General features: G+C 45.0%; 14 protein-coding genes and 2 non-coding genes across 35 annotated transcripts; 9 read left to right on the top strand and 7 right to left on the bottom strand.

Moving 5' to 3' along the window:
- Positions 1–19,222: 19,222 nt before the first annotated feature.
- Positions 19,223–23,725, top strand: LOC120687279 (GDSL esterase/lipase At5g03810-like). Its single transcript, XM_039969263.1, has 5 exons — positions 19,223–19,637; positions 19,774–19,910; positions 20,001–20,234; positions 22,922–23,177; positions 23,261–23,725. Exons 1-5 carry the CDS (start codon positions 19,364–19,366, stop codon positions 23,452–23,454), a joined length of 1,095 nt encoding a protein of 364 aa, XP_039825197.1. The 5' UTR covers positions 19,223–19,363; the 3' UTR covers positions 23,455–23,725.
- A 179-nt stretch (positions 23,726–23,904) lies between these two features.
- On the bottom strand, positions 23,905–37,838 carry LOC120687280 (E3 ubiquitin-protein ligase UPL7-like). The gene is made up of 15 exons (XM_039969264.1): positions 37,693–37,838; positions 37,486–37,608; positions 36,706–36,946; positions 35,140–35,723; positions 33,553–34,521; positions 33,130–33,464; positions 32,083–32,361; positions 31,678–31,930; positions 31,214–31,220; positions 31,003–31,169; positions 30,801–30,893; positions 30,235–30,342; positions 24,939–25,055; positions 24,403–24,492; positions 23,905–24,211 (listed from the first exon to the last, which is right to left on the bottom strand). Exons 1-15 carry the CDS (start codon positions 37,720–37,722, stop codon positions 24,128–24,130), a joined length of 3,480 nt encoding a protein of 1,159 aa, XP_039825198.1. The 5' UTR covers positions 37,723–37,838; the 3' UTR covers positions 23,905–24,127.
- A 929-nt stretch (positions 37,839–38,767) lies between these two features.
- On the bottom strand, positions 38,768–43,263 carry LOC120691899 (GATA transcription factor 18-like). Of its 3 annotated transcripts, none has more exons than XM_039975101.1 (8): positions 42,846–43,263; positions 41,876–41,962; positions 41,645–41,781; positions 40,704–40,823; positions 40,498–40,603; positions 39,358–39,417; positions 39,197–39,270; positions 38,768–39,119 (listed from the first exon to the last, which is right to left on the bottom strand). In XM_039975101.1, exons 1-8 carry the CDS (start codon positions 43,131–43,133, stop codon positions 39,065–39,067), a joined length of 927 nt encoding a protein of 308 aa, XP_039831035.1. In that variant the 5' UTR covers positions 43,134–43,263; the 3' UTR covers positions 38,768–39,064. The 3 variants fall into 3 exon arrangements, with proteins under 3 accessions (XP_039831035.1, XP_039831036.1, XP_039831033.1); XM_039975102.1 differs by having other exon boundaries at positions 38,768–39,114; positions 42,846–43,253; XM_039975099.1 differs by lacking the exons at positions 38,768–39,119; positions 39,197–39,270; positions 39,358–39,417 and adding an exon at positions 39,435–39,943 and having other exon boundaries at positions 42,846–43,253.
- A 672-nt stretch (positions 43,264–43,935) lies between these two features.
- LOC120688053 lies at positions 43,936–49,900 on the bottom strand. Its single transcript, XM_039970184.1, has 11 exons — positions 49,589–49,900; positions 49,291–49,385; positions 49,060–49,201; positions 47,812–47,877; positions 47,574–47,713; positions 46,973–47,099; positions 45,764–45,912; positions 45,182–45,317; positions 44,870–44,954; positions 44,520–44,782; positions 43,936–44,356 (listed from the first exon to the last, which is right to left on the bottom strand). Exons 1-11 carry the CDS (start codon positions 49,763–49,765, stop codon positions 44,219–44,221), a joined length of 1,518 nt encoding a protein of 505 aa, XP_039826118.1. The 5' UTR covers positions 49,766–49,900; the 3' UTR covers positions 43,936–44,218.
- Positions 49,901–50,067: 167 nt separating this feature from the next.
- On the top strand, positions 50,068–52,261 carry LOC120688055 (recQ-mediated genome instability protein 2-like). 3 transcript variants are annotated; one of them, XM_039970186.1, is made up of 4 exons: positions 50,068–50,277; positions 50,347–50,480; positions 51,043–51,110; positions 51,802–52,261. In XM_039970186.1, exons 1-4 carry the CDS (start codon positions 50,138–50,140, stop codon positions 51,919–51,921), a joined length of 462 nt encoding a protein of 153 aa, XP_039826120.1. In that variant the 5' UTR covers positions 50,068–50,137; the 3' UTR covers positions 51,922–52,261. The 3 variants fall into 3 exon arrangements, with proteins under 3 accessions (XP_039826120.1, XP_039826121.1, XP_039826122.1); XM_039970187.1 differs by having other exon boundaries at positions 50,069–50,277; positions 50,353–50,480; XM_039970188.1 differs by having other exon boundaries at positions 50,071–50,269; positions 50,357–50,480.
- A 389-nt stretch (positions 52,262–52,650) lies between these two features.
- Positions 52,651–58,349, top strand: LOC120688054 (magnesium transporter MRS2-A, chloroplastic-like). Its single transcript, XM_039970185.1, has 13 exons — positions 52,651–53,151; positions 53,482–53,554; positions 53,716–53,786; positions 54,308–54,393; positions 54,497–54,587; positions 55,289–55,357; positions 56,177–56,257; positions 56,340–56,505; positions 56,925–56,970; positions 57,061–57,141; positions 57,791–57,873; positions 57,983–58,026; positions 58,134–58,349. Exons 1-13 carry the CDS (start codon positions 52,756–52,758, stop codon positions 58,227–58,229), a joined length of 1,383 nt encoding a protein of 460 aa, XP_039826119.1. The 5' UTR covers positions 52,651–52,755; the 3' UTR covers positions 58,230–58,349.
- Positions 58,350–66,475: 8,126 nt separating this feature from the next.
- Positions 66,476–67,794, top strand: LOC120688717. Its single transcript, XM_039971103.1, has 2 exons — positions 66,476–66,627; positions 67,203–67,794. The coding sequence occupies exons 1-2, from the start codon at positions 66,476–66,478 to the stop codon at positions 67,792–67,794; spliced, it is 744 nt and encodes a 247-aa protein (XP_039827037.1).
- Positions 67,795–81,393: 13,599 nt separating this feature from the next.
- On the top strand, positions 81,394–85,610 carry LOC120690801 (glucosamine inositolphosphorylceramide transferase 1-like). 3 transcript variants are annotated; one of them, XM_039973617.1, is made up of 4 exons: positions 81,394–81,683; positions 81,753–81,875; positions 82,224–82,339; positions 82,445–84,545. In XM_039973617.1, exons 1-4 carry the CDS (start codon positions 81,416–81,418, stop codon positions 84,125–84,127), a joined length of 2,190 nt encoding a protein of 729 aa, XP_039829551.1. In that variant the 5' UTR covers positions 81,394–81,415; the 3' UTR covers positions 84,128–84,545. The 3 variants fall into 3 exon arrangements, with proteins under 3 accessions (XP_039829551.1, XP_039829550.1, XP_039829553.1); XM_039973616.1 differs by having other exon boundaries at positions 81,395–81,667; positions 82,172–82,339; positions 82,445–85,610; XM_039973619.1 differs by lacking the exon at positions 81,394–81,683 and having other exon boundaries at positions 82,123–82,339; positions 82,445–85,610.
- On the bottom strand, positions 84,428–86,841 carry LOC120690803. Its single transcript, XM_039973625.1, has 5 exons — positions 86,451–86,841; positions 85,944–86,077; positions 85,138–85,285; positions 84,931–85,037; positions 84,428–84,835 (listed from the first exon to the last, which is right to left on the bottom strand). Exons 1-5 carry the CDS (start codon positions 86,758–86,760, stop codon positions 84,794–84,796), a joined length of 741 nt encoding a protein of 246 aa, XP_039829559.1. The 5' UTR covers positions 86,761–86,841; the 3' UTR covers positions 84,428–84,793.
- A 3,465-nt stretch (positions 86,842–90,306) lies between these two features.
- LOC120690804 (ferredoxin C 2, chloroplastic-like) lies at positions 90,307–94,677 on the top strand. 2 transcript variants are annotated; one of them, XM_039973628.1, is made up of 8 exons: positions 90,307–90,585; positions 90,711–90,915; positions 91,028–91,091; positions 93,423–93,511; positions 93,931–93,999; positions 94,099–94,143; positions 94,238–94,296; positions 94,393–94,677. In XM_039973628.1, exons 1-7 carry the CDS (start codon positions 90,563–90,565, stop codon positions 94,280–94,282), a joined length of 540 nt encoding a protein of 179 aa, XP_039829562.1. In that variant the 5' UTR covers positions 90,307–90,562; the 3' UTR covers positions 94,283–94,296; positions 94,393–94,677. The 2 variants fall into 2 exon arrangements, with proteins under 2 accessions (XP_039829562.1, XP_039829561.1); XM_039973627.1 differs by having other exon boundaries at positions 90,308–90,585; positions 94,238–94,677.
- A 136-nt stretch (positions 94,678–94,813) lies between these two features.
- LOC120690802 (uncharacterized tRNA/rRNA methyltransferase YsgA-like) lies at positions 94,814–101,573 on the top strand. Of its 8 annotated transcripts, XR_005681945.1 has the most exons (8): positions 94,814–94,879; positions 94,992–95,473; positions 95,572–95,851; positions 96,069–96,119; positions 96,568–96,889; positions 98,551–98,717; positions 99,364–99,483; positions 101,280–101,563. XR_005681945.1 is itself a non-coding variant. In XM_039973622.1 (6 exons), exons 2-6 carry the CDS (start codon positions 95,187–95,189, stop codon positions 98,586–98,588), a joined length of 966 nt encoding a protein of 321 aa, XP_039829556.1. In that variant the 5' UTR covers positions 94,814–94,879; positions 94,992–95,186; the 3' UTR covers positions 98,589–100,055. The 8 variants fall into 8 exon arrangements, 5 of the variants coding, with proteins under 5 accessions (XP_039829556.1, XP_039829555.1, XP_039829557.1 ...); XR_005681944.1 differs by having other exon boundaries at positions 98,551–99,483; positions 101,280–101,573; XR_005681943.1 differs by lacking the exon at positions 101,280–101,563 and having other exon boundaries at positions 99,364–100,055.
- A 3,378-nt stretch (positions 101,574–104,951) lies between these two features.
- Positions 104,952–107,550, top strand: LOC120691003 (gamma-glutamyl peptidase 5-like). Its single transcript, XM_039973951.1, has 3 exons — positions 104,952–105,472; positions 106,773–107,096; positions 107,223–107,550. Exons 1-3 carry the CDS (start codon positions 105,056–105,058, stop codon positions 107,349–107,351), a joined length of 870 nt encoding a protein of 289 aa, XP_039829885.1. The 5' UTR covers positions 104,952–105,055; the 3' UTR covers positions 107,352–107,550.
- Positions 107,551–111,222: 3,672 nt separating this feature from the next.
- Positions 111,223–134,867, top strand: LOC120688244 (calcineurin-binding protein 1-like). 6 transcript variants are annotated; one of them, XM_039970479.1, is made up of 26 exons: positions 111,223–111,430; positions 113,357–113,507; positions 114,311–114,425; positions 114,584–114,710; positions 115,453–115,514; positions 123,095–123,310; positions 123,405–123,479; positions 125,266–125,385; positions 125,456–125,496; positions 126,117–126,328; positions 126,428–128,370; positions 129,148–129,372; positions 129,463–129,610; positions 129,708–129,809; positions 129,982–130,181; positions 130,292–130,527; positions 130,623–130,833; positions 130,920–131,075; positions 131,183–131,340; positions 131,424–131,616; positions 132,216–132,607; positions 132,840–133,020; positions 133,096–133,325; positions 133,400–134,045; positions 134,135–134,216; positions 134,315–134,867. In XM_039970479.1, the coding sequence occupies exons 6-26, from the start codon at positions 123,308–123,310 to the stop codon at positions 134,539–134,541; spliced, it is 5,781 nt and encodes a 1,926-aa protein (XP_039826413.1). In that variant the 5' UTR covers positions 111,223–111,430; positions 113,357–113,507; positions 114,311–114,425; positions 114,584–114,710; positions 115,453–115,514; positions 123,095–123,307; the 3' UTR covers positions 134,542–134,867. The 6 variants fall into 6 exon arrangements, with proteins under 6 accessions (XP_039826413.1, XP_039826411.1, XP_039826412.1 ...); XM_039970477.1 differs by lacking the exon at positions 111,223–111,430 and adding an exon at positions 112,101–112,303; XM_039970478.1 differs by lacking the exon at positions 111,223–111,430 and having other exon boundaries at positions 113,111–113,507.
- LOC120688245 (uncharacterized protein C6C3.02c-like) lies at positions 116,794–119,775 on the bottom strand. The gene is made up of 5 exons (XM_039970483.1): positions 119,552–119,775; positions 118,050–118,109; positions 117,620–117,700; positions 117,363–117,532; positions 116,794–117,140 (listed from the first exon to the last, which is right to left on the bottom strand). Exons 1-5 carry the CDS (start codon positions 119,568–119,570, stop codon positions 117,051–117,053), a joined length of 420 nt encoding a protein of 139 aa, XP_039826417.1. The 5' UTR covers positions 119,571–119,775; the 3' UTR covers positions 116,794–117,050.
- LOC120693699 lies at positions 118,336–118,470 on the bottom strand. Its single transcript, XR_005683154.1, has one exon. It is a non-coding gene; the product is annotated as a small nucleolar RNA snoR138 (small nucleolar RNA).
- LOC120693685 lies at positions 118,887–119,005 on the bottom strand. Its single transcript, XR_005683141.1, has one exon. It is a non-coding gene; the product is annotated as a small nucleolar RNA U19 (small nucleolar RNA).
- Positions 134,868–137,376: the final 2,509 nt, after the last annotated feature.

Below are 137,376 nucleotides of genomic sequence, written 5' to 3'. Positions count from 1 at the left end.
GGGCGAGTTATGGTGTGGTCACATAACTAGTGTTTCAGTGGGATGGGCTGGTGTGAGTTGTTTTGGAATTGTGTCCGGCAGATGTGCCGTGTGCTACGACGGACGGGGAGTCCGGTAGCAGTTTAAAAATTGGAAACTCCGTGTTACTTCTGAAATTGATTTTCATAAAGGTTTTCCTTAAAACAAACCCCTGCATAAAATATCGTTTTTCTGCAAATTAAACCATAACCTTATCCTTGATTTACCGAGGCATATTATTCTGATTTAACCCCTCCGTGGGTGTGGTTGGACTTGCTGAGTACGTTCGTACTCACCCCATTCTCACTTTTTACAGAAGAAGACCCGGACTTCGTTCCAGACGACGCCGAGTAGGGTTATCGTTCTACACCCAACCTTGCCTGTGGTACCGGCCCTGTCGAGATGCCTCCGCTGTCGCAGTACTCTGAGCCCGTAGTAGACCCCATGTGGTTTGCAGTCTGGTGTTATGTTGTAGCTTGGTTAATAATTATCATCATCTGTATCGAGTGTCCTCCAAGGTTTGTACGGTTTTGAACCATCTGATGTAATAAATGTGGCATCAGCCTCCTGGGACTGGTGCTTTGTATCACATTTAAGTCTTCTCTTATGAGGGGACGCTTCAGGTGGTATCAGAGCCGTAGGTTGGCCGTAGGACGTGACCCTAGGAGCGAAACCCGTTTTTAGACCCTTTACCTTAGGACTTTTCTATCCTTAATCCTTTCCTCACACAAACACTTACCTTTTATTCTTGCCCTGTTCCAGATGGCTGACAATGGATGGATTGGCGGAATCTGTTTCGCAGAGCCCGGCCTTCCCAAGTTGTTGATACTCAGCCTGGAACGCATCGGAGTTGTGGATCCACCAGAGTTTCTCTATCGGGAGTACGACTCCAAGGGTACTCTTCGGTGTGACCTGATGATCTTCATAGCAAGAAGCACCCGCTATCCTGATGTGGACCCTTGGTTCATCTCCACCACTGGATTCCGTTTCCCGGATACCTATCGGAAAGCCGCCCGTAAAGCCCTGCGACGGCTCAGAGTGATCTACAAGCATCACCTTCAGCGGACTCCTATGGGATTTTTCCCGCCGACTGAAGGAAGAGGACGCACATGGATTGCCAGGATGAGAGGACTTGGAAGAGAAGAAGAAGACCTAGAAGACACGGTCTCTCATCTATCCATCTATCTCACCGGCCTGGATGGGCTCTATCGCGAGCAAGCAGCACAACTGAAACAGCAGGTCCACAGAGCAGAAAAAGCAACCCAGGAGATGGAGGAACAACGTTCGAGGACTTTCCACGCCGAGTATTCCCTGGCTGCCCTCCAAGTCCAAATGGATGAAAAAGAGGCAGAACTGGAAGAGCAGCGGACAAGGGCCGCACGTGCCGAGAACTCGCTAGCCGCTCTCCAAGCTCAGATGCGGAGGTACGAAGCTCGCTGGGGAATAGGTGGATGGATAGAGGAAGACGAAGAAGAGGAAGAACCCATGGAAATCCACTGGGACGTTGGCACTCAGACTGAAGAAGAAGAACCCGAAGAAACCCACTGGGATAAAGGAACTCAGAACGATGATGATGTGATGGATCAGCACCTTCCACTGAAGAAGCGCTCCTTTAGAGTTAAGGAAGAATCCCCATGATAGGAGTAGTCTCTAAGCTAGAACCTTTGCTCTAATAACCATGTACCCATGAAGTTGTACCCCATCGTGATGCCATAAATAAAAACCATCTACCCCTGTTGTGTACCGCAAATATTCGCGCAAGATATTCACTCTATCTTTATTTTCAGATGGCTGAGGAAGGATGGACCCAGGGCGACTGCCAAGCTGCACCTGGCTTCCCCAGCCTGTTGATCAACGCCCTGGAAAGCCTTGGCGTTACGGAACGCCCAAGGTACTACAGCAGAGAGTACGAGCATCATGGCACTCTCCGCTGCAGGGTGATCATTGTCATCGCCAGAAGTGAGCGCCACCCCAACATCCAGTCGTGGCAAGTGACCGCTACGGGATTCAGGCACCAAGATACCTATCCCTTGGCTGTCAGAAAGGCACTTCGGTACCTATGCCGGATTTTCGAAGAACACCTAGCACCCACGCCAATGAGGTTCTTTCCGCCGGCCATCAAAACCCCTGTTTGGGAAGCCCGCATGAGAAGCCTGGAACGGCGCCGCCATGAAGTAGACCCTTTGTACCAAGTGGCTAACTATCTGGCCGCTTTGGACCAACTCTTCGATGAGCAGGCCCACCTGCTGAGGGAGCAGACCAATCGTGCCGAGCAAGCTGAACTCGCGGTGAGGCTCCAACAGGTCCGAGCAGCCCAAGCCGAGGCAAGAGCCGCAGCCGCGATCAGCAGTGAAGCAGTAGCACAGGAGAGCCTCAGACAGACCCGAGATCGGCGCATGCAAGAATGGACCAGGAGTGGGACCCCAGTTCCGGCCATCGGAGAAGACCATGTTCTACTTGGGACACCCGTCATAGGATGGGGAACGCTCTTTGGAAGCCCTCGAGCTCCACCCGAGAACCCCGAAGGGTCTACTGCTGTCAGAGAAAGAGAAGTTGCCGCTCAGCCCCAAGAGAACGGGAACCCGGAGGACGACGAGCCGTTTGTTTCCTCGGAAGCTCGTACCACCCCAGAAGAAGACTCGCCCCGCGAGTAGAGTGTCCAACCCTACCCAGTTGTTGTACCCTTCTAGCCCTTTCGGTTTAAGTTGTACCCTTAGTTTGAACCTGTACCCGGACGTGTAGTACGCGTTCTAGTCATGTTCCCGTGTTGTACCCTACCTCGCTTTAGTAAAAGTTGCTTGTTTGCCTTGTTGTGTGCTTGTTGTGTGTGTGCCTTTCGGCAGAAGGTTAATTCTGCCTTTTTCAAAAATACGAATTAAATAACTTAAACATCACCTAATCCCAATCTCACAAAAACCCTACCAAATCTGCAGATGGTTTCCCGAAGCGTCACGAGGGCCTCCCGCGTCAGGGACCCTGCAGCTGCTGACGCAGGAGTGCGTCCTAACGGGCAAAACCATCCTCAGGAAGAACAAGAAGTGAGTCAGGGCAGAGGAGAAAATCAGGACGCACAACTACCACCACCACCACCCTTCGTGGACCTGGCACAAGTGATCCATAACCAGACTCTCATACTGGAGACACTGGCCAATGCTCTAATGAACAGGCAGCCACGAGAGCAGACCTTCAACGACAAGCTTACAGCTTTTCTGAGGGCTAAGCCACCTACTTTTGCCGGATCCAGCAACCCCTTGGATGCAGATGATTGGCTCCGCGTGATCCAGAGGAAGCTCGAGCCGTTCGGGTGCCAGGATCGAGATAAAGTCCTCCTGGCAGCACATCAACTCACCGGGACTGCCTTAGCCTGGTGGGAAAATTACTGCGCTGCTGCCAGAGATGCCTCCACCATCACCTGGAATGAATTCGTGAGAGAGTTCCGCCGCTATCACATCCCCTCAGCTACCATGAAGCGCAAGGCAGATGAATTCCGCGCACTTCAGCAGGGGAATATGACGGTAGAGGAGTATACACACCAGTTTATGGAATTGGCTCGCTATGCACCAGAAGAGGTGAACGACGACGAGAAGAAGCAGGATATGTTCAAGAAGGGACTAAATCCAGAACTCAGGACCCTGCTCACCCCCCAGATCTATCCTGACTTCAACACCTTGATGAACAAGGCAATCCTCACTGAGAAGGCTAGGAGTGATGAAAGAAAGGATAACAAGCGCAAGTTCCTGGAGAGTAAGGCCCGCCAGCAGGATCGTTCCCAGAAGGCCAGAAGTTTCAGCTACAATGCACCAAGGACCCAAGCCCCAATGCAGTACAGAACCCAGTCCCAAGCTACAGGACCACGGGCCCCTAACACACAGCTCAGAAGCCAGAACACCATGAGGGCCCCACAGAGTAATGCGAGCCAAGTTACCAACAACAACAGCAATGTGAGGGCCTGTTTCAACTGCCGTGAGACGGGTCACTTCATTGCCGACTGCCCCTATGCGAAGAACAAGCCGGCTACTTCAGCCTTCTCCAATACAGTGAACGGACCCAAACCAGTTCTGACCGGTGCCAACCGAGTGCCCCTCCGCGGCAACAGCAACAACAACAACAACCAGTAGAGGCAATCCCAGCAGCCTTTTGGACGAGCCCGTGTCAACCACATCGACGCACAGGAAGCTCAAGGAGCCCAGGGCGTAGTACTCGGTGAGTACCTAGTCAGCTCAACTCTTGCAACAGTACTGTTTGATTCTGGAGCATCACACTCATTCATATCTTCGAGTTTTGTGGAGAAACATAAAATACCTACGGTACTACTAAAGACACCCCTATTAACCCGGACGCCCGGAGGAGACATCAGGTGTCAACTGGGTTGTCTACGGGTAAGGATCAATTTAATTGGGGTAGAGTTTTTAGCAGACCTGGTAGTACTTAAGTCAGAAGGGATAGATGTGATCCTTGGAATGGACTGGCTAAGCAAACATCATGGCCTCATAGGTTGTACGGACAAGGTAGTACATCTGACAAACCCAGAGGGAGTCCGAGTGACCTGTCATACCCGGGAAAGAGGAGCAAACCCGATGGTGTTTAGCATAGAAGCCAAGTCCTTGGAAGAAGTCCCAGTAGTGAGTGAGTACCCCGATGTCTTTCCTGAAGAACTTCCCGGTATGCCACCAGATAGGGACATAGAATTTGTCATCGATCTTGTTCCTGGAACCGCCCCCATAGCCAAGAGACCCTATAGGATGGCAGCCTCTGAGTTGGCAGAGTTAAAGAAACAACTAGAAGAGTTACAACGGATTGGCTTCATCAGGCCAAGTTCGTCACCTTGGGGAGCCCCGGTTCTATTTGTCAAGAAAAAGGATGGAAGTATGAGGTTGTGCGTGGATTATCGAGCACTGAACGAAGTCACTATCAAGAACAAGTACCCTCTTCCCAGAATCGATGACCTTTTTGACCAGCTAAAAGGAGCCAGGTACTTTTCCAAGATTGACCTAAGGTCCGGATATTTTCAGCTCAAGATTAGGGAGAGCGACATTCTGAAGACAGCCTTTGTCACCCGATACGGACAGTTTGAGTTCACAGTAATGTCATTTGGACTGACAAACGCACCGGCCTATTTCATGAACCTCATGAACAAAGTGTTTATGGACGAGCTAGATAAGTTTGTCGTAGTTTTCATTGACGACATACTTATTTACTCAAAGAGTATTCAAGAGCACGAGCAACACCTGAGAGTAGTTCTGGAGAAGTTAAGAATGCACAGGCTATACGCCAAATTCAGCAAGTGTGAGTTTTGGCTGGAGAAAGTAGCCTTCCTTGGTCATATCTTGACCGCGGAATGAGTGGCAGTAGACCCCGAGAAGGTCGAAGCAGTATCCAACTGGCAGCAACCAACCAATGTCAGTGAGATCAGGAGTTTCCTCGGATTAGCTGGGTACTATCGGAGATTTATTGAGGGATTTTCTAAGATAGCCCGGCCCATGACAGAGCTGCTCAAGAAAGAGAAGAAGTTCACTTGGACGGAGTCGTGTGAAAGAAGTTTCCAGGAGTTGAAGCGAAGATTGACGACAGCCCCAGTGCTAACCCTGCCGGATATTCATCGGGATTTTGTCATCTATTGTGATGCGTCCCGACAAGGATTGGGTTGTGTGCTGATGCAGGATGGGAAAGTCGTTGCATATGCTTCCCGTCAGCTCAGGACTCATGAGCAAAATTACCCGACTCATGATTTGGAGCTTGCGGCCGTAGTGCACGCACTTAAGATCTGGAGGCATTATTTGATTGGAAATAAGTGTGAAATCTTCACCGACCATAAAAGTCTGAAGTATATCTTCACCCAGCCGGACTTGAACTTGAGGCAAAGAAGATGGCTAGAATTAGTCAAAGATTATAATTTGGAAATTCATTATCACCCAGGGAAAGCAAATGTAGTAGCTGACGCTCTAAGTCGGAAGTCTTACGGGCCTAAGAATGACCATTTACAAGAAGAAATGGCACGATTAAATGTGCACATTGTCCCTCGAGGCTCCGGCCAAGTGCTGAACGTCCAATCCACTCTGGAGGAAAGAATCAGGAAAGCCCAAAGATCGGACAAAGGACTGATGGAAATCCGGAGGCAAACCAGAGAAAATAAGGCCCCAGACTTTCGAGTTGATAATAAAGGAACGCTATGGTATAAAGATAGAATTTGTGTGCCCCAAAAAGGAGATTTCAGGCAAATAATCATGGATGAAGCCCACAACTCAGCCTACTCTATTCACCCAGGATCCACCAAAATGTATATGGATTTAAAACAGAAATATTGGTGGAATGGGATGAAGGCAGATATTGCACGATTCGTCGCCCATTGCGATACTTGCCAGAGAATTAAAGCTGAACACCAGAAGCTGGCAGGATTGTTGTAGCCCCTACCCATTCCGGTTTGGAAATGGGATGAAATTGGGATGGATTTTGTGGTAGGACTGCCCAGAACCCAGAAAGGACACGATTCCATATGGGTAATAGTGGACCGACTCACTAAAGTGGCTCACTTCATACCCGTACGGACCAACTATGGCGGAGAGAAGCTAGCCAAGCTTTATGTGGAGAATATAGTGAAGCTGCATGGTGTGCCCAGCCGAATTGTTTCCGACAGAGGGACCCAGTTCACCTCTAGATTTTGGAAAAGTTTGCATAAAGCTATGGGCACCAAGCTAGACTTTAGCTCCGCTTATCACCCGCAGACAGATGGTCAGACAGAAAGGGTGAATCAGATTATGGAAGATATGCTGAGGGCGTGTGTCCTCACTTATGGCAAAGATTCAGAACAAAGCTTACCCTATGCCGAGTTCTCATACAACAACGGGTATCAAGCAAGTTTGGGCATGTCGCCGTTCGAAGCTCTCTACGGAAGAAAATGCAGGACCCCTCTGATGTGGTCAGAAGTGGGAGAACGTGCTCTAGTCGGACCCGCACTCATAAAGGAAGCAGAAGAAAGAGTTGCCGAGATTAGAGAAAAGCTGAAAGCAGCCCAGTCCCGACAGAAATGCTACGCCGACAACAAAAGACGGGAGATAAGTTTCAGTCCAGGGGATTTTGTGTATCTCAAGGTATCACCCATTCGAGGGACCCGAAGATTTCAGGTACAAGGAAAATTAGCCCCTCGGTACATTGGACCATACCGAGTTCTGAAGAAAGTTGGAGCAGTAGCATACCGTTTGGAACTGGCAGAAGAAATGTCAGATATACATCCAGTGTTCCACGTCTCACAGCTAAGAAGATGTTTGAGAGTACCCGAGGCAGAACACGTGCCAGTAGAAACGATAGATCTATAGCCGGACCTACGATATCAAGAAGTACCGGTCAAGATTCTCGACACGGTCACCAGAAGGACCAGAAACTCTGAAGTACGGATATGCAGAGTCCAGTGGAGCAGACACGGAGTAGAAGAAGCGACGTGGGAACGAGAAGACGCTCTGAAGGAGGAGTTTCCCCACCTGTTTAGGAACCAGCCGAATCTCGAGGACGAGATTCATTTTAAGTGGGGTAGGTTTGTGACATCCTGAAAATTCACTAAACAAATCATGCGCTAAGTTGTTTTTCGTTGAGCTCGACTCTCTCTTAAACCCTGAACCCTAGATTTTCTCCTGAACGACCGACACCCGAATTCATTTCGTGTCCCATCTCTTCCCATCCAACGCGACGCGTCGCGACCGACCGCCGCGAATCCCGCTCCCTCTTTTTCCTCCTTTCCCCCCTGGCCGCGTGCCCCGTTCCCCGTGGCCCGCACCCGCGTGGCGACGCCACGCGTGGCCGACCGCGGCTGCAGTCGCCGCTGGCGCGCACCGCCCCCCTCCTTTTCCTTTCTCTTTTTCCCCCTTTTCCCCATTTTCTTTATTCCTTTTTCCTATTTTTTTTTCTTTTCCTTCTTTTCTTTCTTCTTCTCTCTCCTTCTTCTCCGACGCGCGACAGAACTGCTCCCAGCCCGGCCCGCCTGCCCCGCGCGCACCTCACCTCCCTCCCGCACGCGCACACCCGCTCCCGGCAGATCACCGCGCTGCACCGAGCCGCCCTGGGCCACGCCCCTTCCCCACTTCGGCCTGCCCTGCTCCACACAGGCACCTCACTCCCGACCGCCCTACCGCGCGCGCGCCCCGGCCCCTGCTCGCCTGCCTCGCCGTTGTGCGGGCACGCACGCACCGCGCCCCGGCACGCCGAAGCCGTGTACGCGCCCCGGGCCGCGACGCCCGCCCACGCACGCCGCTGCACGCCCCGCCGAGCCAGTCCACGCACGTGGACCGCGTGCTCGGAGCGCCGCCGCGCCGCCCGCCGCTGCCAGGCTGCCCGCACGCGCACGCCGCGGCCTCCCCGCCCGCGCCTCCCCGCTGCGCCCCGCTCCGCTCAGCGCCGCTTGCGCGCGCACGCACACGGAGCGCCGGGCCGTGGCAAACGCGCTGGGCCGCAGCGACGTGAGCTCCGCTGAGCCCACGTGCACGCCGGGCCACGCCGCGCGACGCCCGCCGCTACCCTGTCCGGCCGCACAGTGCGCCACTGCTCGCCGCCTCGTCGCCTGTGCTACCGCCGCACGCCGCTCCACGACGAACGGACGCGGCCGGAGCACCATTACTCCGACCCGTGCCGCTCGCCGGCTGCCTCACCCACCCTCACCTACCCCGCTCCGCCTCGCCGACCTAGCACGCCTATAAAAGAGGGCGCCGGCACCGCTCCTCCACACACCAAGTCGTCACAGCCGCCGCCCGCCTCCTCCCAAGCCGCAGCCGCGCCGCCACCGCGAACCGCTCCGCCCAGTGCCGCCCGCTCCCGCCGAGCCGCCTCTGCGCAGCACCCCAGCTAGAGGTGAGGATGGGGATCGATCCGTCGAAACCCTCTCTCCCTTTTCCCCCCGGTCCCGGCCGCCCCCGAGGCCCGGAGCGGCCGGATTGACCGCCGCCGACGCCCCTAAGCCGCCTCCTCTGTTCGGCGTCGGGAGGAAGGGGATGAGTGGCCGTTTTGCGTCTAGGCCCTCCCTCTCCTCCCATTCTATTAAGGAACCCTTTCCCCTTATAACCCTTTTTCAAAAAGAACCCTGCCCTTTGTTCTAATTTCAAGTAAACCCTTTCACATAAAAACATAATTCCAAGTATACCCTTGACCCTTCCAGTTTAGTCCGAAGGTTTCTAGAAATTTCAAATAGGCCCCTGCCTTCTCAAGAAATAATTACCACTAGGTCCCCGATTCCTAATCTAGCCCCTGAACCCTCACAAAACCTATTATTTCATGCGCCTAAACAACTCCGATTGACCCCAAACTTTACCATGTCACTTCTATTATAGTTTCGGGCCGCGCTATTAAGAAACCACTAAAAAATGCCACTTCTATCTCCATATTTTATGTGTTTCCGATTCGGGCTCAACGATAGAATTTTTGTATTGATTGGATGCTTGTTTGTGTGTGCTGTAGACCGCGGAGTGAACGAAGGAGAGCCCGTCAATGAGCAGTTATGTGAGCAGGAGAACGAGGACCCGTTCCGCGACCCCGAGCCCGAAGGACAGGACTTCCCCGAAGGCTACGAAGACGGCAAGTTCAATCCCATCCTTTGATGCATGTTTCTGTCCTAGTTTTTATAAACACAACCCAATGGCCTGTTTTATAAAGTCGCATATGTTTTACTTGCATGAAAACATGGTTGGATAGCCACCCCTTGATTTGTGATGACCATTCCTTGACCACCTAGATTAATGTCTGATTTTGCTTGGACGTTAATCGATATTAGAACGCTTAGGACTTTACTCATAATATGATTTATTTGATAAAGAAAATGTGTGCGTGTGGGAAGGGATAAAATGTGGATTTCGAAAGATGAGTATGGACGAGATGGACGGCATTTCTGTGTGATTTGTCGATTGGTGTGCTTGTGCCTGTGTGGCAGAGCAAGGAGGGAGATATCCATCTTGTCGTGTCTAAGGACCGAGTTGGTGTGTCATCTCACCTAACTCCATTATCGTGCAAACCACTCGACCGTTGAATGGGCAACGGCGTAGCATAAATCCCACTAGTTGGTGTGGTAGCCATCAGGAGAGCTGAGAGCAACGGGTAACTAAGGAAAAGGGATAAGCCCCGAGTGGCTTATGCCCGGTTACACCTAAGTGAATGGTCAATGACCCCTTGGTGCATCCCGTGATGGCTAGTCAGGCTTAGCTATGGTGGGTAATGGCTATGTTGGGATCTACACCGACACGACGGTGTTCGAGTTGTGGTATCCTACTTGTGGGTAAAGTTGCACACCTCTGCAGAGTTAAGAATCTATTCGAATAGTCCGTGCCCACGGTATTGGGCGAGTTATGGTGTGGTCACATAACTAGTGTTTCAGTGGGATGGGCTGGTGTGAGTTGTTTTGGAATTGTGTCCGGCAGATGTGCCGTGTGCTACGACGGACGGGGAGTCCGGTAGCAGTTTAAAAATTGGAAACTCCGTGTTACTTCTGAAATTGATTTTCATAAAGGTTTTCCTTAAAACAAACCCCTGCATAAAATATCGTTTTTCTGCAAATTAAACCATAACCTTATCCTTGATTTACCGAGGCATATTATTCTGATTTAACCCCTCCGTGGGTGTGGTTGGACTTGCTGAGTACGTTCGTACTCACCCCATTCTCACTTTTTACAGAAGAAGACCCGGACTTCGTTCCAGACGACGCCGAGTAGGGTTATCGTTCTACACCCAACCTTGCCTGTGGTACCGGCCCTGTCGAGATGCCTCCGCTGTCGCAGTACTCTGAGCCCGTAGTAGACCCCATGTGGTTTGCAGTCTGGTGTTATGTTGTAGCTTGGTTAATAATTATCATCATCTGTATCGAGTGTCCTCCAAGGTTTGTACGGTTTTGAACCATCTGATGTAATAAATGTGGCATCAGCCTCCTGGGACTGGTGCTTTGTATCACATTTAAGTCTTCTCTTATGAGGGGACGCTTCACCCGGCGACGCGGCGGGGCTGGGCGCCTGGCTGAGGGTGCTGGCCGTCGGGGGCCGGTGGTGCGACGACCTGAAGGAGGGCGCATACACCTGAGGGAGGCGGCGCTTTGGGAGGCGGCGCGAGTGGAGTGGGAGGGAGCCAGGGAGACGGCGCCTGCGATCTGAATGGGTTAGGGTTATTTTCTTAGTGCTGGACTGCTAGATGCCTCACAGGCCATAATGGGCCTCTATTGGGCCGAGCTTTGATCCGGCTCACGAGCCGTAGCAGCTCGGCTCGGATCGGCTCACTGATTTTTCGAGCCCAGAAATGAGGCTCGGCTCGGCTCGGCTCGTTTCAGGCTCGCGAGCCGCTCCGAGCCGAGCCGAGCCGAGCTGCAACGAGTTCAAGCCGGCTCACGAGCTTCGAGCTATTTTTCCAGCCCTACGCTATAGTGTGGTGCGCCAAATGACGAACAATGATTTCAATAATGCACCTATCGTATACCAAATCGATGCGTGAAAATATAGGTACTGTCATAATTCTATTGCCTTATGCTGCAATATCAATAAGGTGCTGTCATAATTCTATTCTAATTTATAATTAATTTAAAAACAAGTCTGTAATAGTACTGAAATTGTAATACTAAATGAGTGTTCGAAAGCATCAAATCTAATTCAGCTAATCCGCTAATAAATTAAATTGTTATACAATATCAACGGATTCATACGGAAGTTACCGGTAGATCACAAGTGCGGAATTCGGTAGAGTTTCGCCGTTTTTTTTCTCCTCACCCTCTCTTTTTTTCTAAATTTTTGGGCTCAATTGAGAAGGGAATGGAGGCCAGGGCTTATATAGGGTGGGAGACCCCCGTCGCATGTGGGGGGGGGGGCTGTCGCCCCTGGGCCCTGTCGCCCGTTGGAGGGGCGACCGGCCCCTATTGCCCGTCAGGGGGGGGGGGGGGGGGCGACAGGCCCCCTCCCCCCGGCCAGGGACCTCTTTGCAAATTCCAAAAAAAATTACATTAGGGTCCTGTCGCCCGTTGCTTGGGCGACACGACCCCTGTCGCCCCTGGGCCGGGCGACCGGGGGTATTTTCGAAAATTTTCAAGACGGACATATATTTTTGAAATTTTTATTTTTTTAAATATAAAAAAGAAAAAAGTGCCCAGTGTTGTTGTGTCCCCTCAGCCCGCCAATTCACATGACACGCACACCAGCGACGTTCGAATCCGGGGCCAATACGGGCCCACCAACGTGTTAACAGGAGAAGACCGCGGGCATCGCTTACTTTTTACATTTTAACCCTTTAACCCTTTTAGCGAAAGATTTTCACATTTTAACTTTCTAAAAACAATATGCACTTTTGAATCTAGTGAGTCGGCGCCACAACTTATGGAGCTGAGGTAAAACATCTCGGTACCATAAGTCATGGCACCGAGGCCCTCAGGCTCCGGTGCCAAGCTGGCACTTACACGGCAGCCAGCTCGGCGCCACGGCCCATGGCGCTATGCTCGACGCTAAAATGTACGACGCGGAGCTTCGGGTCATATATTCCTCCCAGCGCATGTCTTCCTGCTCCATTCTCTCTCAGCACTCACGCTCCCGTCCGAGCGCCGTTCACTGCGCCGCACTTCCTCATCGACACGCTCGCTCCGTTCGACCCCTACGCCATCGCCTCTTCTTGTACGCACTCGTCCTCCGTGTGCTCGACTTCCACGGCTCGGCTCGGCCCGCCCCGCCTCGCTTGGCCAGGCCGCGGTGCGCCCGCCTTGAGGGCGCCCTACCCCGGCGCACCTGCGGGCCGGTGGCCTCCCGACCCCACGGCGGCGCCGCCCAGGCCCCAGCTCCTGAATGTCACGTGTTTAAAGAATAATTATATTTAAAAATATCACATGTTTGAGAAATAATTATGTTTGAAAATATTATTATGCAGTAGCTATTATATTATAGAGTACAAAATAATAAGTAGTAATAGCAATACAGAGTAATTGTAAACTGAGGCACAAATATTATTTATAATAATGAAACTTAAAAATACTTCACAATTTATATAATCTTATTCCCATTCAACAAAATTCTTGCACACTCAACAAATTTCTAACAAGAATATATATAAGAAATAAAAGATTAAGAAATAAGCCATATATGCTGTAATATATATGAACATAAACATAATATATATAAACATAAAGATTAAGAAATAAACCATATATGCTGTAATAGAAATAATGATGCTTCAAGAAATGTGCAAACTTTCATTGGCTGCAACACTGGCCATAATATCAGAATAATTGATACTCCTAGTTGATCGCTTGTTGGCATTTTTTCTTAGCCTAGTTGATTGCTTGTTGGCATTTTTTCTTAGTCATATTAAGGTACCTTTTGCTCCACCTTTCTCTTTCTTTCATCCTCCGCCGCTCAACCACAGACAACTCCGGAAGAACTATCACATGGTTCGAAAAATATAAGAACTTTAGTGAATTGATACTGTGCATATGATCTAGCTATAACATGAATAATTAATTATACCATATGCTCTGTATAGAGTGCTTGTACCTTCCATTAGAATTGTTTGGAACGTATATTGCGATGCAACCATGAATCATCAAAATCATATGTAGTTCGATCGTTTAACTCAGAAGTTAGATACTCAACAACATCGTTGGACGTATTTGTTTCATTAATCACATGGGCAACACCTACATAAGGTAATGCATTTGAGTTTAGCAGTCTCACACACTGATGGGTACATTTTTTTAAATATATCTGTTGTGGTTATCCCGTCTAACTCAGAAGTCGGTTGCTCAACAACAGCATTGGACGTATTTGTTTCATTAATCAAAGGAGCAACACCTACATATGGTCAATACATTTTGCATTAGCAGACCACATACTGATGTGTCGGGTTGTATAAATTATACCAAGATTCTGTGTATCATTCCGAGCAGCTTCGCTTTCGGCCTTTTTCCAGTGATAACTTTCTCGCCTCTTAGCATTCAACTCGGCTTTTTCATCAGCTGGCATGCTTGCATATTTCTCCCTAGCCCTTTGCCGCTTAACTTCCCTTTGCTCTGTGCAATCAACTGAAATTCCAAATGTTATGGTTTATGAATTATGTGCAAAACTAAAATAAAATTGTTATAACAAGATCACACGAACATACCATTTTGCACAGCTTGGTTATCATGTTGATCATGTGAATTTCACTTACAATGATTCAAGGTATTTGTGATATCTCCAAATGGTTGACGGCCATCCATTTGCTTCAACCGATCAAAATATGTCAAAACAAAAAATAAATACCAATTATGAATCAAACCTCGAACCTCTATGCTCCCTTCTCGGCGAACAAGGCTGCTGGATGGCAATGACTAGAGCTGCCTATGAAGCCAACCAGTGGAGTCTCGCACCTCAATGGCACCCTTCTTGGCGAATAGGGGCACCGGTGGCGACGATCAACTAAACGTGCAGGAGGGCGCTGGTGCTTGCAGCTCAACCCCATGCGCCGAGCAGGCGGGCAGTCAGGAACGCGGCAGAGCGCGGCAACGTGGAGCAGATGGAGCACTCTGAGCAGGCGAGGCCACGACTACGACGAAGCAGCTGAACGAGCAGGTGTGCAATCAAGAATACAGCAACATGCAGCAAAGGGCGGAGAGAGAGCATCGAGGAGGCGAGGCCGCGATCGGGGCAGGCAGCATGCAGTGACGTGCGAGCACGGCGAGCAGATGGGTAGGCAGCGTGCGGTGACGTGCGACAAGAGCGGCGGAGGAACAGAAGGGCATGTAGCACGCCGAACAGCCGGTACCTAGCGCGTGGTGTTGTGCGATGAAATCGGCAGCCAGAACGGGACGAACGGGACAATCAGCAGAGGAACATGACCGTGATCTCCTTTGCTTCCACAGGATCAACGATCCTCTCTTTTTTTACTCCCAAAAAATCAGTGATTCTCTATCTTTTACTTCCAAAAAAACAGCATCCCCAAAAATGAGCGATCATCTCTTTTTTACTTCCAAAAAATCAGCGATCCTCTCTCCTTTTACTTCAAAAAAATAGAATGCTTTCTCTTTTTACTTAAAAAAAATAGCATCCCAAAAAATCAGCGTTCCTCTCTATTTTTACTTCCCAAAAAAATAACATCCTCTCTCTTTTTACTTCCAAAAAATAGTGGTGGGTATGGTAATCAGCGATCCTCTCTCTTCTACTTCCAAAAAAGCAACATCCCCCAAAAACAGCTATCCTCTCTCTTTTTACTTCCAAAAAAACAACATCCTCTCTCTTTTTACTTCAAAAAAAAAAACAGGTGGGTATGGTAAAACTTTTGGTTAAAAAAATAAGACTTTTGGGTGGAAATATTTTCTATCTATCAAAAAATGAGACTCCACCCCCTTTCGTCAAAATTTTTGGCATGACAAGTGAGACCTCCGTGAGTGGTACAGTGAGTCTAACTTTGGTGAGAAAAAATTTCAAATGTTTCAATTTTTATAGTATAGATTAGTTTAGGTATTGTAGTTATTTAATTTAAGTATTTTAGTTAGGTAATTTAATTTTTTCATTCGTTTATCTAGTAGCAATTAAGTTTTTTATTTTAGATAGATTAGTTTAGGTATTGTAGTTATTTAATTTAAGTACTTTAGTTATCTAATTTAATTTTTAAATTCGTTTAGCTAGTACAATTAGCAACTGTAGTTCGAAAAATTAGTTAAATAGTTAGACAAAGTTATATAGTTAGGTAATTTAGGTCCTTGTTCACAATTGACCAACAATCAGTCAAATTATACATGCCACAAAATGGACGCAAATGGGATCGTATTCAAAAGCAATTGGCCACAGTAGTCATTTTTTTTATTTTGTCTATTATTCATTATCTGCCTTGACTCATAATAACCTCTGATAATACGAGTATGATACAGTGATCTGCCAAGAGTGTAACTGGGTGAGTCTGTAGGTGTTTAGCTTGTTATAATGGGCAAAAGAAAGTATTTTCTACTGGAATGATAAAGAAGTGTGTCAAATGTCAATTTGGATGATTGCCAATTTTGCTTACATGTTGGTGTATAGGGCAGATCTGCTCTGACACAAATGATTCAGTTCTCCTCAGTAGCCTAATGATCTATGGTGCTGAGCTGTTAGCTCGGCGATGTGAGTCAGGGGGCCGATTCTAGGGTCTAAAAACGTAATTTGTTTCTCTAAATATCTAAATGTGAAAATCTTTCGCTCAAAGGGTTAAAATGCAAAAAAAAATACGGGAGGGCATAGCGCTCCGATCACCTCCACAATCCGAACCAGTGACGGCCGGCAAGCCGTGCGCGAGCGCGCGATCAATCGCCAGGGCCCAAGGGTTGGCGAGACGGTCAGTATTGAAATATCCAATGTATACATGGAACATTATGTAAGATGATGGAAATTGTAAGAAACTAACTTTGCAGTGCATAAGGAAAAAATCATGCCAGAGTAAGAAAATTCTAGAAAAGTGAAGAGAAGTATAAGTAATAGTTATCATGCTTAATGGTGAAGTGTAGAATTCTCTAAAAGAAACATGTTTGTATGATAGAATAAAGATGGGGAAAACTCTAAAAATATAGAAGAATATAGAAGATGGACATATAGTAACACCATATGAACTATGAAATCCTATAAATAGGAGTGTCCTCCTCCTCCATTGCCATATCATGGCATATCATGTCTTAAGTAGGAAATGACAATATTATCATATAGTATAGTGGTGTTATGGTAGGATAGCTATATAAAAAATATAAGTGTCATTTCGTATTACATCAAATTAAATTGTGAATAAAGGTTAAAGTTTCCTTATAAGTGTTAGGGGCTGTTTGGTTGAGCATGTCAGTTCGCCACGAGTGTGGCGTGGCGGCGTTTGGATGGTGTGCAGTATTAGGCAGCTTGCTCTTGTCGTTTTGCTTCTGCACGTGTAATGATTGCACCTGCAGTTGTTGTTTGGTGCTTGTCTTTTGCTGCAGCTGTCAAGATGGCAATGGGTACCCGAAATCCGAATATCCGACGGGTTTTACCTGATAAGGAGACATGTATGGAATGAGTTTTCTACCCGTGGGTATATTATTGGACAAAATTTTGTACCCGTCAGATATGGCGGGTATGAGTGCGGATGTATACTATCCATACCCGCCTACCCGCGGGTAAGAAATACCCGCACAAAAAAATAAGCCATCTTAAATGTCTAACTCATTTTAGTCCATATGGCCCATGAATTTGGCCCAAATTTAATTAATCCCTCCTAGTATATATATTGTTGAACTCTCCTTCAAATCCTACTCCACACTCACTCCAATTTTAGTTTGAAATGAATTATTTTTCATATGAATATGTGATATTTATATGTAATTCTCGGGTATGCTTTTCGGGTACGGGTTACCCGTCGGGTATAAATTACCCGCCAGGTACAGGTATGGAAGCATTTTCCTACCTGTGTACGGGTACGGGTAACCCGACGGGTAAAACTTAGTTCTAGCGGGTACGGATATGGGTGGCCAATACCCGACGGGTATATAGCCGTTGCCATCTGCAGCTCTTGTCTGTGGCCGTGGCGAGTGTGGCGGACGAATCGCTCGCCACAAGCTGTGGCCGCCACAGACGCGCGGTGGCGAGTTTACGCGATGAACCAAACTGCCTCTTAGCCTCTTAGTCTCCTAGTTTCTAGTTTAGATTGGGACTCCGACGATGAGGCATCAAAGATTGCGACGCCAGGGACTTGTGGGGGTGTAGGATTTTTGGATTCCATCCTTTCAAACAGATTGTGTTCTTGGAAAATCCGAGAGTGCTATTAACAAATCATTTTGATAGCTCCAAGAGGTCCAAGATCTGGGCGAGTTGTGCTTGAACTATGGTGGCCGCTTGATAGACACGACTTTCATATATACACCTTGTTGGGATGGAGACTTGTCTGAAAATAAGTAGTTTAGAGAATGTAGTGCAACAGCAGTAAACAATGTAAATTGGTATATTTGTATGTTTCGATTAGAACTAGTTTGAGTGAGTTACTTCCTAATTAATCCTTTTTCGTATTGATCGAACTGAACTGAGTAACCGTTACAATCTTTAGTTTATTTTCCTGCGGCTGGGTGTTTCGTTTCAATTTTCAAATTCATCGATTGAACTTTTGATACGCGTGGTCCTCCTTTTCTTTCTTTTTTCAAAGAGATGCTCGGTGAACATGTCTATATTGATGTAACTCGGAGGCAGGAGGAATGTAGTATAAGCTTTTTAGTGATTAATTGATGATTGACTACAATGATGATATAGTAACTATCTTCTAATTAAGCGATCAAATATCTCATTAGATTCTTTAGTGTTGCTAGCGTAGGGGTCATGGAGTTGATTTTATAAATTAATTTTATTTAATATATCTAATTAACAGTTAAAATGTGTTCTAGGATCTCATAGGAACAAACCAAACGGGCCATGAACCATTTCCACACTGAAGTTTTAAAAAACAACCAATCTGGATTCAATCGTGAGCTTTACAAATAAGACTTAGTTTAGATGTGAAAAGTTTTGAGTGTAAAGTACTGTAATATTTTTGTTTATATTGGTAATTATTGTTCTGCCATGGGTAAACTAGACTCAAAAGATTCGTCTCGCAAATTATAGTCAAGCTGTGTAATTAATTATTTTATTTAGCTAAATTTAATATTTTATATATGTGTTCAAAAATTTATTGTGATAGAAAATCTTATAAATTTTTGAAATTTTGAGTGCATCTAAACAACGTCTAACCAATGGCTCTGTTTAATTCCACCCCATAAACCCGTAAACGCAAAAAAAAAAGTCACATCGAATGTTTCGACACATGCATGGAGTACTAAATGAAACCTATTTATAAAACTTTTTGCATGGATGGGCTGTAAATCGCGAGACGAATCTAATGAGCCTACTTAATCTGTAATTTGCAACAGTGATGCTACAGTAATCATCCGCTAATAATGGATTAATCATGAATTAATTAGCATCATTAGATTCGTCTCGTGATTTACAACTTATATGTGCAAAAAATTTTATAAACAGATTTTATTTAGTACTTCAAATTAGCAAAAATTTTTCAATTTTTTTTTTTGCGTTTCAACAAAAGTCGTTTGTTCGAGCTGCTCACTTGCTCAGCCACTCATTAACGTCACTCCACCAGGCTCATTGAATGCATGCTCCCACCTCTTTCCAGCACCACCCAACAGCGGTCAATACTACAGTAGCTACCACTACCAGTACCTCGATCACTTCACCCCCGTTAAAACCCGGCGGTGGTGAGTGCCTGCCTCTGACACGCCCACACACTCCACAGTCCACACCACCGCAGCCCACTGCCAGCTCCTCAGCTCGCGCAACCGTAGAGGGGAACCGACCGGCCGGCGTTCGTGCACGCGTCGAGAGAGAGAGCGAGAGCGAGGACGATGAAGTTGAGCTCCGCCGTGCCCGCGGTGTCGGCGGCGGCGGTGGTGATGCTGATGCTGCTGCTGCTGCTGCTCTCGGCGGCGGCGACCGCGAGGGGCCAGGCGCTGGTGCCCGGCGTGATGATCTTCGGCGACTCGGTGGTGGACGCCGGCAACAACAACCGGCTGGCCACGCTGGTGCGCGCCGACTTCCCGCCCTACGGCCGCGACTTCCCGGCGACGCACGCGCCCACGGGGCGCTTCTGCAACGGCAAGCTCGCCACGGACTACACCGGTAAGCGACCCGCCGCACCGCGGCTAGCCGGAGTCGATCGATCTCCACGCACGCATCAATCTCCGCTCTTCTCTCTGCCCGTCCTCTCGAATCGTTTGACGCATGCATGGGCAATCGACGACGACGATGGATGCAGTGGAGAACCTGGGGCTGAGGTCGTACCCGCCGGCGTACCTGAGCGAGGAGGCGCAGAGCAACAACAAGAGCCTCCTCCACGGCGCCAACTTCGCCTCCGGCGCCGCCGGCTACCTCGACGCCACCGCCGCGCTCTACGTACGTCGTCGTCGTCACGTGGTTCACCGGCCGTCTCGCTGATGATGTTACTGACGACTCAGCACCGATGGATGCATGCGATGCGTGCAGGGCGCGATCTCTCTGAGCCGGCAGGCGGAGTACTTCCGGGAGTACCAGTCGCGGGTGGCGGCGTCGGCCGGCGAGCAGCGCGCCAAGACGCTGACGTCGGGGTCCATCTACGTGGTGAGCGCCGGCACCAGCGACTACGTGCAGAACTACTACGTGAACCCGGTGCTGGGCGCCGCCTACACGCCCGACCAGTTCGCCGACGCGCTCATGCAGCCCTTCACCTCCTTCGTCGAGGTAACTATATATCCCAAATTTTGCTTCAAAAAAAGAACTATATATCCCAAGGCTGCAATTTTTTCTTTTTTTTTTGTCGAATTCACAAAAAGAATTGAAAACATGCATGCCAGCTGGGACATGAATACCAACTGAAATTAGGAAGTGGCATGTCGTCTTTAGAAAATATCTGCGATCTTAACGACATTTTGCCCAAAGTTGATTAGTTGGGATACTAGTTCATTGATGGCATGCTGCAAGTACGGTAGTACCCCTAGCAAGCGTGCGTGCAGCAAGATCTTCCACCTTTGCCTTGGAGATGAGATAGCGAGCGAGCGGGCATGCAATGCAGGACAATGCAATGCAGATGTGCAATTCAATGGCGTCGCAGGGGATAGGATATGAAATCACAGGTTGCAGTCTTGCAGAGCGGGGGTAGGGGCGTAGGGCCGGCCGTGTAGGAGTGAATGCAGGGCAATACGATGGCCTCAGTAAGATATTACTAGTAGTGTCTCCGCTTTGTTTAGATGCACCTAGATCTGGGCAAATGTCCGGTTCGGGTCGGGTCAAGGTCGGGTCACGGGTCGCATAGGACGGCCCGCACCTGACCCGTACCTATCACCGGGTCGGGTCGGGTTGGCCCGTGCACCCTGCGCGGGCGTGTCAGGTCGGGTTTTTTTCGGGTTGGGTCGGGTTTTTTGGCCTTTGGGTCGGGTTTTTCGGGTTGGGTCGGGTTTTGGGTCAAAAATCACGGCCCGTGTCCGGCCCGTTGATTGTTGCGGATCAAAAATACGGCCCGCGCCCACCCGCCACGTAGCTCGGGTCGGGTTTTTTTCGGGCGGGTTGGGTCGGGTTGTTCGGGTCGGGTGACCCATGCCGCCCAGGTCTAGATGCACCGCGCAAAGGTTTTGAAAGTTTATCATTTTTAAAATATTAAATATAGATTAATTATAAAATTAATTATAGAATTTGTTTACAAACTACAAGATGAATTTATTAAGACTAATTAATTTATCATTAGCACATGTTTACTATAATAGTTATTGCAGTAATTTAGTGTTTGATTTAATCAGATTCATTAGATTCGTGATTCGTCTCGTAATTTACAAGCCAAGCAAACAATGCAATTAATTTTTTATTTCATTTAAATTTAGTACTTTCACATATTCAATATGATAATTTTAAAATTTTAAATTTTACATCTAACCCATACCCCAGACCTCGGTATAAAAAAAAGAGAGAAATGGCCTCAGTAACTCCCCTAGGAGGCTAGGGTCCCTCCGCTCATCTGCTGGGTCGCCCCTGCCTCTGCCTGCCGTTTACTGCGTCCCTGTGCCTGTACGTACGGGAGTTGTTGCTGCGACATCAATGCCTCTGGAGACCACCACTGCGCTAGTGTGTTACTGCCGTCACATGTCGCCGGCCTGCGGCCTCTAGGTAGCTCGGCGCTATACTTGGAGATTGGTGCGGTTCGGTTCGAGATCTCGGCCGTGCTAGCGGTGCATGTGACCAAGTGTACGTTACGACTTGCAAAGCTGTGGAGAAGTAGAGACGACGACGGTGGCTGGCTCAGCTCGCCGCTGTGGAAAGTCGCGTGGTGTACCTGTGCATGCATGCAACATCAGCTGGCGCCGGCCCGGCCGGCTCAGCTGTGTTTCTCCCAACCACTTGCACGGTCGCACTCCCACCGGTACTGGCTGTGCCCAATGAACGCGCCTCCGTTTCCATGTCGCATACCGTGCGCGTGGTCTGTGGAGAACAGACGACAGAGCGGCGAAACAAAAAGGGAAAAGATCGGTCGTTCACCGATCCGCGTATGGCTCTGCGGGAACAAACGGTAGAGAGTGGAGACAGACACGTAAGCCGCCGGTACCTTTGGTTACTGCGTCTGCATTGGTGTGGCCACTGGCCAGCTAGCCTTTGTCGCTCGCTCGCTGTACTCGCTCGGTGGTCACTAGCTAGTCGAAATACTCAACACGGGGTAGTAGTAGTACATGTACACAGTACAATAGTGCTGTTGCATGGTGCATCGTCTCGTCAGCCCACCACATGCGTCGTCCATGGACATACGCTGCTGCTGTACATGTGCTACATGGGAAAAAAAAAGAGATACCGACATGGCCCGTGGCCGTGGCAGTAAATCTTAAATGACGTACCAAACCAAAAGTAAGTGCGATCCGGCCGGACCTCGAGTGATGTCCATCCCATCAATGGGGCTGTTTGATTGCGCTCCAAAAAAAAATTTAGATGCATGGACCACTAAATGGAGTCTATTTGTAAAACTTTTTTATGGATGGATATAACTTTGCGCGACAAATCTAATGATGGTAATTAATCCATAATTAGCTACAGTAATCATGTTCTAATCATGTAGTCAAAGGTTTCATTAGATTCGTCTCGCGAAGTAGCGCAGAGGTTGTGATGAAGTTAGTTTTGTAAACTGACTTTATTTAATACATCTAATTAACGGTCAAAGTTGTGCTAAATTTTAGCCTAGCACCAACCAAACAGGACCCAGCATCATCGATCTGCAGCATATCTCAAAGTAACCCTTAAATGATCTGCTGGTCTGCTTCTTGCTGAATGCAGCTCCTCGGTCTGTACTAGCTACCGCACTGCAAATTAAAGCCAGTAGTATTCCTTCCTTCAATTTCTCTGACGATCGAGCAATAATGGATCGGATGTCGTCTGTGCCAACATGCATGCAGCGCCTGTACAGCCTGGGCGCCCGCCGGATCGGCGTGACGTCGCTGCCGCCGATGGGGTGCCTCCCGGCGTCCGTCACCCTGTTCGGCGGCGGCAACCCGGGCTGCGTGGAGCGCCTCAACAACGACTCCCTCACCTTCAACCGCAAGCTCGGCGCCGCCGCGGACGCCGTCAAACGCCGCCGCCCGGACCTCAAGCTCGTCGTCTTCGACATCTACCAGCCGCTGCTCGACCTCGTCAACAACCCCACCAGCGCCGGTACGTATGTCGATCTCCTCGCTTTTTCATGACCACACCAAGAAGCAAGCCTCACACTGGTCGACCACCGATCACCTCCCCAGGGTTCTTCGAGTCGCGGCGGGCGTGCTGCGGGACGGGCACGATCGAGACGTCGGTGCTGTGCCACCAGGGTGCCCCGGGGACGTGCTCCAACGCCACGGGCTACGTCTTCTGGGACGGCTTCCACCCCACGGACGCAGCCAACCGGGTGCTCGCCGACGCGCTGCTGTTCCAGGGCCTGCAGCTCATAGCCTGATCGAGATGCGCGGCAGCCTCCGGGGAGAAAATACACGCCAATTCCCGCTGCCCTTCCATCATCCTACCTACCAGCAAATGTACCTTGATTTAGTTTTTCTGTTGTTCTGTGCTGCTTGCTTGCTGTTTGTTTGTTTGCTGTCTGTCTTATCTGTCCATCCATGATCTCTCGTAGTCGTTTTGTGCTGCTTAGAAACAGTTGGACTTGTGTAAGAGTGTCGCTCTGTATAATTTTTGTGTTCTTTCGCAGTTTTCCCAATCTGTTCGACGAACTTGGACTTTGGAGTGATCGACGTTACAGTGACTAGCATATTCCGAAGTATAGCTGTTGGGTCTACTCAAACGAAGAACTACACAAGCAGGCCACATAACACGCACTATGGCGCCTGATGGTCTCCAATTTGGCCAAAATATATTTTTAGCTCAAAATTGTATAAGATAGGAGTCCGACCCTTTTTAAACCCAGCCCTTAGATTATCTAAGTTAAATTTTGAGGCCCTTTACCATAAGTACTGCAACACTTTTACTCGCCAACAAACTTTTTGCTGTACCGACAAATAGAAATAAGCGCTACCTTAAAATGGGCTATCATTCCGAATAAATATGATGCATTGGCGGTACTTGATGCCTCTATTCACAGCAATCCTCTAAGAGAGTTCATAGCATATATACCTCTAAGAGAGTTCAAACCCAGTATTTGAGCTGATGGCGTACAGCAGCTTGCTCCTTAGGGTGCTTGACCGCTTGTATGTTGGAAGCTGAAGGTAACAAAAAAGCATTAGAAACGAAGTAATAACAGCACACATGCCAGGATGAATGCCCAAATGGCCAGTGATCCAAGAGATTTGACTTGTCAAAGGATGGACTCAAACAGATAACAACAGCAGCAGCAGGAGAGTGAGGAGATAATACATTGATACTAATAGGATGTAGATGCATGCAGCTATACCTTGAGAGTATTGTAGCATGTGGAAGCAGATGGAAGGCGGTCCACGTCTTGGCCTCCAATTGAAGCCCAAAGTGTTACATCACATGGAACCTAGGGAATGAGAAGATTTATGAATCAGGAGGAGAAACAGAACATAATAAAACATAGGTTGCAAATCCATTTCATGAGTTCTCTTAGTTACAGTACTAAAAGCGATACCATCAAATACTTCCATCAGTGAGCTAATTAGCATGCTTTCGCAAACAAATTTAGAGGTCATTACGAATCCCAAGTTGATATTACTATTGAAAAATCAACAAAAGAACACTAGAACACAAACATGTGCATCGCTTTACCATTGTAAATAATAATTCAACAGAAGGGTCTGCATTGAACTATGCAACACCTCAGTTGATTCATTAGGACAGAAAGGGTAAAGATATCAAGGGCTTTAAAGTTGCCCAGCATGCAGCAACGCAGTGAGCCACATCTTCCTAAGTCAATCTGTCACATATCGCTAAAACAAGAAAAGTTTCTCGCAGTGTGCTTAATCAAACCTTATGTATTGTGAAAGAAGGCTGCAGATACTTGAATCCAAGTAATGGAGCTCGTGAACAGCTCGTCACAAACTTTAGGAGCAAACAACGCTCTGTTGGCTTCAATCCTTTGATGACCTGCAGAATGCATAAAGAGGTGAGTGTTGGAGTATATTGAGCCCATGTGTATAGAGGCCCACCTAGAGGCCCATGTATAGATTCTATATATACCCACCCATCTAGGGTTGGAGGAATAGAGGAATTATTCCCGTCATTACCAGCTCCTCCTCACCCTCCGCCGCTACGCCCTCGACTCGCCGATCGAGGCGCGGGACGTGGCGTGGCTGCGCCTCGACCGCGTCGCCATGTCCTGGATCTTCGGGACCATCTCCCTAGATCTGCAGGACCTCGTCAGGACCCACGGCGGCACCGCGCGGCAGGTTTGGGTGGCGCTCGAGGGGCAGTTCCTCGGCAACGCCGAGTACCGCGCCCTCCAGCTCGACGCCACCTTCCGCACCTTCGTGCAGGGGGACCTCTCCGTCGGTGAGTACTGCCGGCGAATGAAGAGTATGGCCGATGCTCTTCACGACCTCGAGGATCCGGTGTCCGATCGGGTCTTGGTGCTCAATGTCCTACGGGGACTGAGCAGCACCTACGACCACCTGAAGGGCTGGATCGCCCGCCAGAGGCCCTTCCCCACCTTCCTGCAGGTCCGGGACGACCTCGCCCTCGAGGAGATCACCAGGAGTCTCGCGCCCGGATCGTCCTCGCCCACCCCAGCCGCGCTCGTTGCTACTCCACCGGCCTCCTCCGCTGCTCCTGCCACCTCCCTTCTTGGTGCTGCTCCCGCCGGGCAGACCGGAGGAGGGGGGGGTCGTGGACGTCGCCGGCGATGGGGTGGTGGTGGTGGCACTGGTGGCCCTGCTTCTGGGAACACCGGTACCGGTGGGGGCCGTCGGGGCGCGCCGACACCGGCTCCGGCTCCCGCTCCTGCCCCTGCCGCTGGAGGTACGCCCTGGCCATCCTTCAGCAACCCATGGTCAGGGCGCATCTCGATGTGGCCGTTCCAGGGTCCGGGAGGGGGGCCTCGTCCTCAGCTCCAGCCGGCGGCCATGTTCACTGGCGCTGCTCCACTCTTCGCGCAGTCCTGGACCCCGCCCGCTCAGCCCAGCCAGCAGCCGACCTGGCCTGGGGGGTGGGACCAGGCCGCTCTGGCGCAGTCCTTCAGCACCATGGGACTGACGCTGCCGACCAGCACCGAGTGGATCGCCGACTCGGGTGCCTCGTTCCACACCACTCCCAATGCTGGTATTCTCTTCTGTCCGACCCCCACACCCCTCTTGTCCTTCTATCATGGTTGGTGATGGGTCTTGTCTTCCTGTCACCGCCATGGGTTCTGCTCCTCGTTTTCCTAATGTTCTTGTTGCTCCTCAAATAGTTCACAACCTTCTTTCTATTCGCCAGTTTACTGCTGACAACTCCTGTTCTATCGAATTTGACTCATCTGGTCTTACTGTGAAGGATTCGGCTTCCCGGCGTCCGCTCCTCCGATGTGACAACCTGGGCCCCTTTACACTCTTCGGCTTCCTGCTTTCGCTGCCTCGCCTTCGGCTTCTTCGTCTTTTGCTTTTGCCGTGACGCCTTCTTCCACCACCTGGCACCGCCGGCTTGGTCACCCCGGCCGCGACGTTTTGGCTCAGCTCCGCCGTAGTACCGATGTTAGATGTACTAGGGCTCCTGCTGAGCACATCTGTCATGCGTGCCAGTTAGGTCGTCATGTTAGACTTCCGTTTTCTTTTTCTTCTTCACATGCTGCACATGCTTTTGATCTCATTCACTGTGACCTGTGGACATCTCTTGTACTCAGCATGTCTGGCTATAGATATTATCTAGTCATTGTTGATGATTTTTCTCATTACTCTTGGACTTTCCCTTTGCGCGCCAAGTCTGAGACCTTCCCCACCCTCCACTTCTTTGCCTGGGTGTCCACTCAGTTCGGCCTCACCGTTAAGGCCGTCCAGTGTGACAACGAGCGGGAGTTCGATAACTCCACCTCCCGGTCTTTCTTCCTATCTCGGGGTGTTCAGCTGCGCATGTCTTGTCCGTATACCTCTCCTCAGAACGGCAAGGCTGAGCGGATGATTCGCACGACGAACGACGTCGTGCGTACCCTTCTGATCCAGGCTTCTCTCCCCCCCCCCCCCCGCGCTTCTGGGCTGAGGGCCTCCACACCGCCACCTACCTGCTCAACCGCCTTCCGTCCACTGCTTCTCCTGCTCCCACTCCACACCACGCTCTTTTCGGTACCCCTCCTCGCTACGACCACCTTCGGGTCTTCGGGTGTGCGTGTTACCTTAACACCTCCGCCACCGCTTCTCACAAGCTGGCGCCCCGCTCGACTCGTTGTGTGTTCCTCGGGTACTCCCCTGACCACAAAGGGTACCGATGCTTTGACCTCACCTCTCGCCGCGTTCTGATCTCCCGACACGTCGTCTTCGACGAGTCGGATTTCCCCTACTCCACCTCCTCCACACCTTCTTCTGATACCGAGCTGGCGTCTCTGTTTCCGACTGACCCGGTGGTTCAGCCACCATTACCTGTCTATGCTTTTCCTGCAGGTTTTCCCGGCGCACCGGCACCGCTTCCGGTGATCCCTGTTGCTCCGAGCGCGGCACCGGTGCCCGCGATCATGCCACGCGCGGCACCCGGACCTCCGGTCGTGCCGCGCACGGACCCGGTGTCTCCCGCTGTGCCACGCGCGGCCCTGGTGCCTTCCCCTGCACCTGAGCGGTACGCTGAGCCGGTGCAGGTGTACCGGCGTCGTTCCGCGTCGACACCGGCGCCGCTTCCTGCGACGCCGACACCGGAGTCGTCGGCGCCGCCGCCTTCTCCGGCTCCCTCTCGAGCCGAGCCGGAGGTGTACCACCCGTCGGTCATCCATCGGGATCCTCGGCATGTCCATCCCATGGTGACTCGGCGGATGGCGTCCCAGACCGCGACTCTCTCCGCCACCGAGGGAGAGCCGCGGGTCTCTCCGGTACCCTCCTCTGTCCGCGACGCCTTGGCGGATCCTCACTGGCGTCGCGCGATGGAAGAGGAGTACGCGGCTCTTCTTGCCAACCAGACGTGGGACCTCGTGCCGCGTCCGTCTGGTTGCAATGTCGTGACTGTCAAGTGGATCTGGACGCATAAGCGTCGGGCTGACGGCACACTGGAGCGCTACAAGGCTCGCTGGGTTCTCCGGGGGTTCACTCAGCGGCCTGGTGTGGACTATGATGAGACCTTCAGCCCGGTTGTGAAGCCCGCTACGGTGCGCACGGTCCTCTCGCTTGCGCTCTCGCGCACTTGGCCTGTGCACCAGCTGGACGTGAAGAATACGTTTCTTCACGGCACCTTGTCAGAGACTGTTTACTGCTCTCAGCCTGCGGGATTTGTGGACTCGAGTCGTCCGGATATGGTCTGCCGGCTCAACAAGTCTCTATGGACTGAAGCAGGCTCCACGGGCTTGGTACTCTCGGTTCGCCACGTTCTTGCTGATACTGGGGTTCACCGAGGTCAAGTCTGACACGTCTCTCTTCATCTACCGCCGTGGGGATGAGACTGCATATCTGCTGCTATATGTCGATGACATTGTGCTCACAGCTTTCAGTCAGCAGTTGCTTCAGAGTGTCATCTCCTCTCTGCAGCAGGAGTTCGCTATGAAGGATCTCGGTCAGCTCCACCACTTCTTGGGCGTCACTGTTGAGCCTCGCCCGTCTGGTCTTCTCCTTCACCAGCAGCAGTACGCCCTCGATATTCTGGAGCGGGCTGAGATGACTGATTGTAAGCCCTGCTCCACTCCAGTCGATACTCAGGCGAAGCTGTCTGCTGATCTGGGTGATCCGGTGGCTGATCCTACTACCTACCGGAGTCTGGCCGGCGCTTTGCAGTACCTCACCTTCACCAGGCCGGACCTCACCTACGCTGTTCAGTAGGTCTGTCTCCATATGCATGATCCCCGGGAATCACACCTTGCTGCACTGAAGCGTCTCCTCCGATACGTCCGTGGCACTGTGGACCTCGGCCTGGTACTTCACCGCTCGTCCTCTGCTGAGCTGGTGGTCTACACCGACGCTGACTGGGCTGGCTGCCTGGACACTCGTCTCTCCACCTCCGGCTACGCCGTCTTCCTGGGCGGCAACCTGGTCTCCTGATCGTCCAAGCGGCAGCCGGTTGTCTCCCGGTCCAGTGCCGAGGCGGAGTACCGGGCTGTCGCTAACGGCGTGGCGGAGCCGTCCTGGCTACGACAGCTCTTGGCGGAGCTCCACAGCCCGCTCGCCAAGAGTACACTCGTCTACTGCGACAACGTCAGCGCCGTGTATCTCTCCACCAACCCCGTCCAGCATCAGCGGACGAAGCATGTGGAGATCGACCTACACTTCGTGCGCGACAGAGTCGCCATCGGCGATGTTCGGGTACTCCATGTCCCGACTACCTCCCAGTTTGCTGACATCTTCACCAAGGGACTGCCCTCCTCGACCTTCTCGGAGTTTCGATCCAGCCTCAACGTAGCCGGTGGCTAGTTGTGGCTACGGGGGTATTTGCCCTTTGTACTCTATTTGTACTCTCATCTTGTCCAGTCTTGAATACCGCTGCGTCGGTTGTTCAGACTGCGGGAGGGTGTTAGCTTTCTTGTTGTCCAGTCTTGAGCACCGCTGCGCCGGTAGTTCAGACTGCGGGGGGGGGGGGGGGGGGGGGGGTGGTGTTGGAGTATATTGAGCCCATGTGTATAGAGGCCCACCTAGAGGCGGCCCATGTATAGATTCTATATATACCCACCCATCTAGGGTTGGAGGAATAGAGGAATTATTCCCGTCATTAGTGAGAACCATATTAATAATAATTTATTTGCTGCTGGTAAACGAAAACAGTTATTTAACAAAATTTGGATGAAATACCAGTGCAGCAAACAGACCAAACCATGTAGCCTAGAAAAGGGGTGGGGAAATGCTACACATGCAGGTAGGCCAGGAATGCACGCTATGACATAGTGTACATGTCGAGTTTCAGCTGTCGGCATGTGCGTGTCACGATTATATTACAGGATACCAAATTATATTTTCCAGTTATCATCAAACAAGAATATACATAAACAAACTCCACTACTCTAGCCATTTTCCAAATTGGGTATATAATTTGCAGAAGCATGGTAAACAAGATAATAGTCCCAGGATCGTTACAAAGTTATATGCAAAACATGGTCTGAAAATATAAAAATGCACAGGAAATAGAATAAGTCATTAATGCAAAACGATCAAAATTAGACAAACACACATACCTCCCAGAAGAGTTTAACAGTTCGACTTGACTCAGTATAACCACCAGTATACTTGGTGTTGTTCCGCAGATCGTCAACATCAAAATCCTGTAGTCCGCCTGAAAGTAACTGCATGTGGCAATGATGAATTAGCAGGATTTAGAAATTGTGGGCCATCATAGTGTCAGTTTTGACATTCACGCAAACCATCCAATACATTGTACACTACATTTTTTGAGGTAGTCAATTATTGGTTGATATATTAAGGGTGCTTGGGTATTTGGTCAGTTTGAATTGGTTCACTTTATAAAAAGAAGCACAATGAGTTATTCCTGAGCACATTTCAAAATTTTCTCCTCATTTCTACCTTTTACATAAAATCTCATTTTTCCTTTTTTAAAACATTTTAAGATAGCATTTTTTCCTTAATTTTTAGTATTCATTCAAAGTTTTATAGTTTATTTACTACTGTTAGTTGAAGGGTCATTTTCCACAGTATAGCAGGGAACTCCAGTTGCGTAGCATCCAGAAATATAGAGGAGAATCCTCTCCCTGAAAAAAAAGGAAAGAAAGGAGAAGAGAATTACCTGATTAAATTCATTTGCATTAAACAGGCTTAGCCAAGATGGTGAAATGAGATCGCTGAGTCCTCTATAAAATGCATTTGCAAATTGAAGTATCTGCAAGGACAATGGCGCTATAAAAGGCTTTCTTGCTGATACAGAGCAAACCTCAGAGATCATAAGAAAAACCTCAGAGATCGTAAGAAAAACAGACCAAGTCACGAACCTGACGGTTAAGCTTGAAATCTGCCATTGCATGGACATAGTGCAGCTTATTTTCATTCGTGACAGATATACTTTTACCACCAGGTCTCAGCTCATGGACAATTCTTTTACCACCCAACTCTTCAGTTACAGTAAAATCCAAACATAGTAGTGCACTAATATCATTTGGTAGAACAGTAGTTCACATTGTTGTTATAAAAAGGTAATAACATCAAAATGCTATCATCTTATTATATCAAATGTCATTTCATCAAAAAAAAAAAACTGGTATCATATGCAGTCTTTACGTAGGTAGCTGATTAAAAAAAAACTAATATCATTTATAACCTATAAAGGGAGAAACAGCATCAATCCCAAAAGTGCAACCAATTTTAACAGGACTTCATAAATGAAAAAATCTTGTAAAAAATACGAGGAGCAACAAAAAATGCAGAGCATTGACCACTAACCTGTGAACACTACAAACTACAATAGCATTGAAAGATTGAGGCAAGCAAAGCAGCACTAGTGGATAATGATTGATATTCATAAAATAATATCACGGGAGATATACTAAACAAAGGGGTTGAATGATAGCCATCCACACATGATATGATCTTCAATGGAAAAGGCAGTAGTTTAACTTGCTTGTATCTTGGGAAAATAGACCAAAGAAAGAAAAAAAAATCTATTGTGCCTTTAGTTGCATAAGATTTCTGTAAAGCTCAGGATCAAGTGTTGATAGTTCATCCAAAAAATTATACCGTCCAAGAAGTTTCTGCACAAATACTGGTGAGAAAGAATAGTCCAACAGAATCCCCTCATAGAGTGCTTTGCCGACAACTCGACCAAGAAACTCAATCATATCAATGCCGTTATCCAAAAGCCTAGCGGAATTGCTAGGAATTAAGCTGGTATCAGATGCTGATGTTTGTGAAAACAGTCCATACCTATTGAGTGTTGTGAGAAATAGAAGAAAAAGCTTAGCAACAATGCCTTGATGAATGACAGTACTCTTCACTTCACTTTTGAGAAAAAGAAGTTATATATTTATATTAAGATATATAAAGTTTAGGGGGCTAATGTTTAACAGTATGCTTACTCTGGACTAAAAGCAGTCTTAGAAAGATCCGTTAGAAACTCCTTTGAGAGACCACCATAGTCCAAACCAGCTTCAGGAAGGCCGCATTCACTTACAAATGACACATGAATGCAAGATTTCAACTTTGATCTTAGGCAGTTCAACTGCCTATATCCATCTTCAATTATATGGCCTCGACGAATAACAATCTCAATAGATCCTGGACCGGGCCCAGATATTTCGCCAGTAACTCTTCTCGATGCTTTGTCTGACTCAATAAATTCTCTAAACATCTGCACTCTGGGTAAAAGATATAAAATGGTGTTAAGAAAAGTTAGATATGTCTAAAAACTTGCACTGCTTGTAAGAAGAATCTATATGTGGCCTAAAATGAATACAAACTAGTGAGATATGTCTGTCATGCCATAGCAACATAACAAATAATGCTACACAGCACAGTATGACCACTACATGAGCTCCAGCAGCAGAAAAAGGTCTGGGTAACGTTTCACTCAATAAATCTTAGATGAAAACTGTTAGAATTTTGTATGCAAATTAAAACAATTTTCTTAAAATGAAAGGTTGACTTCACCATTTTTAACGGGCACAAGTGTATCAAACTTTCCTCAACCAACAGACAGAATTACCAGGTAAACTTTGTGAAATATCATGTATCCACAATCAGTAAGCATAATAGGTTTTGATACAAGAAGAAAAAAAACACTACTAAAGTGAATCATGGTGTATAAGTATCTCTTTAGGGGATTTGTATGTGTGAGACTAGCAATAACAATCAAAGATCCTGGTACTAGCAATAACCAAATTCAGCTGTCAATAGTCAAAAGGAACTCAGGACAAGCAGGTAAGGAGCTATGAGCAATTAACTCATAGATCATAAGTGCAAGTTTAGGATTTCTAGAAGAGTTCAAAACATCATTTCAGTTAAATTTTTTTTCTCAAACACGCAGGAGAGCTGCGTATCTTTGTATTAAGAGGGAAAATTTCAGTTAAGTTTATGATATCTACGAAAGCTGTCGACATTTTTTGAACCAAAATCCAGTAAGGTACCTCTCTTCAAATGGATATACATGTGGTAATGTGGTAAGTACAGAGCTCCGAGTAGGAATTCCTGAAGAATTATTTCCTTGAAAATTACCAAATGCTGCCTCGTGGGCCCTGGCAGCAGCAGCAATTGGAATTCGACCATTTCTAGCAGGTGCCAACCACAAAGAAATTGGACAAAATTTATGCCTACTGTCCCTTTCATAGAGTAGATTAAGACATCTGACAGCTACATCCAGAAGAGGCTTGCTGTAGCTTCCACCATTCTGAACAAAAGAATTGTATACAAATGTATTAAGTGCTGATGCTATCTTCCGCTGCTGCTCTAAAGTAAAAGGAACCTGTAAAATCAAAGAAAGCAAGGAGTGCTGTCAAAAGATGAGGATATTAGAAAGAGATGTAGAGATGCGCATGAGCACAGAATATTACCTGCTTTTCATAAAACTCAATATCATCTAGCACGAGTAATAAATGTCCATATATAGCACAGAAAATATACATCATGCAAATTAAGTCCTTTCCAATACCTTCAGATCCATGTCTCATAGCTTCAATATCCCATAAAGTTAATGCATCATCATCAGACTGTTTAGAAATTAAAATACTATCAGACATTGTGCCCTCCTCTGAATCATTGGATTTTCCGGTAATATTCTGGAGCACATTTGCCCACTTGGTTGCTGCATCCTTGGCATTCCTTCTTTGCCTCGTGGAGGATACTTGCTCACCTGAACTACTTGTAGCCAACTGTTTATCATGTCCTGTTTCTTGTAAATTCTGGATTGCTTGGCCAAAAATGGACATTTCTAGTGCCCCCCATAAATCAACAAGAAATCCAGGAGAGAATGCAAGCATGTTGAGAATAGGTAACGAACCGATAGAAGGATTGAATGATGAGAAAATTCTGAGCATGTGATAGTAGAAGCATACAACATCTGACAACTTTAGGCTCTGAGTTAGAACATAATTAGTCCCCCTGCTGCATGAAACATCCTCCTTTGCCAACATCAGAAGCTTTCTCAGGTGCCATTGCTGGTAAATTGGCTTCAGAAGGTCCATAAATAATGTTCTCATGCTGTTGCTGCCATTGGTATCCCCTTCCTCTGCAGCAGAGGTCTCAGCATGGAAAGCGGTACTACCAACACTCTGAGACACTCCCTTGCTTTTCTCAAAATTTTCCAGTAAGTTTTGGCAAATACAGTTAACAACATCAACATATAGGCGAAAATCTAGCCCTTGAATGAAGCACCCTGAATTGGATAAATCATCATGATTGGTAGCTAAATTTACAATATTTCCAAGAGCCCAACCAGAGCAAGGAATAACAGTAGTGTCAACAGCTAAAACCTCTGACTTCTCCAATTTTATTATTTCTTCAAATATTTTATCCTTGGAGATCTGCCACCACCTGCCATGGCTTGATCAGTTCCACATTTACAATATGTCATCCTTTAAAGTAAACAATGAATAAACCGTGGTGGTTCATGTAAATTAAAACACTGAATGCTGCAGCAGGTAGCGAAGCAATCGATACCAACACTAAAACATCTAGAAGGATAAGTGCCAAGGACTCATTAAAATCTACAGGTACCATGAACCATTTTTTTTTTGTCTAGATATTGAGAAAATGCTGAAATTTCTTATAAACACTGCAGGAACTTGGAGATAAGTAGAAAATGAGACTAGAATAAGATTGATATTCTTTTGCAATTGCACCTAGTTCAATTAGGACTATGTCAGTCGCACTACAAATTAAAATATTCGTAGCAAGAATCAGTGTCATAGCATATCTTGCAACATTGCACCAACATACAGTCATACAGAGCAGTATACCGATCATAATCAGTACATTAAGTGACTCTTACAGTAAAACAAAGATCACTTACGATTTTAGCACAGCATAAATACACTGCTTTGGAAGTTATAGGACTCAACCAGTTGCTCTCATAAAAATCAATCCAGTAAAACAGAAAATGCCAGAGCAGAATTTGTCCATATCAACATCAAGACCCTTACCAGTATAATCTTGAGACACGGTTGCAGCACAGAAATGTGCTTAAGAGCAGGTAACAGGAGAGGTGGCATGCGTTTGCACAGATATGGTATTGTAAGTACAAGTTTGAAGTATTCCTTTGAAGCACCATTCAGATCAATACCCCTCTGTGCTTTCTTAGAGTGGAATGGGCGCAAGGCTAGAGTAACTGCACTAGCAGTAATCAGAAAATGATCATCTGTTGCAGTTCCAGAACTGTTCTTCCCTGTAGTAACATGAGGGCCAAGACATTTTATATATTGCCTAACACAATTATATGTGCCACTCTGGCATGTACCTATAAACTCAATCAAAGTCTCTACAGATGCATCTGCAGCTCTACTGCTCTCACTTTTTAAGATTTTCCATGTTTTGCAATCAGTTAAAGACACAGCCAATCTCATAGCGATAGCAGTCATGTCAACCATGCTTCCATCCTTGCAACAGGAATGGTCACACCTGGCAAGAATGAAAGAGCACAGTGAAATCAGCTTTTTTGCCTGATAAAGCCAAATAGATCTCTCTTCTGGCATACCCACAGCAAAGGAACAGAAATTTTTGCTTGCATCTACAGAGAAAAAGATACAAGTCAGTCGAAAAGGAATACAAGCTGATCAGAAGATATAAGCATAACTAATCTGCTCCAGCAATATAGTGTTCTGCTGTATGACTAAATCTGATGAGAACTTTTGGCGCATTAGCCTAATCTATTATCTAATTATAGAAGAACATTATTGTGGTGGCCATCAAATTCCCCAGTATCACGTAATACTATTTGAACACTCATAGTGCGGATATTTTCAAGCTTATCATGCAAATGTTGTGACTTTCAAAAATCAGGCAAATGTTGTTGAGCTGCCATCAACAAGGACTGGTTATACCTGCTTCTTCTTCGTGCACCAAAACTTGGAATAAATTTTAATTTAGAACACTGAATTCAACCGATTCGAATAATATAATCAAATAAAGTCAGCACCAAATGAATTGATTGTCAGATAGTAAATTTCATCAAAGGTATTGCTCAATACCATAAAAAAAGATTGCCAAAGGTGGCAAATAACACTCAATGTGCTGCTGGCATGTGGTCCCAGGCCCCACATGCCAATATGCCATCCTCACAGTGAATGAAATTTTCCAATCTATACATCTTAGTGATTGCACTAAGCTATTTTTTTAACTTAAGAACTCATGAACAATCATTTTGGCACCCATAACAGTTCCATTCTTAGATCATTCATTAGATAATAGAGCCAAACAAATAGTGCTAGAAACAGAACAATCACAAGTTCCGTAGTCATATGCTTGCCATATTACATGGTCAAAACCACTAAAAATACCTAAACACAGCAGACAGAAAAAAGTGTGTTTCCACCCTGTATGCTTTTGTATATTTCTGTCAAGCTCCCTAATTTATTTCTAGTATTCAGCCATCTTGCACAGGATTTCAGCAGTATAAAGATTATAGTCCTCAGAAATACTGAACCACAAGCATTCAAGTCAACTAACAGAAAGGTCAAAGCAAAAAAGTAGTGGTACTAAAAAGGACATACCCGTTGAGTTTATGCTATTCAAGATAATCTTGAAGCATGTTAAGATAGATTCCACGGTCTTGCTCTGTTGTCCCTCGTACCAGCTAGATGGTTGAGTAATGAAGAAAAGAAATGGCCTAAGCATCTTTCTAGATATCCATTGATTTGTCAAGTCAATGTTAGGCTGGTTCATTAATAGTTTCCAGTCTTCATGAAGCTGCTCTGAAACTACTCTTATCACATAGTACCTTCTCCATATTCGCTGGCATAAGGAAAGAAAAGAACTGTGAGCATCCATTTGATACAGCTATTGCACATATTTATGCACCTAGTGCCATAGTCCATGAATGTTCTGACTGGGCTTTGCTTAATTTTAGATGTATTCTACATTTATTAACTACAGCTTTTGAATAAAGCTTATTATTAGTGTCCATACTCTCTGAGTATTTAGTAGAAAAATGGTATTTTCTGGATGCTCTCTCATGCATTCCCATAATGTATAATAGTAATACAAATTGAAGGATCCAGCTAACACATCGGAGTATCAATCGGTCCATCAGCCTCTATGGTTGCCAACAGAATATACTCATTAGAACTCCCCCTCTCTTCAGAAAGACATCCAGATCAATCGTGCGCATTATTCAGACGAGCCACGGGCCCTTAGATCCATTAAACTACCAGAAAAATATGTCCTAAATTCCGCCTCATGATTTGCAAGCGGATTTCACGGCGGTTGGGTCGTTTGGTAGGTACACATGATGGTTAGAGCAGGGGGCGGTTGGGGGCGGCGGCGGCAGGTACCTGGATGGAGAGGGCAGCCGCTGCGGCGCGGCGGAGGTGGTTCCGGAGCTGTCGCTCCTCGGAGACCTTCTGCAGCAGCGCGTCGCGGGTGATCTCCCTCGCGCTCGACCCCCGGAGGGACACCTGCAGAAGAGAGAAGAAACAGTGAGCCAGCGCGCAAGGGACGGAGCAGCGGAGGGAGAGAGCGATGAGGCGGGGGAGGGAGACCTGGCGGTTGCCGGCCGGGGGCACCGACATCGCCGGCGGGGAGCGGAGGAAGGGAGGCGCACGCGTGCGCAGGAAGGAACAAGGACGCGTCCACAACCCCGAGCGCGAGCGGGTCGTCGTCGTCACGGGCCGTTAAAAGGACTGGATTATGGAAGAGCTCCGTTAAAAAGGACTGTGTCGGGCCCTTTTTCTAAAAAAAAAAAGTGGCAAAACAGCAACGTATATGCTACATCAAACCGAGAGAACTCGTAGCAGTTGAAAAGGCTAAAAAAGGTAGCCTCTCCACTGCAGTCTCGAGCATCTGTAAGTGTTTATTTGCAATCGTGTTTACCATCTGAAATTTATAGGAACTAGACCCTTTAAGACCCAGGATCGTGCGAAGGCGTAAGAGAGTTATGGCATGTCTGTAAGTGGTAATCTCTTTTTTCAAAAAAGAACTGAATCGCATAGGTCAAAATAAAAACTCTCATCTCTGCAAAGAGGTCCTCTTGAGTATTTCCTCCAGAATTTCCGTTGTCTCCTAAACATTTTCACATATTTTTATGTGGTACACCTGTGTCACAAAAAAGTATTGTAAAGCAAAGTCATGAAAAGTTGATGAAAATGCAGGCGTTTGACATTTCCTGGCAGATTTTTTTTAACAATTCAAATGGACCAAACTTGTTGCGTGTAAAGCGTTTGGCAAATGCTCTCAAGCTGCCAGTTTGTTGGATTGAGCCGGTATCTTTTCACATTTCGCACACGCCAACACATGATGATAGCCAGCCAGCAGCCATGATTACGCACGACACGAGCTTCCTCTATTTTCGGCCAGGTACAGCCGCATCACTACACAAGGTTTCTTCAATTAGAATGTCGCGATGACGGAGGCTTCCATCCTATTGTAACTGGACAAACCGTTTCCATGATTTTTCTTTTTTCTTTTTTTTTTCCTTTTCTCACACGATCAATATGAAAAGCAGTAATTTCAAATCTCAGCTGTCTGAAATTGGTTCAGATACCCCGTCCATTAGCTGCAGAACACTAACCACAGACGGATACAATTAGAAGACGGATGGTTAACATGACAGTCCAATCAACGGGAAATGAGAATCCTCTATTATGGCTTATGTGAATGTCACATGCTCAGGAAAGCAGCAAATGTAATACAACAGATGCCATCTGGCTTACAGTTTACACAACATACATGATTTGAATAAAAAATACACAGCATACATCAATCGGACGCCTTATGTTAATTACATGCCTAACACTGTCAAGCAAGGAATGAATGTACACATGACGAGAATCAGTATTCCGCATTAGCCGAGCTTTCTACCGAGGTGTCTTGTCTAGCTATAGGCAAAGAATTCCAGATCTTTGTCTTCAACAATCATGTGTTATATACTGTCACGGCGCCTTTGGCGCTCCTCTCTGCTGCAACTGTGCTGGAGAAGACAATACGCAAGTTCGTGAGCTGCCTGCCTGAATAACACTGGAAAAGAGCAAAAGGTTTTGAACTAACGCTTCGCCGTTGCTTGCAGAAACAGAAGTGTTGTCATTCTTCGGTGTCACCAGCGCTTTGTTGTCATTTCCAACCTGAGAGAGGGAAGAATTGCTCTGAGGTTATGGAAACGTTCAAAGCTCAGAAATGTGTGCTCAGTAGGAGTATTTAGAAACTGAAACCTGCCCAATTCCAACCACAGGAGATTCGACTTTCGCCTTGGGACAACTTCTCAGTGTACCCTGCAGTTACCAAAGGTGAATTGGTAGCTGTAAGTCCAATAAGATGTCCACTTCCATAAAAAACAAATACATATGTAAGAATCAGCAGTCAACTCCTGATAAAAGTTTAGGAGGGGGTCAGAGTTGAGATACGTTCGAACTTCATAGCACAGAGAACTGGTTACACTTTCTCACAATCTCTGAGCAATGAAAATAATAACAGTCAAAGGAGCAGTTTGCTAAAAGCACAACACAAAAGATGGGTTGCCTTAACTTTTCAAGCGCTAAATGATACTTCCTTCTGTTCACCTCCAAAGAACAATGTGACTATTATTCTGACACATCACCATTGAAGTGCAATAGCAGATCTCCATGGCGAAGTATTAAAAAGGGCGTACCCAGTGCCGTAGGCTTCCCGCACTGTGCGGGGTCTGGGCGAAGTATTATTTTTCTTAAAAAGAAGGTGGCAATGCAACTGAAGTTCATGTTTGATGACTTCCAGAAGCAACATGAACATGACTAGATTAGCCCTCTCTTTGTAATTCGGCTGCAACATGGAATGAATTTATACCCATCAAGCTGTAACCAGAAACCACACATACACTACTGCTGCAAGCACACTAACAGCAAAACAGAATTGCTGCCTTAGCATGCCCTGTCATACCATCGCAACAAGCACAGTGTTAACCATGTTGTGGAGAACTATTTTTCCAAGTTCAATCATGCAAAAGTAATTCCACCTGAGTATAGTATTAATGTGTTCTCCCTCCATTCATAAACAGTCAACCAATTTGTTTGACCTATAATATTGTCATATCTTTTTAGACTCGGCCACATGAAAGCGATATGTATAGATTCATATTCATCTTGGAAAATGCTTTTATAATATCATAAATTTTTTTGGTTTTACGTATATAATTTTACTAGAAATTAGTGATCAAGCATCCCTTTAGGGACAGTGTTCATATCCACAACACTTTGTGACTGGAAAAGTTACAAGAAAATGCATTGAAGGGATTGTCTACTATACAAAATGAATATGATCACGTCAGCCATCAGGAAGAGAGGAAGAATTCAACATGTTTAAGCATGTAATTATACCTTGTTTGCCCACATCAATCCACAAGCATTGCACAAAGTCCTTGGACCAGCAGGACCACGACGCATTGCTGGGGTCATCTTTTCACTAGTACCGCAGTTCTGACACCTGCAGAGATGATACAAAAAAAACAAGGTCAATTTTCCATTAAATAGTGAACAGACAGAAGAGCATATCAAGTGTTAAATAAATACAATACAAGACAAACTTTGATTCACGTGATACGAAATCTAGGCCTGAGCTTTGGGAACCAGGATCACAGCCAGGAGCTGGAGATTCTCCCTCAAGACTGGCCCTTCCAGCAAATTGCCCTTTCCGGCGCTGCATCCTGGGAGTGAAAAAAATAACAAAGTTTTTTTTAAAAAAAACAACCAATTATTAAGATATGCAATGTACCATGCAGTTTAGAGGATAAGCTAGTTTGCTCCATGGTTTAACATAGAGGACTTTTATGTGACTATGTACCATGCAGTTCTGAGGATGTACCTTCCTCTGCATCCTAGGCCCTAGACCCCTAGCTATCCCTGTCAGGTTCCAACATAGGTTGTATCCATGGTTTCAAGCAGCATATGATCTGACCTCCAACAACTGCTATCTAATATATGTAGCACTTTGTCATAGAACCACACTATTGCTATTGTCACAAAAAAAACAACTACTTCAATTTTCATTCTCTGAAAATATTTACAAGACAAAGAAATTGACCAAGCGCCAAAAAGAAAAGAAAAATAACAAGCAAGTAAATTTAGGAGCTTGGACAAATCAGGTTCCCTGGCTGATAAATACAAGCTGGTCAGGATGAAATTCAAGAGGAGAAAGACTAACAGCACACACTTTTAGTCATCACAGTAAAGGCTGCTGAGTTTAATTTCATCTCCGGTGAAACCAATTGCCATGGTCCAATAATGATCATTTTATTCAATTAAGTAGCAGGAGGATGTCATGCTGACAAAATAGTGAAAAACTACTATCAGGAATATATTCTGATCCTATTGGCACCAAAATAATTCTACTATTAGATATAATCTGAACTGAAGGATCACAGATAATCGAAAATAAATATAGGTAGTCGACGCCTACAATTTATCTAGACCTTTTGTAATATAATCTAGAAATAAAATTGATGCTTTCTCAAGATGAGATACAAACCTGAGTGCAACTTCTTTGCGAACAGCATAGCGTATTTTCTTATCAAAATTTCTTTCCTTCCGTTTTTCATGGAACCTGAGTAGAGAGGCAACCCTTTTTGCAGGAATGTCTGTCCTCCGAAGTATGTCATCATAACCCTACAGAAATAATGCTAAATTGGTTATTAATAACTGACGAAGAAACCACTGATAGAATTATTGTCATAGACACTGGAGAACAATTTAAGCATACCTTGTTCTCATTTTGACTAGGTACAACCTTGCCAGCATAATCAGCTGGTAGTTCACCACGTCCTAACAGGGACAGGACAGATTCAACCTGGAAAACAAACTTCAGCTTAGAAAAAACAGAAGCGGATCAGAGAGGTAGAAATTCAAAAAGAAGAAGAAGCAGAATTACCTATGCCTAAGCGTTGAACCAGATGGATATTCAAGTATCGTGGTAAAACATATGGCTTATGGCACTAACGAGTAGTACAAATTACTATGCTGCTTATTAATGTGCTCCTTACAGAGTAAAAGTACAGGGTTGCAAATATTCCTCAAGCCACAAGGACTAAGGACTGTATTCACTTTACAGAAGTAAACCAAAATTATCATATCATACAGTGAGGCTGGCCGCATGCCCAGCAACAAATTACTAGAATCACAGAATCTCAGTGGTCGCTACTAGTTGCTGTGAAGTTACATAATTCAGAAGAATGGAGTTTCTACAGAGTACACAGATTTCCACAGGTATGGTATAGCTAGTCTTACTAACAACAGCATTGTGCTGCATAAAAACGTACAGCTATGCAAGTCAACATGAGCACAAAACTTGCTTCAAAGTTCAAAACCACTAGGCGATTACCCCGACATAAACCAACCATTTCGTTCGTCAATGAGACAGCACTCGATACTCATATATCAGCAATGTTTCTTCAAAACAATATTGACTAGAGCACTCCAATCCAAACACAAACTCAGGTGGGAAAACAGTTCAGGCAGAATGAGGTGAGAACCGGTGTGCAAGTCCTAATGTTCAAATACGTGCACCAGTCGACAAGGGAGTGGCTCCAAACAAAAACAGAACATCAAGCGTATATTCAATCGCAAATGAATTCACTAAGCACGTTAAATTTCTGATTCGATCGCATGGATTCTGGAGCTGCACATTTCACACGTGAATTGCAAAACAGAACGAAATGAATCGAGACGGACACCTTGTCGGGGGTGACGGATTCGAACACGTAGACTTCGCCCTGGAAGAGAAGCGTCAGCTGGTTCGGGTTTCCCGGCAAGGCCGAGACGGGCGCCGGGGCGGGAGGCTCCTCGGCCGGCGCCGGCGCGGTCCGCTCCTCCTCATCCTCGTCCTCGTCCTCGTCATCGACCTCCTCTCCGTCCTCCTCATCCTCCCCGGTGCCGTCCTCGCCATCGTCGTCGCCAGGTGCGGCTGAGGCTCCGGCGGCGGCGGCGGCGCGCATCTCGACGTCGACGTCCGCGTCGGGCATGGCCGGCGGTGGCGGGGAGCTCGCACCCTAGATTGGGGAATGGAAGGCCGTGATGCGGGGCGGGCGCTGCTGTAGTGGTGTAACTGGGGTCCCAGCTCGTGTAACGTGTGGTGATGCGAGGGAATAGCTGAGCCTGTTCAGTGCACGCTTTTTGACTCCTTTTGAGCGTTTGGCCTCGTTTGCAAGTTGATTTTATTTTGACGTGCTCTATCCATTTACAAACATATAAATTTATCATACTAATTTTTATATAAGTCTTTTAGTACATCAGCCAAAAACATGATATTCTTAAATACGGAATGTTATGAATTTACATCATCGTCATGTCTTTAATCTAAGCTATTTTTAGGGAAAATTGTAAGAACCACCCCAGTTCCCATCTGTCATTTGTTTGAGACCACCACAAGTTTTTGTTGCAAATGCCCATCCCCTATTTGTTTTTTTCTGTAACCCCACATTATGCACCAAAATTATGCAAGGGAAGTGGGCGTTGGCAACTCAAAACAGCTTATGTTGCGAATCTCAAAATCCTAGTGACATATGCGCTGTGTTTTTTTTTTGGTAATTTTCTTTACATTACAAGTTTGATTGACATATTTCTGATAGACTTATTGAAATTCTTTATGTTATAAGCTTTGACTAGTAAAAATAAGAAGTATGGCTGATTATGATCATAGAACCTTCACTTCTACTAGCGACGACAAAGGTGGCGATGAAGTGCACCATATAAGGTTTAAGATTAAGACAATCAAGGGGTTTCCTGCACAAGCCTATCTGTTTGCCTTTTCACAATGCACGTGACTTCATGATGCAGATGCTGGATAAATGACAGCACCTTCATGTGTAGCACCGTCAGCAATCATTTTTGCTAAATCATAAGCATCGATTGGCACTGCAGAATATACCATCTTCTACAAAGCTATATCAATGCAAATTGACATATAATGTTACAAACTAGCTTAGCAACGAACTCTACAACTCCACACCAATAATATTGGACCTCAAGAAACTTTCCATGTTCAAGCAGCTGCGCACTGCAACTTACAGAGCCACAGGTCAGCAATGTTAGAGTTGCAGTAAGCAAGTTACATATCGTAATTCTGGCAGTAGTTCAGCAGTTTTCTAGCATTTTCAATGGTACTTTCAGTCAGTGGATCCTCTTCTTCGCTCAAGGAGGACTTCTCAGCAATCCATCTCTCCATGATACAACAGATCGTGCTGAGCTGTACGAAAATCTTAGGAAAAGCAAAAATGTGCTTCTACAGTATGTTTCATCATGTTTGGTATGTTAAATTTTGCAAAAGAAAATAAATGTCCAACATCTCCATGAAGTCACTATGTTTTCCTGGGGAAAAAAGAAGCAAAGTATTTTACTGGGAAGGATACAGATGTGGATATACCATGCTTGAGGTAAGTATCCTCAGCCGACAAATCCACTTTGTCAACTCTGTGGCTCTCAAGGTCATCTTTGATGAGAGTGAACTTGCCTAACAGCAATGATACAAACTGCTTGAGAGAGGAAGAGTTCATATCAATTCCTTGTGCTTGTGCCAGCAAACGTGCTAAGATACACCAGAGAGCGTTCCGGCCTTGGTTATCATCACAAACTAGAGGAAGAATGTCAAAGAGTCCCTCCAAGAAGGGTAAATCTGAAAGAACAAAAAGGCCAAAGTATTGTGATAACACAAACGTGGTTTTCAAATGGTAAGATGCATTATTCATAAGATGTGACGCACCATGAGAGAGACTAGGCACAATATGTTTTCCATCTGCTAGAAGATTTGCTAATATCATCACCACAGAAGCACAATAGCTTGAAACCTGAAGCAGAGTTTGCAAAACACAGCTACCAATGTTGCATATTATCTATAGAAATATCAGGTATGTAACTGAGTATACAAATTCAATAATTCTTGTGCCTATTTTTCTCATTTCATGGTTTTACTGATGGTAAAAAAATCATAACAAAACAAGGCAGTAAACCGGACTGTAACTTAAACAAGATATTCTAATGATCAAATCAACAAAAATGGAAGCATAGTGCTCACCTCAAATTTATCAGGTAACTTAATTATCTTATCAAGCACTTGAATCAGCTGGTCACTTGATGACATCACTTCTAAACAGATGTCTGTTGCAGATAACTCTTCCATAAAATGAAAGATCAAATCACGAGAAGCAGACCTGAAATGTGTTGTAAAATGAGAAATCTTATATTTTCATTTCTGTCCCAGGTTATTAACTTAAAATTGAAGCAACAAGGTTAATAACAGTGAAATAACTACAGTTAACAAATCAAAACTATAAGAAGGAATACAGGACAGATCAATCTGCAGGAAAATAAGAAACGCCTGCAACCCACAAAACAGGGAGGGATTCTAATTTTGCAGTAAAAGGAAGATTAGATGACTGTAAACTATTATTATGGTTGGAGCACAAATCCTCATTTCTAGACCATAAAGAAACTGGATAATCAAATATATTGTTCTTATTATCTAATGAAAATTCTCCAAGATTGAATGCAGTACATGCAACGGAAAATGGTACCTTTTTGCGGATAACAGATAGTATTATACGAAATGAGCATATTCTAAAATTAGTTCAATTCACAAGAATACTGCTCCCTGCACCTGTCAAATTTACTCTCATCTGATATTTTTTCGATCTCACTTGCTAACAAACTGATAACATGATCAACAAATCCCACTTTTATCAAAGGCTGAAGAAGAATGGCAGTCACATCTTGATTATCAATGATAGTTGATAGAAATTCAATGCTCTGCAAGCAATTTAGAAAAAAAAAAAGAAGGGCAACAGAGTAAGTAAACTGCATGGAGAACATAAAAAAGTCTGATGAGTTGATGTGGTTTCAATTGAACCAGACAACAACAAGAAGACATGAACAATTGTCAAGGACAGCCAGGAAATTTTGATGAGGGTGGGGGTGGGGGGGGGGGGGGGTTGATGTTAACAATATATGGTGCCAAGTAATGATTTTTATCTTTTTTACTTAAAAACTTCAAAGAGCTAATTAGTAGAATTGCATAGGCATGGAGGAAGCCATGGCACCCCCTAGTCACCAATTGCCTCCATCCTTGACAATTGCGCCCAATGGTTCAAATTTGTGCAAATCATATAGGCAAATAAAATAATAGTTGTAAGAGATTAAGACTGCGAATAACATTATAGCTGTGGATTTGTTCACAGAAACAGAGTAAATTCCCAATTCTTTAGCCATTCACTAGTGTCATGTAATTACAGAAAGTACATTACAGGTAACTGACAGTTACCAGTATTAATAAATATTGGAGTCCTATGTTAAGGGCAACTGCAACTTTATTTGGAAGCCTAAACACATTATAAGAATCATCAAGAAGGCCAGACCATAGCCATTGGCTGCTGACAGGAATGTAGCCACTAAATTACTCCATATCGACCACAATCATACTGCATAATGATATGGTAAACTCAAGAATTAAAATGCAAATACACAGACCTAATTGTCATTAAAGAAAAGATAAACTAAGAGATAAACCAAATCAGAAGTGACTGCAATACGTATGTTCCCTTTGCAAAGATTTCTATTAACCACTGCCTCTCCTGCAAGTGTAAGTGGGTGGAGTGGGAAGGTGGAGCATAGGGGTTCAAAAGTTCTTTTTGTAGCTTATAGCTGTTTAAATCATAGATATCCTCAGACAAAGTTTATCAGGCAAAATATTAAAAGGAATGTGTGTCATATATAAGAATGTTTAAGTAAAATGAATGTGTTACTAAAACTTTTAAGATTAAATTGACTGATTAGTCACAGGCAGACTATGTATATGGATTCAGTATTGTACCTTCTCGAGTAATGTAGAATTCAGTGTGTTTCCAACGATCCAAAGAACACGTGAAAGAATTTCATCAGGTAAAAGAGCTTCAGCCCAAGAAACAGATGCACTGCTACGAAGAACAGCAGCTAAAAACCTGTTGTACAAAAAGATTATATCAACTATGTCTATAGCATGACAAACTTTTGATGAGGAACTCTTGTTCTAGCTCACATTTACTTGCCAGGCTACACAAAAACAACATAAAATCAATCAAAGCAAAGGGGACAGCACAAGTACATGGGGTGAAAAGGAGCAGAAAAGGCCAGTAACTTTTGGCAGGAATCTCATTCTCCGCATTTAGTGTGTTTCTACTATGGGTAGATTTATATGAGAATAATGGTTCTGCTTAGATGCTAAATCTCTTTCACAAATTATGTTTCAAGATGACAAACCTTAAAGTGTTAGAACAATGTTGGCACTGCAGACAATTCATAGAGTTGGAAGGGCTCAATAAGGGAGAAGGGAATCAATTAACAGAGGGCAAGTTTTATTTTAGCAAATAAGATACTAAGAAAGCACTACATGATTACTATAATTAGTATAACCTCCATACTCATGAAAACCTGACCTGAATGTTTCAGAAAGGCAAGCAGAGTCATCTAGGAATAGCTGATCCACAACCGTAGTAATCAAACCATTTTGCATGCTAATTGCATCAACTAGAGATTCATGACACGCTAAGTTCCCCATGATTCCAATGCAAATTTCCTGTACAGGTAGAGAAAAAATAACAAATAAAAATGCTAAGATATGGCCATTAGAAATTGGGCAGTGTGGGCAAGGGTAAAAGGTAAGTGTTGTTTCACCTTCACTCTAGGAGATTGAGTTACATGGAGGTTTGCCAACAGCACTTCAAGTACAAGATTGTTCATCTACAAGAATTAGAATCTGCATTGTTAGCAGCACTAGATCCACCTGAGAAACCTATACAGCATGAATCCTCATAGTAACAAAAAAGTGCAACAAATTCAAGAAAGCTTAGATATGAACCAAAAAGTTCAATGTATCAAGGAGCATCATTAATAAACTTTATGTTGAGGTTTTAACAATCACATCTAGTGCCATACTGTGGATTCAAAAACTAATTCAATGGAATATTGTAGATCTATCACCATAAATTTGTAAAACAGATGGACTCAACGTGAACTTCCACCCAAGGATCTGACCTGCATCCAGTAAAGAGTAATGAGCGCGACGGTTAACATGATCCTACCTCAATCCGTTCCTTGGGGAAGCAAAAGAAAAAAAAAATGGCTGACATAATAGCATTCGGGTAAATTTTCTTTTTTCTTTCTCTATTCTTTTCCTTATCAATCTAACAGCCCAAGTTCAGCTAGGCGCTAGGCGGATTCTAGGCGCTGACCCACTGCCTAGCGCCTAAGCGGGATTAATCGCGCCTAGGCGTTCCTAGGCGTTTTTCTAGGCGGTGATTAATACATGTACAAATACTTTTTTTAGCAGAATACATGCACAAATACTTAAAACAAAAGAAAAAAAATAGAAGATCAGTGCTCATGAAATGAGAAGAATGGGGAAAAGGCCCATTTAAAGGCCCAACTTGCATCTCTCTTCCGCATCCTCTCCCGCACGCCGCCACTTCCGCTCCCTGCGCCCGCGCCGCATCCCGCGCCGCCACATCCCAGCGCTCGCGCCGCCGCATCCCTGCGCCCACGTCCCCGCCGCCGCACCCATGCGCCCGCGTCCCCGCCGCCAGTTCCTCTCCCGCATCTCTCTCCCTCAGTCCGAGCCCGCCGCCGCCCGCGCCCGCCGTCCGACCTCACCGGCGACCTCCGCCCGCCTAGGGGTCCGCCTACCCCCATAGGCGAGGCGGAACCCCCTCGACTACCGGTTAGTCGCGCCTAGTCGCCGTCTAGGCGCCGCCTAGCTGAACTTGGCTAACAGCATTACAAATTAAAACAATCCCCGCACCCCACCACAGGAGAAGAGTCATTACTTGTATAATAGTAGAAATATACTGATGATAACAAGCTCTGCATAGCACAACAATCTACAGAGCAAACATATAATAGTAGAAATATACTGATGAAGTATACCATCAGTTCTGCTTGAGGTTTACTAGCTGCAAGGTCCCACAGAATGCAACCACACTCTTCCCATGGATCCTTACTCTCAAGTTGTGCTGATTCCCCATTCTCAGAATTTTCACCTTTCTCTTCTGGGTCACCTTGCTTAGCACTGTTTATTGGGTATAAAAAGGATTTAATACAATCATCTTGTTAGCCAGTTCCTAACATATACCTCCAATTTGGGAACACAACGCTTACCTGAACTCTTTCGCCACAATTGAACCCTGTGGTAATAGCTGCCGTATAAGAGAGATGGTGTAGCTGGGATCAACTGTTGTCACATCATCGAGCAGCTGCAAGTCATCACAAGGAGAACAAGCGTCCGTAGAACAGCAGAAGGCAAAAAAAATCTTTGTAACAAGTCAGCTAATAAAAAGCCGCCATAGCCGCTGGCCACACGGCAGTCACCAACTGCTCGACGGAATGCCCTCCCGAGCCGACACTCGTGCCTCCATAGCAGCAGGACCTGAGCAAGAGAGGAAAAGGAGGCACGCACCTCGGAAGAGGGCGCGAACGGAAGGTGCGTAGGGGTCTCCTCCTCCTCCTCCACCTCGACGCCGTCATCCTCTTCCTGCTCCCCCGCTGCTTCCCGTTCTTGCTGTGGCTGGAGCACTTCGTCACGCGCCGATTCGCCTTCCCCGAGGGCACCCTCTTGCGGAGCGCCCGGCGACATTGCAGCTTGGCCCGCGGAGGTTCGCGAACTCGAGGATTCGCCGGCGAGGCGGCGAGGTGGAACCGAGGAGGCGAGGAGCTCCAACTGCAAATACGCTTTTCGAGTTTGGAGGCGCCTGTAGGGGTGGGACCGCAAGACGCCGCAGGTGAGTTTGGGTCCAGATGCGCAACCACTTGACCCGGGCTTCAGCTTTCAGCCCATCTCGTCACGGGCTGGTCTAGCCCGGCCCGGTAGAGAAAATGGCCAGTTTTTGTAGAGAGCGCGGCCCAGCCCATTTACGAACTTAATAATACCAGCGCCCAGCGAGTTCGAAACTGCTTGCAAGACGCCCCAATCTCTCTGCCAGCGGCGGCGCGGCCTGCTCCGGTCGCCATGGACTACACGCTCGCGGCGCTGAAGATCTTCGGCTCCCAGCTCGCCGGCTCCACCGAGGCGCCGTCCTCGGAGGGCTCCTCCCCCGCGCAGATGCTGTTCGGCATCCGCTTCCAGCGCGCCTGGATGCAGGTCCCCAAGTTAGCCCGCCCCTCCCGCCTTCCCTCTCTTTCCCCCATTTCCTTGGCCGGAGCCCTGACGACTTGCAGCGGCAGGCAGGGTGTGCTCCTGTCGGCGAACTACAACGAATCCGGCGAAGGGCGTCTTGTGCTGGATGATGGCTCCTGCGTCGCCGAGCTCTTCGTCTTGCCCAAAGAAGCCGAGGGCCGACGGCGGCTGGCAGGTAATACACGGGTTTGTCAAAAAAAAAAAAACTTGTCATCTTGCCTTCTCAGTATCCTGAATGTTGTGTGAAAAATAACTTGTGAGTTGTGGCAAATCATGAGTTGCATATATAACTCTCCCATCGTCGATTGATTATTCAATTCTATTAGTTATGTGAGCTCTATTATTTGTAACAACCATGGAAAACCTACGAGCTTAGAACAACTGCAAAGTGACCCAATTAATGGCCACCATCACTACCCCCTACCATAAACTGAATAGTTTGCAAATGAATTCTTTAGATTATAGGATCTTTACAATTAGCTTAATGTGACTTGGTGTCATGTTTGACTGTGCATCTGCCACACCAATGCTGCTGCATAACTCACACCCACAGCCATTCACTTCCAGTGCAACATATAGACTACCAGCTACTCTATGCGTCATTTTCTTAATTATCTTTAAAAGTGACTGTTTAGTGTTTACACAGATGTCATTACATTTGCATTGTATCCTTGTTATGTTGTTTTCTGGATTAATTGTTTTATTTATGCTGGTTGATAACCTATCTTGTATTGTAGGGATGTATGTAATGGTTATCGGGGCCTACATTGCAGAACAGTCTAAGGACAATTATCCAGCTATCAAGGTGCCATCTCCCTCCCTCACGCTCTCATCTCTGTCTGTCTTCTTGCATGCCCTTTTTCCATAAATTTACTGGGAATAGGAAGTTCTCTGTTCGACCTCTTTATTGTTCAATGTGATTGCATTTTTTTCATTTTGAATGATTCAAAAAATTCAGTTCAGCAAACGCCTGCCTTATTAAGCCTAGCTGATGCTTCATTGAAAGAGGAAATAAGAAACAGTAGGATGTAATTTGCTCCTCTTTGGTTGAGCCTATCGGCTATCGCACAATATGCTAAGATATGACAGCTGAAGTACTAAAAGTTTATTAGTTTCAGTGGGTGGGATGTGGGAGCTGTTTAGCATCTAACCTGACTATGTTCAGGGTGATGTCGGTTTTCTTTCCATAGATCTTCATATAACAAGTCACTTCTAAGTTCTAAATTCGTTTTTGGCTAAACAGGTTATAAGAATTCCTTCAATCAATTTAGTAAAAAAGGAAAATAAATAGTAATACCTGTAAACATTACATCGTTGCATTATGTTTTGACATGTAATGTTTCACATGCTTGTTTAGATCCACGTATTGATTGTTCTGGTGGATCTTATGAGGGAAGTTGCCAACTCCAACTTCCGATAATAATACAATCTTTATCTCCAAAGCAGCCTCTTATTTTTAATCGATCAATAATGATATGCGAACTTGCTTGGTGCAGGTGCATAAGATGGTCGACCTCTCTGACCAGCCGGACCGTGAAGCAATGTGGTACATGGAAGTAGCTGAGGCGTACAACTTGTTCTACCTGCCATTCTCGGTTGCTAGTCCCCCTTCATGAGCACCGGCCCTTTGATCTCTAGTAGCTGTAGCAGTAGTTGTAGACCTTAAAACTTTTAGAAATATTTTTCAATCATGCCGAGGGACGAGGGTACTGGCTTGTAGGTTGTGGCTAATGCCATCCTTCTCTTTCCTGGTACTAAAAATGTGCAATATCCATGGTCATGTGTTTGGGGCCCTATGGCCATCAATTGGTATTTGTGGATTGGAGAGAACTGGGGGAGCTCGTTTTTCCCTCGATCAGACGATCACCTTCAATCCACAAGAGGAATGGTTTACCCAAACTAGCCCTATGAAATATTTGGGAAGTGAATCCAACCTCTGAAAAATGAATCTTTGCATGATCTCGTCTCCTACACGACTGTAATTTGGGATCGGCATGGTCTAGGAACATTCTAGTCCCAGGCTCCCTCCCAGCAGGCGCCGGTGTCTCTACTCGCGGACACGTCACGCTGCGTGACAAGCTGAACATAGAGGCGGGCTGACGCTGACGCCAGTGTCCGCGTGCGAGCGACACGAGCCATGGCCCGGAGAAGAGGGCACGCCGCCAAGTCGCCAACCACGCACTTGTCGCTCGCTCGCGCACCGGGACCAACCAGCCAACGCCAACCCCGCCACGTGAATACAGCATCCGAGACCGTTGGTCGGTGATCGGACGGTTCAGATCGCCCCAGCCAGGAGCCCGCGCAGCCACGAGCTCAACCACTGGTTCGGATAGCGTCTTCCCGCTTCGCTCGCTCCGTCGCCTTCGAGCCGGAAAATAGCCATTACCAAAGCTGTAAAGCATCGGGGAGGAGCTTGCACAGCGCGTGATCCCGCGGTTGATGCGCCCGCCATGGCGTCCGTGCCGCTGTCCGCGTCGTCGCAGGCCGGCCTCCTCCTCCTCCCGCTGCCGCTCCTGCAGCCGCCCGGCGCCGGCGCAGGAGCATGCCTGCGCTACCGCCTGCCGAGGCTGCCTCCAGCGCTCTCGAGCGTGAGGAAGGGAGGGCTCCTGCCGCTGCCGATTCTGGCGCCGCCGCGGGCCGCGGAGGGGAAGGACGGGTGGGCCCTGGCCAAGGAGGAGGTGGTGGAGGAGGACGAAGAGGAGGTGGAGGTGGAGGTGAGGAGGGAAGGCGAGGAGGATGGGGGAGGAAGTGGTGATGGTGGTGGGGCAAGGGAGGACGCGTCCAGGGGCTCGGGGCGGTTCGCCGCGGATTACATCTCGCTTGGCATCAAGGAGCCCGTGTATGAGGTAGGCGTCCAGTAAGCAAAGCCTCGAACCTGAAATGGCTTCTTGCTGAATTGTTCACATCACACGGTGTTTCATATTGCATTGTTGCTTGCCAGTCAACAACTCAACATCCATCATCTCAGTACTGCGTATCCGAATGTAAATAAAGCATACGTGCTCGTTTACCTTTTTGCTCAAATCAATTGTCATCATGTTTGCTCTGTGACATTTGTGTGTAAATGTAGGTTGGCTTTATGTCGAATTGTGATATGCACATTACAGATCTCGGGATTCACATCCCTGCAAAATACATAGTCATTAACCTTTCTCTGGAAATTGAACTTTACCCAGGTGATAGAAGTGAGATCTACTGGGAGGATGTCCACCAAAAAAATAAGCCGGCGGCAGCTACTGAAATCTAGTGGTATGTAAAAGGAACGTGTTTCTCAAGCAACCCCCTACATCAACTTCATTTTGTACCACCTTTAGCTGAAATGCTCAGTTCGTGTGATTTACTATCTATCTTGTGATTTACAAGCACATGAAAGAAGGATATCTTCTGATTTTCAACTTTTGCCCTGCTAGGGCTCCGTTTACGTGATACCCGAAGCGTTGACCCATCACTATGGTTAATGAATTCAATGCCTTCCCTGCTGGTAATAGGCACAATCAACACATACCTATGTAGACTTTCCTTTGTTCACGCTATGCTACATGTTTCAGTTGTATTGATTATGAGTATTACCATGATGTGTATACTAGTCTGAAAGGCAATATAACTGTTTTGTCTTCACTGCATTTGTTTTGTCCGAGCTACTCAATTGTTTCACTTTTTGTAGTAGATCAAGAAATGCACAAATACTTGCATTTGTAAAGGGCAATCATACCATTTGTCTTACTTTTCTGCTTAGATTGTGTTTGCCTAACTGTTGTAGTAATTTTCATGATATATTGAGTTAAGTATTGAGAAAATTTACTGTAGATTTACATCTGGAATATTTCTGTTCCCTTTCATTTTGTAAACTCATGTATTAAGCATTTTAATTTGGATGTTATTCTTTCCTTATTTTGTATTTTGGTGTTGTTTCTGTTGTATCCTTGCACTGTTATTCATATCCCTCCTAAACACCATTCTTTCTATAGCATGTGAAAAATCATGTTTCATCATTTATTACAGGTACGTGAACAAGCTATTTTAATCAATCTTGGCTCCTTGCGAGCAATTGCTATGTACGAGCGTGTTCTTATATTTAACTATAACAGGTCAGTTGTCAACTTTAATAATAACAAGTTACTTCCTTTCTTTCAAAATTTACCATCTATCTCTTTATAAACTTATTGATTTTATTTTTTGTAACTTGAGTAGTCCAGGAGGGAAGGCCTTTTTAGAGCTATTACTGCCTAGGTTAAATCCAAGAAACATCAATGGTGGGCCCGCAATGCCTTTTCAGCTTGAGGTAATTGATCTATACAGTAATCCTTGCAGTTGTTGATATACTGATATGCTGCTACGTAAAAGCATTTTCTTCTCAGTCTCCCATCAAAAGTAGTGTGCTAATTTAGGTGACATAGGATTCAGGGATTGTTAAGACGGGTGCATATTTCTGTTTACATCTGTATTGTACTTCCAGTAGATAAACAAACTAACAAAGTAGGACATCAATAAGTGCTTCTTGTGAAAATTAATAGATTTGCATCAGCATCCATGTTAATTATTCAGGCAAGATTTTCCAGTGTCTTTAGTCTGATTTTAAGAATATTGAATAATTGTACAAGCATAATCCCTTGTACACTAATCAATGGTTGTATTTTATCTTGGCTGATCTTAATTGATGCTACATTAAATTTTGTTTAAAATAAAGGTAGTCCTTGTCAAGTGTAGTAAATATATAGTTGTACACTCTATATTTAGCCCATTAGGCCCATGGCCCAAGTGCCCTACTGTACACATAGATATGCATACCAGAACTCCATCTGAATATGGTTGAGAATGATATTTCGGCATCTTCTATATCTTTCTAGCAGTCCGGTATTTTATAGTATTTCATCAGCATCAAAAAATTGCGGCATGCTTTCATTTTCAAGCAAATTGGAAGTGTCAGTGTGCCAAATATTGGAGATATGAACTGATGTATCATTTTGATTTTCTTGCGTTTAGGTTGTTGAAGCTGCACTTCTTTCTAGAATACTAAGACTGGAGCAGAGACTAATGAAGATTGAGCCTAGTGTAAGCGCCACATAAGTCTATGCCTCCTTGAGCTATTTATGTCATATACAACTCTCTCTCTCTCTCTCTCTCTCTCTCTCTCTCTCTCTCTTCTTGTACAAAACTGTATATGACGATGTTGATTATCTTTTCTGCATATTTGATTGAAGCACCATCAGTAAAAATTTCTCAGTCAATGACTTCAAATGTTATGGTGTTATTTCTTTGAATTTCAATTTAGACAGCATTCAAAGTACATACAGTGGCATTCAAAAAGCAATGCTTTCACTTATTTCCATCTCTTGTATTCCTTTCAAAAGCTCAACTGCAAATTCACTGTCCCTCTCTTTCCTATAACACATTTCCTATCTGAACTAATCAGAGGTTCGATCTTCAGATACATCAACCGGTACACGGAATAAGAAATTATTTACTCCCAGTTTGGGCTACAAAGTGACTAGTTATAGAGCTGAGAATATTCTCTTGGTTCTGAACAGATCTGAGACTGGACATGCTGTGCCAAATGCTCATCGCAGCACTTTGCCACTTTCAAAAAGCATAACCCATTAATTTGTCATCAGCTCTTGACTCTGCTCCTTTTTCATGAAATACAGTAGTGAAGAGCCCTACTAAGTTTACTCTGCATTTCCAATCTGTTGATCTAGGTAGTTTACTACCGTAGTAGTTTATTTCACTTCTGTGAAATAAAGTGTATGAGCTGCTCCTCATATATTGGTGGTTTCTATGCAACCATTTTTTTTTGGCATTTTTGTTCAATCCTATGTTTGTCGAGCACTTAAACCTTTGTTGACCAAACATTTCTTTGGGTTTGCATCTCAGGTGGCTGCATTGCTTGAAGTTCTACCAAATCGGTTGACCGCTGATGTCTTGGAGCAGCTTCGTCTAAGTAAACAAGCATTGGTATAAAACTGCACCTTGGTATCATTTTTATGTCTATTTTTCAAGCTTGATTATGATTTTATGAATGTATTGATGTGTCAAGGTTGAGCTGGGTTCACGAGCAGGTGACCTCAAACAAATGCTCATTGACCTCCTGGAAGATCCGCATGAAATCCGCCGAATATGCATAATGGGGAGAAATTGCACACTTGATAGATTGGATGATCACATGGAGTGCTCTGTTCCTTTAGATAAGCAGATTGCTGAAGGTACAGCTTTATTTATCATTGTGACTTTTCATCCTAAGCTGGATACTTAATCTGTCAATCAATGAAATGTCATTAGAAAAGCTTATTTCCTATTTAAACACTCTGATATGTGCAAACAAATCAAGGATTTGCACAGCTTAGTCTATGTAACTCTGCTATTTATGTATTTATGCATCACATACGTTACACATAAGGATGCGATTTTAGATGTCAAAGTACAAGTACCATGTAATGGTTTATTAAGAAGTAATTTTAGCGAAAAGGAAGAGGCAACTTGAATAAAAATTGGAGAGGATTATAATTTTATTCAACTGGGAGATTGGGTTTATCTAGCACTCCTTTATGACTTGTGATCTACAATTCATAGGAAGCAGATTGACTTTTACTTGATTTATTTGTGACCTTTTTGGCTTCAACAGAGGAAGAGGAAGAAATTGAAATGTTATTGGAAAATTATCTTCAAAGGTATTCTTCTCATCCCAGCAAACACTAGGTTTTCTGCTTTCTTGTTTTTTCTTGGTGGCTATGGTGTGATATCATTGTGCATTCTTTCAGTTGTGAATCGTGCCATGGTCAAGCAGAGAGACTTCTGGATTCTGCAAGAGAAATGGAAGACTCAATTGCTGTGAACTTGAGGTCTGTGAGTCTGTCCATTCTCACCACCCAAGCTCTAAGAAATGCTGCATGTTCTCTCTCACTAATGCATCTGTTACTAAACTATAATTGATGATATATGCAATTGTGTGGATTTTTCTCTGCCCTATAGAGTTGGAAATATTTAAATTAAATACACCAATAAAAATTCAAAGATATACAACTTCGAATATAAACAAACCAGCTTCTGCCACATGGCCAATAAATTAGTATATTTATTGCTTCAACCAGGGCACATAAAACCCGATAATTTTTTCCTTCATTTATTTTTTTCTGAATTACTGATTACGGCCCTTTTTTTTCTTTTTCTGGATTGAAGTTGTCCAGGTTTGTATGTTAAAGCATGCTCAACTTGAATTAGTATGAATATATATAAAGAAGTCACTCAAAATAGGACAGTAACTTATTATCTACATGCCTCAAAAGTCAAGAAAGAAAAATTGCATGTTACTTGCCATCTCTCAACTATTTCTGCTGTTTCATGGTTGTTTCCTGAATCCTGCATCCTACAATCAGTAATTATGAAATACTGCTAATTCTGTCATGAGAAATGGAATTAGCAGAGTTCTCTAAATTTCAGTATGCAATGGATTAAGTTTTTGCTTACCATTGCCTTGGAAAAATCTTGCAGTTCCCGGCGACTCGAAGTAAGTAGAGTGGAGCTGCTGCTTCAAGTAGGAACGTTTTGTGTTGCAGTAGGAGCATTAGTTGCAGGTATAGGAAACTTAACTTTTGTTTTGTAAGTTATGTTTCATCTTATGTTATTTCTCAGGTTTATTTGCTGCACCACTCTTAGAGTAATGCCCTGGTATTTCTTCTGTAGGAATATTTGGCATGAATCTTAAATCATACCTCGAGACGAACGCGGTATAACCCTGCATTCCTGATCTTTTTTCTGCTTCTATGCCATGTACCTAGCCATGTCAATATAGCATACCTCTCCAGTCGTTGACAATTAGTTTGTTTTCGAGCAGTGGGCATTTTGGGCGACGACTGGTGGAATAGTAGTTGGAGCACTAGCTGGATTTTTCCTCATGTACTCATACCTAAAGGCTAGGAAGATATTGTGAACCCTGTAACATCTATATCTTAGAACTATTCTTTGAACTGTAAATAATGCAATTTTGATGTCATCTGCACATCCATTGATGGATATGCATATTGATTCTTTGAGATTGTTGTGGGTGTTCTGTGCTCCAAATTCTTGCATGGTTTGTCATTCGTGATCCAAGCATTTCCTGGTGCAACTCTGGCGACAATGTCACCACGATACGTACCTGGAGTTGACCGCTGAGACAATGCCTGCATGCCTGAGGGCTCTAGGACCTGGGTAGCAATTTTACTCCAAGGTTTTCGAATTCAGAGACAAGGCTGTATAAATGTATCACTTTTTTGAAGGTACCTTTAACTATTGATATTGAAAATTCATGTCGATCGACATATGATGAAGTCTTTTGTACTTTGGTCGTCCTTGGAAATCGGCTGCGTGCCCATACTGTAAAGTGTGCTTTGTCCCGCAGCGCGCTCTCACCACGAACTGGACAAGCATCTTAGACTGTGCAGAGTCGGAGAAGTTGTGAACGACCTTTTTTCCTCCCCTCATGTACCCTTTTTCGGGTTAAAAAAAAAGTGTAGGGGGGGTGGGGGGGGAGAAAAAGGGTCCTCCCCTCATTTACGGCGTGATGTACGGTGCTGAAAGCAATTTCTTTTCGTCACAAAGATAAGGCTGCTCGAGCATGTTAACGTAAATACCCGTCAATCGGGATCTCCTTCACTTCATAGTACATAACCTAAATTGGTGTGTGGTGTGCATAAATATACCAGTCAATTTGATCTACAATTGATAAGAAAAATGTAAACATTAAATTCCGAATTATCAGCTATTGAGCCGATATGGATTATGTCAGCAATCGGCCAGAGGACAGCCGATCTAGCGATGCAAGCTGTGCTTAAAGCAATACAGTTTGGGAACAACACCTAGATTTAGATCCAATCAGCTATGGTGACAATGAGAGCTGATAGAGAAATAGATCTAAGACTGACTCCAACAAAGAAATGCAAAGCCATTTTTGCATCTCGGCGGACACTGTGCCGCACGAAATCCATCTCCAATAGATGAGGCATTGCAGCATACAGTTGCATCGTGAGGAGAGAGGTGTGCTAAAAAATGAATTCCACCTCTCTCCTCCTACGCAAATCCGGAGGCGAGCGGCGGGGCTGGCAGCACGAGCGAGCGCGGCCGACCTCCTCCCCGTGGGGCGGGGCAGCGGCGGCAGGCCGCAGCCGGCGGCGCGCACGCGCGGTGGGGCGGAATGGCGGTGGCGCTCCCTCTTCCCTGGCCGGCCGGCTTCCCCGCCGCCACCCACTCCCTCGCCGACGCTCCTCCCATCCTCCTCCTCCTCCCTCCTCTCTCCGCCGCAACCTCGGCCGGCCTCGAGCTCACCGGCCAAGCGTCTCGAGCTTGAGCTCCGCCGCGACCTCTGCCGCCGGCCCTCACGCGTCTTGAGCTCGAGCTCAGCCAGCTCCGGCGGCATGCGAGGCGAGCAATGGCAGCGCGCAGGCCGAGTGGGATCCGCCAGCTCGACGGCGCGGCGCGGGGTGCTGCCGAGGTGGGCGGCAGGCGGAGGAAGGGCCCGGCGTCGGGGGCGGAGCAGCGGTGGCAGCGCGGCGTCGGGGGCGGAGCGACGGGGAAATGTGATTGCTGTTAGAGACATCGCGATGAGAAGGAAAGACAAAACAATGTGTATGCGAGTCAAAGGTGGATTTGCATCTAGAAAATAGCTCTCCTTGTTGGAGTGCGTCTAAGCTGGATAACTTGTGGTAAAAATTTATACAAGCAAGATTAAGCAGATTAACCTAGCGATGCGAGCTGCGTTTAAAGCAACACAACTTGGGAACAACGCCGAGATTTAAATCCAATCAGCTATGGTGATAAAATCACAATGAGAACTGACAGAGAAATAGATCTAACCTGGATAACTTGTGATAAAAAATTTAAACAAGCTAGATTAAGCGGATTAACCTAACAAGAACTAAACGATTACCGATAATTGGTGATAAAAGCTAAAAGCAAACTAGACTAAGCGGATTAATCTAACAAAACGATAGCTATTATCGATAACTTATGAATAAATTAATCTAGGTAAAAGCGGTGCACCGTAAACCTAAGATCTAAGATATTTGATAACTTGAGCGCTGTAAACAGAGGAAAAAACGATGCGCTATCAACTTAGACCTATCTACGCAACTCAACTCGGAACTTACCAAAAAATTGGAGATCAAAGCCGATGCAGCCCTGCTTATTAGGAAGAACTCATAAAAAAAATCTACTTCAACTAAGTTTAGGCGAAGTCGCCGAAAAAAAGGTAGATGCGTAATGTAAATTTTTGATTGGATGTGGTTGATCAAGTTTACAGAACCCGTAGGTATGATATTTATAACCTAAGCTTAAGATTTTTTGTCGATTACCGTGGAGTACAAACTTGACTTACAAGAAAAATCTATATCTATCTATACTATAAAAATTGAAATAATTGAAAATATTTCTCACTAAGATTAGGCCCACCGTACCCCTCACGAAGACCCCACTTGTCGGGTCAAAAGGCTTGACGAAATGAAGGGGGAGATTGGTTTCGTCAATGTTTTCCACCAAAATCTTACTCCCTACATTCCAAATTATAAGTCATTTGGCTTTTTTGACACCAAGTTTGATCACTCGTCTTATTCAAAAAATTTATGCAAACATAGTCAAATTTAAACCATTCTTCAAGAACTTGTATTAATAAAGCAAGGCACAACAAAAGAAGTGATGTTTTGCACAAATTTTTGAATAAGACAAGTGTCAAACTTGGAGTTGAAAAAGTCAAACGACCTACAATTTGGAACGGATGGAGTATTACTTTTTGCACTAGCAATTTTCTATACCCACCTCTTGTACCTACATATTACTTTCCTTTAGCATACACATAATTTCCTTTGCACATACATTGACCCATAATTCACGTCATTTTTTTGGAAGGATAATAATTGACATCATTGTTTAATTATGAAAAAAAAGAAAGACATGTATTAACATATTACTTTCTTTTAGTATACACATACTTTCCTTTGCGCATTAACCCATAATTGACATCATTGTTTATGGAAGGAAAAAAAAAAGACGTGTATTATTTTTAGAAAAAAAATAAATGGCATTGCTGCTTGATGGTTTTGAAAGGATATTAATTGACATCATTGTAGTTTTATGGAAGGAAAAGCAAGATGTGTATTATTTTTGAAAAGAAAATAAATAACTCCATTGCTTGATGGAAGAAAAATTAAATACGTGCCACAGTATGTCTTCTCTATATACTACAAAAAAGAACGATTCGGAGGAAAAAAGAAAAAGTCTACATAACCCCTCAACTATTGGACCTGGACTACTTAACCCCCCAAACTACAAAACCATTTATTCTACCCCTGAACTTTTTAAAACCGGACAAATAACCCCCCCAAGGCGGTTTTTGAGGGTGGTTTTGTCTTTTTTTCTTTTTTATTTATTTCAGCTGAATCTTTGAAGAATCATAAAAAATCATAGAAAAATCCAAAAATTGAAAATCCAATTTTGTTGGACTCTATGAGTAAATCTGCACCGTGAACATATAATATGGTATGCTTTATTACATATTTTGTTGTAGAATTAGATATATATTTTTTCCAATTAATGGAAATAATTCATATATGCAATTTTCATTGTCCAATTGTAGTGAAATTTTTATGGTGGGATAATTATTTTATGCTTGAACATTAGTAAAAAGTTTATACTCATTAGATCATGTATAATTTAGTTATAGATTTATTTAAATTTAACCAGCATGAACATAAGTAAATTTATAACAAAGGTATACATGATCCAATGAGTATGAATTTTTTTACTAAAGTTCAAGCATACAATAGTTAGCCCTCCATAAAATTTGACCACAATTGGACCATGGAAATTGCAGCTATGAATTATTCTATTTAATTATAGAAAAAATATATATCTAAATCTACAATAAAAACTTTGTATGAAAGCAAACCATATTATATGTTTATTGTGTAGATCTACTCATGTAGAGTCCGACAAAATTTGATTTTCAATTTTTGGATTTCTATGTGATTTGTTATGATTTTTAAAAAATTTAGCTGAAATAAATAAAAAAGACAAAGACAAAACCACCCTCCAAAACCGCCTTGGGGGGTTATTTGTCCGGTTTTAGAAAGTTCAGGGGTAGAATAACCGGTTTTGTAATTCGGGGGTTAAGTAGTCCAGGTTTAATAGTTGAAGGAGTTATTTAGACTTTTTCTGAGAAAAAACTTTGGTGCGACCCTGACCTCTATCTGCCGTGGCTCTGCCGTCCGACCTCTAAGGCTATGTTTAGTTGCAAAATCTCTCCCTCCAAACTTCACTATTCATCTATCACATCAAATCTTTTGCTCATGCATGGAGTACTAAATGTAGATAAATAAAAAAATTAATTGCATAGTTTTGATGTACGTTGTGAGACGAATTTTTTGAGCCTAGTTCGCCTATAATAGAACAATATTTACCACAAACAAACGAAAAGTGCTACAGTACCTTTTTACCAATTTTTTGCGGATCTAAACACACAGTAACTGCCGTGGCTCTGCCGTCCGATCCAAACATCGCTCCGTGCGATTCCAGCGGCACCGTCCCCATCTCACGCCATCCCCACGATCCCACCCCTCCCACGTCGCACGCCATCTCCGCGCGCGACGTGGCGCTCCCCCGCGATCTCGTCACGCTGCCCTCCTCGCGATCTCGTCACGCTGCCCTCCTCCGCGATCCCATCGCTCTGCCTGCCGGCGTCCTCGTCGGCGCCGCCGCCACCGATCCGGGCGAACGCGCCGCCGCTCCCCATCCCCGTCCACAGACCGCAACGGCCGCTGCGCCGCCCCCGGCGTCGTTGATCCGCGCCGCCGGGCACTCCGTCCCCGTCCACTGTACGCAACGGCCGCTGTGCCACCCCCGGCGTCGCCGATCCGCGCCGCCAGCCACTCCGCCTCTGCACCACCCCCTCCCCACGTCGTGGCGCCGCTGTCACGGGCGCTCCGTCCCCGGCCGCCGTCCGCAGCGGCCACTGCGCCGCCCCCGGCGTCGCCGATCCGCACCGCCGACGGAGGAGGGCAACGTCTACTTCACTGACTCCCAACATCCACTACCACAGACTGTCCGTGATGACATGCCCTCTCCTCTGCTTCGGGTAGCTGTTATCTCAGTACCTTGGGTTAGTATACTTGTTTATCGTGACTGCTATTAATTGATATGCCAGTAGACACTATGCTATGATCTGTTTGATCCCATGATCACCGTGCACTGAAAATCACATTTCACAAGCACAATCACATGCTTTCCTACAAAACAACGAGGAAACTTTAGTAACCAATGTAAAATAGAAAAAATGGGTCATTTGCTTCTAGGTGAGAGCCAACAGTGAGGTCGAGGAGAAGATGGGAACCTCGAAATAGGGTCTGTCTTGATGCCGTTCATCCAGTGGCGGAGCCACCCATACCGCACGGTGGGGCAGCTGCCCCAGCTAGCCATCGGGAACCGCCTGCCGTGCCCGTCTGCCGCGCCCCGCCGGCCGCCGGAAACCCGCCTGCCGTGCCCGTCTGCCCCGCCCCGCCGGCGGCCCACTGCCGGCCTGCCCCACCTAAATTTTTTTGCTGGCTCCGCCTCTGCGTTCATCACTGTCTTTGACCTCGCACAGGTGTCTTAGCTGACATGGTTTGCTGGAAAACACACTATTGCATGAGTCTCTGAGAGTATCGGTGGTCTAAATACTTTGGTCTTGGAGCAACCTAGAGCTATTTGGCACAGCAGCTCCTTTTAGTAGCTTGTAGCAACCTGGAGCTATTTGGCATTGTAGCTCCTCTTACTAGCAATGTAATCATGAATGGCAACATTTGAGATGGAATATGCAAGATGAAAAATAAAACTCTACTGCAAATCATGAAAAGATGGCCATTGCACAGCTACAGCTATGTGCACTGGAATAGTACAGTTAGGTGTTGAACGGTGTTGCAGAAGATTAAATTGCTTATCTTCACATGAATCTGTCCTTTTATTTTCTTTTTAGTGGTCGCAATAGTTACACTTCTGAATAGAGTTCTTATTGCATCGACATTCTTGTAGTCGTATTACCCAAGCTTCATGAAAAGAGTTCTAGCATCCTATTAAATTGAATGAGATGATATATTTGTGAGGCATTAGTAAGATGAGTCATACGTATCTTCATTCAAGATAATGAAACAACCAAACAAAATTTGATTATATGGTAAAGTGGGAAGTTTAGTGTAGTTGAAATTATATCTCTTATATAGCAATTTGGAGATTTTTTTTATATATCCAATTCATGGTTGTGATCATTAATTGAAGTAAGCATTATTTGCTTTATGCTATACTGAAAGATTGTTACATATATTATTATACTAATTGTATTATTTCGAATTTGGATTATATATGGTTACCAAAGTATCATAGATGACTCTGGTGAAAAAATACAGGGTGGTACTCCACTTGCACTTGTGTTTGAAATTTCAGTTCACTATACATAGTTCTCATTAACACACTGTGTAGGTACTGAAACAGCCATTGCATACTTATAAAAACATCAGAAAATTGAATTGAATATGTTGCAGGTTTTCCAAGGCATTCGAGGAGGCCGAGAGCAGAGGGTTTGTAGCTGCCCGTGTTCTTGAAACAGACTGACCTAAAGATTCAATTCTTTGGTAGGTTGTATGATGTTTGTTGATCTGGTATCTTAGTTATGAACCCGTAGCATAATAGCTTGACCTGGTTACTTTGATTGTGAACCCAAGAAATTCAGACGCTCGGTAATGTGCCAAGTAATGTTTTCCTAACCAGGGGTGTAATCATTGCAGAAACGTGATTGGTCGGTGCTGAGTATAAACAATGGCACAGTCAGGAAGAACTCCCTTTGCTGATATATCAAACGCTATTGGTACAAGTGAATCGTATTTCTATATGATTGTGTTTTCCATGCTCTGTGCAATGTCATTGTGCCGTGACTTATGGTTCCTCTTGCAGATACTAAAGATGCTTCCAATACGACTCCAGTTTCCCTTGAACAAATAGAACGGAATAGGCAACGAGAAAGGGAGCGGTATGCTGGGATGTCTGCTGAACAAAAAGAGGAAAAGAACATGAAGCGTCGTGAAGCACGTTTGATGAAGAAAAGCGTACCAACCCAGTGTAATGAAAACATACATCCGAGCGTACAGAATGAAATATTGGCAACAGGTCTCCCTTCATACATCGATCTATTATGCAATCCTTTATATGACATTCACTGATTCATTAATTAGAATTCGTTATACATTTTCTTGCATATTAGTTGGCTTTGGACATCAATATGTTAATTTTTTGGGAGACAAAATTTGTACTTGGATAGATACATAAGGGTGGATGGCGTGTAATGACTTTCTTATATTGAATATTTACGTGTGATCTATTTGCACGCCTTATCTTTTATCACCCGTAGCAACGTACAGGCACGATCCTAGTAAACTTTCTAAATAGACCCTGACACTATAACTTGCCAATGTCATCTACCAGCCCAATTCCACTCCACAAGCTAGGACGCCTTTTCGGCCCATGGGCCCAATATGCTTCACGTTTTCTTCTGCTTCCAGCGTCGGCCTGCTTCCATCAGCTGCACGCTCCACACCTTCACATTGACACGTTCCAGAAAACGTGTCAACAGAACACACAATTATTGCTCACAACCATGCTATTAGACATATACAGCGCACAAAGTTCTGCTAAGATCTTGTTTGACCATACAAATGCCTGCATGAACATGCAATCTTGCTCACATCCGTTCTGGTGGAACAATAACTTATTACCAAGACTTAACACAGATTTTGGCACGATTTTAATTTTACTAATTTTTTCTAGGCATAGTCCAAGAGAAACTACGCTGCAGTTTGTCGTTGTCAAGAACGTTATTCTCCGCTCAAACTAAATGGTACGCCCATTTAATTCCAACACCAAATTTGTTGTCATCGTTCATGCAACTAACTTGATATGAAGATCACTTGCCGATTTGATATCTTTACGGCCATGTACTGTGTCGATGGCCATGAGGAGTTGATGAGCTCTACCATCACAACGGAAAAAAAGATTATTTTGACTGCATGCACAGCTGGTGGTAGTATGATTCCCCCTCTCTGAAACCATATATACAACCACAAGCTACCTTGCTTCTTCCTCCACTACTCACTAGCAAGTAGCAAGGCTAACTCTGTCTCACACATGTCTACTCAGTGCTTGCCTTTCCTCCGTCCCCGGCCCGCCCGGGGCACTGCAGCGGTGGTGGCCGCGCCCCTCCTCATTCTAGTGCTGGCGGTAGCATCCACGGTGTTCCTCGCCGAGGCGGGGTACCACTACTGGAAAATATACTTATTGTACCTGTTGTTGAGGCTTTGGGTACCGGTTTTTCAAACCGGTACTCCGTAGCGGAGACCAAAAGTCTGGTCGTTACACATCGGGTAAAACAATCGGTGCCTAAGTCTCTCATCAAACAAATAAAACAATCGGTGCTTAAGGCTCTCGTCAAACAAAAATATTAATGCGGTGTAATTAGGATTCGAACCAGCGATCTCATGCTTCGCACGTACCTCTCTTACCATCTCATCTACACCACATGTGATAGAAAGAGAGATATTTTTTTTGAAATAGCCTGTGAAGGACCCTAAGGTACCTGTTGCAACACCAACTGGTACCTAAGACTCATTCATAGGGACCGGTTGGTGGTACCACCCGGTACCTATGGAAAAGTTACCACCCGGTACCTATAGAGAGCCTTAGGTACCGGTTAACCTAAGGCTCATCTATAGATTCCATCGATCCCAAAACTAGTATAGATATCGGTTCATTTTCGTTCCGGTATTTTTGAGTGGACCTTTGTCGTGTTTTTAGTAGTGTACGAAGCCATCGACGTCCACCTAGCTTTTTACAACCTGTGCACCCGGCCACACAGGGAGCTGTTCGACGCGCTCCGCCGCACGTTGTGCGACAACCCGCCGATACTGGAGTTCGAGGGCCACAGGTACCTATCCATCAAGGACGCCGAGGACGGAACCCCGCCGGCGAGAACCATAAAGCTCCACCTCGCCGGCTGCTCCGACGAGGACCGCGTCACGCTGGCGCTCTCGGACGCCGACGCCGGCGTGATGGCCTTCGCCGACGGCGCCGGGCTCTGGCACGCGTTCCCCGGCTTCGAGCCATTCTTCCCCAACTCGACCACGCTCCCCTTCAACGCCTCATACGACCACCTCATCGGCGGCCACCAGAACCTCCCCGCGGTGCCTCTGGGGAGGGCGTCGGCGCTGGAGGCGATCCGGGCGCTCTCCCGCCCGGGCGCGACCCCGGAGCCCGGCGCCGAGGCAGCGGCGCTGGTCAGGCTTTTGATGGTCATGACGTCGGAGTCGCTGCGGTGGAAGCCGATCCGCGAGGCGTTCAGCGGGGATTGGGAGAGCGAGACCTTCATCACCACGGAGCAGGCTGAGCTCGTGCCGCGCTGGGTGGACCTGTCGTACCTCGTGTTTCGGTGGGAGGCGACTGGCGCGTGAGGAGAAGGCGTGGAGGGCATGGGCTCGAGAAGATCGGCGTCCATAATGCGGTCCGAGTTTTGCTAATTAGCGGGCGGGAGGGATTCGAGCGATCGATTTCCGACATTAGCGTACTTTCCTTTTCGGGTAATAGAGCACGCGTGCCCGGATGTGTTTATACTACTCCCTCCGTCCCACAATCTAAGCACTTGAAGCATTCAAAAGCAAAAAATAACAGTGTGGTAAAATGACGCATGTGCCCCTGAGCTGATTCGTGAGATACAAAACGCAATCATGAGTGGCCAAATAAAAAAGTACAGGTACTAGTACATTCCACCACTCACTACAGCTTTTCACGCGAGCGCCAAAATGCAAGCGGGAAGTTCAAACCACCCAAAAGCCAACCGAAAGCAGCAGCAGTACATAAGACCCTCTTTGGACCACAACATCCAGAAGCACCAAAGCAACTCTACACTTCCAGCAAATCCACAACTCCATGGTTGTGGACCTCAACCTTCCACCAGCTGAAGATGAAGAAGATGACCCTTTTGGAGGTTTACCTCACTGCCAAGACTATGGCTGTGGAACTCTACACTTCCAGCAAATCCACGACTCCATGGCTGTGGACCTCAACCTTCCTCCAGCTGAAGAAGATGACCCTTTTGGAGGTTTACCTCACGGCCAGGACCACCCACCTCTTGGTAGAGGCCACTCCATGAGAGATGCTTATGGAGCACCTTCTTTTGACCTCAACATGGTGGCATATGAATTAGGTTAGAGAATTTGTTGGATCACAGCATAGAGTTTTCATGCATACATACACTTTGGATGCTTTGCTTATGGGTTTTACCTGAGTTTTCTCACTCTTCCATATACAGTAGATGAAGTGGATGGGTACAATGCACCTGCAACAGAAGCAAACTTTGAATCAAACATTGATTTTCAGGAAGAGGTGGAAGGTACAGTATGTGCAAGGTTAAGAGTACTTTTGAACTAATGATGGCATTCAGGTTTTGTCTTACATTGCTTTTTACTGCTACTGCGTAGATGAGGACGCCGATGTGTATGCTGTCGATTTTCATGTCAGATTTGCCGAAGGACCACCACAATAGTAGCCAATTTGTTTAATGTTAATAGGTGCTGTGTGCAATCCATATGGAGGACGGCAAAGAAGTGCCTTGCTGAAGGTGTGCCGGTTGATGTATCATGCAAAAGGAAAAAAAATTGTGGTCGCAAAAAGGTTGCCATTGATATGTCTAGAATTGCAACAATACCTTTGGATAAAAGGACCACTCTTAGGGCTCTAGCTCATGAACTAGGTGTCACAAGATCCACACTGCACCGCTGGTTCACACAAGGCAAGTTACCTCGACACTCAAACACTCTCAAGCCATATTTGCGAGATGACAACAAGAAGGCACGGCTGCAATATTGTGTATCCATGATAGATGGTGGTACATTGCAGTTTATTGATATGAAAAACATTATTCACATTGACGAGAAATGGTTCAACACCACAAAAAAGCAAAGAAGTACTACATGCTGCCCGAGGAAGAGGATCCGTTGAGAACAATTCATAACAAGAATTCTATTCCTAAATGTATGCTCCTATGTGCTGTAACTGAGCCAAGATATGATAATGAAGGGAAATGCTACTTCGATGGCAAACTAGGCATATGGCCCTTTGTGAGACAGGTGTACTTCTACTCACCAATGCAGATGTTTTTTGTTTGTTTGCGTTAGGCCAAGGTTGCCAATTTAATTCTGCTGTCTCTTGTTGCAGGAACCAGCACAAAGAGGCAGCAAATATAGAGACAAGGGTACTCTAGTCACAAAACCAATCAATGTAACAAGAGATGTTAGTAGAAGCTACCTTATCACTAAGGTTCTTCCAGCTATTGTTACAAAGTGGCCCCGGGAAGCGAGACGAGAGACAATCTGGATCCAACAAGATAACGCACGCACACATATAGAACCAAATGATGAAGCATTTTGTCTCGCGGTTCGCCAAACTGGGCTAGACATTCGCATCTTTAACCAGCCAGCTAACTCACCGGATTTAAATGTTCTAGACCTGGGTTTCTTCGCATCCCTACAATCAAAGACATTTCTTACAAGGTCCAAGAACATGGATGAGTTAATTCGGAATGTGCAAAGAGAGTTTTGTTCTTATGATGAATCCAAAATTAGAAATGTCTTCTTGACTCTACAAGGGTGCATGATAGAAGTCATGAAAAAAGGAGGAGGAAATGGATATAAGATCCCCCATATGAACAAGAATGGGCTAGAGGCTGCAGGAATGCTTCCTGATAGCCTTAGTGTCGATGAGGAGCTGTATGAAGCTGTCCTACAACAACTGGCTGCTGCATAATAAGTGCAACGGGAAGGATGGGTATTTTGCTGTACATGATGCTTGTTCAGGTGTGGGGAGGAGGGAAGCATGTCTTTTGGTGTATATATTGCTAGGTCATACAGGGGTAAGAGGGAAGTTATGTCGTTTGCTGTAGATGTTGGTGGTATGGGGAGGAAGGAAGCATATGTCTTTTGGTGCAAACTAATGGAACTATAATACATGCTTTTATGCTTATGGGATTATTCATATACTGCCATTGATTTATACATGAGTTAACACCACAGTCACAAAAGCATGTCATGAGGCACAAAAGCATCACCCAATCGACTACCACAGTCAACTATCCTTCTGACTAGTACTGCCATCATCCATTATACACACTAGTACTACCATCATCCATTATACACGTAGCATTATCCAAAAGATGTCAACATATGGCCACGAAGGAGAGATGTAGACGATTACCCATTTGATGAAGGTGCTCAGGCAGAACTATCATCGCAGCTTGGCCGGTTGCACACCAAGTCACTGGAGGAGCCGCCGTTGCGGCACAATCCAAGGCTGCAGACGGAAGGGGACCAACACGCCCTGCAAACACCGGGGATGCGCCACCCGTAGGCGCCGCTGCAGCCGGCCACGGAGCGGCCGCAGCATGGCCCGCCAACGCCGCCGCAGCGCGTGCCGCGAACATAGCCGCCGCGCCTCCCGCCGCCGTGTCCGCTGCTCCCGCGCACCCCGCATTTGCTGGTCCCACCGACACCACTGCTCTAGCACCAGCGTCCTCGTCAGGGAGCCACGCCAACGCCGCCATAGCACGACGCATCGCCCCCTCATGACCTCGCCTCAGTCGTCCCTTCCATGGGGGAGGAAGGAGGCCAATGACGAAGCGCCGGATGGGGGAAGGGCGCTCGTCCCTGCTCGTCACGTGCGCGTAGGGGAGGGGGAAGGAGGGCGGCGGCGCACTCAGGGGAGGGGGAAGGATGGCAGGCCGCCGCTTGAGGCCCGCCACGGCTGCCACTCGCTCGAGGCCCGCCTCCGCCACTCGAGGCCCGCCGCCGCCGCTCGAGGCCAGCGCCGATTCGACCTCCCCCTGCCGCTCACAGCGCAGCTCGCCTCCTCCCCTCGCCCTACTCCACGGCGTGGCTTCCGCCGCGACCCACCCACGCGACCACCGCGAGCCCCTACACCGCCGCCACCACTGTCGCTAGATCCGCCGGTGGAGGGAGCAGGGAGGGGGCGGAGGGGCGCTCGATCCGCTGGTGGAGGGAGCAGCGAGGAGGCGGAGCGGCTGGCCGGCTCGCCGGCGGAGGGAGCAGGGTGGGGCGCTTGCGGTTGTGGGGAAGGAGATTACGAGAGATTGGGGATTTTTTTCCCTTTCTTTTCTCAGCGCACGATGGGTATTGCGAGCTGGGGAATCCAATGTGTGTGTGGGACCCATAAGACAGCACAAATGCTTATATTGTGGGAAAATTTTTGAGTCCTACAAGTGCTTACATTATGGGACGAGGGAGTATTACCTTTCTAGCTTCTCTCGAGCCTTCCGCATCCTCTTGGGCGCCTCGCGCGCTGTCAATTTTTCTCTGGCGCATGTAATTTCGTACACAAAATTTCTCTATCTACATCTAGATCTAGTTCTAAAGCACAGGGGCGGATCCAGCAGGGCCCCTGCCCCCGGAAACTCCACTGGAGCCCCCCTTGATTTTTTTCCCCTGCCATTGAAGAAAGCTCAAGGTTGAAGATGAACAGTGTGTAGTTGAGCCCCCCTTCTTTTCTAGTCTGGATCCGCCACTGCTAAAGCACATAATATTTCCATCTAAAATTTAAGTTTAATCCGTGTTGTATCATTGACAGGTCAGCTTTAGTCCATCTCGTATGCGTATCGGACTAGCACTTCGTTCACGACTCGATCACGTAGATCCTTACAAATTAACGCATGAATGACTATACATCTCCGATGCTTACCAATTTTGTCCGTAGCAACGCATGAGCATATTACCTAGTCAAAATTTATACATACAAATAAATTTGCACTCCAGGAATTTAGATGCAAAAAGTTTATGAATAAACTTGTACTCCCTCCTTTCCAAATTGTAGTCGTTTGACTTTTTCAACCCCAAGTTTGACTACTCGTTTTATTCAAAAATTTGTGCAAAACATCACTTCTTTTGTTGTGGCTTGCTTTATTAATACAAGTTCTTAAAGAATGGTTTAAATTTGACTATATTTGCATAAATTTTTTGAATAAGACGAGTGGTCAAATTTGGTGTCAAAAAAGTCAAATGACCTATAATTTAGAACGGAGTGAGTATAACTTATGAACATAGAATGGCGCACACAATTTTTTTCACATAACTAGTGAATACAAAGCATGCACATAACTTGTGCGCAAAGGTTTTTCACATACTTCATGAATCATGAAAAATAAACTATGTAGATAGAAGTTATGAAAAAAATAAATATATACCATGTGTGAACATAATTTGTGAACTTTTTTTGTACACATAATTTATGAACAAAAATTGGCACATAATCTGGATCTGAGACAGAGGAAAAAAGGTGAAAAAATTGTGAAAGCAAAATATAAGCTAAAAATTATGAACATAAATTGGTGGCCAAAATTTTGAGATAGGATTATGATAAAAAAAACTTATTGGACTCCCATTGGAGCTCCACCACTCCGCTCGGTGGCAGATGTAAATAAGAATAGCTCTCTCTACTAGAAAATTGTGCATCACATAGGCAGGGATGAAAACGGACAGGAACGAGCAGAAAAATCCTTGAACCATTTCCATTTCTGTTTTTATTACGGAAAATGGGAGCGGGAGCGGAATAGCCGGGTACGGGAGCGGAAACAGGATATAACGGTTACGGAAACGGGCGGGAACCGGAAAATATACCGGAATGCATTAATCACCATTCACTTCGCATGAATATAACGCTAGACACTCCTTTGCACAAGCTATTTTTAAAAAATATGATCAATATTTCTTGTTTCTACGTGAAGTACATGTATTGATGTTGAGGAACATAAAGTACATATGGTGTGTCTATTTTTTTCCCGGATTTTATAAATACGGAACTAATACCCTTCCCGCTTCCCGTCCCATTACCGTATTTTTCTGTAAATATAGAAATAGACGGGATAAATATAAAAATACGGGCGGGACGGGACGTAAATTTTTCACTCCGTTTTCATCCTTACACACAGGTGCGGTGCTTTAATCAGGATGGGGTCCACCACATGGGTGCGCTGGGATGGAAGCCTTCTATTTGATTTTGTGGGTACTGACAGCTAGCATCGTGTCAAATCGAGTGTTGGATTCAGAACTAGCGGGCGATTGCTTGATTGGATTTGCGATGCGGTCCATGCACTTTCCATCCTCGATCTTCTCAAGCGGCCGAGAGAGGTATGTGTAGGTTTAGGCCGGAACCATGGCAAAGATGAAAACGATGAGGAAGACGACGATGAGATAGGCATCACCATCAAGGAAGCTGGAGGAGGCACAGGCGCGGCACTGATGCACCAAGACCTCTAACGGTTGTCTCCCCATCCATCGATCAGAGGTGGCTATAGATGCTCTAGTTTAGATGATTTCCATGGGAACGTATCTGTGGTGTCATAGTGTGTTGTTCTAGACTTCTAGTTGTTGCCCATGGAGCTCGACACCGTCTCCGGTGTCGTCTAGTTTCGTCAAGCAGCCATGTGTTGGCAGGCTTTGCAGGATCATGGAGGTTTTGCTCTTCATCCTGCTAGCTAACCCAGATGCCTAGGTGCCATGTTTATTTGGTTTGGTATATATTTCGTGCCTCTTTTCTCGTACTCGCGATATTAAATCTCTTATCTCTGCATAAGCTACAAGCCCACAACGCAACATGGTGTTGCTCACATGGTAAAAAAAACATGAAGCAAGCAAGAGGGCGTGAGTTTGGCATGTTTGGATCCAAAAGTAGCCATGAAACTTGATTAAAAAATGAAAAAAAACAATAATTTGGCTGGTCAAATCGTACATAAGTCACAAGAAGGGCTATTTTCATTCGTTCAACTGTTTAATAGAAAGATTGGGCGTTTCTAACATAATTCTTTGTAGGGAGCTCGCCTATCCAACATGGTGTGTACACAAAAGATTGGCTTATGTCCTTTAGGACACGCTTTAGGATTAAGCTGCCTAAGTCTTCAATCCTTGAGTTGTTCAAGTGATAGGCAAGCCCTATTTCGTGTGACTCACTTAGACTGTCTCCAACAGACACAAGGCAAAAACGAGACCTATTTGATGTTTGGGTGGCGTACAGGGAAAGCCCAAGTAACGCAAAACTACCCGGTCTCCAACAGCGGATAGCGACCCAAAATGGCATCGCCCTCGCCCCATCCCAGCAACCGGAAGGGAGGGAGGAGCCGCGCCCTGGGCCCACCGCTACCGGCGCCAGAGGTTTGCGTCTCTCGTCCTGAACGACGCAGTTTTGCCTTGCCTTCGGTCCAGTACCCAAAATGCGTCACCTGTTTAGGTCAGCTGTTGGGGAGTGTTTTTGGCAGGCAAATACACTGTGAATGACTCAAATTTGGGTATAGGTCATGTGTTGGAGATAGTCTTATGAAGGCAACCTCTTGAAAGGATGAAATCCGAGGAAAGAAAGAGATCGGAAACCTTTCCTATAGAGAGCCATATCATTATCAGAAGGCCATCCGTCTCCGCTTCGGTGGTATGCTGGTGATTCGTCGTCACTGTAATAACAATCGGCATAGTATTTATCTTCATTGTAGCAGTGTAACAGCCAGGGGGTATCGACTCGTTCATCGTGACTGAAGCGGCATACTTGCGTGGGCTCAAGGTCATTCTCACATTTCAACACCCACTCCATCTTGTCAGACGATTCGTTAAGGAACCAGACCTTCAGTCGACTCCGATAAGGGATATACGTGCAGTACACACCCTTCTCCGATTTTCCTACATGAAGCTGATAATATCCCCATGGGCCAAGTTCCGGTGGTTCAATCAGAAGGTACTTGCTAGCGGACAGGTCAAGTCTGCAATCAGTAGTCGTCAAAATTAAATGATATATATATGACTGGTCTATTTAGCATCCCGGATGTTGAATAGTATTCAACGCTCGCCCACAGTCCGGCGGGAGAAATTACGGTGCAAACATTGAGGGGTAGTAAAAAGAGGGTTAATGAATGATTTTAAACATTGAGGGGTAGTAAAAAGAGGGTTAATGAATGATTTTAATGCAGAGTTGGCCACGGAGACACTGGGTTGTCGCGGTAATGGAAATGATTGCACTTTTGACGGTCAGACATGTCAATAAAGCACCTCTGCTGGAAGTTTTTGTGCAGTTTTAGTTAACCGGTAATCATGCGCGCAGTCGCCGGACCTCCTGACAACCTGACAAGCTAAAATTATGTTGTTGACGTGGGTGGGAGTAAAAAGCGCAGCAGCAGCACTTCCAACCAGAGGTCGGCCAAGCTCTAGGACCGTAAAAATCTACTAGTTTGTTCTGCAACCATAAAAACTAGATGTAGACAAATTTTACATCTGATTTTCAGCACCATTGATTTCTTGGATCCTCGGGCACCTGCTGAATTCTACACAGTTATACACTTGGTCTCCAAGGATTATTTCTTGTTTATACGGACATTTATTACTCCTTGCCTATGTGAACACTAAAATACAAGTTAGTTATTACTCCTTGCCTATTCTACATTCCTTTGAACACTAAAATATTATATCGAGTGTATATGAGCAATTACACTACGAGTTATCAGGAGAGATAAATTATTGTTAGTTGTGTCGAAAAGTACAATATAGGAATAATTACTACAAGTTGAATTGAAAAGTAATTTGATACTAAAAGTTGAATATGAATCAATTACTTATGCATAGTAAAAAAATATTGATATCAAACGTGGCACAAAGTTTTCTTACAGGAAGCTATAAGGCTTTCAGTGGGAGTATTAATTGCAGCGCGTGATGTTACTACTACAAAAAAAATTTTGGAACTATGGACATCATTTGGATGAGATAAAAATTCCTAAAATGGTAGCTTGAGTACAATGATAAAAAAAATAAGATTGCTAGCTTCTGAAATCGTCATAAACTGATGGACACAGAGCCATGAACTGCTGCTGTAGCGTGCTCGCCGTGCGGTGTATCATGGAGTGGTTGTTGTTACTGCCTTCTGTTGTCCAGATCAAGGAGTAAAAGCGAGCACCACCGTGCCTTGGACATCATCAACTGCCTGCTGCTATCCAGATCAAGGAGTAAAAATGCATTCTTAGTTTCTTCTGATGACGCATTAGGAGTAAAAATCTTCAGAACTATTGTGGTGGATCGAACAAGCATGTAGGTGTGGTTGAACTCACCTCGTTTCCACCAGAGGTTGAGCTGATGGCAGCCAATGGCTCCGACTAGCCGGCAGCAGTGGTGGTCGAGCCCCACCAGGTGGACACCTGAATCATGGCTATGCCCAGTCGACGACGGTGGTGGCATCCCAAATCACAACTTGATGAAGCATCGGGTGAGGCGAGGGGAGAGGGGGATCCGACGTCATGAGTCTCCAACTGGTCCATCGGAGCCTCTAGGGATGAGCATCTCCGGCGAGTTTGCAGGGCCCCTAGGTGGTGAGGGAGAGAGGGGATGGCAATTAATGAGGGGGAGAGGAAATTAGGGGAGGAAAAGCCGCCATTTGCAGCAGGTGGTATTAATGGCAAAATCCCCGAGTTTCCAACCGTCCTCGTATTAAAATGGATGATGTTGGCAACATGGACCGTAAAAGGTTTTGCGTCTAATTAATCATTTAGATGGGAGTTTTTACTATCTCTCTAGTGGGTGCTCAGTCAATTTGTTGGAGTTGAAGCGCATTGATTGTAGTAGCTACGTTTATGCTACGAATTTAAAAAGAGCGGTGCTTTTACTGGCTCGTCGGACGGTGGTAGCGCCGCCGGGGCGCTGAATAATATATATATACACACACACATACTATATATAGTAGTATAGTTACCTGATGACAAAGTTATCTTTGCATTGGACGTACAGGGCTCCCCGCCAGTAGACGCTGTAGCTATTATAGTGGCTGTATTTCCTGGCGAGAGCACACACACACACATACTATATATAGTAGTATAGTTACCTGATGACAAAGTTATCTTTGCATTGGACGTACAGGGCTCCCCGCCAGTAGACGCTGTAGCTATTATAGTGGCTGTATTTCCTGGCGAGAGCACCCCTGGCAGGCCCTTCCCGGACGAAGGATCTCTCCTCCCACTGCCATGTTCTCGACGAGAAGACGCACATGGTGTAGGGCGACGGTGGCCATTCCGACCCCTCTCGGTAAGGAACAGCGGGGATCGAGAACACCTCGTAGTGCGGCGACACAGTCGGATCGAACACCAGATACACGTTGCGGTAGAAGCCGTCCCCTGATGCTTGGGCCGGCAGTGGGGGGAGGCGCGCGACCTGTCGCGTGGCAGGGTTCACCACGTGCTCGGGGAACAAGAGGAGCCCGTTGCAGTGGCCCCGGACCCACCAGGTGGAGTTGGCGTCGTCGCCGTCGCCGTCGGTCGTCGCGGTGCCCGGCAGGTAGTCGAGGTCGCCGCGGATGGCCGCCGAGGGGCGGCGGAAGAGCGGCGGGAACCCGCAGTAGGACACGCCCAGGTAGACGCCGCCGACCGAGAGAGGAGGTCCGCGCGCAGCAGGCCGCGGGCGTCGACGACGGCGCGCCACGCCCTGCAGACGCAGCGGCACGCGGCCAGGCCGCGCGGCGCGAGGCGGGCGAGCACCGCCGCGAGCGCGTCGTCGGGCAGCAGCCTCGTCATCATGTCCATCTCCATCGGGCAAGCAAGCCGTACGTGCAGCGCTCTGCTCCTTTTCCCCACTTCATGAAGCGGAGCCGCCGACTGCCGGGCATCTATGATGCTCGTCTGCGGCTGGGCCAGAGTCCGCTGCGGTTTCGGCAAAGACGATAGAGGTCGGTGTCGGTCACCGAGACCAACTCGAAGTCGGAGTCCGTCGCCTCTGCGCTAATCGGTCAGCTGCGTCGGAGGCGGAGATGGATTCCGATCGAGTATCTATCTGTTGCAGCGTTGCTTGGACTTCATTTTTCACCTCTCTTAAATAGCAGGCGCATGAAATTTGTAGAGATTCCTGACGACGCGCGCGTTGCGAGGTTCGGATTTCGTTGTACTATCTTGCTGGGCGACGCGATTGTTTGGTTGGGAGCCAAAATTGTCTGGCCAGCCATGTGGAGGCGGTGAGCGCGGGGTCACAGGGCGAGCCGGTGGTGATGCTGGCTGCCAGCCTGCCACAGGGCAGTCCGATGGGCAACAGGAGCGGCGATGGAAGAGGAAAACCGTACTAGGACGTGTGGAGGGGGAAGCCGTCGAGGACGGCCAGATGCAGTCGAGCATGCACCGGACCGAGTGACCGACGGTGGCAAAACGAAAGACAAAAAAAAAACCAGGTCCGTTGGATCCGAAATCCTAATTCTACGATCGACCGGCACAAAAGATTTGTTTATGTCATGTAGGGCACGCTTTAGGATTAAGTCTTCAATCCTTGGGGTACTCCAACTGATAACCAAGCCCCCTTTCGAGTGAATCAGTTGCGAGGGCAACTTCCTTGAAAGGATGGAATCTGACGAGCGTAAGAGATTCGAAATAGACATCGTCGGGTAGCAGCCGCTCCTCCATGCTATCGTTGGCCACGTGCTCGGGGATGAACAACAAGAGAGGAGCCCGCCCGTTGCAGTAGCCTTGGACCGACCAGGCCAGGAGGAGTTCGCGTTGCCCACCGGCTGTGTTGTCCCGGCCGGGAGATCGCTCGGGGCCCTCGGGCAAAGCCGCGCCCCTGCCCGGCCGGCCCACGCCGCCTGCTCCGCTGCGCACCAGCACATGCAGGGGATGCACCAGGGAAAGCAGTAGTCAAAGCACGGTGGAGGGAGGCGGTCGCTCATGCCGCACCGTCTGCCGTCTGGCACTCTGGCTGTGGTTGGACGTACCGTACGTGACGCCTCCCTAGAAAGGACGGAGCATCATATCATGTGCATGTTTGAACGGTGATAGATCTTGCCCATTCATTAGCTGTGGCCTGTGGCGCGTGTCGTGCAAAGTGGAGTAGCCTTACTTTCTGCATGACGAGTCAGGACTCAGTGGAGTAACTATCACTCCATTATAAATAGAACTGCAGCGATGTTGCCTCGTTCTCCACTCGTTTCCATACAGAGCCTAAAACAGTCTTCACCACCGGGGCCAACGTTGCTACTGGACTAAGATAAGATATTGGTGAAAACTGAATAGTGTATGCTGGCACGTAGGTGAAGAACAACATTCAATCGGCTTCGGTGGTTTTGTTGGTGTTTTTATCCACCTACAGATAAGATACGGATCGAGACAGGTTGAATGTATCTTATGTGTAGATCCATACCTTATTGTTTTTTTGGACAACATCACGGTAGCATAAAAACACTATTGTTTTTGGACAACACTATTTTCTCACCTTTATTGCCAACCTATGTTTCTAGCTGGATGTTGGCTTATAATAAATGTACAGTGAAAAAAATATATTATTGGAATGAACAAGAGTCTATAATGTGCATGCTCAATCATGTGTTGATGCGTCTTGAGCAACACAAATCTTGCGCCCTGAGCAACACAAATCTTACTGGATGTAAACTGGTATAGTGGCATATAGATAACAGACATGCCATTTTAGCTGTTATGCTCAACTATTCCAACTTTAGTTTGGCCCTTGCGATGCTACACCGCGTGCGGTAATGTACTCGTCGTACCCTGCACAAATGCGCTGAGGTACCAACATATCAGGTTGGGGTCACAACAGCATGCCATATACAGCCGAGCACCAGACTTTCATGCTGGAATTAATGAACGAGCACATCCATTAGCCATGTTGACTGAGCAGTTGCCCAGCGCATTATGCATGCGTATGATCAGTCAGTTAAGTAGCAGCTACGTTATTATAAAAGTTCACACAATCGTGCGTATCTACCTGTGTTCTTCCCGATGTGTAGCATATATGTTTCCATGAAGAAACTGAAACACAGTATTCAGTCTTCACCATGGCAGAAAAGGCTTTCTTGAAAGCCAGCCTATATATATATATCCAACACCCATATTCCAGATACACTTGATTAAGATAGTAGTGGAAACTGAAAATCTAAGCCAGTCATAGATCAAGGCCTCGTATGTGTTGAGGGGCAACCTTTCTCCCAGTTTTTCGAGACTTACGCGTACTCAACAAATGACTATTACAAGAAATTCACAAGAGCAGCTATGCTAAAAGGTGAATACGATTTTCGACACCAGCAATTCTTGAGGAAGATGTGCAGTTACAAGACAAAAATCCACGGAGGTAGCCACCCTCATATCTTTGGTAAGCATTGCAGTAATGTAATCACAAGACGAAGAATCCACGGAGGTAGCCACCCTCATAACTTTGGTAATCATTGCAGTAATATAATCAAGTTAGTGCTTGCATTTGTTTCCAACAATATTAGTAAGTGTTGTAAGTTGTAATGTGTATTTGAGCTGCAGTGTTTCCTGGGTTATTGGTTGCTGACGATTATGTTTTGGTAGTTGGTTATTAATTCCCACACAAGTTAGTCTAGTTAGTGATATTGTATTTACACATTTGATAATTGATTTATTTTAGTATTAGTGACTTCTCTAATTATGAGTAGGAAATAATCAAAAGCATAGGTAAAAAAGAATGAACATTGCAATACAACCATTCAAGTACTACTTGAGTGCACTTCAAGATCCAACGTCATCAAAGCTCATTCTCATGGATTCTACTTGTAGGATTGTAAAAAAAAGGTGTTAACTCATTCCCATTCCCTTGGAGATCTCTTGATAGGTGGAATGCCATGAGAGATTGGGAACACCAAACTCGCATCAAGCTGGTGGACGAATCATGAACCTGTATGTTCAATAAACATCCACGGTCAATTATGCATGGCTGCATACATAGTTTTGCAGGTACGGATTAGGTAAGAGGCATATAGTGAGAAATCAAAGAAGATGGCCATTTTATGGATATCGAAAGAAGTGAGTCAAGAATCCGATCGGTGGACGCAATATTCATACCAATTTGAGGTGCGGTGGTTGAATATTCATACCAAACAGGTGGTAACACTCATAATTTTTTTTTCGAAACTCATCAAGAAAAATTAGTGCAGCCGGTGATTCCTGCGTTGTATTACTGACAGCTGGGGCCTACGTACGTCCCAAACTGATAGAGAGAGGCGCACGTGGCGATCTGCCTTCTCTAACCGCCACCGATGCAGTCGTCACCCCCTCTGCCGGCGGTGGGAGCGCATCGCCGCCGCCAGCCTCCAGCGCCATCCGCTCCCGCCTACCTCGCCGCGACGCTGTCGTTCCTCGTTCTCGCAGCGCTCGCCTACTCCCGCGCCGCCTTCCCCCGCTTCCCGCACCCGCCGGCCACCCGCCTGTGCCGCACCGACGCCGAGGGTTCCTGGTCCGCCGGCGTATTCCTCGGGGACTCCCCCTTCTCCCTCAAGCCAATCGAGCACGTAACCAGCTCCCCCAGTAAACCCCCTTCTCCCTCTCCTAGTCCCCTTGTGGTGCTGCTGTTTAACTTGGTTTCTGTGGCCTCAGTGGGGGATCTCCAGTGGCGGTGGAGCGGCGTGGCCGGTGGCGAACCCAGTGGTGACGTGCGCGGACGTGGCGGGGGCTGGATTCCCCAGCAGCTTCGTCGCCAACCCCTTTCTCTTCATCCAGGTTTGGAACTTCGCTGGCTTTCCTAGTCTTAGCACTTTAATAAGGGGGAATGTACAATGCAGATACGGGAAAGTTACACCACCGATGTCACATGTTGCATCAATTTTATAAAGGGTTGACTTCGTAATCACGAACTCATGATTACCTCACCACAATGTCACGATTCTGATGCTCCGTTGTAGTTTCAAAATAGTATTTTTGCAGTTTCTCCTGACACCTGATGAATGCAAAACTATGATGTCTTTAGGGGGATGCCATTTATATGTCTGATGAATGCAAAACTATGATGTCTTTAGGGGGATGCCATTTATATGTTTTTCGAGACTAAAGACCCTGTTACTTTACAAGGCGACATTGCTGCTGCCATTAGCAAGGATGCCGGTGCAACATGGCAGCAGCTGGGTGTAGTGTTGGATGAGAAGTGGCACCTTTCTTATCCTTATGTGTTTAGCTATGAAAACAAGGTATACTTATTGACGTGTCAGATAATACTGTGCATTTTTTATCCTTCACAAATAAGCCCTAATGTTCTAATTCTTCTTTCTTCCATTTTCTTTACATTACTTCAGACATACATGGTGCCTGAAAGCAGCAAAAAAGGGAACCTTCGATTGTATTACGCTGTGGATTTTCCCTTTAACTGGAAATTAGAAAAAGTCCTTATGGAGAGGCCACTTGTAGATTCAGTCGTCATAAATTTCCAGGGTTCCTATTGGCTCCTTGGATCTGATATAAGTTCTTATGGCTCGAAGCAGAGAGGAGAACTCTGTATTTGGTACAGCAGCTCTCCTCTTGGTCCATGGAACCCGCACAAGCAGAACCCAGCTCATAATAATAAGGACAACAGGCCGAGTGCCAGAAATGGAGGCAGGCCATTCATCTACAATGGCAATCTTTATCGCATAGGCAAAGACCGTGGTGCTGAATCTGGCTATAATATCCAAGTGTTCAAAGTTGAAGTCCTGACAGCAAATCAATACAAGGAAGTTGCGGTCTCGTTTGACCTTGAGAAACCCTTCAAGGGCCGAAATGCATGGAATGGTGCAAGATCCCATCACCTTGATATCCAGCAGCATCCATTAGGTCAGCTTTGGATTGGGGTAATGGATGGAGACAGAGTGCCCTTGGGTGACTCGGTTCATCGTCTCACTGTAGGCTACATGTTTTATGGTGTTGCTTCGATTTCAGTTCTGCTTCTCGGTGTGCTTATTGGTGCGATCAAGTGCATCTTACCACTCAGATGGTATTTACCACATACTGAAAAACGGAGTGACACCTTGAAAACTGAGAAGCAGGTCTTTCTATGCCATAAGTTTAGTTCGCTTATCTGCAATGTTAACAAGTTGGGATCTCTTATTGGTGGAAGAATTAATTACAGAGGTCGGAAAGGCAGAGTTTACATAGCTGTAATATTATTGATATTAGTGGTCCTAACCTGTTTTGGGACTCACTTTATCTTTGGTGGCAATGGAGCAGAAGAGTCGTATCCTGTTAAGGGCAGGTATTCACAGTTCACATTGTTGACCATGACGTATGATGCCCGACTTTGGAATCTGAAGATGTTTGTGGAGCATTACTCCAAATGTGCATCAGTCAGGGAGATTGTAGTGGTCTGGAACAAAGGTCGACCCCCATCCCTAGGTGAATTGAAGTCGATGGTGCCTGTTAGGATCAGAATTGAAAATAAAAACACACTAAACAACAGATTCAACATAGACAAAGAAATTAAGACAAAAGCTGTTATGGAGCTTGATGATGATATCATGATGACATGTGATGACTTAGAGCGTGGATTCAAGGTTTGGAGGGAGCATCCTGATAGGATTGTTGGTTACTATCCACGCCTTGCTGAGGGCAGGCCTCTGGAATACCGCAACGAGAGGTATGCTCGGCAACAAGGAGGTTATAACATCATACTGACAGGAGCAGCATTTATGGATCATGAGCTGGCCTTTAAGAGATACTGGAGCGAAGAGGCTGAAATAGGAAGGCAGATTGTTGATAGTTTCTTTAATTGTGAGGATGTTCTCCTGAATTTCCTGTTTGCAAATGAAAGCTCGACGAGTACAGTGGAGTATGTAAAACCAGCTTGGGCAATTGATATGTCTAAGTTCTCAGGAGTAGCCATTAGTCGTAACACACAGGCACATTACCATATTAGGAGTAAATGCCTTGCTATATTTTCAGGAATCTATGGGAATTTGACTTCCAAGAGGTTCTTTAACAGCCGAGGTGATGGCTGGGATGCATAATGACAAAGATATCTAGGTAGCTTCTTCTTGATTCGAAAAGAGCCTGATCAGCAATGTTTATAATTATAAGGTAGTAACTCGAGTTTTGGATGAGTGCAGTGTGATTCATAGTTTGTTGGCACATCCCTATGTGTAAGTTTCTCAAAGATTCTTCCTTTTGTGTGTGCCATGTCCTTGCACTGAAATCGATTACTAAATCCATTATAAGTCTAATCTTTTCAAATTCTTAATGAGATCTGTACTGTGTCTGGGTCAGTAAACTGTAATTATGGTACTGTTCATGCAACTGCAACTCTATTCTAGAACAAATGCTTTGATCTCCCTTCAGATAACCAGAGCCAGAGGTTATCATGAAGTATTCCTGATTATTTAAATTTGCACAATTACATTACATGACTGATGCTACCAGAAAAGAAAAGTCGGGAATTCGTTGTGTGCAATTGTCAGACTTCATTCCATGAGAGATTGGTATGTACTTCACGTTTGTAGCTCTGCACTTTGATCAGTAGAAAGTATCAAGGAAAGTCTTTTTTCATCTTTAACCAAGTGACAGTAAACCTACATTTTCTCATCTTCTTGCAAATGCAGGTCATGTTATTTATGGTACATGATTGAATAAATAATGGAATCACTGCCACAAGAAGTCATGAAGTCATGCTGCTTGAATCAAAACTTGAAGTTCTTCTTTAGGTAAACCACCACCTCTTGCTGCAAAAAATTTGTGGCATATGGGTCAATGTTCTATTTTTTAATGCACTAAGCCTTTGGTTCTTTCAGGAAGCTGCAAGGTCCAATTTACTTACAATCAAGCAAAGGACAACGCAACCTGCAGCTCCAGGAAAAAGTGCATACCAAAATTGCAAATTGTGAAACTTCGGGCCATCAATAAATAAGAGGGGCAAGCTTGCAGCTGCAAGAACCAGATATAAGCAGCAGTTAAAACAAGAGTTCAGCAAAGCACAGATGAAATGCAACGCAACCAGACTGCGTATTTCTCATCGGAGTTTTACCTGGAGGATGTGAGGCACCTGTGATGGTCATGAACGCTATGCAGGCAGAAAGAGCTGCAGCTCTTGCTAACCAGCCTGGCCCAAACAACGAAAGGGCCAATACACCTAATGCGGCACAACCAATCTGTGCAACGAACATATTGTATTTCTGCAAGTTTTTACCACCTGTGTTAGTATAGATGAAACACAACTTTTGGTTCGTCATAAGAGTAGGTACAAGTTTGTACAGTCGCAACTCCCAAATCAACTGAAAGGTTAGTATTGATTATCATAGATGAATTCCAGGAGCTTTTGATTTGCTGTAAGAGAGTGCTACAAGTTTCTAAAATCTCAAATCATCTCAGAATGGAAGATGGTTCACTGTAAGTAGTCTGTAACAATGCCATTTTACTGTGCTGGAAACCTACACAACTCGTCAACTCCACAAGCATATGCTGATGGGCAAAAGAATTCCTTTGGCAGTAAATGATGAAGTCCTTGTTACTAAATTTAAGCATTAGAATTTTTTTGTGGAAAATTTATTTTAGCAACTCAATGCTTTGCTTTTCACCTTTTTTTTGTCTGCCACAGTGCCACACTTCGGTTGAGGTTATCTTTGCCTTTTTTTTCTCTCTCGTTTTCATTTGGTTACCTTTAAATCAACCATGGTTAATCAGATATGCCTAACATGATTTTGAACATAACATCTTTGTAACATTCAAGTGTTATCGTTGGTTCCCAGAGCGTACATTTACGTCCTAGGTTCCTAGTGGGGTCACAAGTATAATATGGTCTAGCTGTATTTAAAATGACTGTTGACCACGAACCTTGGCTGCAGGTGAGCCTGGAGCGCTGAATAGCACGCAGCAGACCGCTCCAAGGGGCGCAATCGTCAAGGAGACTCCCTTGTACGCCACCACCTGGTCAAGTTTCCCCAGTACTGCCATGGCCAAGAATGCTCCTGCATGGTATCAACATTGCAGCAGAAGAAGAAAAAAAAACTCAGAGGCAAGGCTTTCTCTTCCTTGAACTTTGTTCTTATAAAACCATGAAAACCTCTACTCCTTTCCTTTGTCGAGATATGCAAAGAAATATTTCTTTTCTGAAATAAATATGCAAGCAATAGTTGTCATCTTCTGGCAGCTCCTCAGCTGCTCGGAGCTTCAGACAAAGGCGAGCCAGCAAAGCCAGGACGTGCCCATGACCAGTCAGCAGATCGCATCGCAGAGTGGAAATAAAATAGAACACCTTCGAGATCATTTTCAAAAGAGGAAAACGAGTCGGAGGCAGTAACAATGGGCCATGGCAACATCTCACCAGAGTTTGGGACTCACCGGCGGAAGGCCAGAGCACGTCGCTGATGCTGACGCCGCCAGGCGACACCGGCGTGACCTTGGCCGCCGCCGCCGCCTCCGCGACGACGCGCAGGCCCCTCCGTCCCCGCCGGCCGAAGCCTATCGCATCGCCGGCCTTAACGGAGGCAGGGGAGCGGCCCGTCGTGCTCGTGCCGCCATTGGCGCGCAGGAGGGGAGGCGGAAGGGGCGCGTGTGACGCCGCTGCCAGACATTGCTGCACCCTCGCTCGTGCCAGGGCGATGCCGCTGCAGCCAATGCCGGGCAGGCTCTGGCACTGCAGCAGAGCCATCCGCCCCCAATCCCCGGCTCCCCCTCTCTCTCTCTCTAGCTCCACCCTTTCTCTCTCCCCCGAGAACAAGCGCGGGTATTTAAACGAGTTAGATAAGGTGCGAGAGGACGGAGGGGGTGAGCTCTTGGGTGGGTGGGAGGAGGCGGGGGTGATGAGCCCTTCGGTGCCGTGGAGAGTCGCAGCTGCTCGGACTGAAAAAACAGGCAGTCAGATACTGATCATGCGCGCCTCCTTGTTTTCTTCTGATCCCCTTGCGGTCCCAAGGATGACTGGATCAGTGTCAAGGCTGCTCTCCCGTGTCGTTCATGCGGCACGGTGACAAACTGGAGCTCTCCCATGTGTGGTGACAAACATCCACGCGCGACAAGGTGCGTGCGTGAATCCAAAAACCAAGTGAAGCCTTCAGACAGCTGAGAATGGTTTGTTTGCAGTTCATGTCCATGAAGATATTTTGCAGACCAAACACGGAAGACGGAACCAGCAGCTGGTGCTGGCTGAATCTTAGCTTATCATACTTTTTTTTTTGAGCAGCTTAGCTTATCATACTTGATAAAGGTTCAGGGAGCAAAAGAAACAGCAAGTTCTGGATGAATCTTTCTTGTTATAGGGTTCGTTCAGATAACCCTGAACCAGTAAGTGCTGGATAAATCTTAAAGTAGTTAAAGGTTCATAGAACATTCTGTCTAGAAAAGGAAAAGGTGTTTTAGGTCCTGGTTGGGTGTTGCAGTATTTAAAAGGATATCATAGTTTGTAACCTTGCTAGTGATAGTGAATGATTTCAACATCGAGGTGTTTCAAACAAAGTTTTTACGTTATTTTCTGAAATATAAATTTTACCAACTTAACTTCAAAAAATAAAAACAGAAGTTATTCAGTCCGTTTTTTTAGTTAATTTTGAGTTCGCAGAATTACACGGAGTTGTTGTGTGGTGATAATTGTTTCACAAAATATTACACAAAAAGAATGTTCTTACTAGTTCTTTTGTGGGAAAGGACTCCTCTACTATTAGGAAACTACTGGTATTCCCAAAGTAGGGTATTACCTATAGTTTATTTTCCTACAATTCCAATACAAAGAATTAGAAACCGTGCTGCCAAAACATCAGTTTGAGCTATAATTTTTTTATTTTGAAAAAAAACTATGAGATTTCTAATAAATAATTTATTGTATATTCGAACAAAGCCTTGACAATTTGACATGAAACCGATAGAATCTCAATGGCTGGTTAGCATCTCCTCTGCTAAAAAACACTGGTCTCGTGCTTTTTCTTTGAGTGACGGGCAGTGGTTGACCAATTTTTCCAGGGATCCCGTCCAGTGCAAGTTTTGTCAACAGTAAGTTTGACTTCAACTCCTCAAGGTTCTTTGTGCTTACCACTGCCTTTTCATGTCTAATCAGCATTCATATATTACTTTTTGCTCCACAAGCTTTTAATAGTGTCAATTTGTCAAAGGTTACACTTGATTGTCGTTGTTGCCAGTGCCGCGAGATGCCAAGACGGCGGCGCAAGAGGGTATGCGAGTTGGCGCTGCAACATGGGAGGAAGATGCAGCAACAACAACCAAGATAGCGAATACACCATGTGGAATTTGCAGCAAATATGTGTGCATAATTAGATACAGATCTAATAATCATGCATTGTTTAGAGCGCATCTAATGCTTTTAAAAAACATACCGTCCATTTTTAAAATGGAGCAGTTACTGTTGGTTGAGTGATTATGAAAGGTATTATGTAAGTCCATATTTATTTATAAAATTTGACACACTTTATATCCTTACTAAATTATTACTACCTCCGTACTAGAAAAAAAAGTCATTTTGAACACGGTCTCCAAATCTTAACTTTGACTTCTTATTTTTACAAAAATATAAAGTGATATATTTATATTTTTATGAAAGTATTTTTCAAGACAAATCTATTTATATGGTTTTTATTAAAAACTCAATAATTTAAAAATTATTTATGATTTATATTTTTAATGTTTGATCCAAACATTATCCAAAATGATATTCTTTTCAAGTATGGAGGAAATAGGCATCAACAAAGATCCATGAACTTAGTTCCATGATTTGCATCGACCGGATGAGCCATCAATTTCAGGATAGTTGGAAAATTGTTCGTTCGGTAGGTTTGCGTCCGCGAGTTCAGGTACCTGCATGGAAGCGTGATTGCGCACACTTTTGCATTGCGACCAGCCAACACGTTGTCCAACTTGTCACTCGATCAGGCGCCGCGGGAAGGATAGATAGATTAAAAAAGGAAAAAAATTAATTTACTCCCCTCAATTATAGTCAAAGTCTGGATAACCCCCTAAAGTATAATTTGGTTTATTTTACCCCCTAAACTATAACATTTATTTTATTTTACTCCATAATATAATTTATCTTTTTTGTTTCTCCATACACAAGTTGAATTTTAATTTCAAATTTTGCAGGGTAGTAATGGACATCACATTACATATTTAGGAAAAGTTTTATAATTTTCTCCATTAGTTTTCATATAATTTTGAATTCTAATGATTAATTTATTATTAAATATCCTAACTTATCAAAATAATGCTAAAAATTATGATTTATTTTTCTAACATGTGCTATAGTGTGTACTATTATGTTGTAAAATTTCAACTTAAAACTCTATCTATGCATGGAGAAATAAAAAAGACAAATTATATTAGGGGTAATTTGAACCAAATAGTATAATTTGGGGGGTAAATGAACCAAACGATAGTTTAGGGGGTTATCTAGACTTTAGCTATAGTTGAGGGTAGTAATTTAGACTTTTTTTCTTAAAAAATGAAAGAAAGATGAACAGAAGAAGCCGGCCCGGGTGCGGCGCACCGGCGTGGGCGTGCGGCCTTGCGGACTCGGAAGAGCCAAAGCCAAGTAGTAGGCAGTAGGCAACGACCGAAACCGAACCATCCTGATGATCAGATGATGAGTCGAGCACGCCAAGAAAATCACAATCATCGCGCCGACCCTATTGGATGATCGACACCCGCAGATCCGTCTCGGGCAGATTTTTTCACGACGGCGCCGTTCGTGTCCGCTCGACGGTTCTGCACGGGCGGGGCGGTGGAGGTGGCGCGCGCCGCCGCCGGAGCCGGCCGCTTGGAGGGAGCAGATGGTGTTTTCCTTCGACAGCGGCGGGTGATACTATCGGAGAGTAGGCGAGAGGCTTTTATTACAGCTACCGAATGGTGGTGAACCGCTGCTGGCTAGAAAGGCCGCGCAGCGTGCGCCGCCGCGGCACGACAGCGCGCGTCCTTTGGCGGCGGGCAGCGGCGGCTCGGACCCGGCCGGCCGCCCCGCCTTGGCGCACGGAGGTGGCCGGCTCCGAACACGTCGACTTGCTCCCTTGCGGCCGCAGCCAGCCCAGTCCTCCGTGCGTCTGGGCCTCTGGGGTGCGGGCCGGCCGGATTCACCTGCCAGGCCGCGCGCACAAAAAGTTTTCCGGGCCTGGTCGACCGACGCGATCCGGCCCGTCACTCCTCGTCGTGGGATCCGCTCTGCTCCGCCGCCCAGTTGAAGGGTGGGGTCGTGGGGACTAGCGAGCGGCGGGGGAGCGCGCGGCAGGCAGGCGGACCCTTCACCTTATCCCGTTATCCGCTCCGAGCCAGTTGCGCGACGCGAGGATTCCGTCCCGCTTGCTCGCTCACGCAGTCGTCACGCTCCCTCCAGCCGCCGACTCGCCGGCGGCACCGCGGCAGCGGACCCGTCCGTCCGAGCACCCCCTCCCCACCACCCACCCGCCGCGGGCCGGACCCGCCCGTCAACCGAGAGCACAAGGCCGACGGCGGGCACGATGGCCTGCCCCGCCGCCACCACGTACGCTCAGCTCAGCCACCGTGCCCGCCTTCCCCAAACGATTACCATTCGCGGTTCCTGATACACCGGATGCCATGCCTCACTGGCACACGCTGAACTCGGCAATCTCTTGCGCGTTGCTGCAGGGCTCGCATCGGGTGCCTGTGGAGGAGCGAGGGGATCGCCGGCTCCGCGTCCCCGCGCCGGAGCCGTCCGGCGCGGGACACGAGGGCGCGCGCCTCGGAGCTGCAGCAGGCGCCCCGGCCGCCGGCCGCCGCTGCCGTCGCCGCCCACAAGGTCACCGTCCACGACCGCCAGCGCGGGGTCGTCCACGAGTTCGTCGTGCCGGAGGTACGCCCAGCTTCGCCCCGCGCGCGTTCTGCTCCGGTGTCTCTCTGTTTTCCCGGGGAAGGAAGGTCTGGTATGGGTACTGACATGGGCTCATGGTGGGTGGCGGGCGCAGGACCAGTACATTCTGCACACCGCGGAGGCGCAGGACATCAGGCTGCCATTCGCGTGCCGGCACGGTAGGTTGCATCATGAATCCTCCTATCCCCTCTCCACCCTCGTTTGCTACTCTCATCTGTCCTATACTGTTGCACAGTAACAGAATTCAGCGAGACCTGCATGTGCTAATCTGTTGAACTGCTATCATGATAACCTGGCACCGGCACGCTTGAATGTTCAGTTGTTGTTTCACAAAGGAATAGTGGCTTTTGCAACATATCATGAGCTCCTGACTCCTGATGAACGAAACTGCAATGTCTCTAGGAGATGTCAGTTAATCATATTAGTACATTGTTTGCTGTCCATGCTTGGCACATGAGCCTTAATTTTCAGCAGCAGCGTTGGCTAGGCTCGATGGCTGGGCACCAACAACTCCCTAGTCCCCATCTTTAGAACTGAAATATGAGCCTTCAAGATAATTCGAACAATGATGCTGAGATAGTTAGTTAAGAGATCATAAGAACCACACTCATCCATCTTCCTAGGAAGTAGGAACTGAAATATGAGCAACTCATTAAGATTTGTTGAGTAGTAAGAAGACCACAAAGTAAGTTGGCCTGCATTTGATTGAGATCAGTTGCAAGTTACCGAGGTGTGTTCTTGCAATGAACAGGCAATATCCTTGTAGTTGCAAACTTGCAAGAAAACAATAATCAAGTGAGACCAGCTGGCCCATCATGCAGTATTTCTTTTGTGTGATACATAGTGCATGCACTGTTCAGTATATGGCTACACCAAGAGTAGAGCAGAATGCGAATACCATGGAAGCACCAGACTTGCCCAAGCTGGAATACATGATATGATCCAATATTCATGTAGCAACCATGAACGTGTTTGTTAAGTAAGCAGCCGTTGGTAGACTCATTATGCATGACTAGTAGTAGCGCTTACATTAATAAGTTCACCGATGCCAACTATGCTCGTCTCCCTCTAGCTCCCTCCCCTTCCACATGCAGCCAATCAGCTAGTTAGTGCTCGCCTCCTCCTCCTTATTCTGATATGGGTAGCAGCATGTGCAAGTCTTGCACGAAACTCATATATGGTTATGAGAATGGTGCAGGATAGCTGCTTCTAATATATAACCATTGGCACTCCTATATAATCTGGCCGAGAATGCCATCATTGTCATTCCAAATTCATTGTTCACCAAGCCGCATCTGTAAGGGTATCACAAAGGGAAACCTCTGCGCTTCACATGCATACAAGTACTCTTGTACATCCACTGCATGCAGAAAAAAAGTCACTGGGTGAGTCCATGCCCCATCAGTTTTGTATGCTCCACCTTCTTAGGAGTTGGGACCGGTGATTCCCTTGTAATTGGCGTGTTTGAAGCTTAACCAATCTCATGTGCTGCATCAATTTGTATTAAGTTGAGCACACACACACACACACACACACACACACACACACACACACACACACACACACACACACACACACACACACACACATATATATATATATATATATATATATATATATATATATATTCAAGAGAGCAATACTCATGTGTGCTGTTCATCTTCTCCAAGTATTTGCATGAGTGTGCCAGTCTGATTGTGTGAGTATTTTGGAATGCTCTAGGACCTAACAGTTTTGATCTTGTAAAATGGAGGCTCTCGCTTGTACCTAGCATCAACCATGGAGGTGGGCTGGAGAGGCAATGTACAACAGTAGTCCAATCAGACTCTTAAGGATATAGTCCTTGCTTAAGTCAAGGCCCACCATGCTGTAGCATCTAACTATTTTGTATCTTCTAGATGGAAGGTCTCACTAGCCCCTGCCATGCTCCACCCACTTGGGGACCAACGAGGCCCTTGTAATCATTGGCAAAGTTGGGAGTGATGTATAAGTGCCTCCATTCTCGTTGTGGAATGCATTGCTCACCAAATCACATATGGTAGGCGAATTGGTGCGCTTCACACTTAGCCCTCGCTTAGTGACTGCGAGCTTGATGACGGTTTCACTGTGTTTCCTTTCATGTGCACTGGGAGTGGTAAGGACATCGGATGGCCTTTTGCGTGCCTCCATGGTGGGTTCATTGGGTTGCATCCATCATTTCACTGCATCTGGTCATAAAGTTGCATAATTCTTTTGATTACGAACTCTTTGTGGACATTGCTCAAATTTGCTATTTTGGCTTTTTGGAACATGTAGGCAGAACCATGTTGGAATCATTTGGGACTATCCTATTTGTCTGATACTTCGGAACAACAAATAAATTAAGAATGACATGCTATTGCATTTTGATACACTGGTCGAACTAGGAATGCTGCTAGTTAGCATAGCATCTCCACTTTGATTATTTCTTGTTATCGAGTTAATAATTGGAAACTCCTTCTGGTAATCAGGTTGTTGTACAAGCTGTGCAGTCAGGATAAAATCTGGACAAATAAGACAACCCGAAGCACTTGGGATATCTGCAGAACTAAAGGACCAGGTACACCTGTGTTTTCTTCCACTAGTTGGGATCTGATTCGAGTACTGTGTCCATGCCATACTTTTGTTCCCCGTGTACATGGTCTTGAAAATGTGATGCCGTATTGCACTGTTAACCTGTTGTCCAGTTTAGGCAGCTCATGCAACTTTCCAAACGTTCCTGGGCAATTCCTGCTTGGCAAATGACTAACATGACTTCTTTCTACAAAGGATTATGATCACATTGTAACCAGCGATTTAGTATCTTTTGTTGTCACATGTATGGCCATATATTTTTGATTGAGTAATTATTTTTACTTGAGCAACATAGAAAGATTCACCGGTGCAAATTAGTTATCCAATCATAAAATTTTGTCTACCGTTGCCTATCAACTACGTACTCCAGTGTTCCTGAGTCTTATTGTATGGTTTTCTTTTCAGGGCTATGCCTTGTTGTGTGTTGGCTTCCCATCCAGTGATGTTGAAGTCGAGACTCAAGATGAAGATGAGGCAAGCACTTTTTGAATATGAAGAACTAATACGTAGCTCCATATGTAGTAGGAAATAATCTTATGAAACTCACTAAACAAATCGTTTGTCAATTTGCAGGTATATTGGCTCCAATTCGGGAGATATTTTGCACGAGGGCCTGTGGTGAGTAGTACTAACTTTCTGATCCACAAGATGCAGTTATATGTTTGGTTCTCAGACACCATCCTAAGATGAAATGGACTCCCTTCTTTTTCAGGAAAGAGATGATTATGCGCTAGAACTTGCAATGGGAGACGAGTGAGCAGTGCCTAAGAGGTCGTGTCCTCTCAAACTAGAATCCCTGCAATACTGAATACGTTCACACTCTGTTCTTGCCCCCAAAATCTATCTCTCTGCTTTCACTTATTTCAGGATCGTGGTTTTAAGTTGTGTTTCTGCAGTTGGTAGCTTATAGAGTCACAAGAACCTGCTTCGCAAGAGGGGAAGATATTTTTTGTTTTTTTTCCCTCTGTTCACAGTTCTCCCATGTTCCGTTGCGCCCTAGCAGTTTGGCATGTGCAGATGTGCTTCTTGTAAAGATGCCACTTCTGATAGATGATGAACAGTATGAACCGTGTAAAGTTGTAAACTGCACTGCATTAAATCTTCAGCGCGAATAACGATCGCCGGAGCTATGAGATTTGGAAGTTGCATGCAGTAGACGAATAACATACTGTTTGATTGACGTGGTGCTGTCATGGGAGGACACGTTGGCACGTTGCTTCCAGGCGCTCACCGTGTTCCATGGGCCCTGTCGCCGGCGGGGTGATGCAGGGTCACAGCCTCACCTCTTCGTTCGGTGAACGTGCAATTCCCGCCATGCACAATGATCAGGAACAAGCTTCAGATTCAGAAATCGGTATGAAATGCATAATAGTTTCAAATCGATCCTTGTTTTTTTTATTCTAGAATATGCAGGAATTGGCATATAAATGGATCACTAACTACTGCTATATCAATCGTGTTCCAAGTTGAAATGTGTATGGCAAAAAATTGGCATCGCGGAATTCTGTGACCACGGGCCATCCGACCATCCCGACCGTTGAGTACTTGAATGCAAGTGTGCAGTGCAATTGAGTCCATGAGCAGATAAGATGGGCGCCAAGCCCACGAAGCCAAGTTAGCTCGCCACACCAGGCCCCCCCGCTCGGCCGCTCGCCACCGCGATGCTGCTACTGGCGCGAGCCCCGCCGCCGACCTTGGCGGCCAACTATTCGCCGAGCCCGGAGCGCGCTCTCCGCCTTCGAAGCATATCCTCGTCCAGCGCCGTCACTGCTACGGCCTCCGCTGCGGCGAAGCCGGCGGCCGCGGCTTCCTCCCGGGCCGGGCAAAGGCGCAAGCAGGTGGCGAGCGTGGCGAACCCGCTCGTGAAGCACTGCGTGAAGCTCCGGCTCTCCGCCGCGTACCGCCGCTCCTGCCGCCGCCTCCTCCTCGTCGGCCTCGCGCCCATCCTGTACTTCCCTGCGATTCCAGGCCCCTCGCCAACTCTGACCCGTCCCGCGGCGAAGCTTCCCGTCCTAATCCAGTGCTCCTGGCCCCTTGCCTCCTCAGGGAGATGTGTAGGTTTGAGCTCGACGCCATCGATCACCTGCTTCTCCTGGATGGCGTGGAGGTCCCGGAGGAGCTGCGCGAGTTCTCTGGCGACGTCGTGTTTGTCAACGCCGCGGTGATGAAGAAGGTGTCCGGCATGCAGTCGGTTGATTCCACCGAGGCGATTGCTGTCATGCACATGCCTAGGCACTTCCGCGACCTCGGGAGCCATGAGGATGGGGATTCTCTTCATGGGCTGTTCAATCATCCAAAGAGGATTCTGGTCCTTGATGGGATACAGGCGAGGATATGCAGTACCCACCATTGTGCAGAGAGATAATTTCTGTCATCATTTATGCTTAGACCACAAAGCATTCCACAGTTCAAAAACATAACATAATTCTAATCCATGCGTGTTGTTTTCGTTGGAAACTAACTTATAGTTATGTGTATTACAAGCGTAGTTACAAATTTTGCACAATGCATCTCAAGCTGACCATAGTGCCCTTACCTTGCAGGATCCTGGTAACCTTGGAACGCTGATAAGATCAGCTTGTGCTTTCAAATGGGTAGGGCATCTCTTTCTTTAGTGTTACTTCTTACTTGTTGAAGTATGGTAGACTGAAACTACTGCTACATTGCATAATGTTGACAATATATTGCCACTTCACTAGAGCATATGCTTTTCCTTTGAGACCAGATTTGTCATTCTACTTTGATTCTTTTCTAGCTGTTTTGGACATATTTGATTTATAAGATAAATTGAACTGTCACAGGATAGAGTTGGCAGTAATTTGGGTCTTGAGAAATATGCCATGAAATTTAATTCCGCTCTTATGTAAGATATGATGGAATGTCCTTATCCGACGCTATTGTTTACAATAATTTTTTATGGGATACACAACATAGGATTCATGTGTGTTAAAACTATCTCTGGTTGACAAAACCAAATACTCTGCATTATTTACTATTCTGACTTCTACACTTCTTACAACCTGTATACCCAAATGCCAACAGGATGGGGTATTTCTTCTCCCAGCTTGTTGTGATCCTTTCAATGAAAAGGCTCTTCGTGCAGCCCGTGGAGCCTCTTTGCAGCTTCCTATTGTCTCTGGTACCTGGCATGACCTGCATGCATTAATGACTAAATATGATATGAAGATGATGGCAGGCCATCCAGAAAGTAGCAGTGATGCATCCAAAGGGATCCACTCGCTGTCCGAAGAACTAGCTGATTCACTCTTGAATGAGTCTCTGTGCTTAGTGTTAGGAAGTGAGGGGAATGGCCTCTCTTCAGAAACCCTCCAAGCCTGCGAGCTTGTAAACATTCCGATGGAAGGTACTTTTGAATCTCTGAATGTTTCGGTTGCAGGTGGTATATTTTTGTTCATGTTACAACCCAAATATCAAATAGATAGCACAACTTTAACCCCTTAACTTTGCATTTGTTTCTTTGGATGTTGCCTAACTCGTTTTCTATTTGCATTTAACTAATTGTTTGTTTCTATTCTATCTTCTCTGCTAATGCTGATTCAAGGGAAATGAACAGTTTGTTCCATCTGGTTTACTTTTTGAGGAACAAGAAACGTATGAGAACTGGTACTCATGGAATTTCTTACTATGATGGCGTCATGTAGTTTCTGTGTTCCACTGGCTCTCTAATAAAGGAAGCATGCTGTGATGCCTGATTCGTGATCGTTTCAGGGGGAAAAGGGGCTTGATTAATGTTTTACCATTTTAGACTACATATAATGCTGGAATGTTTGACAATATTTCTTCTAGATAAAGGAAAAAATCAATTCTGGCTTCTGCACGTGGTGCGGCCTACAGGCTACTATCTGAAGTGTTAGGAACTTAAGTTAGAGACAGCTGAAACATTGCAGGTTAATCTTGCAATACGCCTCCATTGCAATACTATGGTTTTTACTCAGTTTTTCCGAATTAACTGAGTGATGTACGGTTTGGCCTCGTTTCCATTAATATGAGGCAACTTCTTCTTAAATGATGTGGTAGTGCTCCTGCCTTTTATTCATAAAAAAAGAGTAGTCAGCGGAAATCTTTACAGTTTTTGTGTTTAATCCTTTAACAACAATAACGTAAGAGGATTCTGGATAATGGATGTTATAAACATTTTAGAACTATAAGTAGGCCATGCCAGCATCCCACGTGAGTGATTTATGGCCATGAAAAATCCACTTATTCCTTTTCCAAGAATTGTTCTCTAAAAGAGAAGTACTTCATCATTTGTCAGTTGAATTGTTTGCAAGATAAGCTGTATAGGATGCTTGCAACTTTAGAATAAACTCTCATTGAGCTAGACCTTTTACTATTGATGTTTGAAATTCCTAGTAGAGAGAGAGCTTCACTGCTTTGTGTGCAAACCCCTTTGCAAGTTTGCATGTGAATAAACTCTATTGATCTGTACCTAGATTGTACTATACTTCTCTGACCATCATAGGAGCATGACAATACAATAGAAAATTCAGCTTAATTGCTGTCTTCTTGACGTTCTGCTCTGCTGAATGCTTGGTAACATTATAGATTAGAGAGAACATTATGCATTACTGTCTACAGGAGGAGCTGCCTCTTTTTTCCCCCTTTTTCATGGAAGATTTGGGTATTCCCATCCTAGAAAAGTTATGGCGCCATGACAAAGGCTCTGCCCCACGTTTTTTTTTCTTTTACTGACTGTTGTCTAGCACATGCACGAAAATATCTACTGTACAATAATTTCTTGCAACAGAATTGAGCAATTGACACTGAATGCTCATGCCAAGTGATTTTCCTTGATCCTATGACCCATAGATAAATAATATTATGAGTATGAAAGAACAAAACACAGTTGATTTCCACTCAGTGAGAGGGCAAATAATTTGTGTTAGGTTTGTGGCTTCTCAGTTGGGTTCAGTTCTTGGTGATATCAAATCTATCTAGGTAATGAAAACTAAGATCAGCAAAACTCCTGGCATTATGCCTGCACCACAATGACATCTTTTGCAGGACTTGTTACAGGATCTTTCATGATTCACCACTGCTGACTTGGTATTGTGCTCGTCCTCAAATAAAACACACTATCACCTTCTAGTGGTGTCACTTCAACTTGTTCCGGGCTGATTTAGTTGGATTTTCAAAGGCGTGCTTTCAGGTGGAGCTTGCTTTGTTAACAGGTAAGACCGTAAGAGCATCCTGAGTCATAACTCATAAGCAATCTGGATTTGACTGTTGCAATCAATGTATGCATGCTTGTAGCTCACTGAAATGTTAGTGCTGCTTCCAATTCCTGTCTTCTTTGATGCTAGACCAATTTCTTTCAAGGAACCATGTTGTACCAGTTCATAAAGGATTTTCGGGCATCTACAATCATTTTTCCTTAGTTTATCTGTGAATAGTGGTTTATTTTATTTCTTTTTTCCATGAAAAATAATATCGCCATTCTCACTTTCAACTTCTACTGTTCTGCTTAGCAGTGGTCTTTTCTTCTTCTTTTTTAACCTCTTGGAGTAATAGCATCTGTTTGTAGGAAATCCGTTCTGCAGGGTTTTTTTTCATTTTTTTCTAAAGCAGTAGCATCTGTTTTTAGGAAATCCTAATTTGACTTGCCTTCTGTGCTTCAATGCTTTGTTGTATGCAGCTCATAAGGTGATTATGTTTATAAAAAAAATTGTTATAGTAGTTGTAAATTGCTCTTGCTCTGAACATTTTTATGGGAAGTGTTATTGACTCATTAAAATATTAATAATAACTGTTTTTGTATCTTTCCCTTTTTTCAATTTATTTAAATACCTTTACCTGTATAAACTGCTTGATACTCAGGGAATGAGATGAGGAACCCATTTACACAAGCAGAACTGTTGGTGTATTGCTTGCCTTGTCTGCTGCAACTGGAAACAAATACACTATCTCCTGTTGTGAAAAGGCGTTACGCTATCTTCGGTATGCTGAGTAACCAACCACTAGGCTGTCTAGGCACAAGCAATCAAATACATATTTTTACAGAATCTGTATCGAAAGTTTATAGTGAGACACAGCATTCGGATGCTTTGCCACCAAAGTACTAAGATGCTACCTGTGCTGACACCTGAAAAAAATAACTAATAGGAAACAAAGTTAAAGTTGATTGATCAATGCGCTGGCTGGCACTATAGAACATCAAGATGTTGGATAAAGCAACGAAACACTAATTGTAGTTGTAATTTGAACACACCGTCATTCTAGGAGCATGGTTCTGTACTGCTTTATTACTCTATTCAGTTTGCTTTTTGTCTATTTGCCATAAACAACTTGTTCAGGTTGTCTTTAGGTGGTCCAAGCACTAGTTAGCAACTCCCCGAACCAGTCAGCCTTTAGGAGCATAGGCTAAAACATTGGGTAACCTTTCTCCTTTCTTAGCAAAGCTTCCATAGTTCCGCTTAATTTTGTAATGGATTCAAATGGTTTAGCTCACAGTCTAATATTGTTTCTGGCTTGCATATTCTTTAAACATGACTGGAATGTTTTGATCTGTATTTCTTGAAGATTCTGAAAAATTACTTCTCTTAACTGTACTATATTTACCTAAGGAACTATTTATGTGCTATTTCTAGCTTTATTGATAAAATACGGGGAAAAATGAGACGAGGAAAGGTTCCAACATACGCTTAATATTTTCCTATATGAAGTGGTGAGACAACATTTGTCAGCTTCCGTTTCTGCCAATCTTTGATTAGTGATTCTGATGTCATTGTGCATAATTCCTTCATTATTTTTTTTATGTGACAATGATAGTCCTCAATTCAAATTATACTTGTTTTGTGATCAGTAACCATCTGGTACATCAGCTGTTATTTAAGAAAGAAACTTGGACAGTTTCCTGCCCAGTAGTCTAAGTAATGTAAATTAAGCAGTTACTCTGCCGGCACATATCTTGATGCCACTATGCAGCAAAACAGTGAACTGCACTAATGTAAATTAAGCTCCTTTACGTTTTTCATGACTTTATCATGCTCCATGTGCATAATGAAGTCTATTCCATTCTACAAAAGAATCTCGCATGCATGGTGTACTAAATGAAGTCTATTTGCAAAATCTTTTCAGGGATGGGTGTAATTTTTCACGGCGAATCTAATGACAGTAATTAATTGATGATTTGCTACAATAATGCTATAGTAACTATTCTCTAATCACGCAGTCAAAGGCCTCATTATATTCTTCAGGGTCACTAGTGCGGGGTTCTGAAGTTGGTTTTGTAAACTGGCTTTGTTTGACACCGTAATTAGCGGTCAGATATCACTATTCACTAGCACAGCACAAACCAAACAAAGCCTTGCAAAACACTGTTGAAGTGATCATGCTCTTTGTGGCCTCATTTTTTCACATGTTCAGAAGTACAATCAGAGAGCAGGGATGGACCAATCATGTTCAGGTACGAACATAAAATATCTTGGGTTTTGCCATGTCACATGCACAGTGCCGACTTCCCCAGAAAGGAGGTGGTACTGGCACCTACCACCTAGATGCTTCCGATCGTGCTGCTTCATCATCCATGTCGTTATAGCCTTCCCCGAAACAAGTTTAGTCAAGCTATCGAATCAACATTATCACTTTGCCTGTGCCAACATAGGCAAGTTTGTTTGCTGCGTCCAGTGACCAGCGTGTCACTGTGCAATGCTTGGAACTGCGGCATCTTTTCCTTGTCAATTGATAATGCCCATGGACTCACATGATTGCCTTTCTGACTCTGAATCATGCAGGGTTGGTGTTCCTGCAGCAGCTTGCTATTTGGCACCTACGCCTTGTCGATCCTTTTGGTGTCTTGCAGTGTGCTGGAAAGGGACATGGCTTGGCTTGGCTTGGTTTGGTCGTGTTGACAGATCTGTGATCGCCGATAGGATTGCATCGGGAGGCCACCGATTGGTGCATCATTTAGCTGAATTAAGCATCGACAAGTTGGTGAATGCCAACTACGCTAGTCTCTGGTTCCCATTGGGAAAGGGTGATCATATCAGGTAAACAAAGCTGAGCTGTTGCGGCCTGATACATTCAGTGCATCTGACTTGTACGCTGGCGTTTTTTTTTTCTCCCAGCTGAATCTGCGTGTCGCTGCCACCAAAGCAACCAATTAGCTAGGCGGGCGCACGCACGCAGCACTGTCCGACGCTCAGACGCAACGCTGCCGGCCGGGAACACGGCCAGGTTCGACGCCGCGCGCGCGCACCCGGCGAGCAAACGCGGCCGGATTAAGCGCGCCTCCAGGTCCAACGCTCGATAAGCATGCTGGCCGGGCCACGTGCGCACCCCGTTTGGCAGGGCTAACCGCGCCGCATCATCGTCGACGACCGGCCGGCAGCTGGCCGTTCGGGCCGGGGTGACGAGGGCTTATTTTGGCAGCCGACGCACGCAAGCTATAGCGAGCTGCTGGTGGATGGTGGTGGCGGCAGAGCAAGAGATCGAGGACGGCAGTGCTCGTGATCTGGAGCGCATCGGTCGGTCTCCATCGATCGATCGATCGATCTCGGTCGATGGAAACGGGTCGAGCGGCGCGTACGTATAACGTCGACGAGATGTATGACGGGGATGGATGATGGCCGGTCGAGATCGCTGGAGCAGACGACAAAGAGGCGTGGTGCGTAGGGTGTGTATGGTTGTAGATGTAGTGTAGCTAGCGGCAATCGATCCGACGTGAGCCTGCAGTGCCGATCGACGATGATGATGGCTGATGAGTCAGCAGCTCCATCGATTGCGGCGGCGTCTGATCGATGCGTGTGAGTGTGACCCTGCGATTCCTTTTTAAAAGAAGAAAAAAAAAAGGAGCTGTGGGGAAATTCAGACGGCAGGTACTGATGAAGTGGTAATACAATCACCAATCCAGAATCCATTCCGTTTCAGAACACACAAATACTATCGATCTCTGTTGCCCCATACAAAAAATGGGCAATCAAACCCGTATATAAATGCGCATCGGTTTTTTATCTGTCGTGGAAAAGAATATTCACGTGGTCTGATTCTATCGGATCGATTTGATTGTGCATCAACTGCATTACTATTATGCAATAACATCACTAATTTGGTGCCCTTTTATACCATACTAATGACCATCCGCAATTATTCCAATAGCAACCAAATTTATTTGTATTAAAGTTGCATCGTTGTGTTACACATATCCGCTTGAATTATTGCTCGTCAGCTTCAGCTAGCACGCAATTTACTGTCCCATCAGAATATTCCGCGCTGGCTGAGGGGATGATTCTATAGGTTTTAATTGTCCATTGACATTATACTCCTGCGTGTAATATAAGACATTCTAGCAATTTTAGGATAGAACAAAAGATGCATATACCCTGCAAGAGCTCTTGGTTTATCAGTTGAAATTAAAATTATTCCTAAAATCAAGGGGGGAGGATTTAATAAAAAAAAGGAGGGAGGAAGGAACAAAGTAAGTTAGCAACTAAGAGCCAAGGAGAATTAAATAATTTTCTTTAATACTTGTCCAAAATTTTTAGAATGCATTATATTTAAGTACAAATTTTAAACCTTACGATACCATATATTTCAGGACAGATGAAATATTATTTGAAGAACACTGCGGCCCATTTTATTTGTATTATTATCCTAGATCTGACGTGCTCGTTGTACTGTGTTTACTGCTCGTTAGCCTAGCACTAAGCCGTAGCACATACTACTGTTTAGGCAAAATGCTAAGACCTTTAACACATATCTTTCTCCAAGATATGTGCTAAAGGTTGTCCATGGGCCCACATGTGTTGTCTAGTTTCTTATTTGTATCGCGTAAGTGCCGAAAAATCTAAGATTCGAATAAAATCTACGATTTTGAACGAAGGCGAATATATAAACCCTCCCTTAATTTAATTTATACCCTAGATACGAATGCATGCGTATGGCTGAGAATATTGTATTTTTACTAGTCATATAAAATGCATATGATAAATAGCAACATCATGTGGATTCAGTTGAGATGGTATACACAAGAAACCAAAAGAAATATGGGGCTTCGATTCCTACAAAGATTCAGATCCTATATCAAATTCACTTCCAGTACGTATGACACCAAACTATAAAAATACATGCCACGAAACTTAACTTGTGGTTGTTTGTAGAACCATATACAGATGTAAAAGTATAAGAGGATGCATAGTATGACCAGTAAGGAATAATATCAAAATTGTTCATTACATCACTGTTCTGTTCGCCATAAAAAGAAATGTGACAGCCTCTCACTCTAAAACATTTGTCAAAGTTTCCATTTTCTTGACCACGACAAATCCGATTCGGTGGTCCTCTGTGTCAAAATTCGGTGAGCCCCGGAAAGCGAAGGCAGTATATCCGAATTCCGATCGTGAAGTTTCTCCCTCGCCTCCCATTCAATTCAACCAGCGTGATACTCGCACAAATCTACTGGCCACGCCGGTTCATTGAACCTGGACACTCGTTATTTTTGTCAAAAACATGTCCAGGTCCACTCCGAGGGGCTTGGTGTGGTGGATACCTTTGGGGCTTTGGCACGGCGCGAGGTTTCCCCGGCCGGCCCCCAAGATAAGAAAACGAAAGGAAACCTTTGCGATGGCTGGCCGCCTCCGACACCTCGGAGCTCGCGCGGAGACCGTGGTGGTCTCCCTACTGGCAATCTGGCGACTGGCGTGGCGCCACAGCAGTGTGGGGCTGTGGGCAGCGGCAAAAGGTTCCGGCAGTCGCGGGCTCGGGGCTCACGGGGCAGCCGGTTTCGTGGCAGCCAAAGTTCGGTGTGGATTCCGGCCGGCCGGCCAGTCCCACGGAATCACTCGCTGCAACTTGCATTGCTTGCACGGCTCGCTCCGAGTGGCGCATCCCGCTAGTGAATGGCGATGGCACGATGCTGCCCGGTGCAACGGCGGGCTGGTCACGCGTTCGCCTGCCCCCACTCCCACAGTCCCACTCCCAGTATCTATATCTTGCCCTCCCTGGTTCTCCGTTGCAACTGCTGACGGTTCGTGAAGGCTGGTAGCAACGGAACGGCTCTGTTGGTCAGTTACGCTAGGGCACTAGCTAACGCATCTGTACACGCACCAGTGCGTTGCAGCGATTGGAAAGGTGGGCTACTGGTATTGGTTGCTCAAACAAATTTAAAGGATTACTAGTCCTAGGAGAAAACAGGAGCCGAGAAGGGAAAGGATCCAGCTGGGGCAGGCGGGCACGCAGACAAACCGGCCGGAGACGGGGACACGCAGTCCAAAACCACCCGCATCAGCGGCGGACCAGCAGATCGCCGGTGGCCCGGTAGGCCGGTACCACCTTCACTCCACGCCCCCCGCCCGGATTTGAATTTGTCGTAAATCGGGAGTGGCAAAGCGGAAAAAAGGCACCGCATTTTCTTTTCCGAGGGAAAACCGGCGGAGCTCCTCCTTTAAATAGCGGCCCTCGCCTCCAGCCATTCCCCCCCACCACCACCATCCCTCCCCGCAAGCGAATCAATCAAGCCGCCCCCCGATCCCCGCCCTCCATTCCCGGGCCGGAGACCGCGCCGCCGCCAGCCATGGGAATGGGGCCGCTCGAGAACGCCGCGTCGGCCGTCGAGGCCGCGGCCGCGGTGGAGGCCGCCCTCCTCCGGACCTCGGCCGCCCCCGCCGCCGCCGCGGCCGCGCCCTCGGCGGGGTCCTACGCGGTGCTGCAGTGCGGCGAGGACTCGGAGTACGTGCGCAAGGCGTACAGAGGCTACTTCCAGGTGTTCCGGGCGCTGCTGGAGGAGGACGGCGAGGCGTGGCGCGTCTACCGCGCGCCCCGCGGGGAGCTCCCTACCGACGCCGAGGCGGCCGCCTTCGACGGCTTCGTCATCTCCGGGAGCTGCGCCGACGCGCACGGCGACGAGCCCTGGATCCTCGCGCTCGTCGACCTCATCCGGCGCCTCCACGCCGCCGGCAAGCGCATCCTCGGCGTCTGCTTCGGCCACCAGGTGCCACTCCCGCCCGCTCCTCTAGCTTAACAAGCCTCCATCTCATCAGAGAGAGAAAAAAAGAGGTTAAGACTCCAGCCTGGCCTCGCTGAGTTCACGTGGGGGTGACGTGGCCGTGTTAGCTCAGGTGTCGTTGGTCAATGGACACACTCACACGAACAAAAAGGTTCCCCTCTTCTCTTTTTTCCCCTCTTATTTATTTATTTTTTTGCGAGATCTCCCCTCGTCCTCTGCCTAGCACGCAGCCGTATCATTTGGCGCGCAAACCACACCTGCAATTTAAAATGATCCAGGGTGGGGAACACGAATGGCGTGACGCTTCTCGCCGGGCCGATTGCTTTTGAAATGACGCTACTACTAGCGTACCGGCTCGCGATCATCCAAAGGGTGTGTGCGCCGTGCTAGGCGGCTTAACAATTTCCTTTCTTCAAACCAGATCATGCCTCCAGAGCATGGGCAGCAAACCCTTGACCACGTGATGAGGAATCCTCCTCCCCTAATCTTGCCACTCAAAAAGAAGAGTGTTTCTACATGCAAGAAAAAGTTTGAGATTCATGTCGAAACTGAAATTTGGGGGAAAAGAAACGCATTTTAAACAAGGCTTCATTCAGATCGGGGCAGCGCACGAGAGTGTCATCACTTAGTTACGACCAAGCCGTTTTGGAAGAAGAGGAATCCAGGGGCCGGAGGCCTGCTCGTTAGGCTTGCGGCTACCATGTGGTCTCTGTCCCTACTTTGGTCCAAGAGCCGGAGGTGTTTCTCCAGGTGGAGAAGGAGAACCTCGAGTTGGATTGTTCTTGGAGCCGGTCGCCAGACTCTGACTCTCCCACCATCAGATACAAATTAAACTCCCTGATTTCGCGGCGCTGTCCGGAGGTGCCGGTCGATGCTTCCCGTCACGCCCGCCAGCCTTGTCCGCGTCCTCGCTCTCGCACATGGCTCTGCCGGTCGAGCTCACTCGTCCGGTACGGTCGCCGGAAGGATCCGAGGAGGGAGACGGTGGGCGGACGCGACCTGGCCCCTGCCCAGGCATTGTTAATGGCCGGCCCGGCGTCAGCGACCCCTGATCGGAACGCGTTTAGAGCCAACTGACAGCTTGATTATTCCCGTCACGCGCGACCGGGTCCATTAGCCGGTACCTCTGACCCCCCATAACTGCTCGCTCGATTTTTTACATTTCAACAAACATTAGAGAATTTCTGTGCAAATATATATAAATGTGATGAAATGTGTGTGTTTTTTCATCCGATTATTAAACTTGACAACTTACGAAGTGGTTGTTTGTTGCTGGTACCTGCAGATCCTGTGCCGTGCGCTGGGCGGGCGGACGGGGCGGTCGACCAAGGGCTGGGACATCGGGGTGAGCTGCATCCACCCGACGGCGGCGGCGGCGAGGCTGTTCGCGCCGCTGAAGCTGCCGGTGCACATGCCGGTGATCGAGTTCCACCAGGACGAGGTGTGGGAGCTGCCCCCCAACGCGGAGGTGCTGGCGCGCTCGGACAAGACCCGCGTCGAGATGTTCCGCCTCGGCGACCGCGTCATGGGCGTCCAGGGCCACCCCGAGTACAGCAAGGACATCCTCATGAGCATCGCCGACCGCCTCCTCCAGCGCAACCTCATCCTGGTAAGCTTTGCTGCTTGTCCATGCTCGCGGCTTGGTTCATCATCAGTGACACCAAGAATTCTGAAAGACACGAAAAAATTGTGCGGGTGCTGATCAGTGTTCTCGGCCTGGAATCTCTTGCTGCAGGACTGCCAGGTGGACGTGGCGAAGGCGAGCTTCGACGTGCGGCAGCCGGACAAGGAGCTGTGGAAGAAGGTGTGCAGGGGCTTCCTCAAGGGGAGGCTCCCGTCGCAGCAGCAGGTGGTGGCGCTATAGCATTCTTGCTGCTACACTAGTTCATTGGGAGAGGGGAGGGAGCAAAGTTAAAAGGGGGGAAATTGGGAGCATTGGGATGCCTAGATTATTAACACATCCTTATTTTGTGCTTCAGAGCTCAGAGTTTGTACAGGAACTACTACTACTTATCCGAAGCATTAATAAAAGAGAAAAAATGGTTCTTTGGTTTTTTTATCAATCCCTGGCCCCGGCTCGTTCTCAGATTGCCAGCTCTGGTGTCCCCCACAGTACAGAGGTTTCTTTCATCTTTTCGTTGCGGACCCCAATTAAGGCCGTGTCTGATCCCAAAACGCAAAATGCAAAATTTTTATAAATCATTTGCATGGTGTATTAAATGTAGTCAAAAAATAAATCGCATTACACAAATGGACTGTAAATCCTGAGACGAGTCTAATGAGCCTAATTACGACGTGATTACTAAATTGCTACAGCAATTCTACAGTAAACATGTTTTAACGATAGATTAATTAGTCTCATTAGATTCGTCTCGTAGTTTACAGACGAAATTTGTAATTATTTTTGTGATTAGTCTACATTTAATACTTCAAATATTGAAAATTCCCTTCCAAAAACACAAAAATGCAAAGTGATCTAAACACACCCTAAGCCATGAAATGCATGTCGGATGTCAAATACGCAGCGCTGGCAAAGCCTATCATGAAGGAAAGCCGGAAGTCAGGGGACCAAAAATAGCAGAACAGGATCTGCTCCATCAAAACTCAGTGACTCATCACAAAACCAACCCCAACAGTGCGCACCAACCTGGAGCTGTGCGCTTTCTTCATCATCAGAGCCCGAGGTTGGTGAGCGAGACGAGCATAGGTGGGCTCCCCCACTGACCGGACCGCCGGACACGACGTACCAACTGGCCGGCGACGCGATCCCGGTGGTGGCCTACAGGATCCATCTGCGGTCGCCCGCGTCCTGCTCCTGCTCTGCACGCTAGGAGTTCCAGCCACGTACGCGCCATCCCCATCCTTCCGCGCGCGGCCGCACGCTGCTGTTCTGTCCAGCCGGCCCCATCCTCGCCGGAATATATTCCCCGCGAACGTCCGAGAGCGGCGTCCGGCGTCCCGACAGACAGACACGGGCGGTGTGCAGGCCGGCGAATGGGGCCCCGGCGTTCGGCGGTCCCAGCTCGCATCTCCGGCCGCCGGAAACCGCCGGCTCGGGACCCCGGCTGCCACTCTAGGTCTGATCTTGGCGTGCACAAAGCCTTTGCAGTGTTCACCATCCGTGGGCAGTTAACAAGCTAGAGGTTTGTTACAGTTTGTTGGGCTGGATCATTCTCCTTTTCTAATGAAAATATGCTGGATGTTGGGGATGGGACAGGACACTGGTGGAGTGGGGGTCGCGACTAGCTGGGCCTTTGCCGTTAGCATCGCCCACATTTTGCACGAGACGAGAATGTGAAAGCGGCTTTGGGAACACTGGTAGGAGTAGTACCGAACTGTGATGCGCCGGCAGCCAACCACACGCGCAGCACCACCGTTTGCAGATAAGGCGACGGGTGTGTCCAGGTGCAGTGAACCTCCTCGAGCCGTGCTGCTCCTTGACGCGGATAGATGAGCGTATCCATCGCGATGCTCGTGGAGCTGGCTGCAGCTTGCATTGTGGACCAGTAGTTGCCAGGTCCGAAGCTTAGATTGCAGCGACACCTCGGCGGCTTCAGGATGTGACCACACGAACCTAAATAAGGCTATGGGATGTTGGATCAAGTGTTAATAATGTAAGCGAAATTTTAGCTAAGGCAAAAAAATTTAATAGTGATACTAGTGCTAATAGGTGCTAAATTTTGGCACTTAAGTTTAGCTCATCCAAACAGATTTGCTCACATTCCACAGGATGCTTGGACTTGAGCGATTGAATGCTCTCCTGACTGTGAAGTTTAATCGTGCTACTTAACAACCTCAGTAAGAACGTAATTCTCACTCGCCCAGCACAAGATTTTCTTCTCACCCGCAGATTGCGCTTGAACTCGGGCAGGTTCGAAGCCTGCTGGCAAGAGCTCTACTCGCGCGCGCACAACCAGCAGCTGAGCTGCATCAGGCCAGCACAAAAAATATCAGTCACCCCGGCACGTTACCGTCCAGGTCGTACACACGCCTTGAATCGTGTTTTTCTTTCCTTTTTTTTGACAACGGAAACGCGTGCTTTGATTCATACAGGTCGCCAGAGACCAAATGGGATCCAAAGTTTGGTAATGATCGGTGTACATATGGGGGTAGGATAGTTTACGGTCCACCGTAGGGAAGGGTTCCTATGGTCGATTTTCAGACTGTTATTTTTTTCCTTTTTTAGTAAAGTTGTTTTTTTCTAAAAAAATTTAACAAAAATTTCAAGAAAAAATTTAGAGAGGATAAAAAAATTCAAGAGAGATGGAAAAATTTTCAAATTTTTTTTTGAAGAGATAGAGGAAAAATTAACGAGAAAAATATTGTGCAAAAGTTAATTAGATAAAAATTACATCAAAACAAAATGAGGTAGAAAAAAATTGTTCAGATTATATATATAAAAAAGGAAAAAACAAACCGGCGGCGGTGTCGCCTCCTCCCCGCCACTGGCTCACCGCCACCGGCGTTGCCGGCTCGCGGCGCCTCCCCGCCGTGCCGCTTCCCAGCGTCGACGCCGCTCGCCCTGGGGGCGGAGCTCCCCGGAGCCGCCGCCGTGCCGCTCGCCTGGGGGGCGGAGCTCCCCAGCGCTCGCTGGATCTAGAGAAGAGAAGGCTCGCTGGGGCGGAGCTCCCAGCGCCGCAGGGCGCCTGCCGTCGCCGCCGCACCTTCCTGCCGCGTTGCTCCCCTGAGGTCGGAGCCTGGCGTCGGGCCGCTCGCCCTGGGGGCGGATCTGGAGAAGAACGAGAAAAGGGAGAAGGGAAAGGGAATCTGAGAGAGAGGTGGTCGGCAGAGAAATTGATAACATAACGTGGGTATGGGGTCCACCGCATTGATGAAAATCGACCGTGTCTCTCCAAACTTACGGTCACCCGCAAAAACAGCTTTGGGGTACATATGGGCATCCTCGTCCATCCTACCAGTACCGTAAGCAGCTAATGAGCTGAACAATCCGCTACCCCATTACACATTCAATAAAATCATGACATCAAATTTCTGATCTGCCCCGAAGCCATAGACGAAAACCTCGAAAAGCTGCATAAGGTCAAGCATTTATAGCAAGTACCCAGCCTTTCCAGTTCTCGGAGTCGTGTTTGTGGCTTCAGAAACAGGCGTAGGCGCGTAGCAATTTTAGGCAATGTCTGCATCTGCATTATATATAATCTTACCTTACGATCCCTGGCCAATTCCTTGGCCTGGGAGGGTGCCACGTCGACAGCCGCTCCCGGTCCCGGCCGTCCAATCTTGCGTTTTTTTTTGTCATTTTACACAAAAGTTCTTGAGCTTTCTTGAAATACAACCTGCCGTCCACTCTTCTCTCCCAAAAAGTTTTTCGAATAAGCCCCTAAAGTTTTCTGCAATCAAACACACAGTCCACCACCCTCCCGCCGGCCACCGCCGCGCCCCCCATGAGCCGGCCGCCGGCCACGCGCCGCGAGGCCTCGCCTGCCCCGGCCCGAGCTCACTGGAGAGAGAGAAGGGACGGCGGGAGCGGAGGAGCGCAGGCCGCGGCGGCGGCGCGCGCGCTCAAGCGCGGCGGCCATGGCGTGGAGCGGACCTCCAGCGCGGCGGAGACGGTGGCCATGGCCGGCTCGGGACGGCGCGTCCCTCGTCCCTCCCCCCCTCCCTAGCCGGTGCGGCCCTTCTCCCTCGCCCTTCCTTTGCCGGCGCGAGCAGCGGAGACGGCGACCATGGCTGGCCACTTCCCTCCAGCTCCCGGCGACCTCGGCGCGAGCAGGTACGAGCGTGGCAGCTCCGTCCGCCCTGGAGCGGACTAGGGGCGCATGCACGGCAGCCACGGCCAACCCTGCGTGGGCGTGGGGCTCGGGCGAGCCAGCCCCGGCGCGGCGTGCCCAGGCGGCGCTACAGGCTGCCAAAGGCGTAAGCGGCGGGTCGACCGGATGCGTGAGGCAGGCTAGCAGCGCGGCCCTGCGAGTTCTCTTGAAGGTGAACAGTACAAGCTAATAAGAACTAGACCTGGGCATCCTCCGGGCCGAGTCGGGTTCGGGTCGGGCCAAAAAAAACCCGGTGTTTTTTCTAGCGGCCCGTGCCCGACCCGACCCGGTGGCCGGGCCGTAAAATTGAGCCCGCACCCGACCCGACAGGCAGTCGGGTCGGGTCGGGTTCGGGTCGGGTCGGGCCGGGCCTATGTAAAATGTCGGGTTCCTTCGGGTTTTTCGGGTTTCGGGTCAAAATTTTTAGCCCGTGCCCGGCCCGTCAGTCATACCGGGTCAAAAATTTTGACCCGAGCCCGCCCATCAAACTCTTCGGGTCGGGTCGGGTCGGGCTATTTTCGGGCGGGTTGGGTCGGGTCCGTCGGGTTGGGCAGCCCATGCCCAGGTCTAATAAGAACTCCACTTTCGTACTAATCCATGCAAAGATTTGTGAAAATCATAGGAAAATAATTATAGATCCAAATAATGTGAAATTAATTTGGTTAGATTCATAACTTTATCCTCTACCCGTGGAAAATATGTTTTGCATATCTTACTCTAGCCAAAATTTCTTTATTTTATTATAATGTGCAGAATTTGATAAATGCAAAATAAATTCCCTAGGGTTCTACAAATTGCAACACAATTTTATTGGATCTGGTGTGATGTGTCGTTACCTGGAGAAATGCATATACACAACTATCTTTGCATTATAATTTTTTTTATGCTTTAGTTGCCTTATGTTGCGATTTTTTTTGCGTGTATATGTTAAATATTCTCTTTGCATTATGTCCTGTTAAATGGTTTGACAGAGGTTACGATAGCACAATATGGGGGTGAATTTCCGCCTGGATACAGATACAATAACAAACAGAAGCTTCAAGAGGTACCTGCGATGCTAAACAACCACATTTAGCCTTGTGTTAGTGTATCTAAACTGAACAACTTGCCTCACAGGCTGGGCAATGTCTGTTCTGTTAGAAGCATGTATCTTCGAGTTAAAAAAAAGCAACTGAAGCTTGAGTGCATCAGGATCAGCCCATTCATGTCTTGTAATTTTCCCTGTTGCTATGCTTTTATAAAATGCAAACAAGTTTTAGTGCTTAGCTTTTTAGCCTTTCTAACCAAGCTTCTTCAGGTAGATAGGGTCTGTTTAGCAAAACCAACAACACAAGCACGGTACAGTACAACCATTTCCAAAGCTACAATTTTTGAGAAAAGTTGGTGTTCGAAAACAAAGTTTGGCTCACCTTTTCAAGAGACTGCATATATGTCGGCTATCATTTTCCAACAAAAAATATGTGGAATTAACTTTCGTCGTTAATCCAAAAGATATTCTAGCTAAATGCAAATTCAGAAGCATCAATCTCATATGGCCATTTGAATTGGCTTTAGTGAACAGACTGTGCAATTGGAAATAGTCACCAATTATAACTATCTTTCATCGTTATATGTTGCTCAATTTGTCATCTTACCTTTTATTCACATACAAATGCACTCAATGACATTTGGTTTGCAGTTGCTATTGTAGTTGTTGTCCCCCACCTATGGAAATATCATCAGCAAGCATTTTGATGTCTGCTTTAGCTGCATGGAGATCTTACAAGTGCACCCTGTATTGCATCCTATTAGTTCAATAAAGCTAGAATACCATGCTTCCTTACACTATTTTTGTTCAAAAAGTGATTTAGTGAACATCAGGATATTTAATTAGGAGCTTCCTATGTATAGTATCCCACTTTGAGATTTTCATTTGTAAAAATACATAATTATCGATCATGAATCAACATCAATAATAACTTTCATAAGTTAGCCTAACTTTTACAAGAACAGATAGGTACTTGAGATAAACACTAGATTAGATTCAGTAGAAATGCATCATTAAAAGATCTCTTCCTTGTAAGATTGATTGATTGGCTTCTGCTTTCGTTGCATGTAGGCGAAGACCGTGCCACTTGCAATTGACCAGCCACAGTAGCTGGTCCTCTCCTCTGGTGCTCATCGCTTGCTCAACTGTTGCTTCATAGCACTTGGTACAAAACCGAACCTGATTGGAGGGAAGACCGTCAGTAATTTTGGTGCAGCAGAAGGTAGCTAATAAAATGTGCTTATGCGCCCATTTGTCTTATGCTGAAGCTGAATTGAACCTTGTGTCTCCCTGGCTATATTGGTTGAATATCTAGGTTTATGTAGATAAGTCTGTATTTGATCCACCTTTACCAAACAAAAATTGAACCTTAAATTTGAACTGTAGTCACCTAAATTTTGTTGTGATCAATTGAATGCATAATATTCACCATCTATGCATTGTATTTGACTAATCATCGATTTTTTTTAATAAATCTAGCTTTGTACTTTGGTACTTGTTGAGCTACAGAGCTTTTTCAAACAACTAGAAACTAATACATGTAACACATACAGATTATTACCTAAAAATAATACTTTCTCAAGTAATAATCCTACAACTACCATTTTTTACTTGTTGCTACCTTTTAAACTTGAAAGTGTTGCCAGACGCCTATGATTAAAATCAACTTAAAATAGGTTTTCTTCCACCTATCGGTTCCATTAAACATTCCTCATACTCTGCTTAGTCGCTTAGTCCGATTAAATTTTACATGCTCAGTTATCTGTCTTTATTAAATATGTTAATATACCATATGCATAATGCTGTCGTTACTGTCTTTATTAAATATGTTAATATACCATATGCATAAAGCTGTCGTTACTTGGCAGGTTTTCATGGTAAGTGTACAAAGTTTATTTTTGAAAATTTCAATCCTTGCAGCTTGCATTGATACTGAAGATTCTCATAATGACCACGAAGCAAAGATCACTTGATAGATTAGTTAGAACTGTATCTATAAAACTGATCTATTTTGATCTTCAGCAGAAAGGTCACAAATATGCTCTGGTGGTTGGGGCTGAAGCTCTGAAAGTGACGGCACTGAACCTGCACCCACACAAACCGACAGCGCTGACAGAGATACTGGAGTGGTGCTGCTGAGGTGAATAAAGGAACATCTTGGTGCAATTCTTTCAGATTATTAGCATAATTTCATTCAGATAAGCATGTCTCCTAATAGCCATCACTCAAACTGTGATTTCCATCCCAACTGGAGGCTACACTATTAAAATCTTAAATCTGTTTACCTTACCTTCGCAGGCACCGCATCATGCTAAGTTTATCACCATTAAGGAAGCCCAAACCCTCATTTCCACATCAGAAATCAGTGATGCCCAGAAACAACATTTATATTGGCTCAGCCTTGCTAACCTGCACCTTTACCTCGGTAAGTTTCGCTTACACCATTCATGCTCTATGCTAGGACCATTAACTGCTACTACTTATTTCTTTATCCTCTGAAAAAATATTGGGTCTATCCAAGTATGAACACACATAAAAAAACATATAGAAAAACAGTATGAACATATAGAAAAATATTGGGTCTATCCAAGTGTAGAAAAAAAAATCGGGTACACCTCCCTGATTCAAGTATGAACACATATCTAAATGACTTATTACTTTATTCCGGTGCTCCTGTGTATTACTTTACTACTTACTATGTCAGTTCATGTTTTTGCTCACAGCTAAATCGTTAGAGATATATTAAAACTGCTGCTTTATGAAACAACCCGTTTAAATAAAAATACATTAGAACTTTTGTGATACAATAAGAAACTAGCTCTTCAGGGGAAAAGTATAAAGTACATACCTTTCCTTGGGACATAGCTCTTCTTGGTCAAATATATCCAGATTATGCATCTCTTAAAAACAATATACAAATTTAATATTTATAGCACTTCTGTCTAAATAATATTGATATGAAGTAATTATCATTGCTTCGTTAATGACACCTTAGCATGCCTTCTAATTTTACATTCCAGTTTGCACCAGCATATAATTGTTTCGAACTACATAGCTCACCCATTAGCTTTAACTGGCAAAGTCATTTAATTATAAGAACTACAGCCTCCTAAGACTTACTATAAGAACTCACTTCTGCCATACATATTCCTTTGCACCTTCTTTAGCCATCAGGAATTGAAGCTGCCTCCAGTGTTTTGCCAAGCACCCAAATGCTGCTATAACCTATGTAAGTTACTATCACCGAAGAACCAATCTAGCATCTTATCTATTTAGTAGACTGTATTATTATGCTCTTTCTATTCCTCACACATCCAGAATGCCCAGCGCAGATAAACTAATGTAGAGGTTTGATTCTTTTCAAAAAATATGCTTTGCCTTATATTTTATTTGGCCTGCTCTTCCTGTTACCTTTACAGACAATAAATCTACTTTGCCATTATTACATCGTTTGACTCTATACTGCGCTTGTAGTAGACAGCTTGATGCCTAGATCATTTTGCAAACTGACGCACCTCTCACAGGTCCGCGCGCGATTTGTGATTGTAGCTTAAACACACAAACGTCTTGAAAATCAAAAAGTGTACAATGTAAAAGTTCTTCAACATTTCAAAACCTACAACATTGTTACATATCAAATTTTAAAATTCAAAACTCTTTTGTAATTTCTTTGCACAAATGTTTATATTTTAACAAAAGATACATTTGAAAAGAAAAGTTGCTCAATAATTCAAAATCTAAAATAATTTTAAAGCGCAAAATTTCAAATTTAAGATGATTTTACAATTTGCTTACAAAAATATTTATATGATCGCATGATGAATAAACAAAGTACTACAAAAAAGAAATCCAATGTATGGTTAGTATTCTACAAGTTTACGTGCCTTTTAAATTGAATTTTATATAACATATTCTCTTCATGCTGATCACCACAAAGGCTATCAATTTTTTTTTCTATCTATGCTTTTGTTTCTATCGAATACCACTGGCTCATCCACTGGCCACAAAGGCAACGCTGCGGCGTTTTCTAGTAGAAGAGGAATTTTCTACGTAGAAGCCGTGGTAATTACGCAGAAAGTAGGATGAGAGCATGGATGCGTCGCAGTTGCTGGTGCCTTCCGTCTCCACAAGACCGACAACGAGCAAGCCCAGCTGGTCATTCACGAACACACGGGCCAGACACACAGCAGTTTGCGCCCACGATCAATTGGCTAGAGGACACGTTATGTATAGTTGTATACCCTCTCAACATTCCAAAATGTAGCGCTGGGCCGTTTCAGCATTTTAGATTTATAGGTCGTTTCAACTTTTTAGATCTATACCATCTATCTAGATAGTATATATATATATATACACTATGTATGTAGATACAATGTATGCATGTATTTCTAAATTCTATGAAACTATAAAAATCTAAACAACATATATTTTGAAACGGAGGGAGTACTAAATAAACATCACAGAAACGAATAAAACAGCCCTGCTGGCTGCTGCACACAAAACAATCGTAGTCCCAAGATCACTGCTTGATTCAAATATTTATAATCATCGGTGCCATACAAGTCTGGACCAACAATATAGGATAGCAGAATGTACTACTCCCAGGACAACAGAACATAACCACAACCTCATGCACCAGTGATAGTGGTCACGGCACACAAAACATCAAGTTGTGGCTGTAGTTCATAGTTTCACTTAGTCTTATTAATAAGATATCATGAAAGTGAAAAGGGAACCCACGAATCAACTCCAATGAAGCAGCAGCTTATGCAGTTGCGCCACCGCGGCGGCACTCGTTCAGCATGTCAAGGTAGAACTGGCACTTGCTGATGTCGCTGCCATAGTGGTTGAGACACTGCATCATCAATAAAGAACCATGAGAACATATCACCAAGCAACTACAACAACCAGGCAGATTCAAGAAAAACGTTAACCATGACCCCAACTCAATCTATATTACAATATAGCAGGGGGTTAGTCAATATCTACGAAGAGTTAGTCACCCCAGATGAGAAGCAAAGAGTGATTGCAGTAAACTATAAGAGTTAGGCAACACAAGGGGGCTAGTGTTTCATACATCTTGGAAGGCCTTAGAATGGTTGCCGCAAGCATCAGCGTTCATCATTGGAGAAGCGGGAGCAGCAGCAGCAGCCTCCGAGACAACAGTCTCATGCTGAATGGTACGGGGGCCCATTACAGCATCAACAGCTCTGTGTGCCATGGCACTGCCAGTACCAAACGCCATACCTATAAAATTGCATTTATTAGAATCAATAGGACAAGGGATTCTGTTTATAGATGAACATCCAAAAAAGTACAAGCTTTGAATCCCACCTTGAGCAATTGTGGACCCAATTCCTCCAAGGATGGAGCCACCACCACTCTGAGCAGGGGCTGGAGGAGGAGCCTGGCGTGCTGCAAAAAGAATTTTCAGCTGTCACATTAGGAACAGGAAAGCTTATAAACTGAAACAGTGACTCTGATTTCAACATAAACTGAAATGAAATGAACTCGATCCCAGTGGAGTGGAATAAACAATTCAAGTGTTGTTGGTTATGGATGCGGAAAATATATTCTATTACGTAGAATATAGTTTTACAGATCCTTCTACAAATATAAACACAACTGAAGTCGCAGCATACTTCTACCATGATATAATACTGCGATGTTATCAAGATACCAAAAAATCATGCAACAACACCAAATTAAAATCAAATGTCAAGTCACAATACATTCATTGTATTGTTGTAAATCACAAAAGTACCTGGCTGTGGTGGGTTCCTCATAGGAGCAGCACGCGGAGCAGGGCGTGGTGCTGACCTTCCTGCCATTAAAGATCAGGGTAAGCATCAAAATTTTTAGAAGCCAGTGGCATATGATGAGTTAACTGAAAGCTCACTGCAAAATGGTAACCAGATTGAAATTTGGTACATGAGTACAAAAATTTCAGGCACCACAGTTAGAAGATGACATGAACAGCTACATGTGCAGCACACCCCAACACCAGCCAACTATTATTGTGGCACTAACATAATGGATGAAATAGATGTTACTGTCGGAATCAATTAAGAAGGGATGAACAAAGAACAAGATCCCTTCCCTCAAAAGATCCCATTTGTTATGTGCCCCTGTCTGAACCAAATGCAAATATACAAATCACAGCAATTGGTTATTCGAGAAGCACATCATGTGTTGCAAAGATTGTACCCAGTCTTTTAACTATTTTCATAATGCTAAAATACACTCAACAAAACCATTGTTATCTGAACCAAACAAATCAGGCAAACATCCTTAGGAGTGTTTGTTCTATATCCATATAAAGTCATCCAGTCTAGAACATCTGATAAGCAGAGGACAGCAGAAATAAACAGAAGCATGAAATGCTAATGTATGGCTCCCTCAATGAACACCTCTAATAAAAGAATTGCGCTCTAATATGAATCAGCCAACGTGACTTTGTCAACAGCATCTCTATGTGCCTCCTAACTAAACCAAGATAGTATGTACAACTATAATGGCTACTCAAAAGGCAAATAGTACAGAATTCTAAAAACTAGCTACAAGCAACTTCAATTAAAATTATTAGCAGGGTAATATAATTGAATGTCTATGGCTGCTTGGGGGGCACTTCTAGGTAGAATAGATAGATGAGGCGCCCCCTCAAAAGGCCAAAGAGAGCATCAGATGCACATTATTATGTGCCTCCTAACTAAACCAAAACAGTACACAGGACTGTAATGGCTACTCAAAGAGGCATTTCTCAAAGGTTGAATGGATTGGATCCACTGCATGCAGATAAGTTCCTGTGGAACCCAAAACACCTCATAGTTTCACATTATTTATGTAAATCTATATGAAACCAAATCGAGAAAGGGTCAACGGAAACTACCCTTCCCTCGTGGGGCTTCAGATTTGTTCTATACCCCTGTCTGAACCGCATGCGAACGATATCTGCAATCGGTTATTCAAGAAGCAATCTGTTGCCTGCTGATTTACAGCGACCTATTTCCTATCTAACAGTTACCTAAACGGCCGGAGACCCAGCCCACTCATCGCCTTCCAAGAGATCCGGCTATTCCGCATCTAAGCATGTCAAACACGCGCAATCCTACCGCCACAAGACGAACAACATTTCATTCCACACAGTAGCAAGCAGATAACAACATCGTAGGGATCGACTAGAACAAACACCCAAATCTACACGCCCACCACGCGAACAAGAACCGGATCCCGAATCGAAATCCTAGAAGGAGAGCGAGGGGTTACCTGAGCTGCGGCGAGGCATGGTGGCGACTGGAACGGGCGGCGGAGGAAACCCTAGCGAGGCGGCGCGAGGCGAGGTGGGGAACGATTGAACAGGGGGAAGACACGAACGGGCAGGAGGGTTGAACACGGAGAGGGTCGGCTTTATAGGCGGAGATGGGACTCGACTGATGATTTTTTTTCCCCGTTGTTTCGCTCCAACTTTCTTGTGACGCCCAGAGGCTATCTTGCGAGACACGAAGATCTGACAGGTCGGGTCACGCGGCGCGTGTTGGGGTGAATTACATGTGGGGTAAGCTAAAGTGGGGCCAGAATGTCGGCAGCGTGAGAGGATATAGTTCCGTTTCAACCAGGAGTATATAAGTTTGGAATAGTCCAGATTCTACCAGACAGTTTGCAGTTTTCTCACATCTCAAAAAAGAAAAACATGGAGTTTTCAGGTCGTCTTTATGAGCTGAAAAATCAAGAACGGCAATGTTATTCCTTGTACATTTTTTAATAAGTTATACTTTGTAAATTGTAATAAAGTTCAGGCGGTGTTTAGATTTAAAATTAGGCTGTAAACTTCGCACCTCAAAATTTTGGATGTAAACTTTACAACATTACAGGTATTTAGATGCCAAAATTTGGACCCCTAAGTACTCGCTTCGTCTCTAAATAACTATCGTTTTTCAAAAAATAATTTTAATTAATTTTATATAAAAATTAATATTTATAATTAGATAGATTTTTTTAGAGACGGAGGGAGTACTACACTAACAACTAGTAGAGTAGTAGGTTCATTAAATGCCCTCCACTCCATGCTGCATGCACTCGTGGATAAGGGGCAGTGAGTTGGGATGGGGGAGGGGGTCTGCGACTGGTAAGGCTTCCTCCAACGGCGTCCTGTAAAGCGCCCCTCACCCTACGTAGAGGGGCTTTGGGGGGAGCGAGCGGTCCAACGGCTCCCCCCACAGCTCCCCCTGTATATGGGGGGAGTTGAAACTCCCTCCATATATAGAGTGAGTTTCAACTCCCCATATATCTCTAATCACATCGTTTCTTCATGATATTAATCTCGTTTGAGCCTCGTAACATGATGATAATGCGTATTATGATAGTACAAATATTGTATGATTTTTTTTAAATTCAAAAATAATAAATAAATAGTTAGTTAATGAGTGATAGTATATAGAGGGAATAGATATGGGGGGAATGGTTGGAGAGAAAGAGTTATAGGGGGAGGAATCTTTTGGAGGGAGGTAGTAAAATATAGTAAATAGTACGTTTGGGGGGAGTTGAATGGGGGGAATGGTTGGAGATAGCCTAAAAGCAGGTATAACAATGGGTTTAAAGTCAAGCTAGTCAGCATTTTTGCTGATGTGGAGGAGAAAAGGAAGGAAAGAGAAAAGAGTTTGGCTTTTGTTTTAGCATCAAGTTTGGCACGGAAGCATAGTCATTTGTGGGCTCAAATATGGGCTCAAATAAAAATACATGTGAGGAAGAGTAGGAAAGAGAAAGTAAGACATGACATCACATAATAATAAAAAAAGTTTTTAGAGACAAATATGAGACAACTATTGTATGATTTATTCCCTCCGTCCCAAAATAATTACATATCTAGAGTTTAAAATTTGTCCCACAAAAAGTGCTACTTTGACTATACTAGCACAAAAGACAAGAGTTTCCGGAGACTTCTTAAAAAAAGGCAAGACATTATCTAGATCCTTCTCATAAAAGACAAAATGTATTTTGATAATTTCACATTATGCATTGGTTTGCGTGTGTAGTCTTAGAATTGTATTTATTTTGGGACGGAGGGAGTACTTCTTATCACTTGGCTTATAGTCAAGCACTTGGCTCTATTATTAACCATGCTCTAAGGAGGCGCAACGGTGGACAGGCCCAAATGCCCAAAATTTTATGGCCTGAGTCGTTTACTCCTTGTTTAGTTTCCTTCAAAATTCCAAAACTTTACAAAATTCCACGTCACATCGAGTCTTTGAACATATGCATAAAATATTAAATGTAGTTAAATAAAATAATTAGTTACATAGTTTGTCTGTAATTTGCGAAACGAATCTTTTGAGCCTAGTTGATCCATGACTGGACAATAATTATCAAATACAAACGAAAATGCTACAGTACTTTACAGCTTTCCTTTTACCTATGTAAACAAGGGCTTAGTTTCAGAATGCCAAAAACGGCACTGTAGTTTAAAAAATTTGGGTTTTTGCACCCATCTAAACACGTCATCAACCGAACAGCGCCAGAAACTTGTGGATGCTTTGGACGCTGTAAAACAAATCGCTATAGTTTGGAAGTTTGGCATTACTTGAGGGTCTGCTTAGGTGTTGTTTAGTTGTCTTTAAAATTTCAAAACTTTATAAGATTTTTCGTCACATCGAATCTTTGAACACATGTATGAAGTACTAAATGTAGCTAAACAAAATAACTAATTACACAGTTTGTCTGTAATTTGCGAGACGAATCTTTTGAGCCTAGTTAATCCATAATCGAATAATAATTACCAAATACAAACGAAAAGTGCTACAGTACTTTCCACTCAAAAATTTACGCATCTAAACACCACCTTAGATCCAAAATTTTTACTTTTAAAAACATAACATCGAATATTTGGATACATGCATGGAGTACTAAATGAAGCCTATTTACAAATTTTTTTTCACAGATGGGCTGTAAATCGCGAGACGAATCTAATGAGCTTATTTAATCCATGATTACAACAGTGATGCTACAGTAGCCATCCGCTAAATATAGATTAATCATGGATTAATTACTATCATTAGATTCGTCTCGCGATTTACAATCCAGCTGTGCAAACAGTTTTATAAATAGACTTCATTTAGTACTTCAAATTAGTAAGATTTCGTTCCCAAAATTTTTGGAGAAACCATCTAAACACGGTATCAATTTCCTCGAGGATTGAAGTTTGACATATCAAAAAATTATCAATATTTTTCAGACATCGGTTAGAGGGATGATTTAAGGTCTAAAGTTGACAGTTGGGAGGCACTAATTTTAGCTTTTAAAAAAAAACTAATTTTAACATCCCACGAGTAAGATGGAATACGTAACATCTTCATTGCTCACTGCACATTGCAATTAGCTGGTTTTGCACCATAACTGGAAATGATAGATAAAATATTGTATTTATTGTGTCCAGAATGGTGCTTTATTAACATAATATCAAATTCGGAAATACTAAGAAAGAGACGTTCGGACGGGGAAGAAAAATCATACACTCCAATATATATTTCAATAGCTGATCTGTAATGTTGCAACGATTATTTTCTCACGTTTCATGGTGAATATTATATGAAACATAGTGTTCATGTTGTGGCTGAAATTTTCGTATCCAAGAGTCAAATAACTTAATTATTTTTTTACATATTTTTTCATTTTTCATCTATATATTTTCGATATTGCAATGGAGCATCTGATGGGAACTTTTCCATCGGACGTCTCGGCACTAGCAAATCCGTATCAAATTTGCATAGACATGTCCTTCCTCCTCGTCTTGATTACTACTATTCGCAAGATTAGATCCGTTTTTGTGTGGTGTGGGTTCGGGTCCACGCCGACGTATCAGGATCCTCGTGTACGCGACCCGACCCGACCCGAACACAAAACCCCAGCAATTGATGGCGATTCCGTAATTATTCGGGAGACGCATTTTCCCGGCGGCGAGCGCCACTCGCTACCGGAACCCTCGTCGCCGGCGAACCTACCGCGGCCCCGTCCGCGGAGCCGCCGGCCATGGTGAGCCCGACCTCACTCCCGTTCCATGCTCACCTCTTGCCCCCTGTTTCGAATTGCTTTGCGACTCACTCGCTGCCCCCCGGCGAGCTCGCAGTTCTCCATCGCAGCCATCAACGAGAGCGACTCCGGCGGCCAATGGGAACCGCTCGCGCCCACCAAGGAAGCTCAGGTATGTCTCCTCTTCCTCCCTGATCCCTTATTACCCCGAATTTGCTAGCACCCGAAAATTTTAGTGGTGTGCTTCTTCAGTTTGTGGGGTGCGATAAGTTAGGGCTTCGGATTTGTCGAGCGCAATGTGTTGGGTCATGTCGTATTTCAGCTGAATAAAGTGTTTCGTAATTTCTTTGTGAAACCACCTCTCGCGAGATCATGGGCTGTGGAGTAAACCGTCCTGTCAATTGGTGTAATACCGAATTGATTAAATCCAGAAAACTTCAACACTAGAAATCCACACCTAAGCTGGAATAGCAGTTCCATGTGCATTGTTTGCCACCCTGCCTGCTGAACCATCCACCTAGTCACACCATCAAGAAGAAGAACATGGCTCATTTACCAGTACTGCATGTTGGATAAGCATTGGTGATTTTAGGTAATGAAGTGTAGTTTTTACTAAGACTTCATTTTTTTCGATTGGGCATAATCTAGAATGGAAGCACATAATGTTTCAACTGCAGCTTTGGACTGCAGGCGCAGGTGGGCAGGGGGATTGTTAGGCCTTTCAGATTTAAGTTTTCATTCTTTATGTTGAGTTCTGTTATAATAAAATTGCAAGATAAATTTACAGCAGTTTGGTATGGGATTTATTTTTATTAAAATCTTGCTGTGAGCTTAATTAACTTTTTGCCATCTGAGATATCCACGCATCAAGAGGGAACTAGTGGTTCTAAAGAATTTTGAGCTGGACAGATTTTTATGTTTAATGAAGGGTATGATGCCGCACACTGATGCTGTATACTCGCACAATTACTTATATCCCTGGCTTGTTATGCATCCTTAAAGTGGTCGTTTAATTTATCACTTTAATTTTAACTAGCCAAAAATGATTTAGGAGCCTTATGACTTAGGCGCTTAATCCAAGTGGTACTTTTCTCTATTATAAGAAGATATATGCATGGAAAGACTGTTTGGTGCAAGCCTTGATTATCTCACAGATGAGAAGGATATGTCAAGTTATGATTCGCTGTACTCTTAGAGCACATTAACTTGAGTCAATGATAATATCTGGCTAATTGTGCTTTTTAGTGAACAAAAAGTTCTTGTCCGGAACCTTGGATCTTTTATGAACAAATGTACTGCTTACGTCTTGTGTTCTTAAGTCTTAACTATTGTAACATTAAACCTCATGTGACTATTGATATTTTAGAAGAGATTGTTTGTGGGAAATGTGAATTATAGTTTAATTAATGGGGTGATCATTTGTTACTCTTTCTTGTGTTCTCTTGGATTGAAATATGAAACTTATGGTCTTTGATTCAGAAAATGTGATGTGCACTCTGTCCATGAATTCTTTTCCTGGTGCTTTTCTTAAAAGAACAGTGCACTTGTACTCTGTTGAATAGGGGGTGATTAGCCATAGTGGCATCTAAACCACAACAACCGTAATATTGCACACCTTTCTGTAGATTTTGCTTACATCAATAATCAGGAATACTTATCACATGAAAAGAGAATCCACATATATATTGGTTCGTTTTCCTGAAGTGCACTGTAGACCTTTTTGTCTACTGGACGAACACATTTATCAAGCATTTTCACATATATATTAATAGTTGTTTTTGCAATTGCTAGATTAGTGTAGGTTGATATAAGAAAATTCTGAATAACCAGTAGCATCTGAATCAGATTCTGATAACTCCCTTCTCGTGGCATGAGTGAAAATTTCAGTGTGAAGAGCTCTTAGTACTTTGTCTCAGTATCACTGTGTTACTGATATCTCCTCTTCGTAATTCTGTCAGGAATTTGCACTCTCTCAGAAGTATCACGAGGGACTCCTCAAGTTGCAACAAAAAGATTATTCAAAAGCTCGTGAACTTCTTGAGGATGTTCTGAAGGACCCGCTAATATCAAACATTCAGGCAATTTCAGTACTTTTTTAATATTTATTTTGTGGTCTTCTTCATAACGTCAATTTGTTTATTTGAACAGGTTGATAACATTGGCAGTGATCAGCATTTGCTGCAGCTAAGGTTCTTTTTCTCATACATTTTATTGTTCTCATGGTAAAGATGTGTTTAGTTGCTGTTTGATTTAAATGCTCATATTACCGAAGAGAAATACAAAATAGAAGACCATTCATGAAACAATTTAACTGCATAAAATTATGGTTCTTCTAAATTTTATGGTACCAAGAGACTTTTGTTATATTGACTTTGGAAGACCGATTTTCTCCTGTAAGTGATCAAAATTTGAATTTCTAGTCTTAAGTGCACAGACTGTTGTGCTGCAAAAGCATAGGAAGGCAACAGCATTCCACAAGAATGTTCATTTTATCCCTATTTCCTCAGTGAATTTCTAGTGATTTTAGTATGATAGATAGATCTTTTGCTTCTCTTTTTGTTCGAAAATATACCTCATTTTCAAGGTACATATGATTCTGTATATGCCATAACAGCATAATAAGCTTACTTCTTGCCTGTCGTATATGTTTTAGTTTTATTGTACAATACATGGCATAATTGCCTAGTTGGTTGGTGTCGCGGGGTGTTGAATTGGATGCAGCATATGGAATCCAATGGCTGATTGATCTGACATGTGTGACATGAACTTTAACTGCTAAAATACTGACACACCTTTCTCACTTGTACAGGTTTTTAACATTGAAAAATCTTGCATCTGTTTTCCTCCAACAAGGTTTGGAATTTTATGATAATGCTCTTCATTGTTACCTACAAGCTGTAGAACTTGATTCAAATGATTCAGTTGTCTGGAATCATCTGGGTACCCTTTCTTGTTCAATGGGTTTGCTGAGTGTATCAAGATGGGCATTTGAGCAGGGCCTTCTATGCAGCCCGAACAACTGTATGATACCTGTTTTACTCATTATAATTTATGTTCAGTTCATCTATCGCGCTTATGATACCTACACTGGCTTCTTATATAGTTACTTATGTTTTGTAGGGAACTGCATGGAGAAATTATTGGAGGTGCTTATAGCAATTCGTGATGAAGTCGCATGCCTTTCTGTAGCAAATTTAATACTTAGGAGTTGGCCATCACATCATCGTGCTTTACATGTCAAGAAGACCATTGAATGTGCTGAACCGGTACCTTTCGCACCTCGGGGTATTGACATACTTGAACCCACACATGTGACACTCATCTTTTCCAACAAAAGGAAATCCGTAGATGATGAAAACTATCAAGAAACAAGGACAAAGAAGAGTAAACAGTGTGCTACATTGCAATTGAATGAAGCAAAATGGTTGGCCCTTTTGGATGGTATCCTATGCTTCTTAAGTGCAAACAGTGAGAAGGCCGATGAAGACAAGAGCACAAATACTGCTGATAGGTGTTCAGGCAGTGAGGATAGTGTCAAAGGGCTTGCTTACAACATGATTGATGTTGTCGTATCTACAGAGACAATCAAAATTGTGGAATCTGCTGGTGAAAATGGAAATGATTCACATCATGATGGTGAGACTGTGCCATCTAATGATTGCAAAACTACAGTTAAAGAGAAAGATGTTAATTCAGATAGAGAGCATCCTCATGAAAGGCGGAGCACACGTCTTGAGAGGCTGCGAAGTCGCAAATCTGGAAAAGATGAAAATGGATCTGATGGTAAAGATATAACGCATGCTGTGACCCAGTTTCTCGATCCATTTATACTCAAGGGGCCAAGTGCCGCAGAAAAGTCTGATTTTTCTGGAAATGCTGACGCTTCCAATACTGATACTCTCACCTATACATCCGATGAAGAGGCAAACGACATAAAGAGATTTCTATGCAAGATATCAAAAAATTTTGGCCCTCATCACATTGGTTATATGCTCCTTGAAGAGATGGCTCATCTCAAAGTTCCTTTCCAAGATTATTTTGTTAAGCTCATTGAACTGGATAAACTTACTAGAGGCTGGGCTGAAGACAGATCTGAACTGTGTAGTTTATTTCTAGCTGAACTGTACTATGATCAAGCTTTGTGTTCTGGAAGTCCATCAACATCCTCAGAGCTGTCTGATTCATCTTACCATCTTTGTAAGATCATTGAGTCAGTAGCTCTGGAACTGCCATTCAACACATCTGTCAGAGAAATAAAATCCACTGACTTGGATTTGGAAATGCAAAGAAGTTGGGCAGATGTATCTTCTAGTGATATAACTGAGAAAAGTAATGAAAATTCCGACAAACCTGTTTCCTCTGACATGCTTAGTGATAAGAAATCTGAATGTGATTCTTCTTCAAACATGAATTGTGCGTTCTGGGTTCGCTTCTTCTGGCTGAGCGGTTGCTTGTCCCTTTCATCAGACTGCAAAGAGAAAGCTTACAAAGAGTTCAATATTGCCCTGTCCATCCTAAGAAACGGCAACAAAGACAAAAGCTGTGGAGATGTTATTCTTCTACCTCACACCAAGCTTGTAAAATCGCTGACAGCAGATAGGATTCTTCGTGAAATTAACTTGATCAGGCTTGAATCTTTACTTTGGAATAATGATGAGAATATCAACAAAATAACTCATACAGAGTTCATGAAATTGCTACCTCCACTTTTGCTTTCCACCAAAGATGTCTATGTTGGAAATGCATATGGTCCACAAAGAGAGAGTGAGAATGTCATTTCACTTGAGTTGTCTGCCTTGGATGTCTTAATATCTGCATGCGAAAAAGCAAAACCAATGAACATCCAGGTATATCTTGATTCCCATCGAAGAAAAATTCAAGTTCTTACTGTGGCAGCTGGCATGGTTGGATCTGTTACACCCCCAAAGGGAAAATGTTCAAGTAACATGGACTTTGTGGAAGCAATGAACCGGAACCGCCTCGAAAATGTTGTGGAAGCAGTCAGAGATGTATCTCGAAATGCCGGTAAAGCAAAAGACTTTATCGATCAATGTGATAAGTCTGTAAGTTGGATGGCCCCTTTTCCTCAGATTTCCTTCTTCGCCCTTTTAAATCAGATCTCCTAATTATTGGCACAATATGTAATGAGTTTTTACATTTGTGTTATTAGTGTGCCTGTGCCCACGCAAAATTTATATATATGGCTATAGAGTGAAATTGAAGCTTTCCTTTTTGCAGTTTGCTACTGTTTCCCATGGATGTTACAAAACTTAAAACTTTGGCACATATAATATTTTGCATCTAGATTGGCCTTAGTTAAAAAAAAAGAGTTTTATTTATTGTAGAAACCATTCTTAGTGTATAATCCTTAGTGTTTGCAAACATATTATGGTAAATACTCCTGTATCTTGGAGACCTTGCAAAGAAAACAAAAGGAAACTGTTGTATGTTTCTATCTGGAGGGAGTAGATTGGTTGGTCGGGCAAGGAGCACAAAGCTTTGAACACTTTCTTGTTCCATGTGATTAGTGAAAATGCACTGTTTATTAACCATACAGAAAAAAGATTGAGCCAACATAAACAGTAGCAAGTAATCCCTTTTAAGTTTTAAAGTAATATCTGTTCTCCATGCGCTGCTCATACTGTGAGAATTGCTCCAAGATATTGCCATGTTCTAGTTTAAGGCATCATCTGAAATTTCATACATTTCTACATCATCAATTTTCTTTAATGCATTTTGATGAACCTTTTATGCTTGCTCACAAGTCAGGGAAACCTATTAGTGTATTAATTCCTCTAACACTGCCACCTGAGTCATAGTTAAAATCTTCATGTTTCCAGGATGGGCAAGATGGCTGGAGCTCACTAGTGTCTATTGTCGGTGATATTCAATCATTGCTCCTGACAATCATGTGTGCTGCTGTGAAGATAATCCTATCAAGAAAACTCTCATGCTCTGGAACCTCCTATCAGGTTGACCAATTGGAAAGTTCCTGTCTCATAGATGCAGCTATTGCATTTTGCAAGCTCCAGCACCTTGATCCTACGATATCCATCAAAACTCAGGTATGTACCACTTTCATATTAGCCAAAGTTATTGAGCTCTGTAGTTTTGCCCTTCCTATTCAATGTTCAGCTATTCATTCACCAATGCAGGTTGACTTAATTGTCGCAGTCCATGATTTGGTTGCTGAGTATGGGCTCTGCTGTTCCGGAAAGGATGGTGAATGGGAGGAGGGGACATTCCTCAAGTTTGCAATCAAACATCTCATGGCACTAGACGTGAAACTAAAATCACAACTTAGTAAGTTTTTTTACCGACCCTATTATTGTAGACATGTTTCATTTTTCCTACTAACTAATAACTGACATCTGTTGGTTTTCTCTGTCGTATTGTGTAGATTCAAATGGGATGGAAGAAGATGCAGTTACAAAAGATGTCAAAGCACAAGACAGTATGGTCGATGAATCATCGGTTAATGACAGCAAGCAGGAAGAATCAGGTAAGACTGGATGGAATATACCGTTTTAGTAATTTTGTAGCTATTTTGTATTTATCTTTTGGTGAAGAAAATGCATAACTTGAGATGATACTGGCTTGGTGTATCATCATAAATTATCATTTTGTAAATTCTTGGTGCTGCAGTTACCCTGATAAATGTCCTGTTCATGCAGAATTGGATGAGATACAGTCATGTCTTGATAGTGCCTTGGACCAGGCTTTTTTCTGTTTATATGGTCTGAAGATAAATCCGGATTCTTGCAGTGAAGATGATCTCGCAGTGCATAAAAATACAAGCCGTGGTGATTATCAAACAAAAGAACAATGTGCTGATGTGTTTCAATATGTTCTGCCGTATGCAAAAGCACTTTCTGTGAGTTAATTTTTAATAACAACCTTCGTGTTTCCTACTTTCAGTTAGCTATGAACTATCAGCATCAAATATAGTTTCTAATGCTTTGCCCATTCTTATTCTTGTTTTAGAAAACTGGCTTGGTTAAATTACGGAGAGTGCTGCGGGCTATACGTAAACACTTTCCGCAGCCACCTTATGACTTATTGGTTAACAACCCTATTGATAATTTCTTGGATGGACCTGACTCATGTGAAAAAGTACTCTCTGAAATTTGCGAAAGTAATGGATCTAGGGAAGCTATCCTGAATGTACTGTTCCCAGGTGAAAGAGGCTACGAAGCATTCAAAAAACTCTCCACTGCTAGGTTGGCTTCTGCACTACACCTACAGTCTCTTCTCTATGATTTGAAAGAGATATTGGTGGATTTATCGTAACTACATGTTCAACTGTTTGATGCAGTTCGGAGCCTTACTCAGATGTTTATGGTAACCTGTATTTCTACATAGCACAAGCTGAAGATATAAGTGCCACCGACAAGCATACAGGTTTCGTTTTGAAAAAGGAAGGGGAAGAATTTGTTGAACAGAGTGCCAATATTTTCAAGTATGATTTGTTGTACAATCCGCTGCGGTTTGAAAGCTGGCAGAAGCTTTCCAATCTTTATGATGAGGTGAAATCTTTTTAGATCTACCAACTGGTTGGATCTGCTCCCTTATATTAATCTATTCTGTTGCATAACAAGTGCTAGTATGACAGGAAGTTGACCTGTTGCTCAATGATGGTAGTAAACATATAAGCATCTTGGATTGGCGAACAAATACAGATTTAATCAGAAGGGTTGAAATGGGTCGCCGACATAGTCGACGCTGCTTATTGATGAGTTCACTACTTGCCAAAACTGCTCCTGAGCAAGTGAGTTCTAATCTGTTATGAATTATGATGCCTTTTGTATCAATCCGTTACCTTCAACTGTTCTTGATGAAATTTTTCGGATGACATGCAATCTTATTTTCATCTAGAGTGAGGCGCATGAATTGTTGGCTCTTGTCTACTATGATAGCCTTCAAAATGTGGTACCCTTTTATGATCAAAGGGCTACATTGCCAGTCAAGGACTCAACATGGAAGACATTTTGTCAAAATTCTATGAAGCATTTCGAGAAGGCTTTTGAAATCAAGTAATAGAACATTCCTAATCTATTTTCATGTTCTATCTGTTGTTTCTCACACATGGGATGATATAATACTTATTTACTTGCAGGGAGCAGTGGCTTCATGCATTTTACCTCGGAAAACTGTGTGAGAAACTGGGGCATTCCTTTTCGAAGTCATTTTTGTACTACAACAAAGCCATGATGTTGAATCCAACTGCAGTCGACCCTGTTTACAGGATTCATGCATCACGCTTGAAATTACTTTACACTGAAGGCAAACAGAATCTTGAAGCTATACAGGTTTGTCTAAGATGTAACTGACCAGTTTTTTAAGAGTTATTTTCCCTTGAAAAATTGATATGCAGCAAACATCATGGAGTGGTTTTAAGTCCACTCTTGGCTTTCTTCGAAAAAAATTATACTCTTGCATAAGCTATACTTCCGTATACTGACTGACTGGTGAGTGATGACATGACCACATGAATTGTTTCACTACAAAAGCAGTGAGGACCGATAATGAAATGGACTAAGTTATCCATGCCAATCTAAAAAATTAATCTGATTCTTGTGATTGATTTTCTCTATAGAGGACCACTTTTGAAGCACCTGTGATCCCATAGAAATTAGATGGTTGCCATTGCCTACCGCCCAGGGACCTGGCTTGACTTATCGAGAACTTGGCACTATATTAGCTCAAATTAAGATTCGAACTTGTCTTCTGCCTTTATAGCAAAAGCTACAATTTGAGAATTAGAAAAAGAAAGTGCATTTTATTTATAATGATAGCATGTTGTCGATAGCACAGTACTATTTCTGTCTTGTTCCTGATTGGGGCATCTGTTGTGACAGTTCTTTAGTAGAAAATTTTATGATAACTTAGTTGATTGTTTGTTGTATAGGTTGTTGCTGACTACACATACAACCATTCAACAAAGGAAAATGTCTTGAGCATGTTGGGGTCCATGACTAATGTTTCAAATTCATCTTCTGATCTGAATGAAAAATCTGCTTTAGATACTAAAGCGGAAAATAAGTTTGTTGAGCCTGATTTACTTGATAAAGTATGGCACATCCTTTATGATGATTGTCTACTTGCCCTTGGTACTTGTGTGGAAGGGGAGCTCAAGCATTTCCACAAGGCGAGATACAAGCTTGCTCAAGGATTGTCTAGAAGAGGTGAAGCAGGGGACCTGGAACGGGCTAAGGAAGAGCTCTCATTCTGTTTCAAATCTTCTCGGTCTTCATTTACAGTGAACATGTGGGAGATTGATGGCACTGTTAGAAAAGGAAGGTAAAGTTTAATTTCTTTCTCTGATGCAATATTATGTATCGATATAGAAGTACAATTCATATTAAATCTATTAATGTCATTCTCATAGAACAAAACGTAATTATTTGACATACTATAATCATTGATGGTCAAATTTCTAAATGTTTATGTATTTTGGGAAGCTATTCACTTCGGCGCAGAGGCAGTACAAGATTAATAACTAACATGGACATTTGTTCCATTGTTTTTCCAGGAGGAAAAATCCAAATGTTGGTGGATCCAGAAAGAATCTGGAGGTCAGTTTATCAGAAAGTTCACGAAAATTCATTACATGCATAAGGAAGTATACGATATTCTATTTAAACCTGTTGGAGAAGAATAGAGACCTGTGGACTCTTGAGAAAGCATATACATATCTGCGGACAGATAAGCGGGTACTTCCTAACTACAAAATAACTATGCCAAGCTCTACATTTCCTCTGGAAACTTAAAAATATTCTCTTTTGTAGTTTGCATTATGTTTGGGTGATATTGTTCCCCTTGGTCTTGGGAAGTACCTTCAAGTTCTAACAACAGCAATTAATAATCCTGATGTTCGCCGAGCTTCTGGTGATGCTTCTATTGAACAATTACTTGAGAAAATTTTCAGTGTGTTCATGGACCATGCAAACTTGTGGGCTGATATAAGCACTATACCAGAGGTGAACAGTCCAGAATTATCAGAAAGCAATCTTTACAGGTAAATTACTCATTCATGGTGTCATAAATTGTTCTTAGGCTTGATAGTTTTCAAATAGCACTTTTTTGTGGCAGTTATATCCACCAGTACATCCATTTACTCGAGAGTGATGTCCGATTGGATGTTCTCGAAGGACTAAACGAGAAAATAAGAAAGCGCTTCAAGACACCAAAATTGTCAAACAGCAATTTTGCTAAGATATGCAAGCATGCTTCTCTTGCATGGTGCCGGTGTATTCTCATCAAACTGGCTTCAATCACTCCACTGCCCGAGTCCATGGATTCAACAAACCAGCCTGCTCCATTATCCAACGGCCTCCTTCTTTATGTTGATTTGCAGCCTGATGAGCTTCTTATCTCATCCCCTGATGGGCCTGCTCAGTTCAAAGGCCTTGACATGAATTGGTTTGAGACACTGAACAGAATTAAAAACATTCCCATCAAGCAAACTTCTGAAGATAACTTGGAGACTGCTGTTACGTTAATGAAGAGCACCTACAACTTTTATCGGGAGAGCTCCTGTGGAACATTTCCCTCAGGCATTAATCTGTATACAGTAACTCCATCACACGTCCCTATTGAAGGGCTACCGCAAGCCCCTCCTGTAATCGAGACGCTCGACCTAAGCATTCCAAGGAAGCTCCTCCTGTGGGTATATACCTTGGTTCATGGACGTTACTCCAATATATCCTCTGTTGTAAAGTACTGTGATGAGATGAAGGTATGATTTGTGTTTCTCGTGATGGGGAGTTCTCTTAGTGTAACATTTTCTATATCCCATAGTCACATTTCCTTTTTTGCTGGTTGCAGTCCAGAAGTAAAAGAGGAAGCTCTGCAGCGACAGCTTCACAAGTTGTGCAGCCAATCCCACAGAGTACTGTTTCTTCTCAAGGTCTTCGACACATGCTTTGACATCATCTGGACGGGCTTAACATAGCTACCACCCTTTGGATTTACTCTGATACGATCCTCTTTTTTTTTTTTTTGTAGCTAAAGAAAAGAGTTCCCAAGTTGAATTCACTGAAGCAGCACATGATGCAAATCCTTCTACTCAGGCTGCTGCCTGTGCTCCTCCTGCATACCATGAAGCAGGTGGTGCTAGTGCTTCACAAAGTGCCATAGATGCCCAGAAAGCCGCCAGTGCGGCATCTCAGCTCAACCGCAGTGGTTCATCGAGAGCAATGGAAAATGCACCGGACAGTATGGAGAGGAAATAACAAAGGCAGAGCTTCTGATTCTTTGTCAGCGTGTGATCCCTCCTGATAGTTTTAGTGTCTGGGCTTTGCCCATTGTGCAGTCGCTGCCATGTTTAACATATGTAGGTAGTATATCTGTGCCTGTGTGTAATTTAGTTTTCCTGAGCGTAGTTGTAGAATTAAAATCAAAAGCAGCGGCGAAAGTTGAGCGAAATCTAAGAGGGTGACAAATGCCAAATGCTGATCGTTGATTTGGTGCTCAAATTTGTGTCGATTGACTAATCATAGAGTACTTATCCACATTTGGGGCCGAACAAATGAATAATTTTAGCAAGTTTCAGCTTGTCCGTCTGCCCTGTTTGAATCCAATAAGTGAAAATGCTAAACTTCAGCAATAGTGTATCCAAATAGGAGTGTAGTGTATCCAAATGGGAGTGCTAATACAGTGAGCTAAAGTTTAGCTAAGATTCATAATCTATAGCAAAGGTGTTTAGCTAAGACTCACAATCTGTAGCAAAGGTATGAGTGCTAATAGGTGTTAAAGTTTAGCACTCAACTTTAGCTCTTCCAAAGTCCAAACAGACCAACTTTGGTGGATTAGCAGTTTAGCGCACACTGAAATTCTCTCTATGCCAGTGGAAATTATACTCATCCCTACTGGCTAGTACAGCAACTAGTTAAAGCCAAAATATGCTTGAGCTACAATTGGCTATGCGACATTGCGACCTTTTCATGTCTAACCAGGCTATATCATGTTATGCTATCCTATAACTCGTGTAAATCATAACGTGTCACGTTGCAGCCTGACATTAGTCATCGAAACAGCCATCGCCTCTTTTCCATTCACATTTTAACCCCCGTGATCTAGGATAATCAGCACATGGAAGTGACTGGATTAGAACTATATTATCATATCGCCCGCATTGTAGTACCGAACAGTTACAGTCGATCAAAGAAGCTTTGTTTGATTGCCTACTTACAATCTGACCTATCTTCTTTAACCTCTATACCCTTATGAAAGTTACTCTTGACCTCCATACCTCTAAAAATATCAGTTGTACCTGTATATTCTGCCGCCAATCTTTTTTTACTCACGTACCCTTTTGGACGGAATGAGATGTAACAGTGCCTAACGGAGTTGTAAAAAGACAATGTTGCCCTTGAGCTGAACACAGAAGAGTACAAGAAGAGTACGTGGCCGAGTGGGACATGTGAAAGATTGTACTCAATGTTGCCCTTGAGATGAACACAGAAGAAGAGTACGTACGTCATTCGGCATGGCCGAGTGGGGCATGTGGACGATGTACGTCTGTCGGTCGTCTCGTCCGGCGGCGGCGGCAGCCGGCGCCAAGAGGGCCGCGGCGGCCACAGCAAAGATCACACATCTCTCGCCATGGCACCACATTGTGAGTGAGCGAGTGAAGGTAAGAGTGGCGATGGCAATGGTAGATCGGAACAGTGGCTTTATAGAATCAGGAACGCGGTGAGATGATTGCAACAGGACAAAGGGAACAGATGGACCGGTGCTTCAGCAGCAGGCCAGCACCAGCAGCGATCGATCGATCTGACGGCTGCACAGCGGCTGGCCTGGCGCCCTGGGCGAGGGCGCGCCCCGCGGCTGCCACGCGAGCAGCCGGCGGCGAGTGCGTCCCCACCGCGCGGCCCGCGGTACGCACGCCGCCGACCGCGCCCCAATCGGCAGCCCTGTCGGCGCGAGCACGCGGCGCACTGCGCGGCAGCGCCTGGGCCGGTCCCGCGCGGCACTGCGCGGCGGCGCACCACGCTGATCCGGTCAGCGCCGGCCGTCGGCGGCGGCTGCCAGTGGCGTACCTAGGATTCCACGGAGGATATGCCGCAATATTTTTTCCACTTGTAATTCGGTATAATTCATATATAATTCGGTAATAAAATTTAAATTTCTCCAAAAAATTCGTTTACAACTTGCAAGAATAAAAAGTACATTAAATCTTATATTTCAATAGTCAAATACAGATTTTCATTAATTATAATATAAATAGTTCAAACATACTAGTTCGAATGAATAAAAGAAGCGACTTCATGAAAGTTTCGGCTATATCATTTTCATCCACTCAAAGAAAAATATCCCGCTCAATGAATATGACAAGACAATCATCCAAAAGAACATCACCCAACTTATTTCTTTTCTCAGTTTTGACTGAAACCATTGTAGAAAATACCCTTTCAACACTTGTCGTCGCCACTTGTAAAAGCAATACTAATTTGAGAAGCGTGTAAACCATACAATACAATGTGTGTCTATTTGTTTGAACAAACTTTACTGAGAGATCAACAAGATTCACAAGGCTTTTGAAACTATAATTTTTCCTCACATCATCAATATAATTGTCAAGTTGCAATTCAAATTTCATCAAATTACATATTTTAATGTTGTTAGGTAGAACTCAGCTAGTCTACATACCTTTTGTGCATCAAAAGAATTAAATGAGTTGGAAGGATCGATGACCACATACAAGAAAGCAACTCCATATTTATCTCAACAAATCAATAATCAAGCTCCTGATTAGTATCAGGTGAGTTAGAATATTTAGTTGTCATGGCATATGTGGCCCACCCATTGGGTCCGCCATTGGCTGCCACCTTTGGAGAGAGGGGCGAGAAGGAGGAGATTAGTCTCGGGGCGGCTCGATTCTGGGAGGAAGGGTGAAGAGGCATTGAACTCACAGGGGCAATATGGTCATTTCCGTTGCTGAGTCCCAGCTGTCAGGACTCCTTCACCGTTATCTTGTGACGGTACATCTGTTATCTTGTGACGGTACATGGATGGAAGGGTATGTGGGTAAAAAAAGATTGGTGGCAGGGTATCCAGGTGTGAGA

This window comes from Panicum virgatum, chromosome 9N (genome assembly GCF_016808335.1).
Source record: "Panicum virgatum strain AP13 chromosome 9N, P.virgatum_v5, whole genome shotgun sequence".
NCBI lineage: Eukaryota > Viridiplantae > Streptophyta > Magnoliopsida > Poales > Poaceae > Panicum > Panicum virgatum.
The sequence above is the reverse complement of the archived record's forward strand: the minus strand, read 5'-3'. Positions and strand labels throughout refer to the sequence as shown.

Coding starts and splice junctions, on each gene's coding strand:
- LOC120688054 (XM_039970185.1), top strand. CDS start 52,756: ATGGCGTCCGTGCCGCTGTCCGCGTCGTCGCAGGCCGGCCTCCTCCTC. Junction 53,555..53,715: donor GCAGCTACTGAAATCTAGTG/GTATGTAAAAGG, acceptor TTGCCCTGCTAG/GGCTCCGTTTACGTGATACC. Junction 57,874..57,982: donor AGTAGGAGCATTAGTTGCAG/GTATAGGAAACT, acceptor TTTCTTCTGTAG/GAATATTTGGCATGAATCTT.
- LOC120688055 (XM_039970186.1), top strand. CDS start 50,138: ATGGACTACACGCTCGCGGCGCTGAAGATCTTCGGCTCCCAGCTCGCC. Junction 50,278..50,346: donor GCCTGGATGCAGGTCCCCAA/GTTAGCCCGCCC, acceptor GACGACTTGCAG/CGGCAGGCAGGGTGTGCTCC. Junction 51,111..51,801: donor ACAATTATCCAGCTATCAAG/GTGCCATCTCCC, acceptor TGCTTGGTGCAG/GTGCATAAGATGGTCGACCT.
- LOC120688053 (XM_039970184.1), bottom strand. CDS start 49,765: ATGTCGCCGGGCGCTCCGCAAGAGGGTGCCCTCGGGGAAGGCGAATCG. Junction 47,714..47,811: donor CTCAATCTCCTAGAGTGAAG/GTGAAACAACAC, acceptor CTACCTGTACAG/GAAATTTGCATTGGAATCAT. Junction 47,100..47,573: donor TGCCTTTCTGAAACATTCAG/GTCAGGTTTTCA, acceptor TTTGTACAACAG/GTTTTTAGCTGCTGTTCTTC.
- LOC120687280 (XM_039969264.1), bottom strand. CDS start 37,722: ATGTCGGTGCCCCCGGCCGGCAACCGCCAG. Junction 32,362..33,129: donor GTATATCCATTTGAAGAGAG/GTACCTTACTGG, acceptor TCTTTTACCCAG/AGTGCAGATGTTTAGAGAAT. Junction 24,212..24,402: donor CATGCTACAATACTCTCAAG/GTATAGCTGCAT, acceptor TGTTACCTTCAG/CTTCCAACATACAAGCGGTC.
- LOC120690804 (XM_039973628.1), top strand. CDS start 90,563: ATGGCCTGCCCCGCCGCCACCAC. Junction 94,000..94,098: donor AGACTCAAGATGAAGATGAG/GCAAGCACTTTT, acceptor GTCAATTTGCAG/GTATATTGGCTCCAATTCGG. Junction 94,144..94,237: donor ATTTTGCACGAGGGCCTGTG/GTGAGTAGTACT, acceptor CTTCTTTTTCAG/GAAAGAGATGATTATGCGCT.
- LOC120691003 (XM_039973951.1), top strand. CDS start 105,056: ATGGGAATGGGGCCGCTCGAGAACGCCGCGTCGGCCGTCGAGGCCGCG. Junction 105,473..106,772: donor GCGTCTGCTTCGGCCACCAG/GTGCCACTCCCG, acceptor TGGTACCTGCAG/ATCCTGTGCCGTGCGCTGGG. Junction 107,097..107,222: donor TCCAGCGCAACCTCATCCTG/GTAAGCTTTGCT, acceptor CTCTTGCTGCAG/GACTGCCAGGTGGACGTGGC.
- LOC120690803 (XM_039973625.1), bottom strand. CDS start 86,760: ATGGCTCTGCTGCAGTGCCAGAGCCTGCCCGGCATTGGCTGCAGCGGC. Junction 86,078..86,450: donor CGTGCTCTGGCCTTCCGCCG/GTGAGTCCCAAA, acceptor GATACCATGCAG/GAGCATTCTTGGCCATGGCA. Junction 85,286..85,943: donor CAGGCTCACCTGCAGCCAAG/GTTCGTGGTCAA, acceptor AAAAACTTGCAG/AAATACAATATGTTCGTTGC.
- LOC120688717 (XM_039971103.1), top strand. CDS start 66,476: ATGTCTACTCAGTGCTTGCCTTTCCTCCGTCCCCGGCCCGCCCGGGGC. Junction 66,628..67,202: donor TACTGGAAAATATACTTATT/GTACCTGTTGTT, acceptor CCGGCCACACAG/GGAGCTGTTCGACGCGCTCC.
- LOC120691899 (XM_039975099.1), bottom strand. CDS start 43,133: ATGCCCGACGCGGACGTCGACGTCGAGATGCGCGCCGCCGCCGCCGCC. Junction 41,782..41,875: donor CTAGTCAAAATGAGAACAAG/GTATGCTTAAAT, acceptor TTATTTCTGTAG/GGTTATGATGACATACTTCG. Junction 40,824..41,644: donor CGCAAAGAAGTTGCACTCAG/GTTTGTATCTCA, acceptor TTTCACTCCCAG/GATGCAGCGCCGGAAAGGGC.
- LOC120688245 (XM_039970483.1), bottom strand. Junction 117,533..117,619: donor TGGGTCCACAATTGCTCAAG/GTGGGATTCAAA, acceptor GCAATTTTATAG/GTATGGCGTTTGGTACTGGC. Junction 117,141..117,362: donor ATTCTAAGGCCTTCCAAGAT/GTATGAAACACT, acceptor TTGATGATGCAG/TGTCTCAACCACTATGGCAG.
- LOC120690802 (XM_039973620.1), top strand. CDS start 95,187: ATGCTGCTACTGGCGCGAGCCCCGCCGCCGACCTTGGCGGCCAACTAT. Junction 95,474..95,571: donor GTCGGCCTCGCGCCCATCCT/GTACTTCCCTGC, acceptor TTGCCTCCTCAG/GGAGATGTGTAGGTTTGAGC. Junction 96,120..96,567: donor CAGCTTGTGCTTTCAAATGG/GTAGGGCATCTC, acceptor AAATGCCAACAG/GATGGGGTATTTCTTCTCCC.
- LOC120687279 (XM_039969263.1), top strand. CDS start 19,364: ATGAAGTTGAGCTCCGCCGTGCCCGCGGTGTCGGCGGCGGCGGTGGTG. Junction 19,638..19,773: donor GCTCGCCACGGACTACACCG/GTAAGCGACCCG, acceptor CGATGGATGCAG/TGGAGAACCTGGGGCTGAGG. Junction 23,178..23,260: donor CAACAACCCCACCAGCGCCG/GTACGTATGTCG, acceptor TCACCTCCCCAG/GGTTCTTCGAGTCGCGGCGG.
- LOC120688244 (XM_039970479.1), top strand. Junction 125,386..125,455: donor CGCTAATATCAAACATTCAG/GCAATTTCAGTA, acceptor TTATTTGAACAG/GTTGATAACATTGGCAGTGA. Junction 129,810..129,981: donor CAGCAAGCAGGAAGAATCAG/GTAAGACTGGAT, acceptor CTGTTCATGCAG/AATTGGATGAGATACAGTCA.
- LOC120690801 (XM_039973616.1), top strand. CDS start 81,416: ATGCAGTCGTCACCCCCTCTGCCGGCGGTGGGAGCGCATCGCCGCCGC. Junction 81,668..81,752: donor CCCTCAAGCCAATCGAGCAC/GTAACCAGCTCC, acceptor CTGTGGCCTCAG/TGGGGGATCTCCAGTGGCGG. Junction 81,876..82,171: donor ACCCCTTTCTCTTCATCCAG/GTTTGGAACTTC, acceptor TGATGTCTTTAG/GGGGATGCCATTTATATGTT.